Source organism: Setaria viridis, chromosome 5, assembly GCF_005286985.2.
Source record: "Setaria viridis chromosome 5, Setaria_viridis_v4.0, whole genome shotgun sequence".
Taxonomy (NCBI): Eukaryota; Viridiplantae; Streptophyta; class Magnoliopsida; order Poales; family Poaceae; genus Setaria; species Setaria viridis.
The window spans coordinates 1,180,920-1,305,749 of NC_048267.2; the positions used below are offsets into that span (position 1 = coordinate 1,180,920).

The window sequence follows — 124,830 nt, forward strand, 5'->3', positions numbered from 1 at the left end:
TTTAGGTCTGGAATGTGATATTTGGAAGCAAGTAAACAATATAAATGAGTCACAGGTCATAGATGTTGAGTCCTCTCGGAGCACACCCAGCGACCGTCGCTAGTATACTGGGCCGTGGAGCAGCGGCGATGAACGACGGCAGCGCCGGCGATAGGAGTGGGAGTTGACGGTGACTCGGAGACCTAGCGATAAAAAAGAATAGGCCGCTCGTTTGGGAGCCCAAGCCGGGAGACGCTCTCTCCACCAAGCGGCCGGCCGGCTAGCCAGTCACGCGAGGGCTCCGAGCCGGAGCATGCGCGTGAGCCTACGCGGAGCCGCGGAATGGTGTCCTCTTCGCGAGTGTACGTCCGATGCTGAAGGGCGCCACGCGTCAGCCATCGGGCAAGGTCCTGCACGGTGCGAGATTTTCAGGACTCCTGTAAAAAAAGTTTTCCGGTCGAAAAGGACGCTGCATATCGGTGACACATTTAGGCGTGCATTCTTGCTAGCTAAATTGTCTCAAAATGGTTAACGGTAGTATTGATACAATTTTGGTGAGCAGACATATTATAAAATGTAATGGTGCCAAGGCAAAGGCAAATACAAGTCCTACTCAATCGGTGCATAAAAATGATGCTAGCATGTCTATTTGGGCCAATGTATTTGCCCTACGTGTTGACTCTCTCTAACGGGCCTCCATATAAATGTGGGCCAGGAGTCCATGACCGTCTGTCTGTTTACATCGTAAGAAACACAAACACATTGCTTCGTGGTTTCTTCTTTTCTCTGCACCACACCATACCGTTGGGTTTTCAGTCATAGGCGGACACTGAGCGGACCTCGCCGGCGAGGAGCAGGCCGCAGAGGAAGTGGCAGTAGAGCGATTCCGTGAAGTTTGGGCAGAAGAGCACCTCCTTGGGGCTGCAGGGATCGGACTGGATGTAGCGCATGTTGGCCTTGAAATCCTTGTTACGGTAGAGGTTGGTGGTGACCGTGGTCGCCGTGAGGCCGCCCTTGGTCGTGGAGTGCCCGCTGGCGTAAACGAACTGCAGCGACTTGCCGTCCTCCACGGGGAAAGCCCTGTACAGAGGTCAGATAACTAAGCTATTACAAACAAGCATGGGGAATGCATGAAAATGACAAGAAGATCGAGAAAGGAGCCGGTGGTTCCAGCGTCAGTGTAGCTACCTGTTCCTGAAACCGAAGGATGTCTGGTACGTCTGCATCGCTGTCTTGAAGTGCTCGTCGTTGAAGGGCAGGTACTTGCGCTTCCCCAGCGTTGTGCCGGAGCTGTGGGAGAATGAGGTGACGGGCGTGGCGGTGAGCACAGTGGAGGTGTCGCCATCGGCGATGCGCGCGATGTAGGGCTCGAGGTCTGTGTGGCGAGCGGCACGCAGGCCCGGAAGCCATCCGGGTAGGTGCGATCGGCGAGGCCCAGGCCCTGGGCCGCCCCTCTCTAGTCGCCCGTTCCGATCCTTCACAAATAATCATTCCAACAGGAACGGTTGTACAGATGTGCACATGTGGCAACATGGTATGGACACGTTGATGCGTACAAACCAACCACTGCATTTGTCCTTTAATTTCCAACTTGACGACGTGCGTATGATTCGCTGAGATTTCCTTTTGATTTGGCTAAGGACGCAGCGTATCACACACATGCGGCATGCGCCAGACGAGATGGCATTAAGAAAACAGAACAGTTCGCTTGGCACCAAGAAATCACTCATACTAACTGGAACTGCCCAAATTCTGTCACACTCACATTAAGCACCCTGAATTTACTCCCAAATCCTGATCATGAACTGCGAGAGAGCAGCATGAGCTTTGCAACTTTCCCACGCTGCTACGCTTATCGTACGGCCGCTGGCTTCGATCCGTCATAGGCTGTGCTGAAGAAGGCCTTCAGAGTATTGCTGGAGAGGATCTGAAGAACGGCGGAGTTGGACCGGGGCACGCAGCGCGGCAACTTGAACTGGTTCACCGGCGCACCGAGGGAGAGGTAATGGCGGAGCACCTCCTCAAAGGTGCCCCGCCGCAGCACCCGCAACTCCAGTGGCCCGATGGCGCGCGTTATCCTCGAGCCCAAGTACCCGGCGTCGACGAAGCCCCTGTCCAGCTCGTCGCAGCAGCTCTGCAGTAGTAGCTTGCCATCATCACTGACCTCGCCGTCGTTGAGCTCCCAGAAGACGACGTAGTGGCCGGGGTCGGAGGCCAAGTCGGCGTAGCTGGTGTAGTCCACGACCTCCAGCCTCTCGGCGGCGAGGATCTTGGCCGCACCGTCGACGGCGTGTTGGACGTCCTGCTCGGTGTTCTTGTCGACGTTGATGGACAGCGTGAGGCTTCTCCGGCCCATGTATTTGAGCTTGGGCGTATTGTTGTAGAAGCCGGCCACCCTTACCACGTCCCCCAAACGGTACCGGTACAATCCTGCTTAATTTCGGTCTCTGCGTGAGTTTTGCACTCGACCATTCATTATTAAAGGTGTTCGGCCTCCGACGGATTAAAGCAAGTTCCAAAAAAAAACGAAAATGGAGACATACGCATAAAAATTGTTTGTGCCGTGGCAATACATAAAAATGATAGAGCTACAGTTTGGACCACCACTTACTGCTTGAATGGAAACCATTGTGAAAGAATTATTCACGTACCTGTGAAGGTGGTCATGACAACTTCGTAACTCTCACCAACGGTGACATCTGTCAGGCCAACGGGCTTCGCGTCCGCGTAGCACGCGTCGGCAGCAGCAGCGCCGGCGTCGCTAGTCTTGAGAGGGATGAACTCGAAGTAGCCAATGTTGGGGAGCACGGCGAACGTGGCTGACTCCGGCGGCATCTCCGGCTCCACGTTGGGACCGATCATCCCTTCCGTCGCGCCGTACTCCGTGGCGACCAGCGGCAGGCCGCCGGCGTAGTGCCGGAGCTTCTTGACGTAGTGCTCCATGGACCCCGTCACGATCGTGCTCACGTACTTGGCGTTGGGCCACAGCGCCGGGATCACGCCGTACCAGTCGGTGAGCCCGGCGCACCTGCGCGCGACCTCGTCAGCGAGCGCGGGGTTCGGGGCGGCGAGGAGGGCCGACATGGCCCGCCGGACGGCCGGCTCGGTGACCCGCGCCGGCGACGGCGCGCCACGGCGGATGTCGGCGTAGAGCTCCTCCCACACCGTCTCCAACGTCTCGAACGCGAGCACGAGGCTGTGCGCGAACGTGGCGGACACCGTGCGCACCTCGGCGGCGAAGAGGAGGCCGCAAAGGAGGTGGCAGTAGAGCGTCTCCCTGAAGTCAGGGCAGAAGAGAACCTCGCGGGGGCTGCAGCAATCCAACTGGATGGATCGCATGTTGCTCCTGAACTCCTCTTTATTGTACAAGTTGATGGTGGCCGTCGTCGCCGTGAGACCGCCCTTGGTCGTGAATTGCCTACTGACATAGATGAACTGCAGCGACTTGCCATCCTCGACGGGGAAAGCCCTGTTAGAGGGCAAAGAAGCCAAACAATTAGGGCATCTTCGATCAGTAACATTCTCCCAAGCTAAACTTTCCTACGTGTAATCAATTTTATAGGAAAAATACATGTTGGGATCTTTTAATACTAAACAAATGTATGTACTATCAAGACATATTTTACTATGGGTCTATAAGAAACTAATTTGATGTTCCAAGTTGGCGTCTGTTTCTATAAAGTTGGTAAAAATTAGAAAAGTTTAGTTTATTACAAAACTAAGCACCTTATAATGTTGAACATAGCAAGTAATTGATGGCTAAGATGCATTGTCGAATGCTCCTTCTATTCCATAAAGAATACAATTCTAATTTTGTCCTAGGTATGTTGCCTGATCTTGTAGTTTCACTTTGAAGAAACGATTTGAAGAAACGAATTGTTAAGGTGAGCTTTCTTAGCCCTCCCTCCGTTGACTCTTAAAAAAAATTTGTCCTAAATCAAAATATTTTAAGTTTGACTAAGTTTATAGATAAGAGTACCAACAATTATAGCACCAAATAGTTTCATAAAAAAAAGACTACCAACAATTATATCACTAAATAGGTATATTATGAAAAAATATATTACTGTAAATTTTAATACGTATCTAGTATCATAAATAATATTTGAAGTTTTTAAATACACATGATTCAAACTTAAGATATCGCAAAAAAAAACTTAAAATGGTTTGAGCTAGGCAACAAACTCCACGAGTACAAACAAACAAAAATGGTGCATGAAATGGCAAGACGACAGCTACAGACCTTAGCTCGTAGCATCAATCTAGCTACCACACATATACGGATATACCTGTTCCTGAAAGCGAAGGACGTCTGGTACGTCTGCATCGCTGACTTGAAGATCTCGTCGTTGAAGAGCAGGTACTTGCGCTTCCCCTGCGTGGTGCCGGAGCTGAGGGAGATGGAGGTGACGGGCGTGGCGGTGAGGACGGCGGAGGTGTCGCCGTCGGCGATGCGCGCAATGTAGGGCTCGACGTCGGCGTGCGTGGAGAGCGGCACGCAGGACCGGAAGCTGTCCGGGTCGGTGCGGCCGGCGAGGCCCCGGACCTGGAGGTACTCCGCGGCGGCGTTGTCGGCGAGGATCCGCCGCAGCGTCTCCCGCTGGACGGCGGCGGCGTCCCCCGACAGGCGCTCGAACTCGGCGATCACCTTCTCCGCGCTGAACTCATCCTTCTTCTCCTCCATCTTGATCTCATCCTTCTTCTCCGCCATCTTAATCCCTTCTCGGATCCTTGCTTCTAATGGTTAGCTTTATAGAAGGCTGGATTTGACATTGTGGCATATTTAACCAGTTTGCGTGCTGCATATGGAGGAAAAACAATGGCTAGACGAGTCTCAAATAATATCAGCATACTTTGATCGAGTCTCAAATAATAATATAATATGCCGCGCGCGCATTGCATTGCATTGCATTGCATGTGATCTCATATATAAACTCTGCAAGTCCACGCTAGCTTTTATATGAATTGTTAATCCACTTTAACTTACCTCAAATAACAATGTGGCGCTCCTAGCGATTCACACAAAGTTTTCATCTAAAATTTTCATGACGACGACGGAGCAAATTAAAGGTTAATAATTTAGTGTGTTCATTTTGTAGTGCCCGTATTTATATTTATATGCTGGGATGTATAGGATTTCAATACCTACAACAGGGACAGTAGCTGTGCAGATGCTTAAGCTACGTGCACCCTCAGCTTAACAGCATACACCAAGTACTTACACTGGAGCCGGTGATGCGTGCAAACCAACCGCTGCATTTGTCCGTACGTTTCCAACACATTGCTAGCACGACTATAGCTAGCCATTGTGATACACGAGCTTAGTCTTGCGTGCTGCACATGCATGGGGGTTAAAACAAAAGACCGGAGGTAGTTGAAGTCGGAATTCATATGATCTTCCAACTTTGAGGGAGAGAGCCGGAGACTGTTTCTTGATCTGCCGCGTTGCTGCTACTCAAGTCATCTCTCCGTTTTTACTATGTTCCCTGTTTTTCACGAGAAAGGAAAAAAAGGGATGCAGCAGAGATTTGCTGAGATTTTCTTGAACTAGAGAAAGAAGAACGGACGCTGTGCGTACGCTAAACGAGGTGGAATTAAGAAGTAGATTGAGCAGCTAGCATGTCAACACGCTCTCGGAAAATTATTAACATGCAAGTCCATGCCAACCAACAACTACGCCTACGCGCTAGTCTAGTCACACGTACACACTTCTTTTCACTTCTTCTTGGTGGTCATCGTCTTGACGATGGCCTCGAGCACCTTGATGCGCCCGTCCTTGTACCTGAGCTCGTCCTCCAGCTCCCGCAGCTTCTCGCCCTGCATCTCGCTCGTCCTCGCCGTCGCCTGGAGCCCCGCCGCCGCCTCGCGCTCGCGCCCCTCGGCGTGCCGCGCGCCCGCCTCCGCCGCCTCGGCCCCGTCCTTCGCCGCGTCCACCTCCCGCCGCAGCGCGTCCGCGCGCTCCCGCAGCCGCTCGATCTTCTCGCGGCGTGACGACGTCGCCGCGGACGACGGGCGCTCCAGCAGGCCCTCCCTAAGCGACGCAGCCGTCTCCCCGCCGGGGCTCGCCGGCGCGGTCGTCGGCAGGGCCGACATTATCGATGGACGTAGGAATTCTGGATGACGCCTGCTTGCAGTCTTTGATTTCGACGAGCAGCCGGCGCGTACGTCGGTACACCGTCTACGTTTATATCACACGACGATGCAGGAAGCTTTGTTCCTGAGCGTGCCGGCTCGCCGGTTTGGTTTCCTAGTCGGACGCCAAACGAAGATGCCCTGGCTGTCCCCGGATCCGATTCGGAAACACCAAAAACGTTTGGGAAGCACGGAACAGGCCGGCAAAAGGCCTCAAACCTACCAGCCTAGGCCGTGGCCCGTGGGCTGCAGTGACTTCCGGTCCATCTGCGCTGGGTTCGTTGGGCTGCCCAGAAGAGTAAGTTTCGGCCGTGCGAAAACGTTTTCGGGCCCAGAAAGGAGTAATTTTTTTCGTTCTGAGCATGACTTCACTGCTACCTCCACCCCACACACACACAAAAAAAAGAAGAAGAAGAAGCTTTACTACTACGTGGTTTCGTTGCAGTGATCATCAAGATTATGCAGAAAAAAAAACCAGCAATAGATGACCAGGGAAAAAAATCATTTGCAAGACGATGGTCAACGGAGCTGATGCGATGTCCATTACCAAAACAACGGCATTACAAAACTAGGGCAATTATAATCTGCCCACGGTTAGTATGTACTGGTGATACTTTGATAGCGAGGATCATGCTGGTGGTGCATTTTTCAATTTTTAAGAGGTCATGGTGCGCTCATTGGCTTTAGTGAGCAGAGCCTGACACCAACTTACACTTGGCGCCTTCAGTGACTAAACAATGTGCATAATGCAGTCATGCAGATCAAGGCGCAATGTGCATTCCAGTGCTGAATGACTTTATCCCCATGACTAAACGTTCTCATCCTGAATCCACATAGGCCAATCTGTGGTGCCACCACCTGTGAATTTTTTTTGGGAATTATTTGATGACCCATCGCTAAGGAAGTGGCCTGATGTGGATTCAGAGTAGGCATATCCTCATATAATGTGCCGGCTGAGTTCATCAACTTTTTCTCAAAGGCAATGCTCATCGACGCAGCTGGTTATCAAGGTTGCTGAGTCGCTGACTGACGCAAACGCAACATTCGCCTTCTTTCCAGCAAAGTTTATAAAGATTTTACTTTGCGCATAGTGCGGAGAAACAAAAGCTACGAACATAGGTTGTCGTCAATCTCAGCTGCAGGCCGGAATAGCTTTCTCGACGAATGATCTGAGCTGTTGATCGAGGGCATTGCTAATTTTCTCAGGCTACCCAATTGAATTTCATGCAGCCATGCCTTTTGCTTCTTGTGCTGTACCCACTCAAGTCATTGTGCAATTCAGCTATGCCTCAGCTCAGGGAGTATAAATAGCTAACGTCCACTTCAGGCAAGCAAAGCCATTCTAGCAGTTTTTGTCAGATATACCCTCTGTCCACCTGAAGACTGAAACCATCTCTGCACGGCAAGAATGGTTCCTAACACAGTCCGTGTAGCAGTTGGAATTCTTGGTACTCCTCATCTGCATGTCCTTTTGAAGTCATTTGTTTTCATGAATGGCTGTAAAACAAGTCTCTCCTTGTTGCAGGAAATGCTGCTTCTATGCTCCTCTATGCAGCACCAATGTACGTGTCATATTCAGAAGTACTATGCATGATCAGAAATTGATACAACCTATGCAATCTTTGCTTATGCTCTGCGACTGATGTTTCACAGATTGACATTCAGAAGGGTGGTAAAGAAGGGCAATGTAGAGGAGTTCTCATGCGTGCCTTACATACTAGCGCTGTTCAACTGCCTCCTGTACACCTGGTATGGGCTTCCTGTAGTGAGCTCTGGATGGGAAAATTTCCCAGTTTCTACCATCAATGGAGTGGGCATCCTGCTTGAGATCACATTCATCAGCATATACATATGGTTTGCGCCAAGTAAAAAGAAGGCAAGTGATCTACGGCGCATTATTCTATTTTATTTCATATGTATCGATATGTGTAAACTGCTGAACACAGTTAACACCATCTTAGTTTTTTTTTTGTTGCAGAGGTTTGCCTTGCAATTGGTGATTCCTGTTGTGACATTATTTGGCTTGACAGCATTCTTCTCAAGCTTTATGGTCCATACGCACCGTATGCGCAAGGTTTTTGTTGGTAGTGTTGGTTTAGTTGCTTCCATATCCATGTACAGCTCTCCAATGGTAGCTGCAGTGAGTATCAAGTATATATTACCTACACAATTAGATAGCAATTGGTGATTTTTTTATATAATTGGCAGTTGGTGATTAAACCTTGTCCTGAATAAACAAAGGCTCAGTCTGAACCTGTTATGTAAAAGCTCCAATTCACCAACTGTCATCGAAGTAGTGGTACAGAAACCAAATCAGATTAATTAAGAAATCATGTACTACTAAAAGGCATTAATTTTCACTCCAGAGACATTCATGTGTATTGCAGTTTCATAATCAAAGGTTTTCCGAACTGAACTTGTCACTGCAGAAGCAAGTCATAACGACGAAAAGCGTGGAGTTCATGCCATTGTACCTGTCACTGTTCTCCTTCCTGTCCAGCGCTCTGTGGATGATATATGGGCTCCTTGGGAAGGATCTGTTCATCGCGGTTAGTGCAAGATCCTGATCATGTTCACTGATATAAGATGGAACTCGTTTAAACCGATCATCACTCTCTGATGTTTCACTTTCACATACTTCAGTCTCCAAACTTCGTCGGCGTTCCAATGGGCATTCTTCAGCTGGTGCTGTACTGCATCTACAGGAGAAGCGACGGGGCAGCTGGAAAGCTCCATGCCACCGCCATCGATCAGGAGAAGGGTCTGAAAGCAGTGGTAGCCATGCATCCGCAGGAGTTAGGTGGAACGAAGCCGGAGGCGGAGGGTCAGAAATGAGCTTGATGTGCTTTTCTCTGAAACTGGTAGCAGCATAGGTGCAGAACGAAGCTGCCTGCCTTCTTCCTTCAGAAACGTTGCCAGAATCTAGCCTGCAGCCCACAGCCCATTGCATTGGTCCAACCCCCCGCCCGTTGGGCCACTTTGTGTAGAGGTCCGTTAAAGACCCAGGACCGAGCTCCCCGGGGAAATCTTGGCCTGCAGCAAAACAGTGTGATCGACAAGGGTGATGGTTGAATAATCACGGGTTATGCCATGTCTGATCGGTTCGTCAGTCACTCAATGGATCTCATTAATAGCTCAGATTACACACAATATATTTCTTTTATTTTTGCCCTTTTATTTTACTGTGTCGGTTGCATGCCCCCAGTGGGCATCTTTCAGCTGCTGCGGGTGGTGGTGCACTGCAATCTACAGGGGAAGCGACGAGGAGCAGCTCTGCGCCATGACACCGATCAGGGAGCTGGTCTGAAAGTAGTTGATAACTGGGAGGAAATCAGAGAGCATGTCGTTCAGAGGTTCAGAGCCCCCAAGATTGATATGTTTTCTCTGAAATGGTAGCAGAAGCAAGTTGCCTTGAGAAAAATTAGTGTTGGCATGGCAGTGGCAGCCGCGCCTGCCCTGCCCTGCATGAAGACGACGACCTTTGATGTGGCTCACGGTCACGGGTCCATCGTCACATTAGCCGATCGATTGGCTAGCTAAAGCTGGAGAGACCTTATCAACAAGAGGGAAATTACCTTTACCTCCTCTGACGAAGATCTTGTACGTGGTATCTCATCATCAACTGCGGTCGGTCGCCGCCGGGGTCTAGCTAGCTTTTACGCCATGTGAACCGGCCAGTTACCTAACCCGATCCAGACTCACTCCATGATTGGCCCTGCCTGCGGATATCAATTATCATTGGGTCTTGCCGCCGGCCGGCCGGCGAGCCACACGGATAGATTAATTCCTGAGCTAGCTCCTCCGCGCGCGTCGTCGCCCGGCCGCCGCCTCGTGCTCGTGGTCTCATCGCCGCTCGATCCACCTGCTCCCGCACTGGGTATGATGCACTATGCCATTGCTGACTCTTGCGCACGTGCTCACTGCTCGCAGTCCAGCTCCATCGCACCCAGCGTGCAAGGTTATCTCTACCTATCTACTAGCTAGAGACCTAGAGTTAGCAGTAGAGCACGTACTACGTCCATGGCCCAATGCAATAGTCGGCGGCACTGCTCGATCATGTTGGAAGAGCCGATCGATGCGTATGCCCACGACGACTCTTGAGTCTTCGTTATTCAGCAGCTCCTCAAGATATAGAGATGGTAAAAGCCCTGTTTGGCAGGATTCTGCTTCACCTGTTTTCCGGAAAACGAGGTGATGAAGCGTGAAGTCAGAATTAAAATGAATTAGGCTCAATTTGTTTGAGCTTCCTGATAGCTTCTCAGCATAAAAACCAGAAGCTCAAACAAACAGCGAACTTCCCGTGCAACTTCTAAAAAGCTGGAAGCCTAAAAAGCTGAGTTTATATGGAAAACTAAAAAACTCAATTTTATGAGTTTTTCGTAGCTTTTTGAGCTCAAAAAGCTAAACACATCTTTTAAAAGCTAGTGTTGGCTTTTCAAAGAAAAAAAGCCAGCAACAACTTTTCAGAAAAAGTTCAAAAGCTACAGACCCTTAGAAGCCGAGTGAACATACTATTTTTGGCTTCACCGATTTTGGGAGAAACCCTCGGCAAAGTATACAAAGGCCTGGTCGTGTACGACGATAAAGACAATAGACAAGCAGGTTGTACAGGGTACCCAGCATGCAGGCACTACCTACAGTTGTACCATGCTTGTATCTGCAAGAAGTATGCTTCGTACAAGTGTAGTTGCTACCCTGTTTGGATATGCATGAAGGGGGGGGGGGGGGGGGGGGGGGGGGGGGGGACGACTTGCGAGCAGTGTTTCCCCTGCATGTCGGCAAACAACGGGCACCCTGCATGGGCCGGGTTTATTTTCTGTATGCAACTGACGATCGATTCCTCTGGATAGGGCACTGTTGTGCACACTGGCCGTCCCGCTCTCTGTTGGTGTATGTAGGCCCCGTCCCGTCGCAGAGGCCACGTGGACGCGTCGGCCACTTATGCGTGCGTGATTATTGACTTAATCTGTCCCGTCGCTACCAGGCCAGGCGCGTGCTCGCGCTACAAGCACCGCCACCAACTTGCACCGTCACATAACATGCGAATCGAATGCACCAAACTCTCATCAAACTCCATGGAAAGCTAGCTCGTTATAGGGACAGACTCAACTACAACCACATAGCTTATAGCTCAGGTACAAAGCGTATTTGAAAACAAAAATACCCCCTCAGTCCTAGCTACTACGTTTAGCTTTTTACAAACTTATTTTTTTAAAAAACTTTGACAAACAATATCTCTCATTTATTTCAAATAGAAAAGTTAGTTGGTTCCACGATAAATCTACTAGTATCATTTTTATGTTATTACTCTCCATAATTAGCTCGCTATTCGTAGTCAAAATTGAAAATGTCCTAAATGTAGCTATATTTATTATATTCTAAAATTTCATGTTTCTGCTATTGTAGTAACTAAAAGTGCAGTCTACTACCTAGAATTCAGTCCAAAGAGAAGAGGGTCAAAAAGTAGAGGTAAGCACTAGCATTTCTACTTAGCACGTGGGGGAAAAAATCTTCCTTACAATAAATTGCAGCATGTACGATCCAAATTGGTTGGACAAAATTTGGATTCATGAAGTCTCAACAGGTGGAAGAGCCGAGCTCAAGCTCATGTTTCAGCTAAGCATACGTTGAACACATACACAGAGGAGCGAGTACGTACGAGAGATGATGGTCTAGTAAACAGTTAGTGATTGTCATTGAAATGCACCATTAATAAATAAAAAAACGAATATAGTGAACATAACTGTAGAATCAATCAATCAGTAGTCTTGCCATGTCCTCATCCATGGCGCCAATACACGCATGCATGTGCTAGCCCAAACTCGGAGAAAAATTTCATGCATGGCGCGGTGGTGGTGGTGGAGCTGTGCTGTGGTACGGTAGTGATTGATCCGAAAGACGACGATGGACGAAAGGTGACAAAAGAGCCTGCAGTGGACGAAGCTGAGTGGTTCGATCAAAAAAGCTTTAGCTAGGTCGTGTTTGGCAATTATATGCCGCACCGGCCTTCATTGTGCCGGCCCTATGCATGGTGCCATCCGACTGATCCATGCAATAGCTTTTTTTACAGCCCTGTCCATGGACCTTTTGAGCTAGCTGGGCTAGGGTAGGAGATCTGATGGTCAGTCACTTCCTAGCTGTTTCCCTCTACAGGTACTCTCTTTCAACCGTTGGAAATTGGAATTAGTACGTTTTTTACGTTTTACTTTATTTATTATTATATGTGCAAAGCTAGTCGTAATATCTACGAAAAGAATGACGAGAAACTATGTTTCATGTCCAAAATGGCGCTTATTTGTGAACGGAAGGGTTTTTTTTCATCATTTAAATAAGTTGGTTTTGGAGTTCTGACAGCACATAAAAAACTTCGAGGAGTTACTCTCCAGACTGAACTTCGAGTTCTGCACTGGCCATCATATGTAGTAAGCGTAAAAAAATAGTAATATAAATGTTACCTTTTTGAGAGACTAAGATTTATTTAAAGTATATGCATGGTCTAGAAGATATATACCATACACACATATTTGTATTTCCCTGCCTGCTGCATGGGCACAGATTTTGTTGGGACTCATCCACAGTCCGTGGAGCAAGCTGCCGACGAAAGAAGAGCCATGCAAGTATGCAACCCTATCTTGTCGAGTTGGGTCCTGGAGATGACCCTAAAGTTGGAAATCGGGGAGGCCAGCCAAATGGAAGGTGTAGCAGCAAAAGCATGTGATTCCCCGAGAGGAAACCAGTCCCCCACATCTCCGACGACGCTCTCGCATTGGATGGTTGTGCATGTGACCCTGATCTCAATCTCCGGGGCCCCTCAAAACAGCCAAAAAAGAATCCTACACTCTATCTGCACAAACCGATAACTCTGCTTTATTTGCACAAGAAATCTTAATCTGCTTGCTTATTGTTTATCGTACCTGCAAAAACCAATTTGTTTATTGTAGGTCCCATGCATATGCAGTGGAGTTGTACCTTGCACATTCACAGTTCACTATGTATAGTGATGTGTGTTATATATGGAAGATCAGTATGGTTTACTAGCTCCAAAGACAGTAAAACTCAAGTAGGTACGAGCTCATCATTCATGAATGAATTGAACGTACAATATAATGGTGTGTTTGTATCTATCCTCAGAATGATTCCAAGATCAGTGTCAATAGCAGTTACAAGTGTCATGTCACAAATACTAAATTGATTTCATGCATGGCTCCGCTTGGTGCGCTATACAACAAACGAAGAAATATAAAATAGTAACGCTCATATCTTGTGCTGCCATATCGGAGAGCAGAAGAAAAGGACAAAGAGACAAGCGACATGCTATAGGACGTATATGTTTCCAGAGTTATCGCTAGCTAGGCATCCAAGCAGATGCAGTGATCGGACATCGGAGTATGTCTACCGGTCTACGGGCACATCCAAAACCTCTCCACAATGCGAGCAGAAGAAGAGACACGCATGCACGTCGTGACATAATACGCAGTGCATGCTTTGGTTCTCAGGAACCGTGCATTCAGTTTACTGTGCACTTTGTACCGTGTGTCACTGTAAACACTAGCTAGCTAGCTGGTAGCGTGCGCACATGGAATCATGTATCGTTCGTCTTACTCAAAAAAATTATTTCAAATATATGAAAAAGATGTTATGTTTAAAATACTTATGATGGTAAAGTAAGTTTTTTTAACGGACGGTAAAAGTTTTACTGAATTTTTATTAGAAGAGGTAAAATCAAACAAGACAGCAAAACAAAACAAAAAATAACTCTATGTACATGGCTCTCACTGCACCAACTAAACAGCACTCCCAAGGGGGAAAGGAAAAAACAACAACAACTACGAGGTCCACTCCAAACAGAGAAAAATTCCCACTTCTGAAGATGAAAATTGCTGCTAAGTTGGCTCAACCGCGGGGGCTTCATGCGTTTTATTGGCCAACTGGAACTGTTGGATGTCTTCTTTGATAGAGAACACAACGTCTTCCACCGGTTTGGTTTCATGATTAAAAACTCGTCTGTTGCGCTCTTTCCAAATGTTCCACCAGAAATATATGATGAGACCGTTAAAGAAAGTTTTGTTCCGTTTGTCGATTATGCTTCTGCATTTCTTCCACCACTTGTGGATCGAAAGCGATGTGCTGCCTGGGGGTAAGTGGTTAAGACAAAACCATCCCTGCAGCCGATCCCAGACTGCCGTTGTGTAAGGGTGGTCTTTGTACAGGTGTGTGGGTGTCTCCAGGTCCGAATTGCATAGTTTGCCCTGAGGGTCATGGCCACCCCCGCTTTTCCAAGTTGTCAGCCGTTAAGATTTTCCTATGCAGGAGAAGCCAGGCAAAGATTCGGCATTTTGGTTCAGTTCTACCTTTCCATATTGGGGTGATACTCAACTTCTTCAGTTAGCCTTGGAATTGTATGCGGTATGCACTCTTTGTGGTATACTCCCCGTCCTTCGTCCACCTCCATGATATTTCATCCTCAGCATTAGGGTCACACTGTAGCATATTTATTTCCTCAAACAGCTGCACATACTCTCTGATTTCCTCCCCCGTCACGAGTGGGTAAACCTGCACTATCCAATAGTTATCTTGTAGGGCCCGTTGTACAGAGAAGTTTTTCCTTTTAGATCGTTGGAACAAAAGTGGTGCCAAGTTTCTTGGGAACTTTCCATTCACCCATGCCGAATGCCAGAAGTTTGCTTTCTTTCCATTGCCCACCATTACTACCGTTGATGCATAGAACAAACGGGATATCAAGTCCTATCCAAGGTCTCTCACTATACTTCCACTGGAACCAGCACCATCGCATTCTTAGAGCCCTCGCAAGTCTCTCGAGGTCGAGAATCCTGAGCCCTCCCATGTCCTTAGGCGTGCACATTGTTGGCCATTTAATCAAGCAGTGTCCTCCGTTGATCTTTTCTGGTTCCTCTCCTTTCCAAAGGAAACTGCGACGCAGGCGATCAATCTGTTTGATCAGCCATTTTTGAGCAGGGAAAACTGTGAGGTGATATATTGATTGTGATGTTAATACACTCTTTGCCAGTGTTTCTCTACCGGCCGACGATAACATTTTACCTTTCCATCTAGAAAGCCTTCCACCGATCTTGTCAATTAATGGTTGGACATCCACCCTTCTGAGTTTGCACGTGTGAAGAGGCACACCCAAATATTTTCTAGGGAAGGATGAATTTTTTCCTGGGAAGTCCTCTAGAGCTTCTGAGATGGTTTCGTTGGTACACCGGATAGGGATATTTATCTTGAGTCCTGAACATTCTCCAAAGATATGTAACAATTGTTCAATACGTTATAGTTCTTCTCTGTCCGGGTTTGCGAAAATGGTTGCGTCGTCTGCATAAAGGGAGCACCATAGCTTTGCCGCTCTGGGTAGGATTGGTCTTATGATGTTGTTGCCAGCTGCCAGTTCCACTAGTTTATGGAGTGGGTCAATGGCGAGGATGAACAACATGGGTGATAGTGGATCTCCTTGACGGAGGCCTCTAACATGCTTGAATTTTTTCCCAGGTCTCCCGTTAAGTAGCACCTTGGATGATGAGGTGGCTAATAGCGTTGTGATCCAATCTCTCCATTTTGGCCGAAACCTAGGGCCTGTAATGTTTCGATGAGAAATACCCAACTAAGCGAGTCAAATGCTTTTGAGATATTGAGTTTTACGAAGAGTGACGGTCTTTTTGATTTATGCAAGGCCTTGATCACACTCTGTACGTAGACGAAGTTGTCGTGAATGCATCTTTTTTTGATGAAGGTGTTCTGACATCCAGAAACTAGCTCATTTAGTCTCAGAGCCAACCTATCTGCTAGCACCTTTGTTATGATCTTGGCTAGACTGTTAATGAGACTTATGGGCCGGAAATCTGCAACCATGGTAGCTCCTTCTTTCTCTGGTAGCAAAATGATATTGGCCTCGTTAATAAATTCCATACATAAGTTCCATACGCCTGGTCCTAAGGGAGTGGAAGGCATGAAGAGCTTGGATCAGATCCTCTCCGATCACCAAGTCTCAAATAGAATAAATGACACTTACATACTCTTTTAAATAAGATGAATGGTCAAACGATCCGTAACCAAAATTTAATATAGCGACACGAAAGAAGACGAAGCAAGCATATATGAGTGACATGCATGTCCATGGAGGAATGAAGAAGCAAGTAGCATTAGCTCGCAACAGTATACCAAAGAGGCCGGCCGGCCGGGGACGATCCTCTGAAGGCCGCCGCATGCGCGCACGACACGGCATATCGGTCGCAGGGGGAGCCAGAGACCCCCCTGTCCTTGCGCCGGGGATCGCCATGCATGCGTCGTCCGGGCCCTGCTCCTGCGAGCCCCATCCCGTCGGCCGGTGAGATGGTCGAGATCCAATTCCGATCAACTCACACATGCCATACATGCACGCAGGCAGGCTCCAGCACCAGCAGCCTATAACGTCACCTCCTCTCTCACCCTCTCTCAGCAGCAACCTCTATCTCTGCTCTCTGGTCGATCCATCCATCAGCTAGCTTATTGCCAGGTGCAGAGATCTATCTCGAGTCCTTGACCTCTTCTCGCCCTGTGCAAGATTCCATCCCCATCCACTCACTCATCCTTTGCAAATGTCTGATGCCATTGCCATCGATGATGCGTATCGAAGACATTCTTTTGGATATCGACCACGAATGAATGAACAAAAAGATGCACGCACAAACCTATCTTCTGCAGCTTGCTGCAGCAAGACGCATAAAATATGCACGCTGTGCATACTACAGATCATCCATCTCTCTCGACAAGTGATCTGACTAGCAGGGACACACATGTGCCAGCCGCTTATTCTATGCGAGATGCTCTCATCGCGCGCGGCGCGGCCTTGACCAAATCAGCCCATAGCTTGAACGGTTTCTTTGTTGGTTGCTTGCTTGCTTGTGTGCTTAGTTAACTCGCTCTAGATCTAGGCTAATCTGGGTACAGTTAACAAACTAACCTTTGTTACTCCACTGGCAGGCAGCCGGCTATAAATAGCGGCCCATTGCAATGATATGGAAGAGCCAAACCAAGCAGGCACAAGTTGTTGCTCTCCTCTCTCTCCCCCTCCCTATAGGCTGCTCACTCTAGTGCTCCACTATAAAACTGCAGAGGTAGAAAGGAGACTTTTCGAGCTCGAGCAATGGCGAAGCAGCAGCAGGAGGTGTACTTCGTGTTCATGAACTTTGACCCCGTCTACGAGCGCCTCAGAGCTGATCGGTAAGCCTAGGCCCAACTAAAAGTATTCCAGTGTTCAGTTGATGATGATCTTGATCGTCGTCAGTAGAATAGTTAGCGTATCGATCGAATGATCGTCATTAATAATGCAGTATGTCATTATTGTTATGCTCTGGTTCAGGTCCAAGGAAGGGTCGGCCACGCTGGACGCGTACCTGAGCCACAAGCACGACAAGCTTCTCGCCAAGCTCCTCCAACCCGACTCCTACCGGAAGAGGTCGTCGCTCGCCATTGTCGACGGCTTCGCCGTCGAGATAACTGAAGATCAGGTGACCTAGATAGAACCCCTACAAGCATGGCATCCTCATGTTTTCTTCTCTGATCAGCTGTGTTAATGCACATCACGACATTGGCAACAATGGTGCAGGCAAACGTTCTGAGATCGGCCAAGGAGGTGAGGGTGGTGGAGAAGAACCAGGAGCTCGCTTGACATCAGCTATGGCTATGGCTATGGCAGTCAAACGCCCGGGCCGGATTAGTTTTATGTATAGATGCTTTGGCATCAGATACGGCTATGCAGCTATATAAGCCTAGTTTACTAAGGCAAATGAGAGTCGTTGAGTTCTCCCTAGCTAGTCAGTCGCCTTTGCGCGTGTGCTGCTGTGTGTGTGAACTCCCATGGCTTTGTTGACTCCCAAGTCAAACTTAGCTGCTGCTGCTGCTACGTACTTATTGTAGTATAATATAGTATACTGGAGTAGTAGTTCTTAGGGTCTAATGATCATCAGAGGATCAGCGACTTTAAGACTGAACCCTGTAATGGCTATTAGCTATCATTATTAGTTAAGATAAGAAGCTATATTTTTCTGTCAAAACATTAGCAGTGCAGTGATGTATTGTTTCAGTGTGTTTATGCATGTGTGTGGCTTCAGTGGCTACTGAAAATTCCGAGAGGAAGCTCTGTATGGATATGTGCTACTCCCTACGTTTCAAATTATAGACCGTTTTAACTTTTCTAGATTCGTAGATATTATTATGCATTTAGAACAGCCTACAATTTGGAACGGAGGGAGTACACTACAGTATATGGATGCTTTGGGTGCCGATACATGGCAATAGCAAAATGTGATGGAGCGGTTTGAGGTCTTGATCAATGCACGGGTTGACTTGTTGAAACAAGACAAGAATTGAAGAGCGAACCTCTTGAGAAGATGATCAGATATGTTTCCTAATTTGCAGTTGCAAGCTTTCGAGGTCTAGATGGCAAAGCTCGATGCCTTTGGAAAAGCACATCTCTTCGTGATGCAAAAAAACTTGTGTGTGTATCTAGGGAGAATGGAGACGATGACGGAAGCAGTACGTACGTGCGTGTGTGTAGATAGATCGGTACACGTGGAAGCAGTTTCATTCGAGAGACTGCATGTAGCTTGTGTAATATCTATCTATTTTAAATATTTTATTAAATATGCATGTTCATACACATTCACACTCACCTCTACGAGCGTATGCACGCACGGGGCACCGCGTTCAAAAAATTACAAGCTCTTATACGTAGAGATCAATGGACTATAGTTTCTGATATTCCACTCGAAAAAGAAGACGGATCGTCCGAACATCATGTAAAGCTCTTGTCCGCCTAGCTAGATAATTACTATATACATGCCTACAATGACGGATTATGAAAAACATACTCTTTCCATTCTAAATTGTAAGTCGTTTAGGTTTTTCTAGATTCATAGATTTTATTATGTATCTAGATATAGTATATGTTTAGATGCATAATAATATTTATGAATCTAGAAGAGCTTAAATTACTTACAATTTGGAACGGAGAGACTAGCATCTCTAGGATGTGTAGAGGTATGGACATATGTCTGCTGCCGGAGCTGTAGCCCACACAGGGCTCCTGGATGGATAGAGAAGCACAGTCCATCGCACTATTGATCGAGATGCTTGGCCAGTGACACGATCAATATCATATATGCTAACTTTCAATTTTTCTTAAATCTTCAGCTGGACAAAATCTTCATTTTGCCAAAAAATTTACTAATATTTTGTTGTAAAATATTGACAATTAAAATAGCAAAAAAAAGGCATACTTGCATGAGACTTACATTTAGAAAAAAAATCATGTCATTTTCAAATATCCAAACCCAAGATATAGAAATTCATTTGTGATCAAAGTTTAAAAATAATCAACTTAAGGCAACCCAAAATTTATAGCTAGACGGATATTTTTATATAAATATATCCCTTTGGTACGAATTTGGCATAGTGTCAGTTTTCGCACGCATCCTAGCCTGTCCTTCAAGATGCTATAACTGGCAGCTTTTGACTGATGACTTTCTTTTGAGTTGTTCAGGGCGAAGCCTTGAATGATCCAACGTATAGATGACACGTTAGCACGGTGACAAGTGCTCAGTGAAAGGCTCGATGGCACGGAATGAAGACAAGTTAATCCCAAACCAATAAGAATTTTTTTTTTTGAAAGCCAAACCAATAAGAATTAGATACGTGCAGCTGTAGTGGGGTTATTAAAACAACTTCATTGACAATGTAGCCAGAAACCTGCACCGTGCATGTCCAAGCTTTGAAAGTCTGAAGAATGCTGTCACCAAGCTGCTACTAGTACTTGTCTATTAGTATCTTCATTTTTTTTTGACTTTGTCCTCCCTTTGCGTATGTACCAATCCCATCCTACGCGTCTGTAGGGGGGGGGGGGGGGACATAATCCACGTCTGCAAGGAGAAAAAAAAAATGAAAATCGATCCGTATAAAAAAAATAGGAGGACAAAATCAATCCATTATCATTGACGATTCACAACTTTGATCTTGACAAGGATCACACCGTAGCTAGTAGACCGCATCACATTCACATGGACCAAGTAGTCGATAAAAGATGGTGCAAGGTTAACCAAGTCCATTGTAAAGTCGGGCATCCATCCATTGGTCAGCACAGTGAAGATCCGTTTGGATCCAGGTGCTAATAGGCGAAAAGTTTAGTACTTTCTTACATTAGTCTATATAAACATAAGTAGTAAATTTTAGCCCACCCTCTAAAAATATAAATTAATTAATAGAGATATGCTAATGACATGTGAAAAAGATAAAAAGAAAGAGAGAAAAGGAAGATGAGGAGATAAGGTGTGCTAAAAGGAACATTTCATAGATTTTGCTCTATCCATATCCATTAGATATATCTCCAAAGGGGAGTGCTAATAGGTGGAAGTAGTAAAACTTTAGCTAAGTTAAATTTTAGCACTTGCTAAATAGAGTCTAAGCCAGGTCAGCTCGCCGGCCAACGTGTCACTTTGGTCAGGCCAAAACCGTGGGGCGACTGTATAGCAAGTGGTTTATAAAAATTTAGATCGGAGGGGTTATTATTAAAATTTAGTTTTAAAGGGTTAAAATTTAAAAAATCCTTGCTTGGTTACTCTTCCTGCTCTCATGGTCGTCTCCCCCTCTCGTAACACGACAGCGACGAGGGAAGCTTCTTCCTTAGCGACTAACCAATAGCCAAATCCTCCTTTAAAATCTGATGCTCGGCCGGGTCCATTTCGCTGGCTAGCTTTCCTTCAGCTCCCGTCCCGACCCCCCTGGCTACAGCCCGTCCCGTCGAGCCACAGCGACGAACAAATGGCCCGCGCCGGCGCAGCCGTCGTCCTCGCCCTCGCCGTCTGCTGCCTCCTGGTGGCCCCCGCCCCGGCGCGCCGCCCCGCCGACCGCGAGGCGGCCGCCGAGCCGCTGCGGCCCAAGCCGGCGGTGGCCGCGGACTGCGCCGATGCGGCCGAAGCTGAACAGGGGTCCGCGCTCGCCGTGCCCGAGCAGGAGGACCCCGCCCGCGACGAGGAGCCCCGGCGGCGGTCCTCCTCCCTGCTCTGCCTCGTCTTTCGGTGCGGCGGCGAGCCGGCGGGCCTGAACGGCGCGTTGGTGGCCCGGGGCAGCTCCGAGGAGCCGCAGGTGCTGGACGATGGGACCTGGCGGGCGGTGGAGGGGAAGGCGGAGGCGGAGGACGAGGACGAGCGGCCGTACGAGACGGACTGGGACTCTGACTGCGACTCCGACGACGAGGGCGAAGAAGACGGCGTCTTGGGGTGGCTCTGGAGGCTGGCTGATCGCTTCTGGTTTCTCATCGATCCCAGCCAGCCATGAGCCATGGCCGCCGATAGACGTGCTCCGGCAGCTTGATCCTTGTCTGGCGCGTGTACTGTATAACCTATTACGAGCAGATCATAGCAGCAAACACCACTCTTTGTACAAAAGGTTATATTGATGGAATAAATACTACACCTGTGTTTTTGTAATTGTATGGATGGATCAAACAAAGTTTCAAACCGTTGCTGTCACATGATTAAATTCAACAGAAAGAGGTTTAACCGTGTAAGAACGAACCTGGTAGAAATTGTTAGCACGAAAAGATTTGTAGCTTATTCAAGCCTACTAACGTACAGGGTCATACAACATGCTTCCCAGCACAAACACGCCTGAAACATCAAATTACAGGCATAATCCGGAATGCGAAGAAAAAAAATGTGTGACAATCAAGTTCATAGATTCTGCTGCTCATCCTACAATAGCCAGTGATATTAGGAAGACAACATATATGGTTTGTAAGAAAAGATATCTGCCAATACAGACTGAAACCGCAGAAATCTGGACAGGCAATTCTACTTCTCCTCCTCGAAGTCATACTTGTAGCCATCGGAATCATCATCGGAGGAGGTGAGGAACTCAGATTCAGATTCATCAGAGCCGATTTCGATATCGTAGTCGTCTTTTGTATGAGCAAGGCTGAAACCACTCATCTCGTTCCTCCCGTCATCCTCGTTGATGAACTCCAGACCGTATACTGCATCTCTATGCTTCACAACCAGCCAGCGAAGCAGCCTGTCCTCCTTGTTCAGATAGTGGAGTTCTTGCGTGAAGGTAGGTGGAACCATCATGGTCATTTGCATAAGCTGGCCCTGTAAATGGGACAACAATCATTAAGACATCTACACAAGAGCAGGTTCACGTAAACAAATATGTGCTCAACGAAACAAATAAATATACTCCTACGTGATATCACTTTTCGCCATCCAGGCAATAGGTTTGAACAAAACTTGGCAATGGTTTAAGCTCCATCGTTAGCAGGCGATAACTGAAAGCATTCATTGCGCCCCTATCAGCTGCTTTAGCCATTCTACATTATCTGCTCTGCTGTTCAGCAAATCCTTAGCAGCTAAAGTCACAACAGTGTCTAAAGTTTACCCCTAAAGCAGCGATATATTTTTATTTTTGCTAGTAAATCAGCTCATCACAAAGTATCACCATTAATCATGCATGAAGCACAAACACTAAAATTTTTATTTAACATGTCAACTCCATTTATTAGCAGCCAATGATTGTTAGAAGAATTTTCGTTGCCTTTTTTTAGCCACAGTATGTCATAGGCAACCCATTTGCAAATTATGCATCATTTGCAGAATTCAAAAACACACAGGCCTGACATTCTCTAAAGCTATAACAGCGTAATTTTCTTTCTAATCGAAAGTAGCAAATCTGTCCCAGACTTACTATTACTCTATTATCATATATGTGTGTTTAAAGAGAATGAATCAAGCATGACAGACAAGTCTACCAGAGGACAACTGAGGATCGCATTATACAAAGCTCACAGTGACCATGAAAAATGTCAGAAAGTCATACTGATACTGCCACCCTAGACCCAACAGGACCTTGTCAAACTAAAATCCATCACAACTGCATACAAGCTGGAAGCTACAGACAGAACATATGGTGTCTAAAGGTCGATGCAGCACAGCAATGTTTACTCTTGACTTCTACAAGACACTAAAGGTAAAACTCAAATGTTTATATCACAATAAATGCATGAACTCCATGTTTTAAAACACGAAACTCAGAATAGTACTAAATCTTCCCAATGTAAGAGGATTGGATGTGTTTACACAACAAATCGTTAAAACAAAAAACTACAGTACTTACTAACAATCATCTGATCTTGAAAATGAAGATTTTAAGGAGCAAACTGAACCAAAGAGTTGAAGTCATTGTCTTCACAAGTTACACGGGTGAAGACTTGGTTGGAGGACTTCCAAAAGCTGGCAAGGGATGATTCGCAGGAAGACTTCATGTAGCCGCAGTTCTATGTCTTTTGCTGTAGTAGTGGTCTTGGCAGGTCTTTTGGCTGAATAACCTCTATTGTAAGCTGGAGAATCGGTTCTAACAAAACCTTATATGCTTTCTATAAAAGCAGGGAAACCTATCTAAAAAAAACAGTCGGCTGATCTTGGAATGTTTGGTAGAAAGCTATATATAGCATACTAAACTGATTGATCAGTATCTTGTGACAAACTGTGAAGCCATACTTAAACTTTTGGCCACAACTTGATCTGAATTTTTTAAAAAAATGCTATAGCAAAACAAAGGCCTCACAGCACAGAGATGTAATACCCCAAACCTTTGCTAAATGATATGGATAATCAAATTGACGTGCCTAACTCAAAAGGCAATATAAAGTTTTGGTATACAGCACTGGAGAGTGGTACAGAAGGTCCAACATTAAATTTCGAAGTTGTTTAGTTGAGCATAGTTGAAATGATATCCTGTCATGTGAGACAATGCTTTTTGGATACAGTTCTGAACTTTCCAAGACCTAATTGTTGTATGCAACATAGTTTGCTAGCTTCCAATTGAAGCAGGTCCAAGATTAGGCCTTTGGTCTGGGAACAAAAAGGCTAGCAGGCTGAGAAGCATAGCTCTTAATGCAAAGTAAAAACCTAAACATACTCGGAACTGATGAATTGTTTATCATCTTCGTTATATGCATGTTGCTGTACTGACAACACTTACGTCCCGCTAAGTGAAAGATCTGAGCCTTTTGTGATAAAAGGCGTGGTCAAATAATTGTATAAACAGACTTCCAAAATATGGACCACACAGAAAACCATTATGAATCCCCCGTCATTCCACACGTAATATGGCTCGAGGAACATGTTTTGTTCAGGTCATTAATAGTTCCATACAGTATGTACGGGAAAAACCTGTTGAGTTGCATATTGCTATCTGAGGTGCTCCATCTCTCCATCAGGGGATCATGATTTTGGACTCCAGAACACTAGGTGAATGAACAGTTACAACGACACTAAAATCTTCACTAAAGAACGATTCCAAATTTGAAGAATCCTACAGTAAAAAAAATCTATTTGAGCATTTCATCGAACACGTCAAAGGCACCATCGACCACCAAATCTAATTTCCAAAACCCCCGAACCCACCGTCCGCTTAGGCATTTCGTCGAACACCATTCCATCAACACATCTATCTAGCCGGGCACACCGGAGCTCGGCTGCTCCGCGACGGTCACAAATGAGAGAAGAGGATCGGGATTAAAGAACAACGAATCGTACGGGTGCGGCGGACCTGGTAGTGGCGGCCGTCGAGCTTCTTGATGCCGTAGCCGAGCTGCACCTTTCCGAAGGACTTGACGTCGGTGACGACCCCGTTGCGCTGGTACGCGCGGCGCGCCACCCGCGCCACCAGCTCCGACATGGCCTCCCTGGTGACCAGCGGCTTCACCAGCAGCATGCAGTCGTACAGCGGCATCTCTCTTACCGGACGAGGGCAGGAGCCGAAGTATTCTCCCTCCTCCTGCCCGATGTGATCCCGCGCCTGGCGTTTGCTCTTCGCTGCCGCCGCCGCCGCCGCCGCCGCTTGAGCTTTGCGTCCGACGATCCGAACTGGGGTTGCCTTGGAGTTTTGCTAGTTGGGCCTTAGTATGTCAATGGGCTGATTGGTTGGGTTTGGCACAACGAGCCTGGTGGCAAGGCCCAGTTGCTTCCGTGACCGGAAAATCAGAGTTGTACTGGGCCGCTAACAGATTATGACGATGAGGAGTGACATGGGCCTAAGTTTCTTGGTGTGGCGCAACGGCCCTGCAAAAGTGCCAAGATTTAACATATTTGATTTGAAAAACATGGGTCTTAATTCATGAGACTGCCAAGATTTGACACTTATAGTAACTGAGAGATGGATCAAGGTGTCAAATCTTGAAGGCTTACTAATTGCTACTCCTCTAGCAAAGGTGAAATGATCGCTGTTACGGCTTACGAGCATGGTTTGTGACACTTTCTTAGCACACAACACTGTTCCAGAATTGGCCGTGTGTAGTCACCAGCTGAACGCCTGAGCCTACGTGTGGACCGGATCAGTAGGGACAGGAATGCGAAATGCACTAGCAAGGGAGGGATTGGTGAGCGAGTGACGCTAACCCAAAGCTACGCTACTTTGCCAGACAACAAAAGCCTAAAGCCGTCGCTTTCCGATCCCTGGGGGAGGCATGGTGGCGAGCATATCCCCGGGGCCCACCCGCCGGATCCGTCCACCCCTCCGACGAGTGACGCCTGCGGTGGCCACGCTCCCTCGCCGTCGCCGTGCCTGTGCCGCGCGCTGTGTGGAACTGTGCTCTCTTCTCCCTTGTCAAACTGCCGCCGTCTTCTAGCTTACTTTAATTAGACTCTGAATGATGGTTGAATGATGCATGAACGAACCATCAGATCCGCGTCATCCTTGTGGTTATATTACGTCCTAATCCGCCGTGTCAGTCTGACAGACGAGACGACTGCTATGCTATGAGGTCTGACGAATGATGCTGCGGCTCAAACGACGCGGCCGGCCGGGGAGATGGACGAACGGCAAACGGCTCGCCGGAGCAGGCCGATCGAGCAGACTCAGGGCCCTGGACAGTGGCAGTAGTGGCAAGAAGGTCCCGGTCGATGCGAATGCGATACTGTGCTGGCTTCTCACTCACGTCACGCTCGGGTGGATCCCGTGCTCCCGGCCGTCGTATTCGTCTCCTCTGCCCCGCGCGGCCACATGATGCCCGGCAAGCAAGCACACGACTCGTATATGGCTGGGGCCCGCCATCGTTTTCCCTCCCCACGAACGCACGCCCGCCCGCCTCGGCGGCCACGTGAATATCTCGCGCCGAGACATGGCCACGCCGGGAGAGCGAGAGCGAGGTGGTGGCGCAGCGCAGAGAGCGACGCCGCGGAGAAAAGGAACAAGCCCTGTCCGCCTCGCCGTCGCTTTTTGCGATGGCCGGCCCCTCTTGACGGGTCGCAAGGGCCAAGCATGCATGGTAGATTGGTAGGGGCGGCGTAGGGCCCGTCGCCGCCTCCGCCTTCCGTCCCACTGCCACTGGGGCACGGGTAGATCGGCCGCCGGTTCACCACGTCCCGCCCGGCGACCGGCGGGCCAGACGACAGGCGTCGAGCTCTGTCACGGCACTGCGCGTGAAACCCACACGCACTAGCAGCGGGTGCTAATGTGCTATGAGCTAGCTTAGCTTGCTGTTCGATGATGACGACGGTTCTTGTCCGAGCCTCTAGTTTGTACGAGCTGAAAGAAATGGCCGTGCCATTTGGCCATTTTCCATCGGGCTCGTCAGTAATAATTGAGCTAAGGAAAAGGTCAAGCACAGGAACATGATATGATCCTGCGGTACAGTGTGATATGTCCCCTTTCCTTTTCATTTTTTTGATCTGGATGATGGAGTACAGTAGTACGTCTCAAGTCTTCCACTTTCTCTCTCTTCACTAAAAATTTAACAAAAATGAAAATGTCTCGACATGTATCATTTTTTCTCAACTTGTGCAATGGAGTGGCTCGTACTTTTCCAATAATTGGAGCTGGAGAGGGGTTGGTCATGTGAGTGTGGTAGCAGGACCACTAGCTCACTCGCTCAGCTCGAGTAGCTCGCCGGACGGATGACGCTGCCAGGCATCTCTCTGTCGGTACTAGGTTTGTTGCGAAATTATTGATGGTTTGTTGGGATTTTTCGGGGGGCACGACGTATAATTATGATTGATTGATCTCTTTGTTTCAAGTTTAAGCCAACAACTCTACGATCCCTGAATAATGGATAATCCATTTTCAGCAGTCCCCCACTCAGCCACGCATACTTAAAAGTAGCATCTTTTTCCCTACCAAATACACACAATAATATACCTTCTCGGTTTCAAATTATAGCTCGTTTTGACTTATACATAATTTTTATAATTTTTTCTAGACATAATGTAAATCTAAATGTATAGAAAAACTACGTATATAGAAAATCTAAAATAATCTATAATTTGGAACGGACGGAGCATTTATCGGTGTTGTTTCTGAGCTCCTGGTACGATTGAAGCACAGTCTGCTGGAATCCTGACGATGGAATCTGCACAGGTAGGTATTGGCCATGTTACTGTCTACTGGAAGATAAAAGTCAGCGTAAATCTGCAGGAACAACCCTGACGTCTAGCTGATGAAATCGATCCTGCATATATATCCTTATCTTCCCAGCATGAACTTCATATCTCATCTCTTTTCACAAAGAAAATATCCTTCATCTAGACAGTTGTGTAGTCTCTACTCTCTACTGCCTGACGGCTGAGAGCAACCCAAGAATTTTGACCTTGACCTGCTGCATGCCGGCCAGTACAATACAGCTTCTCCCAATAGTTATCCAGCCAGCGCTAGCTACTCGTTTCGTCTCCCCGAAAACGACCGGACGTGGACGGCACAGGAAACGCTGTCGTGGCCGCGGTGGCAGTCACTCGCGCGGGCATCAGGTTCCGGCCGGCGAGATTCCCAGTGGGCGCCGCCGCCGCCTGCGGAGACGGCTGGTGAGCTGCCGCAGCTTTCGTGGCGAGGCCGGCGACGGCGAGAGGTCGTCAGCTGTCGCCGCCACGTTCGCCGAGGCACTGGTTGTTGGTGGGCACGGGCCTCTGCTGGTCACTGATCGGCCTGCCACACCAAACCCATCGGCAGCCCTGCATGAAGGCATCTCTGCTTTCCGCTGGCTTTTCTTCGCCAATGGCAGGAGGCAAAAAGATCTGAATCCAGTGTACCAGTGTATGTGCGGCGGCAGATCTGAATCTGATGAGAGGGGTTTGTCACGCTCACAGGACTTCTGTTGGCACTTGGCACCGAGAGCTAGCTCTTGCGAAATGAATTTCAGTTGCAGGCTTAAACCTTCTTTCTCGTTCAAGAACTGTGTGCACAGTCACGCACGTCTTGATTGGCGATCGGAAAAAGTCACCAAAAGAAGAAGAAAAAAATGTGAGATACATGTGATGCAGGCACTTTCTAGCCTCCTAGGTTTTATGATTGAGGATAGGTTTTATGATTGAGGAAAGCAGCGAGGTTACGTTGTCATCCAGTGTGAAACTGTCACAAACTCAAGACTTGCATTTTCGAGTACGGTAGGTGTTGAGCAAGTTTGTGCATATACTAAAATAAAATTTTGTGCTATACGCTGAGATGAAGTTATATGATTTACAATAATTACATTCATTTACTAATAAGTATCTAATTAATCTATGGTTTTTTTTCTCACGGCATCCATTGGTTTGAGAACCATTTTTTTTTCGCTAGATCTTTCCTTCCTCGTCATCCTTCGTTTTCTCTTTCTTAGCCCTCCTATTTGGTTCGCGCTGTATCCCTATTTGGACAATAGACCGCAATTGCATCATTCTTTATCAAAACTAGTTAGCAACTCCTCCATTACTGCAAGATAGGGGTGAACACATGATTCGTCATTACGTCGTTTATCAAAGCTAGTAGCCTCGTCCAGTCGCGCCTTCACCTTATAATAGTACTAGGGTGCCACGGCACAAGTTCCTCACCTCTCAGCCGCTGCTTGCACGATCTTACACCATATTCCTATTTTTCATGTGGTCTATGACATATATACGTTCGCCACCCTACCATTGGGCGCGATATTCTCTACATCCATACAACGATGATAACGGAATTTATACAAACGCATATATACAAATACAAATATGGATAGTTATTTTTTCTCGGGTTCAAATTCGGATGCGAATAGTGTTAGATAATGCTAGATATTGAGATCTATCCTATTTGCATATTATATGTTCAGCTTTAAGTATTCGGATACGGATAGGATACGGATATTAAATATCGGGATGCTGTGTGGACTAATATCCATACCATTTTCACACTGCCATGACGTCTCCTGTAGCAACCTACAATGTTTTTAAATTTTCTCTTATTAAATCCTCTTCAACTTTTGATTTTAAAATGTACTAATAATATCATTTCCCCCTCTAAACAATCATTTATCGAGGTTTTTAGCTGTGTTTTTAGATAAGTACAAAAGCCCATTTGTCCTCTCCCTTCTAATATAACACCTCTGCCCCAGAAGCAAACGGTGCGGCAGCGTTCACGCCAGTCGCGAGTCACCACACCAACCTGTATCTCGTGTCTCTGAGCCGCCCATCAGTTCGTCGGCCCTCATGGGCGGCGAGGTTTAGAGGCGGGGGCGCAGAGGAGCATCCAGGGCTCCCGTCAGTTTCCCAGTGGTTACCGTGTTCGCGTCCGGCCGCCTGTCTTGTCTCATCCGCCGCCGGGCACTCCCCGGTGCCCTCCGACGCGTTCTCTTCTCCTGTTCATCCCTGCCCTGCCTTACTGCCTTCACCGCTGTCTTTCCTTTCTTGTCCCGTTCACCCCGCTCTCTCTCTCTCTCTCTCTCTCTCTCTCTCTCTCTCTGGCGGCGAGCCGGCGACGACTGGGCGAGCGCCGCCGCCGCCCTACGCCAGGTGCCCAGGTCTTCGTCGGGCTCTTCACCGGCGACGAGCACACACCAGGTATGCCCACCCCTTCTCTTCCCTTCTTGCTGTGCGAAACCGAGCACCCAGACCGTAATGTAAGCTATTTGTATTCGGATCTTGACTCGCTACAACCCAGTGTTGGGGAAGCTCCTCACACCCGAATCCTGGAAACACACGCGCAGCACAGCAGCCGCAGCGGACGAGCTCGTCTTCCCCAACCCCCGCAACGGCTCCGACGAGGTTAGTGTTCGGGATTTGGTTTCGGGGTTGGGGTTGGGGGTTCACCGGAATTCGGCGGCCTTAGAAGAAAGCTTTGGACGGCAGGACGGCTCGGCGGTGGTGGCGGGCGCGGGGGCGGCGAGGGCAAAGGCCGCGGTAACGCCGCCGGCCGGGGCGGCGGTGGATGTCCGGTGGGCGGAAATTATCTGGAGTACGGGGCTGTTTGGTTGCCGGCCACGGTTTGCCACGCCTAAGGTTAGGTGTTTGCCAAACTGTGGCTTGCCACAATCTGTGGTAAAATTAGACTGCTTGGTTCACAGCCAAAGTTTGGCAAATTTATGTGGCTGCTGTTTGGATAGCTCCCACAAATATTTGATAAAAACTACCGTACTACTTAATTAGTTAAAATTACGGTAACATTACCTGCTCTTGTTCTCTCATGAAACAAACAACATTTCAACAGTAGATTCTAATTAAGCGGCAAGATGCATATGTTTTGACAACTGCAGATCCTGCTAAGCAAGTAAGCCCCATCTTCATCTTAAGAAAAAAGAATGGAAGCTTATCATGGTCCATGGATAAGCTTCAGAAATCCACACTTCTCACAACCGCATCCCTCAAAACAAAAATCAGTTACTAAATCTGACCGAACCTCTTGATGCTGATTTCCTGGTTCGAGATCCAAATCTAAGCATCGATTAGAAAAGGGGATGTAGGAGGTGGCGGGACTGCAGGTATAAGCAGGCAAGGCAGAGGGTCGTCGTAGGTGGTGGCTGCTCACCTGACCGCTCGGTCACTGCTGCGGATGACCACCAAAGATGCGTGGCTGTCAACTTGACTGCTCGAGCGCTGCCGCTGGTGACCATCGTGGATGTGTGAGGCCGTCCAGTTCACCGCTCCGGTGCTGCCTTAGACGCGCGCTGGGTCAATGCTGTCCGGGGAGGGCGCAGCTCGCACAGGTGAGTACTTCCGCTTGGCGCCTCTTGTAGCCGGCGGCAGCCATGGCACGGTGGTGACTGCGGTCGACAAATGAGAGAAAATAGAATGGAAGGTGACAGGTGACTACACAGTAGATGGGGAATCTTTTAAGACATCTGCGCGCCACAGGTGGTGTGGCGGACGAAAATCACGCCACACATTTGACGCGGAAAACGGTGGCGACCTCTGTTCGGAGGTGTGGCGAGCCTTACTTGAAGCATGAACCAAGCACTGACCTAAACACCCGTGGCAAGCCTAACTTTAGGTGTGGCAAACCGTGGCCGGGAACCAAACACCCCCTACATGTGCTCAGCCATCTCCTCTACTGGGTCCGCCCCTGCATCCTTTTATTTCCTTTTCTCCTTTCCCGTTTCCGTGTAAAGTCAGAATCTTTATCAAGGCTTAGATTCTGCGACAATTTTTTAGCGCAATTCTTGTTCCTCCTGCAAACAGCATCTCTTTGAAATCCTTATGGGAATCTTGCCTTCGAAATTTGTACTTCGTCTAAGGGCAATTCTTACTTTAAGGGGGAATCCTTCTGAACCTACTGCGCTTGGTAAGATGGTATTTTTTTCTTCCCGATTGTACTAAACTAATTGTATCTTTCTTGATGGGCTGAGTAACCCGGGGCCCTTTGTGTTTTTTAACAATCTTTTTGTTTGTTTCCTTACCTTTCCAAAGTTCTTGGCAATTCCTTTGAGAGGCATTATTATAATCTTACTTTTTTTAAATGGATGTTGAGCACAACTAGTGCTAGTTTTTTTCTCCCTCAAAGCTAGAGCTAGTCTCCGACTGACAGAATAACTATTAAACTTAGTGTTGCATTGTTGTCCAGTAGTCTAAGGTTTACTGTTTTTTAAAACATCTATCTGGTTCCAATAATATCTTGATGCTGTGGTATGAATATGCATTATATTCCCTCTATCAAGCTGCTTGCTACTACGGTGCCATATCTTACTATACATTTTTCCCCTAAAGAATGGGATAAACTGAGCATACCAATTGCAAAACAAGTGTTCTTTTTTTCCCCTGAGGTGCGGTGGTTTTATGGTTATTTTCTCCCTAGTGAAGTATTAAACCATTTTATATGAAACCAAGCATAATCATTGTTATACTTTTTTTATCAGGCTCCTAGGACGAGGTCTTTTTATGTTATAAGCTGCAATGAAGGATTCTCAGGTGAGTTTGCCCGCTATTGCCTTCAGTCATTCATTCTTTAGAATAAACATGATTGCTGGTTGATTTTATAGATCGTAAGTGCATGTTTTTTCCCTTTATGCTAAACAGTTATTTTTCTTAAAGTTTTTCGGTAATCGGATATTTCTGTGGGTAGCCAGACCTAAACAGGAGCATGTACACAAAATTTGCACTTAAATCTAAAGAGAATAGTATTGCACTGATGCTTTGGATCTATGCATTTAGAAATTGTGGCATTGATCATGAGATTGTTGCCATTTCGTTTGAATGATACATTCTTTAATGCCAAGGCCTCTGTTTTTTTACTTGAACAATTTGTGCTTTAATGCTGAGGCCTCTGTTTTTTTTACTTGAACAATTTGTGCTTTAATGCTGAGGCCTCTGTTTTTATTTGCAATGGACTGATGTTGCTTTCAACACTGCCATTTACCCACTTAAGGACTTTTTCTACAGGATATTCAGAGCACGACAGAGTTGCAGTCATCAAAACAAGGTACTAATGAAGTGCAGAGTCAGCAACCAAATCCAATGGCCACTGATGCTCCTGCAGGAGATTCTGGTTCCCTGTCAGTAGCTAGTAATGACAATAAGAAGGTCTCTCGTGAAGACATTGAACTTGTAAGTTTTCTAGCTACCAAATGGCATCCCTCTACAACGACAATTTTACACTTTGGCCAATGAACTGAACTTTACATCCTGTTGCAGGTACAGAATTTGATAGAGCGCTGTCTACAGCTATACATGAACAAAGGAGAAGTTGTTAGAACTCTTTCTACTCGCGCAAGAATAGAACCTGGCTTCACTACCTTAGGTGATGTTCGCACATTCTGTTGGTGATGGTATTCATGTTCATGTATCTTTATAATTACTAGTTTTGTCTCCACAATGGGCTTCTGGTAGGACATTTATGTCGATCTCTGTTTTGTTTTCACATGAATTAAGCATAGGATAGGGAAAATATTGTATCACTGCTTGAAGTATCAACCTTTTATCTTAATCTTAAAATAGCCATGCTCCATCACGTTAATGACCAAAATTTTCTCATCATAACTTCGCAGTTTCTCCTTGATTTGTACAAATGAACACTTGTATATGCTTTCTGAACTCAATTTCTGGTAAACGGTGTATTATGATTACTAAGCATCTAGTTGTACCCATTTGAGTTCTCGAGTTCTAGTGCTCATTCTGTTTAATGTTTTCTTTGTGTTCAGTATGGCAGAAACTCGAAGAAGAGAACTCTGAGTTCTTTAGGGCTTACTATATACGGTTGAAATTGAAAAGGCAGATCATCTTGTTCAATCATTTATTGCAACACCAGTACAATTTAATGAAATATCCCGCACCTTCAAGTGTTCCATTGGCTCCAATACAAAATGGGATTCATCATATGCCAGGTAACATCCATGTTTGTAAGTCTATCCTGGAAAAGTGGCTAAATTAATAGGCTTCAGTTAAGATTTATATTTTTCATGGTCCCCTTAGATTTAGTGTACTGCCTTTGCCTTCGACTTGAGGTGCGCACATTTCTGTTAGAAGATTTCCTTCTCATTCTCAGTCTCACCCATTGGTGCAATGTAGGCAATTGTCATTCTACTGTTAATCTGTTATTCAAGAACGTGTTTGGTTTACACTGTTGATAAGTAAGCATTTACAGTCAGTGACTGGTTGCTGTATGTTAGTTAAATTCATATTCATTTCAGATTAATACTTCTATCCCTGCTTAGCGGAAAATACATTTATCCCTGTTTCATTTTATAAGCTGTGTTATTAAGATTTAAGTTTCCGCACAAAAATGCCTTGTTTCTAGCAACTCTTCACCATGGTTTTGCAATAACTTAACTGCAGCTTTCATTGACTGCTTTACACATTATAAAAGTACTGTTTCCGTTCTTTTTTGACGAACACCTGGTCCCTGTGCAGTTAGCAATCTACCAATGGGGTATCCAGTACTTCAACAGCCTATGATGCCTGCTCCAGGCCAGCCTCACATAGATCCAATGGCCTGTGGTCTGTCCAGTGGTCATGTAGTGAATGGAATCCCTGCGCCAGGTGGTTATCATCCAATTCGCATGAACTCTGGAAATGAGTAAGTATTACCATTATCTCAGTTTTCGATTCCGACTTCTGGACTTCTTTTCGCATTATGAGTTGTGCCTATTTAAGCATGTTCCTGAGTATAATTTACACATGCTGGAATAGTTGAAGCATGCATGCATTTACCACTTTACGCATGCTGGAGTGCAGTTTCTAAGCCTACTTTAAGAAGTTATATGTCAGTAGTTTGTTAGTAATGCACAATCAAATTTCTACAGAACACATGTTTACTACACACAGTTTGCACCTTGAAGTAATGACACAAGTTGCTGTCCACTGGTTTGCTGAGTTGACTGCACCATCTCCTTGTCAGGCTGATTATCCTGTTTACTTATATGCTATCCCTTGTTTGATGTCTTCTAAATAAATTAGGCATTAATTATTTTTCTGCGAATACATTTGTCATCCTTAGATTGGTTTTGTTGCTCAATGAACTTGTGGAAATTTATGTCTACAGTTGGTCCCCTCCCCCCCTCCTTTTCTGCTGTGGGCGTACTCTGTTCACATACTTGACTCTAATGTTGCTGCAGCATGGCTGTGGACAATGGTGTGGCGGAAGCACCACATGCTGGTGTTACTGGCAGTGCTATGTCATCTGAGATGGCTGTGAGTCCCTCATCAGTGGCTTCAAGCAACCATGCTCCTTTTACACCATCGGAGATACCAGGGATGAACATGGATGTATCAGCCCTAGATTCGACATTTGGATCTGATGTAGGAAATGCCGGACCTCTGCAATTAGGACCAGATGGGTCGTCAAGAGACTCCATCAAATCCTTAGGGCAGCTCTGGAATTTCAGCCTTTCCGATCTAACAGCAGATTTGACAAGCTTGGGAGGTAATGTTCTGGAGAAGAAATTGACCTTATATTTTGTTTTTGTTAATCTTCACTTCATTGAATTACGAAGTTAGAGTTACTGATATTATATTCAGAACTAAAAGATATACTCTAGTTTTACCAGATAACTCTGTGCTACTGATTGTAGTAAAGAAATAGTCATTTGTGTGTGAAGAAAGTGGAAAGGAAAGCAAAAATAGGAAAAAAAACAGAGAGAGTAAAAAAACGGGGGTGTTGTAAAGGTGCGGCATCACTGTTTCCACGCGCTACATATGTTATTGGTAGAATCTTAAACCTAAACATCTAGTTTGTTAAATAAGTTAGCAATGATCTGTACCAGAACATTATAACTCGGTCAGTAGAAGATTCTGTGTGTATGGTACCCATGTATTATTCCTGGCTGATGAGTGAGATATCTGGTGCTATTCACATAAGATTTGGAAGCGCTGGAGAACTACGCCGGTACCCCTTTCCTGCCTTTGGATTCTGACATCTTACTTGATTCCCCTGATCAGGATGACATAGGTAATTGTTCTCCTTTGATGTATCTTGTTCATCTGCTGAATGTAGCATCCTACTGAACCATAATGTTTTCATGTTTCACCCTTTTTCCAGTTGAGTATTTTGCTGACGCCATCAACGGATCTCAATCAGATGAAGAGAAACCATAACGAAGCTAGTTTCATATCAATAGCCCCGTTCAGGTTCAGGAAGGACTGCTTGCCATCTCTCATGTAGTGTAAGTTTGCTGCGATGCCGCGGCAAATCTAACTGTGTATCCTCCCCCCACAGGTGGGGTATCTGCCACTAGATAATTTTGTAGTGGTTATTAAAATCCTAATTCTTTCGAATAAACAGTTGGTTGGTGTAGCCTTAGTCAGATAAAAGTCGCTGGCTGCGAATGGTGGGATGGAAAGTTTACAGTTTGTGACTGTCAAACCTTACCTCAGGAACTCTTCTTATTTGCTACAGAAGTAAACAGTACCCTTCCATTGCCTCTTGGGTTGTGTTTCACTTGCTACAGAAGAAATCTGGCTTCGTGGTTTGGAAGATTTTTCAGCACTTTATACGGGGTTCCAGCCGAAACCTTACATGTTTTATGTAAAATTCTATGGGGCAAGATGCTGAACGTTTATTGAACATGTATGCTATGGTGATCTGGCTGTAGATGGCATTGCTAGCTGACTGTTCCGAGACTGTTGGATAAAGGAACTGCAAGGAACGACTTATGCGTCCTACTCTGAACTCCTGCAGCACCAGAATTGTGAGAAGCGACATGGGCGAACGAATTCCTGCGTCCGTTTACGGCGCCCGGGCAGAAATCATGGGCTGGTCGCCGGCACGGGGCTCGTGGTCGATCGCAGCAACGAAATCAGGGGGTTTGTCGTCAACGGCTGCCTCGGCCCCTCACAATCACAAGAGTGCATGCACCCGTGAAGCTCCATGCTCCAGGGCGAGCGACCTGGGTGTGCTCTAGATCGATGTGACGCAGGAGCTCCTCCAATTCTGGACAAGTTGTCCACTCACTCAATCTCCCAGCACTGATTTCGTAGCAAATGAATGTCGTGAATTCTTTTGTGGAACTCAGAGAGGAGAAAGTAGGACTCCCTTCAGCATTGTCTACTTGTCTGCTTCAATTCAAGTACCGGAAAACAGGGCGCTTCACCCGTCCGGAACTGAAGGGCTCCTGTCCTGCCTGAGATGGTCACGTGCGTGCAACTCTGAACCGGAACTTGGTGGTGCATCTCGTGTCGTCTAGGCTCTGATCGTTCCAGAAGATCGTCATGCCACATTGCCACTTGTGCTCTAGTTACCTCAGCCACCACCACCTGCTCTCAGTCCCCAAGTCACATGCCGCGCAGGCGAGCACGCAAGAGAAGTGCTGACGGGTCTCGCGAGACTTTTTCACCTGGCGTACTGTCCCCTCGCGCGAGCTACCGGGGCCTTGTCGTCGTCGTCAACGGGATCGAAATCCCTGCATGTTTCATCGGCCTCTGCCGCCTCGACGCATCGCCACCAGGAATACCTGCAGGTTCGCAGCACGATTCAGGCAGCGCAACACAAGCAATTGGCCATTTGCCTCGCCACACGTACGCCTCCAGTAACAGCATACGTCTTCAGAGACCGACCGCTGTAACGTGGTCAACCCAACTGACGCCATTTCTCTGTTGGAGCACGCCACGGTTGATTCAGATTGTTCTGTGTTGTTCATGTTCATCGCTGCGTTTGCGGCCGAATCCCGCGCCCTTAATTTCTTCTTGGGGCATTGGACCCAATGCTGCTGCCCACTGCCGCCGGTCAAACCTTTTTCTAGCTTACTTCCAAGCGCTACGCATACAAGTTTCGGTTTCAGCAGCAAGGAAAGGAAATGAGCTTCCTTGCAGAAGAAACCAACAAGTGATAGAGGTGCCCATGTTACTCCTTCTGCTAGCTTACTTCAGCATGCAGACGCTTCTGTTGTTTTGTTTTTCTCTTCGAATAGGTTGGCTCCTGGACTTGAGAGAAATCAAGGCACAGGAAATATGCAGTCGGTAAATGTGTCCATCAGTTTCAGGGTTCAGCTGCCTGCAAACGGCCTCTGATTCCCTCTGCCAACTCCAAGCAACAAGGCTTCATCAGTTTCTCAGAAATGGACTTGCCCAGATGGGAATGGGCAGGGACCTGCACATGGGCACGGTTATGGCTCTACTCCTCTGCAGCAAGCTATTTTCATTTTAGACTTGGGGGCTCACAGGCTTATCTGCCACTGCCAGATGAACTGGAATTCCACAAATGCAGAGACGAACACAGCAAGTGCTATTTCCGGAGACAAAGATGCAAACCCGAAATCTGGACCATTGATTGTTCCCTAACGTTGCTGTGGGTTGCCGACCGTTTCCATTTTCGAATGGCCTATCCTAACGGAGACGGCTTGGATTGAGCGCAGAGAACGATTTCTACGCCAGAAAATGACCATCCAGACGTGCGTTTTTATTTGATTTGAGCTGCCATTTCTCAAATCTCAATGAACAGTTATCACCTGACAAGATTTTCAAAGGATCACAACAGAGCATGAAGATGACAAGTAGACTCGTCCAGGACTAGTGCCAAGTTTCCTGAAAGAAAGTACAGATGCAGTCAGCCTAGCCTTTCCGTGATCCTCGTCTCCATCGCGTCCCTTAATTCTTGGCCTCTTCCCCTTCCCCGAGCGCTATAAATACCGGCTCCTAAGCTTCCTCGGCTTCCATCCAAGGCAACACAGATCGAGCAGATCGCTCGCCCCGCTACCTTTCCTGTCGCGCACCGTGCCATTCCTCGGCTAGCTTCTGGGCAAGCCATGGCCAGTCGACGACGACGAGGAGGAGCGCGCGGCGTGGTCGGCAGAATGGCCGTCCTCGTCCTCGCCCTGGCGCTCGCCGCGGCGTCGGAGGTGGCGCGCGTGGCCGCCGCCGGGCACGACTACCGCCAGGCGCTGAGCAAGAGCATCCTCTACTTCGAGGCGCAGCGCTCCGGGCCGCTCCCCAGCGGCCAGAGGATCGCCTGGCGCGCCAACTCCGGCCTGCTCGACGGCAAGGCCAACGGGGTAGGTCTACCGGAGCGCTAACGGAGCAAGAAATCAAATTTGATCGATCCCAAACCCCAACCTGCTCTTCTTGGATCCTAGTTCCATCTTTGCATGAATGTTCCGAATTTGTTGGAAATCAAATCGACTATGGATTTCAGAACCAGCATTTACGCCTGCCTTATTTGATTTTCTCTCCGATCCCTGCCAGGTGGACCTCGTGGGGGGCTACTACGACGCCGGCGACAACGTCAAGTTCGGCCTGCCGATGGCGTTCACGGTGACCATGATGTCGTGGAGCGTCCTCGAGTACGGCGAGCAGATGGAGGCGGCCGGCGAGCTCGGCCACGCCACGGACGCCGTCAAGTGGGGCACGGACTACTTCGTCAAGGCGCACCCGGAGCCTAACGTGCTGTACGGAGAGGTCGGTTGGTCCCCCTACACCACGGCGCGTCGCCTGCTGGGCGGCGCTCCGCCGGCTGCCTCCCCCAGCGTGCTTGCTTTTGTCAACCCCTCTTAATCGAAGAGGCGGCGCACCTGCATGGCTGCATGCACCTGCAGTAGTAGTCGTTGGCTTTTTACTTTTACCTGGTCAGACGCAGATTTACCGTCCGTGTCGCAGTAAAAGAGTGCCAATTAGAATTTGAAAACTGATTAAACGGTAAACTTGACTGAGCTAACCGATTCAAACTCCACTAACAAATCAGCACGAAGAAGTAACTACCGCTGATGGTTTTTGCGGGTCACTGATCGATGATGTTCTCTCCCATGCATATGCAGGTCGGCGACGGTGACTCAGACCACGACTGCTGGCAGCGGCCGGAGGACATGACGACGAGCCGGCAGGCGTACCGGCTCGACCCCCAGCACCCCGGCTCCGAGCTCGCGGCGGAAACCGCCGCGGCAATGGCCGGGGCGTCGCTCGTGTTCCGCAGCTCCAACCCCGGCTACGCGAACCAACTCCTGCAACACTCCAAGCAGGTACTCCGATTACAAATGCTCATCGCTATCTTGAACGCATTCGATCGAAATGTGTTCATCCCTTGTTTGGTGCGTGCAGTTGTTTGATTTCGCCGACAAGTACCGGGGGCGCTACGACAGCAGCATCACCGTCGCGCGCAAGTACTATGCCTCGTCCAGCGGATACGGGGTAAGTTTTTGTCATGAACAATGCATATCGTGCAATCCTTGATGCACAAAAGTTATGGCCTCACATTTGGAGGTGCAGGACGAGCTGCTGTGGGCGGCGGCGTGGCTGTACGAGGCGACCGGCGACCGGCGTTACCTGGACTACCTGGCCAACAACGCCGACGCGCTGGGCGGCACGGGCTGGTCCATCAACCAGTTCGGCTGGGACGTCAAGTACCCCGGCGTGCAGATCCTGGCCGCGAAGTTCCTCCTCCAGGGCAAGGCCGGCGGCGCGCACGCCGACGTGCTGCGGCGATACAAGCAGAAGGCGGACCTCTTCGCGTGCTCCTGCCTCGGCAAGGGCGGCTCGAACAACGTCCGGCGGACGCCCGGCGGCATGATCTACCACCAGAGCTGGAACAACGTGCAGTTCGTCACCAGCGCGTCGTTCCTGCTGGCGGCGTACGCCGACCACCTCGCCGCCGCGCGCCAGGAGGCGCAGTGCCCGTCCGGCGGGGTGCGGCCGTCGGAGCTCCTCGCGTTCGCCAAGTCGCAGGTGGACTACATCCTCGGGAGCAACCCGAGGGCGACGAGCTACATGGTCGGATACGGCGCGACGTACCCGCGGCAGGCGCACCACCGCGGCGCGTCCATCGTGTCCATCAAGGCCGACCCCGCGTTCGTGAGCTGCCAGGCAGGATACAACAGCTGGTACCACCGCCGGGGAAGCAACCCGAACCTGCTCGTCGGCGCCACCGTCGGCGGCCCGGACGAGTACGACAACTTCGCCGACGAGAGGGACAACTACCAGCAGACCGAGGCCACCACCTACAACAACGCGCCGCTGATGGGCGTGCTCGCTCGACTCGCCGCCGGTCATGGCGGCGGCCGGTTTGGTCACTCGCTCGCTGATGGTTAGCTCATTCTGACCTTAGTTTGTCTGCGCGTGCTTTCTCACATACGAATCGATCGAGCCATGAATGAAGTCTCATTTGGTTTATGTTTCTTTGCTTGCAGAAGTTGATGCAACATCCATGAAGAGCGACAACAAGACCTCACTGCCATCTCCTTCTCCGGGTAATCATTCAACGTTCTTATTGTTGATCAATGCAGTAACTGAACATGAAAGAATCTTGTACCTAGTTGTTCTCAAGACAAGACAACCGTACGCGACTAATCCGAGTTTCATTCTGTGCATCCTGCAGCTGTTGAACACTACTCGCCCATCGAGATCGAGCAGAACGCGACGGCGTCGTGGACGGAGAGGAGCAAGACGTACCACCGGTACTCGGTGACGGTGACCAATAGGTCCCTCAAGACCGTCCACGAGCTCCACATCGGCATCTCCAAGCTCTACGGCCGGGTGTGGGGTGTTGACAAGGCGCGCTACGGCTACGTGTTCCCCAGCTGGTTGCAGTCGCTGCCCGCCGGCAAGAGCGCCGCGTTCGTGTACATCCAGGCCGCCCCGCCGGCGGATGTCTGGGTCACCGGCTACAAGCTCCTCTAGAACGGCAACCCCAGAGGCCTGGCGTGATGCATGAGACTTATCAACCATCAAGTGATGGATTAGTAGTGTTGTGTGTGTGGAAGGAGTGAAGGAAAGGTTCGTTAGACTGCAAGAGGGACAAAGAGTGATGGAGCTAGTAACATTCTCGGTCATCCTCATTGTCCCTTCAAACCAAGCAATCTACTAGAGCTAATCTGTGCTTGTGTGATGATTGAAAGTTAAACAGTAAGATGAATGATATGGTTGAGCCATATATAGGCTACAAAATGCGACATGTCGGAAGAAAATATACAATTGAGATTCCAAATAGATTGTGTATGGATATGTGCAGGGGTTTGATTCCTTCTTTGTCCTAATAGTTTAGTTAAGTTTTCTGCAGTCCGGAAGTTTTGAAAAAAAATTAAGCTGATAGTGGTGTGCTAAACCAGTAATAGGCAAAATTGAAGTGTTGGACCGATTTTTTCTTCTATTGTTTTGTGTAAAAAAAAATTGAGCCAAGTGCATGTCCCTTTGGAGGTAAACGGTTCTTAGCGCCGTAAAAAGTAGACACTACTTAATTTGTAAATAGCTTTCGACACACTGCCTGGAATATAGGGTGTGTTTGGATGCACACTACACTTTGTCATGTCCTATGATGGCAGAGGCACAAAACATGACCGTGCTTTGTTCTTCTTTTAGCACGCCACACGAAACTCAGTTTATTATTAAGCTTAATCGTGTCATAGTTTATCGACGCCACAGCTTTCATGGCGGAACATCCAGCAGACCCTATGCGCGCCACAGGGTACGTGGTGTGGCAACTCATGGCCTTCACCTTCTTTTTTCTTTCATTTTAAGAGTGACTAGACAACACTCGAATATTTTTTGGGTTTGATTTTTTTTCAACCTATGAAATCATGCCACGTAGCTACGTTAGGAGAAAGAAAATCGAATGATCAACACACCAGAGTTCAATCGATCTTATGGACAGAGAGAAAAAAATCGGCTGAAAACCAGACTACCATCAACCTAAAAATGGCCGTCAATACCCCCCCAAAATATTAACCTGCTGCTCCACAAGAAGTCTAGCAGCGGCGGCGGCGGCGGCGGCGGCCGCTCCACTCCGGCCTTTCTTTCCTAGCGGCGACGACAGGGCGAGCGGCCACCGCGAGGTCTTCGTCGGGGACTTTGCCGGCGATGAGCATCCGGCAGGTATGCCCGCCTATTCCCTTCCCTTCCCTTCCCTTCCCTCCCTGCTGTGCGAAATCGAACACGCCAAACCCTTATGTATGCTATTTGTATTCAGATCTGAGGTTCCGCCCTTGCCGAGAGGGATCTGTCATCTGTTATGTTCTTGGCCAAACGACCGCCTTGGTCGTCTCAGATTAGCAGGCTCTGCGTCCTCCACGCCGTTTCCTGGAACCTTTGGTGGAGGGCGGTGCGTTACAGTGGCGGCGGCGACAATGCCACTCCAGGGGCCTCTGTCCGGCTGTCGGAGCTTTTTTGGCCGGCGCGGGTGCACGCCAGTAGCGTTATTGGGCAAGCTCTGGAACGGGGGAGGTGGTCGGATTCTGTGGAGCTGGAGCTGGAGAGGCTTCATGTCGACCTCGACCCCTTTGTTGTCAACCTGGTGCTCCGAGGTGTTTCAGACTCAGAGACGGCAGTTCGCTTTTACTGGTGGGCAGAGTCTAGGCCCGGATTTGACCATACGCAGTCCGCGATAGCATACATTTTGAGCCTGCTGTTTATAGATGGGGACTTTTCTCTGCTGTCGGAGTTCCTCGAGAGAGTGAGGAGTCAGGGGGTGGCACTGCATCGCTCTCTTTATCGGATCCTCTTGTCCAACTACGTCAGGGCAGGCAAGTTCGATTCAGTCATCCAGACATTTGATGACATGGTTACGTCCGGTTGCCGTGAGTTCGGTGTGGACTACAACAGGTTCATAGGCGTCCTGGTTAAGAATTGCTGTTTTGATTTGGTGGAGAAGTATTACGACATGGCACTTGACAAAGGTTTTTGCCTGACTCCATTCACTTATTCAAGATGGATATCTGCACTGTGCCAATCAAACCGTATTGAGCTTGTAGAGGAGCTTCTGGCGGATATGGATAAATTTGGGTGCTTTCCAGACATTTGGGCATGTAATATATATGTTGACTATTTGTGTAGACAAAATAGGTTGCCTGATGCCTTGAAGATGCTGGAGAAGATGGGGATAAAAGGAACCGGTCCAGATGTTGTCACATACACAGCAGTTGTTGGTTGTTTATGTGATAACAAGCAGTTTGCAGAAGCAGTCGAGCTTTGGGAGGAAATGGTGAGGAGGGGACTTAAACCTGATACCATTGCTTGTGGTGTATTGATATTTGGGTTGTGCAAGAATGACAAGGTCGATGAGGCTTTTGAGCTAGCATTGAGGATGCTGAGTCTGGATTTAGAACTCAATGTCTGTATTTACAATGCCCTGATAAGTGGCTTCTGGAGATCTGGAAGCATTAGTAAAGCCTTCAAAATCATATCCTTCATGAGGAAAAACGGGTGTGAGCCAGATGTTGTCACATACAATATTGTTTTAAACCATTACTGCGACGCAGGTATGGTGAAGGACGCTGAAGACTTGATGAAGAAGATGGAAATGAGTGGGGTAAATCCTGACCGGTACAGCTATAATCAAATGTTAAAAGGATTATGCAAAGCTCATCAACTGGACAAGGCATTTGCTTTTGTTGCTGATCATATGGAAGTTGGTGGGTTCTGTGATATTGTATCCTGTAACATACTGATTGATGCATTTTGCAAGGCAAGAAAGGTAAACTCTGCGTTGAAGCTATTCAAAGAAATGGGATATAAGGGAATACAACCAGATGCTGTGACATATGGAACTCTGATTAATGGTCTCTACGGTGTGGGATACCACAATTTAGCTGAAGAAACTTTTGAGCAAATGTTGAAGGCCCAGATTGTTCCTAATGTTAATCTGTACAATATTATGCTCCATAACCTGTGTAAAGCTGGTCATTTTAAACAAGCTCAGAAAATTTTCTCGCAGATGATTCAGATGGAAGTCTCACCGGATATTATTACTTTCAATACACTCATATATTGGCTTGGGAAAAGCTCAAGGGCAATTGAAGCCCTTGATCTGTTCAGGGATATGAGAGCTAGAGGGATAGAACCTGATAGCTTGACGTTTAGGTATTTGATCAGTGGTCTCCTGGAGGAGGGGAAAGCTACACTAGCTTATGAGGTATGGGAATATATGATGGATAATGGCATTATTCTCGACAGGGATGTTTCGGATAGGCTGATAAATGTGCTTAGATTGAAGAACAAGTAGGAGCTAAGCTTATGCAGAACTTCAGCCTCTTGTGGAGATCTTTCGCCTGGTGTAGGCTCTATGAAGCTACCTATCATCAGAGGTTAAAGGCCTAAGCTTCTTTGGTTGCTTCTAAGCCCATAGCTGTGCTGTTGAACACAGCTTTGCTGAGCAACTTGTTTCAGTGTTGGACCACCAGACCCCCAAAGCAGACCACAAGAGAAACAGTGGCTAGGTATGTTTCATTTTGGCCTACTGAATGTTCCGAGTGAACTTTTATCATATAAGCAGGCTTATTGGAGCCAGGTCACTGTAGTTGAACAAGTTTATCAAAAGGTGTAGGTACTAATCTAGTCTGATTATTGCAAATAAACTATACAAGATTATCTAGAGCAACTATACCAAGATAATACTTTCTATGGTACATGTGAACCGTGCCTTTTGCTAACTGAAGACCTGACATTTATTGATGATCGAACATTGTTGCACCCGGTGTACGGAACGTTTTGTTTTTCTGGGATCGTATTTAATTTTAGTTTTTTATGCTTGATTTGAAAGTATTTGAACTTGGGTATTTATCCAACACAAAGCTCTCTCAAAATTGCAGGTGTGGTTTTCAGCATCAGCAAGTGCAATATTGTTATCAGGTTCTCAACTATTTCATGACAAAGTTTGCGTGGTGGCTTACTTTGGCATAGAGAAGGTATTGTGAGGCACATCTTCACCTTCTCTAGTAATATCTATCACATTTTTCTTCAAATTAAATTGTCTTTACACTGTAATCAAATACTGTCTCACATGAACCCTGCTGAAGTATTACACCACTTTACATGAACCCAAGCATAACCATTGTTCTAATTTTTCTTGTCAGGCTCCTAGGACTAGGTCTTTTTATGTTATAAGCTGCAATGAAGGATCCTCAGGTGAGTTTGCTTTCTATTCCCATCAGTCCTTCATTCTTTAGAATAAACATGATTGCTGGTTGATTTTATACAGCCTAAGTGCAAGTTTTTTTTGTTCCCTTCAGCAGACTGCAAGTGGTGGGCTGTATGGATTTTTTGCATGCCAAACAGTTAATTTTCTTTCTTAAAGTTTTTGGGTAATCTGATATTTCTGTGGGTAGCTAGACCTAAACATGAGCAAGTACACAAAAATTGCACTTAAAGAAATAGTATCACAGATGCTATGGGTCTATGTATTTAGCAATTGTGGTACCAGTTGTGAGATTGTTCTCAATTTGTTTGAATTATTCATTCTTTAATGTCAAGGCCTCTGTTTTTTTCCCTTCTTGGACAATTTGTTCTTTAATGCTGAGGTCTCCGTTTTTTTTTCTTGCTGATATACTCACAATGGACTAATGATGCTTTCAACACTGCCATTTACCCACTTCTTTTTGGTCTTCTTCAGGCAGTTGAATTATGTTACTTAAAGACTTTTTTTTTGTGCAGGATATTCAGAGCACATCAGATTTGCAGGTACTAATGGAGCGCAGAGTCTGCAACCAAATCCAAGGGCCACTGGTGCTCCTACAGGAGATTCTGGTTCCTGTCAGTAGCTAGTACAACTTAAAGGCAGATCATCTTGTTCAATCATTTATTGCAGCACCAGTACAACTTAATGAAATATCCAGCACATCAAAGTGTTCCATTGGCTCCAATACAAAATGCGATTCATCATATGCCAGGTAATGTCCATGTTTATAAGTCTATCCTAGCGGGTAAATTAATAGGCTTCAGTTTAAGATTTATATTTTTCATGTTCTCCTTAGCTTTGATATACTGCCTCTGCCTTCGACTCAAGGTATGCACATTTTCTGTCAGACGATTTCCTTCTCTTTCTCGGTCTCACCCATTGGTGCTACATTGGCTCAGTGTAGGCGATTGTCGTGCTACTGTTAATCTGTTATTCGAGAATGTGTTTGGCTTGCTCTGTTGATAAACAAGCATTTACTGTCCAGTGACTGGTTGCTCTACGTTAAATTCATATCCATTTCAGATTAATACTTTTATCCCTGTTTCATTTTGTAAGCTGTGTTATTAAGGTATAAGTTTCTGCACCAAAATGACTTGACTACACCATGTCCTTGTCAGGCTGATTACCCTGTATACTTATTTTGCTATCCCTAGTTTGATGTCTTCTAAATAAGTTAGTCATTAATTTATTTTCTGGGATATACACCTGGCATCCCTAGTTTGTCTTTGTTGCCCAATGAACTTGTGGAAAATTATGTCGTACTCTGTTCACATTATTGACTCTTATGGTGCTGCTCTTATGTTGCTGCAGCATGGTTGTGGATATTGGTGTGACTAAAGCACCACATGCTGGTGCTACTGGCAGTGCTATGTCATCTGAGATGCCCTCCTCAGTGGCATCGAGCAACCATGTTCCTTTTACGCCATCAGAGATACCAGGGAAGCACTTGGGAACTACACTGGTACCCCTTTCCTGCCTTGAGATTCTGACATCTTGCTTGATTCCCCAGATCAGGGTGACATAGGTAATTGCTCGCCTTTGATGTATCTTGTTCATCAGCTAATATGTAGCATCCTTACTGAACCATAATGTTTTCATGTTTAACCCTTTTTCCAGTGGAGTATTTCGCTGATGCCATGAACGTATCTCAATCAGATGAGGAGAAACCATAGTGAAGCCGTTCAGGTTCAGGAAGGACTCGCATCTCTCTTGTAGTAGTGTCAGTTTGCTGTGATGCCCGTACCGCAGCAAATCTAACTTTGTATCCTTCCCCACAAGTGGGGTAACAAACTCTGTAATTGGCCTTTGCTACTAGATAATTTTGTAGTGGTTTAAATCCCATTTCTTTTGAATAAACAGATGATTGGTGTAGCCTTTGCCAGATGAAAAAAAGTTCAGTTGGTGACTGTCAAACCTTACATCAGGAACTCTTGGTATTTGCTACAGAAGTAAACAGTGGGTACGGGTTAAACTCCTTCCCTTTAGCCAGCTGTGTTGTCTTGCACTTGCACGGGCAATGGCCCAGTGTAGAAATTTGGCTTTTGGTTTGGAAGATGTTCCAGTGCTTTACATGGGGGTTCCAGCCGAAATTTGACTTGTTTTATGTAAATTCTGAACGTTTAACTCATGTTTATTGAATATGCTTAGGCGATCTGACTGTAATGCAAAGCGCACGAGTCTGGGAGCTGCCCAAATGTTGGTGCCTCGGCTCGGCTCGGAGGTACCCGACTCTCTCAGCAGCTGCAGGTGGAGCGATGCTTTTTTTGGGGTTTAGTTTGGAAATTTGAAATCTGAGACTTTATTTCAAACCTCATTGAATTCTTTGGTATTTCGTTCATATAAATCCAAAATAAGCCGAACAACTAATGAGAGGAAGAGAATTGATTAATGCTTCCTCCGTCTTAGAATACAGCTATGTTCAGACTTTTTTAAAGTCAAATATTTTTAACTTTAACTGCGAATAGAGAATAATCATAGACTAATGGTATAAAAATTCTGTTAACTACTATAATATGTCACATTTTTATTTAAAATAAATTATTTTTAAAGGTATTGTTGGTCAAAGTTAAAAAAAATTTAATTTTTTTAAAAAGCTAAACGTATCTATATTTTAGGGAAGGATGGAGTAAATCATTTTAGCTGGGATCATCTCATTCAGATGCAATGACCAAGCTCTTGTTCTGGCTCATTTTCCAACTACAGCAGCATTACATCAGCAATATCATATCCCGAGGAGCAACCTTCTGAAATCGAACGGCCACCGTTTCTTCGAGTTCGAAACGAGACTGCCGTTGATGCTCCATGTACCCTTTTTCAAAGCAATCCTCATCCAACTGAGAAATTGCACATAATCTCAAAACAGACCCCCCAAAAGTCCAAAACTATTCGATGGATGGTATTTCGCTTGGCTTAGAGGACCACAATGAAAATGTTGTTGCTCACAAGTCACCACTACGTGGCGTGCTCTTTACGCGATTTCCATGCCGTCGCCTCAAAAGGCTTAGGACATGCACGGCCGAACGCTGTATCCAAGCTAGGTTTCGATCGTTTAGGCTCACAGATCACACGCTGGCAGCGAGTGTTGATAAGCTAGAAAGATCCATGTCGAGGGAGAGCGATGTCCCGGAGGCGGCGCGGGCGCCGGAGTCGATGGCATGGGGCACGCCGCCGGCGCTGTACCTGTCTTACGGCATGGTCTCGCTCAGGGGCCGGCGCCCGGCGCTGACTGATGCCGTGGCGGCCGCGCAGTCGTTCACGGCGCTGTCGCCGCCCCTGGGCCTGGACTACTTCGCGGTGCTCGATGGCGGCCTCCTCGGCACTGCCGCCGCCATCGCCGAGCGGATCGACGGCGAGCTGCGCAGCGAGGCGCCGCGGTTTCGCGGTGGGGCGTCGCACGACGTGGCGGGGTGGTGGAGGATGGTCATCGGGGAGGCGTTCCAGACCGTCAATGGCGAGGTGGTGGCCAGCGGCGGCGCCGGCGCGACGGCTCTCGTCGCGCTGGTCCTGGAGAAGTACATCGTGGTCGTGAAGTGCGGCGGCGGCGCCTCCAAGGCCGTGCTATCCCGCGGCGGCGAGCACGTGGGGCTCACTCCTGACCGCTGGGTAAAGCTCTTCCTGCTCTCTTCATTCGTGTGTCTGTCCCACTGAGCATATCCAATTCATTCATTTTTTAATCAATAATTCAACGGTGAGATGAATAGAAGTATATAGGTAAATAGTGGATCAACAACGGTTGACATAAGCCATGTGGTTGAGATAAGCAGAGTTTTTGAGTAAGGCTCGCCCAATGACCCAACAGCTCAGAGCTAGTTCTTTTTTGATAAAACATCGCAGTTTTCATATCTCTTTCGTATCATTTTGGGCTACAGATCTGAATTTGTACAAATACAGATCAAAAATTTATATGTGCATTCCCAGCCAAACATGGCAGATGAGAAGCAGAGTGTGGCCGACTCCATCTCCAACGTTCTGCAGACTAGCCGTCGTTCGTTCGGTACGTGACATTCAAAGCAAGATTGCTCTCTGTCAGTAACTCTGTACGTGACATTCGAACGTGGCGTGGCTCGTCGCAGGGAGCTCATCGTACGAGCCGCCGCCGGTGACGGCGGAGCCTGACGTGGTGGCGGTGGAGCGGAAGCAGGCTCAGGACGACTTCCTGATCCTGGCAAGCGACGGGCTCTGGGGCGCCGTGACGGCGGCGTCGGCGTGCGGCCTCGTCCGCCGGAGGCTGGTGACGACCCCGAGGGTCGCCAGGCCAAGGGAGCCGCCGCAGGGGCTCGCCGACCGTGCTCGCCAAGGAGCTCGCCGAGCAGGCGGTGCGCGCCGGCAGCCAGGACAACGTCAGCGTCGTCCTCGTCCTCTTCAGGGACTTCTGGCCTTCTGGGCGCGCGCACGGTCCTGTGGAATCAAATCAAACTTTGTTGCATGCTGGTAATGTTGTTATTATGGATTTGGGAAAACTGAGTTAACTGAACTTGACGCACATTTGAACTTTTCGAAATTGATGTTGAGATTGCAAGTTCTGCGAGCTGAAACTTCTGATGACGTTTTACCAGCAAGCCGATTTTTATGTGAAACAAAATGGTTAGGCTCAACAATGGTAAAATAGGCTACCCATTAAAGAGTGCTGTGATGACTTGAGAATGTACCAGGTGCTCCCGCGACTAAGGAACACACTAAAAATGGCATGGAAAATTCAACAAAAAAAAATCTAAATGGATATAATGATCTATGTTCATGCAAAATTTGAGGTTAAACAAAATTTTGTGCAAGGAGAGAAAAAAGAAGAGCAACAAGTAGTTGGGTGGATCCGCAATCCGCTGCAGTTCGATCACATGCAATTTTTTCCTTTTTTTTTCCTTGCATAAAATTTTATTCAACCTCAAACTTTGCATGCGTATAAATCATTGTATTCTCAATTCATTCATACTTTTTTTTAAAACGTTTTCATTCATTTTTTGATGTGTTTTTAATTTCGGGAGCACCTAATTGGGTGGGATACTGGGATCCCTTGACGTTTAAGTGAACTGTGCCCATTTACATTCCCCAAATCTAGGTCTGATTCTAGTAACCAAACATGCTTTTATGGATTTTGGATGACACTATGATATGAACTTACAGACCATTCCAATGAAACTTTCGTCTATCATATATTTGTATACTAGATGTATAGTAGCCTTGCATCTGTCTATGTGTTGAATTTAGTGGTTTTTCCTTTTAGAATGAGGTACACATGCAATTTATTTGGAATACAATGAGTATAAGTTTAATTGGTGCCAATTATGTGTGCCCAAATGAAATTTCTTCAGTAATAGGTCCCACCTACAAGACCTATGGTACCTTTCACCTAACACGGTATCTTCTTACCGTCAGAGTGAATCCAGTGTCTAGGAATGATTCCGTTGTCCTTTATATTCCCCTACACACTTCTCGCTATTAACCCTAAATCTCAAACGCTTCACCACCGCCACAAAACATACTCTCATCTTACCCTCTTCACTGATCGGTGACCCTTTCAAGTTGCTGCACAACCAAACTGGTTTATGATACTCCAACAGGTCTCGAAGTTCTTCACAAATAGGTTGGCTCTTCCTTTGTTTCCTGTGTTTTCATCATTGTTTTTACTTGTATAGTTTTGTGGATTAAGAACTTTGAATTCTTTGAAGGATTGTGAGTGCTAAACCTATCTTACAGTTATTTTCATGTATGTGCAAGGAATCACGTAGATTCATTTACTCAATCGTGAATTGTTGTATAAGTTTTTCATATTTTTTAGGTGTCGTGATATTTTTACTTGTATGTGCAAGGAATCGCGTAGATTCATTTCCTGTGTTTTCATCATTGTTTTTACTTGTATAGTTTTACCCGCAAAAAAAGGTGATACACAGGAAAAGATTAACATGGTTTTTTATGTGGAACATGCTTTTCTTGTAGTAGTCACGTCCAAAGAATTTCTTTCATGTTTCTTGCTAACTTGTTTGAAATTTTTCACACTGCCCATTCAATGTTGTGTTCTGTGCAGGTCAGATTTTAGATCAACTTAGCCAATCGATCTTATCTGAATTTGTACCACATTCTTAAACAGGCAATGCGAGGAATTTCAAAAGTCAAGCATATAAACATTGCAAAATTCATTGGAGGAGTACCACATCACATACTCATAAAAAGATCCCAGCTTAATTGATTTCCTTATCAATTCTCTTGCTTTTGGTAGTTGTTAGAGCCTATTTTTGATATGAAGGAAAACCCCAAGTTTCAATTCAGATTTGAACTAAATCTTCGTTTAAAAAAAGATTTGAACTAAATCTGAAGATTTCGAAGTAAAAAATCTCCGAGATTTGTTTGAAACCTGAATTGAACCTTGGGGTTTTATATGTATCCAAAATAAGCCCAACAATTAATGAGAGTAAGAGAATTGGTCAGCAAGTCATTTCTTTTGGGATCTTTTTATGAGTATGTGATGACGATGCTCCAGTTGTGACCTTTTTGAACTTAAACCTCCAGTTGTGACTCACTTTCCATTTGCAAGCATGATCACATCATATCCGGAGGAGCAACCATCCAAATCGAGCGGCCGCCATTTCCAATTCTGTAACGAGGTTGCCGTGGAGGCCTTGACGATCCTCCAAGTGTCATTTATCGAATTAGCCCTCATTCTACAGAGAAATTGTAAAAAAAATCTCAAAATACTACTGCTAGTTCTCACTTGATAGGCAAAAGCAAAACTGCAAAAGGTGACGCGAGAACAGAGAAGCGGCTTCTCTGATATTTCTCTTGTTGTGGAGGACCAAAATGAAAATATTGTTTCTCACGCGAGTCATCGCCACGGCTTGCTGCTAGCCTGCTACGCGATTTCATCGCTGTTGCCTCCTCATCGAACGCAGCAATGCATGCATCACCGTCCAGGCGACCAGGCTAGGTTTCGATCTCGTCGGCGCATAAATGCCATGCTGGTAGCCAGTGTTCCTACGATAGGTAGATTCATGTCGAGCAAGAGCGACGTCCCGGCGGCGGCGGCGGCGACCGAGACGCTGGCGTGGGGCGAGTCGCCGGCGCTGTACGTGTCGTACGGCATGGTCGCTGACAAGGGCATGCGCCCGGCGCTGACCAGCGCCGTGGTGGCGGCGCCGTCGTTCACGGTGCTGTCGCCACCCATGGGCCTGGACTACTTCGCGGTGTTCGACGGCGGCCACCTCGGCGCGGCCGCCGCCGTCGAGCGCCTGCGCGTGCGGCTGGCCGCAGCTATCTCCGAGCAGATCGACGGCGAACTTAGCAGCGAGGCCCCGCGGTTCGGTGCTGCGGCGCCGGCGCACGACGTGGTTGTTGGGTGGTGGAAGACAGTCATCCAGGAGGCGTTCCGGGCCGTCTACGAGGAGGTGGCCAACGACGGCGAGGACGCGGCCGTCTTTGGCGCGACGGCGTTCGTCATCACGCTGGTCCTGGAGAAGTACACCGTGATAGCGAGTTCCGGCGACTCCAAGGCCGTGCTATGCCGCGACGGCGAGCACGTCGAGCTCACTCCCGCTCCCGATGAGCGAAGGGTAAGTAAAAGCTTCTTGCTCCAATCATCCTCATGCCTGTCCAAAGTCCGATAAATGTCTGTTGTCCGTCAGGTTTCAGGACGCCTCTTTCATTGATTTTTAGATGAATACATGAACTAGTTGTACGAGCGACCTCTTGTACGACTATTTTTCCCTTTGAATTTTGAATTAGTTTTGTAATTCGTGGAGGCGCCAAACTGAGGAATCAAATACCGTTCCCTTTGAATTTTGAATTAGTTTTGTAATGCACATGAGAAAGGCCAAACACCCGGTTCATATTGATCGTCCATTTCGCCTTTCTCATATGCATTCTTAAATTCTTGATTTTCTCATTTTAACCAAGATTCTTTTCACCTACCCTCCATGACACAAATCTTGAAGCACATATAGGCACACATAGTTTAGATCGCCCATTCCATTCCTCGCTACTCATATGCATTCAGTCTTTGATTCTTTTTTAACTTACCTTTATGATTCTTTTCACCTATCCCTTGTCCTTTAGGAAGCAGCTCCTCTGCAGTTGGGTCCCTGAACCAAAGCTGCAGCACTCTACCGCAGAGGAGCCCTGTCCGTCCCTTGAGGCCTTGAGCCAAACGAGTGGCCCTAAGAGCCATTTGTGCAGAGGGACACCTACTGTGCATGAATGAATCATATAAAAGCGTAGGAGTTTGAGTTAAATTATTTCTTTGTACACATGATGAACAGGTAAATAGTGCACAAGATGAGAAGCAGAGCCTGGAGAACGCAGCCAGTCAAGTTTTCGCTCCCACCTCCAAGCTTGGCAACTTCGTTCAGATCACTCTCCCATCTGGTACGTAAGCTCTGCTCATGAGCTCATCTGCTGCTTCCATTCAGAGCTGTAGCTGCATATGCTTAACTGCTCGTGTCATCGTGTGGATAACAATGGATAACAACGTGTTTCAGGGAGCTCCGCGTACAACGAGCCGCCGGGGGTGGTGATCCCGGAGCTGGACGTGGTGGCGGTGGAGCGGAAGGCGCAGGACGACGAGTTCCTGATCCTGGCCAACCACGGGCTCTGGGGCGCCGTGCCGCCGGCGTCGGCGTGCGCCTTCGTGCGGCGGAGGCTGGGGAAGACCTCGCGGATCACCATGCCGTGGGAGGCGCCGGTGGACGCCGCCAGGGGCTCACCGGCGGCCGTGCTCGCCAAGGAGCTCGCCGACAAGGCGCTGTACGCGGGCAGCGAGGACAACGTCAGCGTCGCCATCGTCCTGTTCAAGGACTTCTGGGCGCAGAGCGCCAACAAGTAACAAGTCATTGGCCGTTCGTTTCGTTCGCTACATCAATTTATCTGCATCAATTGAGGTTACTGAACTAACGTTTGGATTAATTCGGTTGCCAAGGATTAATAAGGCCGATCAATGTCGCTTGGCTTTTTTTATTATAAATTGCCCGGCTGGAGTGCTAGCTTATCATTTACTTAGCTTGCATTGGCTTGTGTTAGGGACAAACGTAGTACGTTTGTGTGTGTGAGAGAGAGTAATTGTCTTTTAGAAAGAATTTACCAATGTGTGACAATGCCAACTTACATAATAACAATAGTGTTTGATTATTTACCATATCAATATTTAACTCTGCTATCAGTATGACGTATACAGGGTCTATGTCTCCAAATCTTTTAGCATCTAAATATATCCAATATTTCCTCCGTTCCAAATTACTATTCGTTTTGGCTTTCTAGATATATCACTTTTGCTATGTATCTAGAGATAGTATATATCTAGGTGCATATTTAAATATATGTATCTAGAAAAGCCAAAATGAATACTCCATCCGTTCCAAATTGTACTTTTCAGGTTTATAGATATTATTATGCATCTGTCTAGATGCATATTAATATTTATGAAAAACGACCTACAATTTGGAACGGAGGGAGCAGTAATTTGGGACGGAAGGAGTATTAAACTTGTGGACGTGGATCCATGTGGGGATTGAGGTTACTGATGAACTAGACGTTTGAATTTGTTGTTCAAGTTGGTACTATATATTGAGATTATTGCAGTTTCTTCGAATCGACCGATATTACTGTGTGATCGTCGCAGGCAATTATTGATTGTGTTTGGATGAATTTGGTTTTGCACTTGTACACAAGCACTGAGGCTGAGGCACACACTGTAGCGACTGTCCGAGTATGCTGGATTGAAAATCACACAAAAGTAGTGTAGTTCAAATTTCAAAACACACGGAATCGAAAACTCACAGAAAACAGATGAATCAAATTGAAGTGAAAAGAAAACAGGACGAGATGCACAATAATTATAAGCATATATAGATCGCTGATCTTGATCGTTGTATCTCTGCTTATTTTATTTCGTGGGTAGATGATCGAGAATGAGATGCTTCCTGGACAATTTCTCCGGCTGCTGTATGCGTGCTTGGTTGGGTCCGGTTCATCTTACGGTTCCTCTGTAACCCTGCACGCAACGACGCCAAACCATGTCATTCGAAGGAAGAAGAAGATGAGCACGCAACGCATTGCATGTAAGGGGAAATGAAGGAAAAAGGTGGCGGCTGAGCGTGCTTACTGGGTGCAGTCCATGTTTGGGGAGATGGTGAAGCTGATGGAGAGGCCGCAGGTGGCGGGGAGGCCGGCGGCGCGGGCGAAGTCGACGGACGGGAAGCCCCCGGCGGCGGCCTTGACGCAGCTGCAGGCAGCGACGCGGTCGGCGGGCGTGGCGGCGAGCTGGTTGAGCACGCCGAGGCTGTTGCAGCAGATGCCGTAGGGCGTCATCCCGGGCGCCCCCGTGAGGTAGGGCATGCACGGCGCCATGAGCTGCGCCACCTGCGCGCACTGCAGGGCCGCCGCAGCAGCAGGAGCGGAGGCCCCGCCGGCGGCCGCCACCAGGACGAGCAGCGCCGCCGCCGCAGCGAGGGTGGCTGACGACCTGCTGGTGCGGCGGCCCATCGCTGTGGATCGAGCTGGAGGAAGACACTACACGTAGTACGGTGGCGCGTCGTCGTACGTGGAGCTTCCGATGGATCGACCGGGCTGCTGCTAGATGATGAGCTTAGCTTGTCGATGGCGATCGAGCTAGGGCGGCCGCCGGGGGGTATATGTACGTGGTGAGTGGCGTGCGTGGTGTACGTGCATGGGAAGAGTTGTTTCGCCATGTCGTTGGTGCGTCGGACGGATCACGGCAGTTGGGGACGGCACAAGGCGTGAACGAGAATGACGACGTGTGCCAAGAAAGATGACGCCTCGATCGAGTTCATCCGGAGGCCTCTCCAGGCCGAAAAAATAGTCTGGCCCATCGGAAAACCAGGCCCGTCATGCGCAGCACAATGATTCAGCTAGCGGGCCGAACAGCGCCCTACTGGACTTCCGGAAGCCCGTTTGATATTGGACTTCCCGTGTTGGAGATCCGTGCACGCAGGTAGAACCATCGGATGCGTCTCCGCCGCCGCCGCCGTGCTCGTGCGAGCCGCCGCTGCGCCGGCCCCGCGCGTCGCTGCAGGCTGCCGCCTCCCCGTGCTGCAGAGAGGTGTTCGCCTTCGGAGTCGCCGCTCTCGGTGGAAACGGAAAGAAAGACTCTATAGTTACGTAATACGTTGTATAGATAGATAGATAGTAAACTCAATTACTCATCGGTCATCGCCCCTCTCCCCTACCGAATCTGCCCACTGGACCTCTCATGACACAAGCGCAACGTGTCGATCCTTCCTCGACGGCGGCGGCTACGGCAAGACGGGGGATCCAAACAAAGACAACAGCTAGCGGTGTCTAAGGCAAGACAGCAACAAAACAGGTCGACCGACGGTGGAAAGGAGACGACGTTGCCAATGGAGAATACGGTACAATAAAAACATGATACATGCAAACAATAAAAACATGATATATGCAATAAAAAACATGATATATGCAATAAAAAAAAATAGAGTTAGTCTAAAACCCAGGGTTCAAGTTGCCGATCCCCGGCAACGGCACCAGAAAAGCTCGTTGACGGCAGTTAGCGCGCCAATTTGTGAACTGCAAACGTACGGATCATTGTAGCTTTTCCCTTAGAGTATGCTATCTAAGGTTTATCAATCCGTGGATCGACAACAAACTGACTAGGATTTTCCATCTAATCTAACGGATCTGATCCTAACATGAAGCATAGATTGCACATGAAGGATAGCCTTAATAGATATGAATGATAGAGCAAAGATTGATCACATCCACATATATAAATAAGATAACACTACCAGGGGAAATAAGGGCCTGTCGTTTTTTAGTTGCAGCTCTAGCCAAAGCGGCAACCAACGTATCTCGTATCTTGATAAAGAGTCATCTCTCAGAAAGTAGGCCGCTTGGCGGCTCGCAACCGGCCTACTTTCTTATGGTCATCATTGTGAGGTGCGTGTTAACGCCTCTGGTTTCCCAAAGCTTTACCCCAACAACTCCCATAATACTCGCCTCGATTCTACTCAACATTACGCAATTGTTCAGCCTTTTCCCTCCCACATGTTGTTACCATGCAAGGGTAATAGCACCGACTTCCTACGCACTACTAAGATGTATCCGCAAGACATAGACTAATCACCATGATTACATCTATTCCTACTAAGAATATATGCTAGCTAAATATATGAGAATAAGCATGCTAGATCAAAGTAAGCACAAGATTAGATTGATATCACCATCGTGTATACATAAGCCTTGATGATCACAAGGCTCAGCTCCAGAACTCCACCATGGCTTCGCCGCGCAGGGACAACCATGACGGTTAGGGTCTAGCCTAAGCCATCTCCTAGGCAACTTTGAGGACTTGCAGTGGCCATCAACTCCCTTTCGTGTACGCCTTTGGTTTCATCGAGTTCCGGTGGATTGATCTTCGTGCTCAATGAAATATCGGAGTATTTATAGTCTGGAGAGCGCATGGCAGAAATTGGAAGGCGAGAGGAGAAAGGAAAGCCCCAGGCTGATTAGCCTGACCCTTCCTTTTATCCCCTCACGCCCAACTTCGTTGCCAAGTCTCCTCTGATGTTCTGGAAGATTATTTTTGTATGCATGTGGGTCTGACACGTCGATAGCTTCGGGATGAGGTTGATCTTTGATAACTTTTCAAATCTCCGCTTGATCTTCTTTGGTTACTCTTTGATCCTGAAGTGTTACTTGTCATATCTTCACAATCTTAGCTCTTAAGTAATCTTGGAGGAGTGCTTGCAAAAAATAAGTGTTGGAGGGGGCCAGAAGACCTTGGCCAATCGGCTTGGGCTTCACCAGGATGACTTTCTGATCCTGTTGGCCTTCGTCTTTAACAGGTTTGTTGCTTGTTCAAGGCTTTATCCAAAAATATGCTTTAGATACAATTTCCTACAAAAACAGAATGACCTCTAAAATACGATGCATATGCGAAAATGGGATTATTTCTAATATAAGAAAATATATGAAAACACCACTTAAATAGCACCAAAAGTATATCAATAACGAGCGTTAACTAGGGTCTAAAATCCTGGGGAGTTGTTTGTGTCCTGGCCAGGGAAAATTCTACTGCCATATATTTAATCATGCTGCGAGCATCTTACCTGCTAAATTGATTCCCAAACTGACTTTTGGTGCAAGCGTGTAGGTTTGTGGATTATATTTACAGATTAAAGAGTCAGCTTTCATGATACCCTTGAGATTGAATCGCATGTTTTTGATGCCTTAAATGTTTACATAAAACTACTGCTCTGTTCTGTTGGCTTGGTGAAGTATAGACTTTGGTCATTACAAGTTAGAAATTAGGTTTCAACCCACATACACAATGCTTTTTCTCGTTCTGAAAAAAAAGAGAGGAGCAATCCCATGTAAAATGTAATGAGACAGAAGTGTTCTCATTTGCCTCGTGATTTCTGATTAGTGGGATGAGACTGAAGTTGTCAAAGTAATTTGTGAGGTCTTGGATCTTCAGGTGGGATTTTGAACCTAATTTTTGTGAGCTCATCTTCGTGTGGTATCTACCCAAATTTCTCATGACGCTGACATAACCATCGATATGGTCTGAATTACATTTGACTTATCGAGCTTACTTCCTTTTTTGTGTTATTGTTCTTACATTCCCCCCCCCCCCCCCCCCCCCCCCTTAAACCATGTGCAGAATCATATGCTAGCTTTAACAGGTCCATATCGAGCAATCGGTGGTTTAGATTTTATGTATTTTGAGTATAATCTGAAGATTAAGGGTGATGGGGCAGTTGATGAAGATTTCAGCAAAGGTTTGCGGGAGCGCTGTGTCTATAGTACTGATGATCCTAATACGCCCACCACTCTTTCACTAGAAAGTTACCTAAGCACGGTGGATATGGTGTGTATGCATGTTCCTTTCGCCTTGGAAGCTTCTTTTGAATGGGAAATCTACTTTTGCTGGCAAAATATCCGCTTCGACTTCTGGCAATACAACTAAAATGGTTCTGTATGACAGTCAAGTGGCTGGCACCAAGACTGAGTTTGGAAGTGGTGGATCTGTTTCGTTAAGTCGTCATATAGTAGCTGTCCCATTAGGTGAGGACCTGTTGCTATATTTTTGTGTCCGTGATAGTTACAATAAATCTAGGCGCCTTAAGTTTGTTATAGGGAATGGTGTGGATGAACGTACTTGCAACCTAGGCACTTACAAGCTGCAGCTAAACATCATCTGGAAGGGTGTCTTCAGACAGAATCGTGCCATGCTGGAGTATTGTGGTGAAGATATATTATTAGGGTGACAGGATATTGGAAACCAAAATTTTCGGACTGAATTCAAATCTTTGAATTGCGCCATTGTTTTCTCTCTCTCTCTCTCTGTTTTTTTTTACACGGAGCCATTCTTTCTCTCTCTCTCTCTTTCTATAGTGTAAGCTTCATTTCTGACGAAGCCATTCTCCAGAACCGGTGGAGATAGCCTATATATCAAAAAGAGCCAATCAAGTGTGTGCGTGAAGAGACGAACCATCCCATAAGCGTGCACTCACACAGGCACACAGCAGCAGGAGCATCAAGAGCTGTTTAAGTAACTACGCGTCTGATCTCAATGAAAACAAGAAACGACGCGAGTGCATTGCAGGTCCTGGCCGACACTCGATCGAACCCACCGGCTGGAGAGATCGGGAGGTTGAACAGCGCCAATGCCGTGCATGCATGCTGGAGGATCCTGCCGGGAGCATCCGTGGATGCGGAGGTTAAACCGCTCCAAACCCAGAGCTGCGACCCCCACGTCGCGACGAAACGCACAGAGCCGCGCGACCTCACCGCAAGACGTACACGTGTTGGCGCGCCCGCGTACCCCTGAGACCCCTCCACGCGACCACGCACGAAGCTACCCAGCATGTGATCGATGTGCCCTAGCGAACGATCGAATCCTTATCCCAGTGCCGACCCATCGATTCCGATCCGGCAGCACGTACGAGCGAGATCAGAGGACCAGACACGTATACGCCAAGAAGGAATCGGTCGATCGGCCCGGCCGGGCATCCATCATCGGCAGCTAGCTAGCTGCTCCATTCCATGGATGACCATGGCCGACGTGTTGGTTGTTATTAGGAGAGTGCATGCGCAACCACTGCTGCTGCCGCGGGCCGCGACGCAACAGCCGGAATCACCGATGCATCCAGGAGGACGAGCCCCCGAGATCACGCGAGATCAGGGGAAAATTTAACAAAACTAGGCCGGGCACAGGCAGCCGGACACGAACCCGGCCGGCACATGGCTCGCCGAATCGTTTTTGGCCGTAGCGACCCCCGCCGGGCAAATGACCCAACCACCGTCGGCTTTCCCGGGTGTCCTCGATCGCCTCCGTTGCGTTGCGCCCTTGTCGTTTCCACAGTAGCGGTCTGCCAAGGCCCGGGTCAACCCCGTTGATGGAGCTCAATGCAAGGTTTAGTTGAGAAGATGAAGCAAAATATTTCGACACTTGGCGACTAGCTAGCCGTCGTCTTCATCTTTCTATATGTAACAGGGAATGGAATTCATTATGGGTTCTTGATACTATAGTTTCTTCTCCTTTTTCTAAGGTGGAATAGGCCGGGATTCCCGTTGATTTAGGTCGTGCATGCTCAAGCAGTCAGGCTGATGGCCAATATAATAGACTCACGTTGTCTATTTTTTTTTTTGTCGTGGTCGCGTTTTTCAGAAATGGCTGTCCCAAAAATTATATAGTTGCTTGAGTTTCAAAGAGCATTTATTTGACACGTGTCCAATATGAACTCATCATCGTCTCTCTCTCTCTCTCTACGAAGTGCAAGGGTTCTTTTTCCTTGAAAAGAAGAAGAGGAGGAGCAAGCAGGTTGGTCTACGGATTATTGCAATTGATGTTTTACGTTCCGTTAGGCGCAGCAAGAGAATGCATTGCATTGCATGCATTATGTGGTATTATGCAAATGGAAAACATGCATTGTGAATTTGTCGTGCTCAAATTATTCAACTACAACATAGCCCCAGAATGTACACTCCAGGTACAGTTGAGTTTCAAATAGTACATGACACTTGGCGAGTGCCAACTCGACCCTTTTTTTTAGCAAGTATGGCAGGTGCTCGGCCTTTTCATTATAGTAGAAAGCAGGTAAAGTATTTACAGTGAGAGCTCAGTGGAGTCTCAGCAAATGGAACAAGAGGAAAAAAAAACTATATACACAGTAATTGAACTACATCCTATTGGTGAAAAACTCGTCCTCAATCGCTTCTTTATGAAGTGCAAGGGTTCATCTTTTTTTTGAAAAAAATAAAAAAATAAGAAGATTGGAGTAGGGATTCCCGATGATTTAGGTTGTGCATATGTTTCGGTTACGTTGATGCCCAATAGAATAGTACTACACTGCACATTTTTTGCAAAAGGAAAGCATGTAATGTATTTTCGTCATGCTCGTTTTTTTTTTCAGCTACCTACAACAGTACGCCCCCCCCTCCCCCCCCAAAATAATAATAATAATAATAATAATAATAATAATAATAATAATAATAATAATAATAATCTCCACGTATAGCTGGAATTCAATGCCGTGCTATGATTTGCTGGGAAAAAAACGTGAAAAACATCTTGCAATAAAAGCCCTCTGCGGTGAGACCACCGTCAGCCACAACCACAACACTACTAGCTAGTGCATGCAAAGGCCCTTTGTTTACTGCAATTTGCCAGGATTTGTATACGCCTCCCCAAGTCCTAATCCACTAGCCCCTCATTGTTTATCTAGCAAAAAAAAATGCAAAGCAAGAGAACCACTGCACATGGGCGCCCGCCTATCATGTCCCAATCAGATCAGTTGCCCGAGCTAAAGCTATGATCAATTCCGGACAAAAACACATTGCATCACTATACAAATCGGGCTCTCGATCGGCCGCCAACAAACTCTCTGAAACCGCTCCTCCATCATTTGTTTATGGATTTCCTTGCCCACTTTTTTTTTTTGAGCAAGATTTCCTTCCCCACTTCTGAAACTGCAAAGAGTACTACATGCATGACGCTCTGATGATCCATTTGCAGTTGCAGGTACAGGTCACGAACTGTGCAAATGCGAGTCCGTACGTGTAGCAGGCAACAATTCAGTACGTTTGATGCAACTTGATTTGGTAGAGAGGAAGGTACACATCGACCTCAAGCATCTCAAAACATACACCACAACAAACGTTTCATGAGAAAGAGCTGAAGTTCCATTCCATTTCTTTCACTTGCTGGTGACTGCAACACTGCAGCTGATGGAGACGAATAACAGGGAGAACAACAGAAGAGAATTAAGCTTCAAGAAAAGCGAAGCTCTAGCTAGCTGCTGTACACCGGCACGGCGAGGATTCGACCGACGCCGGCCGGGCGCGTGCGTGCATGGGAGGGGGAGCGTACGCCGTCGTCGCCTCGCCTCTCAACCCAAGTAGTCTACTTCTCTCCTCCGCCCCGACCGTTCACATCCATGCATGGAGCACACGACTGCCTAGGCACCATTATATCGGGCTTCTTCCCTACGACGACTCCTCCGGGATGCTGGCCAGCGCCGGGCGCCACGCGGAGGCGGCGGCATTGGCGGCGCGGCGGGCCTCCATCCTCTTGATCTCGGCGACGATCTGCGCGGCGGTCTTCTGGCCGCCGACGGTCAGCGACAGCAGCCGCGCGGCCTCCTCCTTGGTCAGCACCACCTTCACCCGCACGGCGCCCTTCTTGAGGCCGCCGCCGCCGCCCCGGCCATGGAGCCTCGACCTCAGCACGGCGCCCTTGGGGTTGTTGGAGACGGCCTTGCTTCTCTCCTCCACTCCTCCTCCACCTATTGATCCATCTGCTCCTGCGACGGCTGCGGCCGCTGTTGTCGACGACGACGGCGATTTGCTATCTATCTTGGCCTTGCCGCTGCTGCCGCCGAGCGGCCTCTTCTTCATCTTGTGGATGGCCTTCATGAGGAGCTTGAGGGAGACGAGCCTCTGCTTGGGGTTCACAGCCGGCAGAGCTGCGGCTCTTTGTTGGACCAAGCATGCCGCCATGTTGCCCATTCTCTCTCTAGCCTGTGCTTCTAAGCCGGCTGCTGAGCAACTAGGGGAAAGAAAGGGAGAGGGCTGGATGGCTAATGCCCCCGGCGGTGACAGCCACAGCGCTTATATAACCCCAGTTGCGAGAGACCCGGGCTTAAACTAAGCGAGGATTAGGTTGCGCTGCCCCCAATGGAGTGATTATTGCATCGCGAGAGAGATCAAGGTCAAATGGGCTTTGACAGTTAGCCGGTGTCCAGGCCCCCCGACATGAAGTCGGCCACACCCATTGGGATATTTGGTGCAGTCCTTGTGTGCATCTGCACGGACTTCACCACTTCACGAACCTCGCAAGTGGCAGCTAGTGTGGCTGCGTGGGGTCCCATGGAGCTTTCGGAGCACCAACACGTACGCACGGGCTGGTCACGGATGACAACATTCCTACGGGAAAGGCGGAGGAAAAGGTTGCAGCGTGAGCTGCAAAGGCAGCTGGGGCTTATCATGCTACTACGGACGGGATAGTTTTTTGGGTACTTGATCGATTTTGTATTTTCAGAAAGGGGAAAAAATATCAGCAGCCCAGTACGTGCTCAACCTGTAAGAAAAAACATATCAGCAGCAGTAGTGCGTTTTGCACGATTACTTCTTCCATGTAGTCCAAATGAAGCAAAGCGAGCAGGGTTCGGGTTGGATTAGGCTTGCTAGTCGCAAACACAAGTTGTTCACAACTGCTCTGCTTGATCCTTTCTGCTCCACGTGTGTGGCAGGTGCTGTTGCTACTTGGCCTAACCCAGCAGCGCCCTGCTCTGTTCCGCATTTAGCGGCACAGTAACCCACGTGATTAACGACCGGCCATGCAGACAAACCTAAAGCTTCCTATCTGATGTGGCAGTTGGGGTACAGATGAGAGGTGTAGCTGCTATGGAGATGGAGGGAAAAGCCTCAGGTTGGTGCGAGAGGTTTTATACCATTCGTGTTCAAGATTCAGAATAGGGGGCTGCACCCCCTAACTTCAGAGTTTCGGACAGAAACAGGAACGGGACCAGAACTGACAGTCAGGTTTCATCTAGTCCAGGAGGGAATCAGATCCTCAGTTTCAGCACAGTGATCTCCGATTCTAGGGCGTGGGGACTACACATCTGCAATCTCACTCCTGTATCAACTAGGGACTAACAAGGAGAGAGAGATCTGAAAACTGCAGCATGGCAGCTATATGTGGGCCTGTTTAGTTACTCCAAAATCCCAACTTTGACACTATGTAAGAAGAAGATTACCCATCACATCAAACTTGCGGTACATGTATGGAGTACTAAATGTAGACGAAATCAAAAAATAATTGCACAGTTTAGTTGTACTTTGCGAGACGAATCTTTTGAGCCTAATTAGTCAATATTTGGACAATAATTCACAAATACAAACGAAACGCTACAGTGTGCTCCAGTGCTAGCACAGTGATTTTGGACAACCAAAATCAAGCAACTAAACAAGGCCACAATCAAGTTCTGTGCATTCTGCAAGACTGCAACCTATGCTATATTGCTATGCTAGTCAAATATACAGAGGACTGTTCGTCAGTTCCAGAGAATACGATAAACTGACAGACCAGGTCCGTACAGAACAAACTGCCTTCAGATATCGGAACATTCACAACGTGACATATTCAGGCTTCACATTTCTTCTAATTTCAGTATCTACCAGCTCGTCCTAAATCTGGATCAGCAAACCATGCATACGAGTGTCTTGACACACACACACAAAAAAAAAAGAATTAGAGATTTGCTAGACCTTGATTTTTAAGTTTCTCTCAATCACTCTCCCCAGCTCCGGCAATGGCGCCGGCGAGCCTTAGGGTTCGGGTTCCGGGTTTGGGGGTAGGGTTACCTGTGGTCTGCGGGCTTAGAGGAGACTTCGGGGCGGCTCGCCGATCGGCGGTGGTGGCGGTCGAGACGGCGGGAGAGGATAGGAAGGAAGAGGGCAACAGGAGAGGATCCCGGCCGTTGGATCGAGATCCAACGGCACAGAAAGTGATTGAGAGATAAATCATATATCAATCGATTGAGATATAGACAGACCCAAAGAATTAACGTGCACCACAAAAGAATTTCAGGCCGGTAATATGCTCAGCATTTTCTCTGCAGTCTCAGTGTAGCGTTGCAATAACAGAGAGGCCTGACCACTCTACAATCCCTCCATCATTCAGAATTGAGCTGGGTAATTTGTTTATAGTATAACAATGGGTAACCAATAAGTAAACAAGTATATCCCAGTATGTACAATGCTAAACTTAAACTCTGCACGACACTAACATCAGAAAATTGCCGAGCTTCGAAGTGAAGCACGACATTACATTAAGCCGAAATCTGATCAACTTCATCTCTATAATCTAGAAAACGGTATAGCAATAACATAGAGGCCTGATCTATTCTAGCATAACTCACAGCAGCTAGGCGTTAACACATTCTACGGTGCAGAAGGAATCCACTGCGAGAACCGATGGACCGAGGGAAGAATCATAAGAGCACCTGCGAGATCCTCACGGACACGATCTGCCCGTCCCGGGCTGTGTCCCGCATCGCCTCGAACTGGGACACCAACCCTGTCACCCAAGAACACAACAGATCGCGTCAGAAACTCACAACTGCTGCGATTGCTCAAAGCCTGGAACCAGAAATGCTTGCTTCAGCTCAGAGCATACCTGCATTGGACTGGAGGTTGGTGTGGATGGCAGCACCGGTTGCAGAGGCACACTGCTTGGTCAGCAGGTCGTCGCGCTTCCCGGCCCAGGACTTGCTGAGAACAACTGAAGAACCGGCGACACCACCCGTGTCAATCAGTCAACGCAAGCATTGTCATCCACCATGTCATTGCCATGCACATACAGATAGATGACTGGACAGAGAAAGCATTGGGGGTGATCAGATCGTTTTGAAACATACCTGCAGTGGATGGGGAAGCGAGGTGCTTTGCGTTGATGATGGCACAGAAGGCGTCGGCGACCTCCTCGTCCTGGAAGTGCTCGCCGAGTTCCTCGTACTCCCAGGTCTGATCCCAGTACGCCTCCTCCAGGAACAGCTCAGAGTGGCGTGCGTCCAGAATCTGCATGTTCCCTGAACCACCAATTCCATCCCAGTAACATTCAGTAACAAGTATAATAGAGTGGCAGGACGACGTACTTCGCAGCATCCACAGGCTCACCTCGGCAGCTGTTGAGGTTGCACTTGGGGCATCGCATCACATGCATGTCTGCACCACTCGACAGGAGCAAAGAACACGGTGAATGATCACTTGATCAGAGCAACGAGGGACGGCAAAGCCACAAAGGTTGCCATGGGATGTGGGCACGTACCGGTGATCCAGATTCCGGGGCGGGCGTTGTGGAGCTTGCAGGCGCCCATCATCGCGACGCCGAGCTGCAAGTCCTCAGGATCCGGCGGCAGCCACCTCGGCACCGGCAGCTTCCCCATCAGCAGCATCTGAGGCGAGTCCAGCAGGAATGACCCGATCCGCCACGAACCTGCATCTCACCGATAATGTGTCACAGCGAAAGGCAATGGCGAAAGAAAGAAATTGACAAATAAATCCTGGGAGTTGCTGCTCTTACTGCGGTGCTCGCCGCTCTGGCAGAGCGAGTACGCGTGGGTGCCATCTGCGAGAGGGGGAGTACACGTGTTAGTAAGTGGGACCTGCTGTCAGTGAGAATAAGCGGGCTGCGAGTGGGGCCATTTGGTGCTTACCGAAGGCGGCAAAGTAGAGGCGGCGCCAGGAGCGGTAGAACGGGCGATGAATGCGTGGGTTGGCGTCGGAGAGATCGAGGTCGCGAAAGAAGGCGTAGCGCCAGATGGAGTCGTCGGCGAGGAGGCGGCGGAACCAGCGGCAGGTGAAGGAGAGGCGCAGCAGGTCGAAGCCGCACAAGTGCTTGGCCACCTCCGTCCACATGTCTGGCTCATACCTGCATCGAGAAATACAATGTTCAGGATTCAAAATCCGGATTCCAATTTCACAATTTCGGACCAATTTGGTAATGCTGGTGTAAGCGGCTAATGCTGTCAGATCAAATTAGCAGCAGGACCAGGCAAATTACAGCCAGAGCCTCAAAAGTAGATGAGAAGATTTAAATCACAAATTCCATACAATGTAAATAACGAATTCTTATATTCAAACGCAGAGCCAGTTATTCGAACTAAATGTTCTAATTCGAAATGCGTGTCATCGCTACAGCTAGAGATTTCAGGTTTCAAGTCTCTGAACTCTGAAGCATTGAAACAACGAGCAGTTCAAGCTAAACTGCAGCTGTTCAGAGGCATTAGTGGATAAGCACTCTGCTCTAACGCATTCGAATTCAAACAAATTGCAAGTGCTACCCAGATTCATCCAATCGACACAACCAAACTTCTATTTCATGATTCAAACAGAGATGCAGGCCTCGATCGAATTCGAGCTCTTTAATTACTGCTTCAACCAACCCCGCCCCAAAGAAGCGCGTATCCAAATCACTTCTAGCACACGAACCTACGCACATAGTTTCAAATTTCTAAGCACTAAGCAGAAAAATACAAGCCAGATACTCAATGAAATGCAACGAACGAAATTGGAATCACCTCCGAGCTTTAACCTACCCACATTACACAGCTACACGGGAACTTCTAATCTCTGAATTGCGATCGCTTCAAAACCAAACTGCATCCACAGCAGACGATTTTAAATCCCTTCGAAACGCAAGTACAAGCACACATTCGGAAGCTCCAAAATCAAATTCGAGTAAATCCAAGTCAGTATGAACCAATTCCCTTCGCAGGCGCACACATCATAACCAGGGGATCGAACAGAGAGCTCAGTAATCGAATCGGTTCCAACTCCAAATCAAGCAGGAAAGCAAAACCCAATTCAACATCGCACAATTCGCAATGCCATCCACGAACACACAGGCAGAACGCACGCGCAGAGCTTACCAGTTGAAGGGGCGGCGAGGGCGGAAGAGGACGCGCGTCGACGTGCGCAGCGGCGGCTGGCGGCTGCACGTCACACGATGGAGCCCCGCGACGGGGCACCCGATGCCCACCGCGGGGCGCCTCGGCCTCTTCGTCGGCGGCTGTCGCTTCGCCGGACCCGCAGCCTCCTTCGGCTTCGTCGGCGCTGCCTGCTTCCACGCCCGCTTCCTCGGCGGTGGTGGTGGCGGGGACGAGACGAAGTCCGGGTCGACGCGCGGCGTCCTCGGGCGCTTCCTCAGCTCCATCATCCCCGCCTCGTCCTCTCGTGGTAGTTGCGGTGGTCGGAGGAGGGAGATGGCTTTGCCCATGCAGCGGTGGGAGGCGCTGCGTGTGCTGCGTGCTGGCGAGGAGGGCGTGTGCATATATAAGCGCCGGGGGACGACAGGGATTTCAAATTTTGAAATGGGTGGAAGGCTTGAAGCAGGGGAAAAGGGGGAGTAGCTTGATTACACTGCCTTGTGGGCCCACCAAGACACTAGGCTGGCTGGAGGCTTTGGAGCCCACCATGACTAGCAACATTAACGCCCACAGGTTCCTTCAGATATCAGAACTCTGAACAAGTGAAGAGCTATGATTCTGCGAAAGAAGAATACACGATGGATATTATTCATTTTTGCTTTGTTCTGATTAAAATGCAGGACCAAATCTTAGTAAAAGGAATTTACATGCTGTTTTCTTTGTGATCAAACTTACATGTTAATTAGAAATGCCTAGGATTTTTCAGGGTGCAAAATTGCAAATAGAAGCAGCAATCAAGGAGGTACACAGTCACAACTCACGCAGATTGTTTTGCAGCAGCACAAGGCCAGAAATCTGATTTACAGATGCAGCCAAAGTTTTACAAATATTGCATCATGGCATGCATTTATACAAAATACATAGCTTGGTTTTTATCAGACAAAACTAGACCCAGATGAAATGGGTAAAGGGGCAAGTGCCCAGGGGCTTCCCTGATTCCAGGCCCTGATGAATGTTGCCTAGCACACCATAACTCAAAGTTCAGTGTCACAGAACTTCACCATCAGGTCAGAAACCATCCTTCGCGCGAAAGGTATGTAGCTCAAACTGTACCTGAGGTGCAGAAAAAGGAGAATGCAGGAGCGTAGTTAGTTGATTTCTTCAGAAACCTTTGCTCTTACTGTTCAACAGACCAGTCAATTGAAAAGAAAAACAGGAGAGAAAGATGCAAATAAGTAGCACAAATGTTTTCTAAGATCAAGATTTGGAGTGTCACAGTGCCCGCCTTTCCCACCAGTCTGGATACGGTATATTTGATGGACTTTAGTTAAATTCAAACTGTATGAAGTACAATAAAGAAGTAACATTCTGGCCTATGTCATTGAACGGTTCCACATTGCATGGTCTAGGAAAAAGGAGCAGATGGAAGTGGAACACTTTCTGAGCTACTGTGTCGCTATTACATAGTGAGAAAAGTTCGTTCGAGCTAAAGATTCCCTGATGAAGATTTCTAGGACTCATGATCGCTGGAGCGCAAGATGGCCAATTCGATATGGAAACAAAATTCCATGCCAGAATACATGTGGCTTCGGTGCTATCTAATCATAGAAGCACATAACTGTTTCAATAAGAGAGATGGTATGACCAATCACAAGCTAAAATCCATAAATACAACCTTTACAATTAAGTAACTGGAAGCCATGCTGTTTATTAACAGACAGTGAGCAGCCTATTATACACTCAAGAATGTGGAAGATGGCTCGAATAAATTTCAATTCTAAAATCATGTTTAGTCGTTTAAATTCTGAGACTAAAACTAGAATTATGCTGTTTCTGCAAATTGCAGATTGTCACATAAACGCACAACATAAAATACTCCACAGATGTAGATGTACCTAAATAAATTAGCATTGCTTTTCCTCTAAACATGGCAACACTACCAAGTAACAGAGTGCAAAAGAGTGCTGAAACCACCCAGACCACGAATAATGGATAAGTTTGAGGTGGTTCTCTGTTAAATACTTAGAATTTCATTGACATGGATTGAACATGCTAAGTATATAGAATGTTAAAAAATAAATTGTGGAAGCCATCACACAGAAAAAATACTCCAAGTACCAACTGAAAAGTTGCTTCATGGAAGATAGCAGAGACATAACAATTTGTTCTAGTATCCTGACAATAGAGCATTCATTATGGTAACATTCAAGACATGATCCCATATGTTCTTTTAGCACAGTTAGTTTAAGGAAAGCCTACTTGCAAGCAACATAGATCCTACAGATACGCTTCTATGACTTACAAGTCACTAGCATTACTGTAAAAACAGAAGCATTACCAAAACAGGGCGCAGATCTCACATATGATCGCAATCAGCGTTAGCAGCTTGTCATGAATCTGCAAAGTTAAACCAAATGCAGAGAACATGGTTATATGGTCATAAATCTGCAAAGCTAAACCAAATGCAGAGAACATGGTTATACAGGATTTGGATGGATGTCTAATAAATTTAGTACCAGAAAAATAAGGCCATGAGAAACAACAAGAACAGTTCAAATATTACTAACCCAAAGAGCGAAGATTAGAGCCAAAACAACACATCCAACATAAATAGCTGTTGCATACAAACGAACTGGATCAAACATCATCCTTAGCTGTTTTTGTGGCCCCATAACAAAGGCTGTGCTGCCAAACAAAGGTTGAAATCAGTATATGGCAAACATTCTACAATCAAGACAGATAACAAACACATATGTTGAGGACAAGTGTATTCATCTCTTATTTGATGATATGCACACTTTAATTGTAGAAATACTGAAGTAGCAAAATCATAGAAAGTTACAAGTGAAGAAACTGCGTTATACCTCCCAACTGCCAATATGTTTCCAAATGTAAACATGACTGCGAATTTGATAGGTCTAGCGAAGACGATAAAAGACTGCAGAAAAGAGTGAAATATAAGCAGTGCATTACACATGATAGCAGGAATTTGAAGTCATTACCAGAACCTAACAAATATGACACGAAGACATTCTTGCAATGGCTAAAATTTCAGAAATACTCTATATACAGTAAGTCACGATTTTAAGGCTTGGCACAAAGTTCTCCACCAGCACGAGCAGGTAACAGCTATTCCAACTCTCTGAGAACCGTACGGGCACGGGCGATGAAAAATGGATTGCGGGAGCGTACCAGGATCATCAGGGCGAGTCCGGCCACCAAGCACGCCGCGAAGGCGTAGATCCTCTGAGCCAGGCAAACGACGAAAACCGAATCAGATCGGTGCAAACCAGAGCCATGAAATCCCTGCGGCATTCCGGGGTTTCAGAGGGGATCCGCCTGACCTGGAGAGGGGAGAGGGAGCAGAGGTCCTCGGTGTCCCCCAGGATGGAGTCCTCCGCCAGCTCCTCCTCGTCGCCGCCGGCGAGGGAGCGGTGGAGGCGGGTGAGGGCGTCCATGGCTGGCGGGGTCGGGTCGAAGAAGCAGGGGAGGACTCTACTTGGGCACGGGGAGTTCGTGACATGATGAAACGACGCTGGAGTTTTTTTAGAGGAACCGGGTTGGATTTTATTAATAATATAAAACGTGGAAATTACAAACAACCCGTTACAAAGAGATCCCTTGAAGATAACAAAATTACAACAGGAACTGAGTCGTTGCAAGATCCTAAACTTCTGTTTCATCTCCAATGTAACATTCCAAGCATGGCGCCTCGCCGGAGCTGGACGTGGTAAAGCATCGAAGATGGACCCGGAAATCGTTCGCCTTCCTGGGCTGGAAGCCTGGAACCCATCAAATTTAGCCCGGCCCATGACCGGGTTTGTTTCAGGCGTTAGTAAATTTGGCCCGCCAGTCGGCCCGAGTTTTATGCTCTCCAAGAAACCATGGCGTGATCTAAGAATAAGTTTAATAAAGTGATGTCAGTAGGCTATATCATGTACAGGTGAGTTGATTAGATTGGCAACAGATGATATGGCTATTAGATTGGCTCTGTTATTAGCCATGGTCTTAAAGTAAAGGTCGTAAATGCATCTTCAGCATCACCGCCCGGGAAAACTTTCAGAGTGTGCCCATGCATCTTCAGCTTACAAGCTCTTGACAGCAGATTCACTGACTAAGGGAGCAACACGGACAATTCAACAGTTTCTTTCCTTGCCGACAACGACTCGAAAGAATCATCTGCAACGGCATCCCTGGCATTGCAATTGGATTGAACATAGCATTGCTACCAACATTTCTCAGCAACAACTGAAAACTTCATGTCGCTGTGCTGCTCCAGGACTCCAGGTGCTCCTGGAACGTCAACGACAGCAGCATTCAGGTATTTGCTGCTGTTCGAATCATCAGAAAGCTAGGCATCACGGTTATCTGACTGATCACAAAAATCAGCACTACTGTGCCGTCGCAATTCATCAGACACGTCGCGCTCCAGCCCTTCCTCGGCAGGGAAAGGGAGACACGGGAAGAGAGGAGACGTCTCTGGCAGCTGCATTCAAGCGCCCGGCTTCGAGCACCGATGGGCGCGGCAGTCTGCGCGCGCGTATTGCTGCCGGAGCAACGCTGGGGCAAGTCCTGATCGAACAGCATATGCATTCAAGCCCGGCTGGAACAGAGCGTGAGGAGGTCCGGCGGCGGCGGACGCCGGTGGACCGGCTGGCGTCGAGCCGTTCATCAGGGGTCCTTACAGAAATGTTCGATTCGGAATTTTGCAAAGATACCCCTAAATTGGATCGCGATCAATAATCGCGATCCAAATAAGGGGCCTTTATGCAAATATTAGGTCCGGTATTTTACAAAATAACCCCCAATTTTGATCGCGGCTATTAATCGCGGTCCAAACCAGGGGCGTTTTGAAAATACTCAGGGCCGGCGGCGGAGCAGCCGCCGTATGTACAAGGTCCGCCACCATCTCAGGACACCCAGCACCCGCCGCGCCGCCGCGGCAGCATCTCCGGAGAGGTGCGGACCGTGAGCGGCATGCGCGGGGATACCGATGAACGTATTGGCCAGTGAATCTACAGGGAGGCTCGCGTGGGACGCATGGCGGCGGGGCTAGCGGAGGTCGACGGCGGCGAGGCGGCTAGCCCAGACTTGCTCTTGCTCCAGCAGTGTAGCGTGGGCTGCGTGGACTGGGAAATCTGAGGCGGAGCTGCCGCCGGCGCCGGGTGGTCATGCTCCGCTCGGCGCCGGGCCATCGATCCCCCACTTCCTGCCATCCCATCCCATGCACCGCGCCGGCGGTGTACCAAAGGAGGCGGGCTGCAAGCGTCTCAATCTTTTTCCTTCCCGCTAAGGACTCAAAAGGTCATCTGAAACGGCATCGGCGTCCAGATTTGCTGGCGTTGCAATTCGATTGAACATAACATTTGCTGCCAACATTGTTCAGACAACTAATGACTTCATGTCGTCCTGTTCGTCCAGGTGCTCCTGGAACGTCAACGACATCAGCATTCAGGCATTGTTCAGACAAGTGAATTCTCTTGAACAAATTACACTCAATCACACACAAATAAGCAAAACAGCCAATCCACCCAACATAAAGCTGACGGTTCAAGTGCAAGGCAGGAATTTTCCTTCCCGTTAAAGATTCGTTCAAGAGAATTCTCTAAAATGACATTGAAGCTCAGTTTTGCAGGCATTGCGATTCACTTAAACAGATGCCACCAGCAAGCGTCCTCGTTTCAGATTTTCAGCCTTGGATTAACAAGAGCTTACACATGTTGTCATGTTGATCCAGATGAACAACCTGGAACCCATCAAATATAGCCCAGCCCATGACCGGGTTTGTTTCAGGCTTTCAAATGCTATTGGGTCTAAGAACGCTATCCAATGTGTTTAAATCTCAATGTAGCATCTTATTTCAAATATGCTTAATTGTCACTACTCTGTCTTATTTTATTGTGTTTTATTTTTTACTCGATTCCACTTGTACAAATTGCAGGAAACACTATCCAATGTGTTATATTGCTGTGTTGAGTATATAGACAGAAACACCCAACCAATTCGCGCGTTATTAGCAGTCTGTGTTTACAATGATTCCACAAGCTGCTACTACTGTCTGTAAGCTGATTTTTTTTAACTGAAGAAACAACTGCATTGAACACAACATCCTGGCAAATCGCCGGACACGAGTTCACTTTATAAACTCAGGGGCTTGGCTCGTCAACAGCACAGAGCCAGGGTTCACCTACAAAATTAGGTTGCACGTTGTGAATCTCAGGCAAATCAAATCAAGTGAATAGGCAGAGACCCATTCGAAGTGAGGAAGGGAAGCCCAGCGAGCCTTCACTGAACATTCATCAGAAAAAGGAGTGGCTGTCTGGCTGGCAGTGATCAGTGATCACAGATCAGCGGCAACCATTTTTCATGGTCATGAAGCATAAGCAAGGCAGCAATGACACAAGCGAGATCAGAATTTGTTAAAGATTCATTCATATATCAAATCACTCCAAACTCGTCTGATACATCTCAGATTTCTCCCCAAATTGTCTTAAACCCAACTCGTCAGACGGCTCAACGACACAGCAAACGAAATCAGAAGCACTAACAGAGAACATCTCAATCCTAAGTGTACAACGCATCCAGCTCGGCCCGGCCGGAGACCCTGGCTGTCATCTTCACGGTGTCGACGCCGAGCTCCGCCGCCACGCGCCGCATGACCCCGAACTCCGCGGGCCTCGCGCCCGCCGGCCACGTCACCACCATGCTGGCCGCCTTGCCCCGGATCTCGCACTCCGCGAGCACCGCCGCGCCGAGCCCGTCCACCACGCTCCCGGGCGGGGCCAGCGCCGCCACGGCCCTGGCCGCGCCCACCCCGCCCTGCAACCGCGCGGCGCGGGTCTCCAGCTTCCCCTCCACGGGCTCGTCGGCCGCGAGCCGGCCCCTGTACGACGCGCTCCGGACCGCGTCCAGGACCAGCACCTCCTCCGGCTGGAGCTTGGAGACGAGGGCCTTGGCGGCGGCGCGCGCGCGGTGGGCGGGGACGGCGCCGTGCGCGGCGGCGAGGAGCGCGCCGGAGGGGTGGAGGTAGACGCGGACGGGCGCGTGGGGCTGCAGGGGCAGGTCGGGGAGGAGGAGGGACGCGTGGAGCGGCGGCGGGGAGGCGAGGAGCGCGAGGGAGGTGCGGGAGATGAGGACGATGAGGAGGCGCGGGGCGGGTGGGCTAGGGCTCGGGGAGACGACGAGGATGGGGGTGGGCTGCGGCGGCGGGGCGGCGAAGTTGTCGAGGTCGTCGGGGGAGAAGCGGGACGGCGGCGGCACGTCGGTGACGACGTCCTCCATGGTGCGGCTCGATCGGCGGTGCTTGCGGCGGCGGTGGGGGTTTGGGGGAAGATCTGCGGCAGCTTGCACAGTTGCACGGCTTGCCGGCTTGGTGGGGTTTAATGGGCTTTTTTCTTTCTTGGGCTTCAGGTAAGGATTGGCGACACTGGAAAGAGTCTGAAAGAGTAGTAGGTTCTACTGGCATTTTGGAAAACATTATTTATATAACTTTCGAGGAAAAATGTTATTAATGTTGATTTTCGGATTCGGAAAAAACTTAGTCAATAATTTTTTCTATAAATTATCAAAAAATATACATTGAACTTTGTTAAATATTTTTAGTTATATATTTTTTAAAAAATAATTAAGAAATATTTACAAAGAAAAAATTTAGTACTTTTGCGAAGAAATAAAAGGAAAAAGAGAGAGAGAAAAGGACTGAGGCGGAAGACAAGAAAATGATTGGGAAACGAAAACCAAAGCGTCTAGGGATGTGTAACATTGGTAGATGTGAGGTTTTTGCACGTGAAAAGAGCACGCATGAAGTATTTAGAAATAGAGTATTTCTATCGTGAGCATGCCATGTTGTTAATAGATCATCATGAATAGATTTAAAACCAAGACAAGCTATGACAACACACATGCACCACGGGTGAAATAGAATCCCCGCAAATCGTTTATAATAACCCAACGATCCTTTGCTGAACTCAAAACGTAAATACACCATGTTACTTTGAGTTGCTATACTATATGTAGGATGGTGTCGTGGTGTAGTAAAGGGAGAAGGGGGAAAAGTGGCATTGTCGCTACACTCCATCAACGTTGTGTCCATGGTTGCACAAGGCTTCGGCCCCTCTACTGAATTTTCTAAGATAGAAATGGTAAGGCTTCGGCCCCTCTACTGAATCTTCTAAGATAGAAATGGTAAGATCAAGATAAAGTGAACTGATGTGGAGAAAGAAAGACAATGAACAAAACGTTGAAAGGACACGCGGTATTAATACTTCGTAGGTTTTGTGCACATGGGAGTGTGCACGTGTCATAATATAAACATTCTTTACGTGTCGACTATGAAATTGAAGTTCCGATATTAAGGGAACATGTGGGAAAGCGCATGCACAGATAGAGCGTTTCCTAACGGGCGATCGCGGAATCAGAATTTCGAGATCAAGATTGCCACCACGAGCAATGCCATACTGTCGAGAAATCATCACGGATGGATTTAAATGCCATAAATAGACTGTTCTTTTATGATCGACTGTGGAACTAGAGTTTCGATATTAAGGAAACACGTGGGGTCTGTACACGTGGCGGCCGGCTTAAGACGATCGAGAGGAACCGGACGGACCTGCCTAATCGGTGAAGAGTACTCCCTTTCTTACTTGCGGGAGTGGAAGAACGCCAGCCAAGTCGGGGGCGTTTTGTTACAGAGGGTCCTAAGCAGGGGCGATTTGTATAATATTCTGAGGAGGTCACTGTGTTTGAGTCCTCCACGGAATCAAAGGTTTTGTTTGTACTTCTACTCTGGAAATATGTTCCAAGGTGCAGAAAATTTGAGCCTGAGGGTAATTGGTACCACACAAGGAGCAGGCACATACAAGAGGAACTTTGAAGCCATTTGATTTTTCGACGCATTTTGCCGCAAGATGAACTTTGAATCTTTTGTTTGTTTTTTATGAGGATAGTGTTTATTTTGTAATTTCTGGCACTTGTGATATTTTATTTCGCAACCATTAAATACATGGTAATTGGTACCACACACACAAGAACCATAGTGGTATGTTATTCACATATTTCTTGCATGTTTCATTCTTAGCCTTGCAGTCCTGCACGTTGCATTCACAATATTTTCTATCGGACACTAATACTAACAATGACTTTCTTCTTTTTTAAAAGATATAACATTTAAGATAAGCTAATTAGTTTAAAATGAATAATTATTTTATCATAAGCATCCTACTCCCTCCGTTCCAAATTACAATTTATTTTGAATTTTCTACATATACAGTTATATATAGATACATAGCAAACAGTTATATCTAGATACATAGCAAAAATGATATATTTAGAATAGTCAAATGAATAGTAATTTGAAATGGAGGGAGGAACAGAGGGAGTAAAATGATATATCTAGAAAAGTCAAAATGGAGATACATAGAAAAATGATATATTTAGAAAAGTCAAAATAAATAGTAATTTGAAACGGAGGGAGGAATAGAGGGAGTAAAATGATATATCTAGAAAATGAATAGTAATTTGGAATAAGGAAGTATATAGTAATTTGGAACGGAGGAAGGAATATCTAGAAAAATCAAAATGTCAAAATGAATAGTAATTTGGAACGGAACGGAGGAAGTACATAGTAATTTGGAACGGAGGGAGTACATCTTCAAGCTAGAAAAGTCAAAATGAATAGTAATTTGGAACGGAGGAACGGAACGGAGGGAGTACATCTTCAAGCTAGAAAAGTCAAAATGAATAGTAATTTGGAATGGAGGAACGGAGGAAGTACATAGTAATTTCAAACGAAAGTCAAAATGAATAGTAATTTGGAATGAAGGAACGGAGGAAGTACATAGTAATTTGAAACGGAGGGAGTACATCTTCAAGCTCATGCTTCTGCACCATGAAATATTGTCATTAGCTTGTCATAATTCCGGATAAGTTTTGCGTCTACAACCGGTCAAATTTCCCAACCTAACCCTTGCGTCGACATGCTCATCGGCAGATATGGATCAAGGTAGTCAGGGTTTGGCGGTGGGGTTTGAGAAGCTTAAGCTTCAATCGCTCAGAACTCAACAGAAAACACCGTTGTCAACCTACTTTGGCTTAAAAGACAAGGAACAAAACTAGCAGAATTCAGCCAAATCTGGTCCAAGTTGCACGATGATGCTACATGTTCCAAAGAAGCTCAAAACTGAATCATTCTAATGAGTAATAGCATATAGGTAGCACCGATAAACCAAATAACTGAGTACATCGACCGCACAACTGTGTTTGCAAGTGACCAATTGAACTGATGATGAAACCTGAGTGCCAAGGGCCCAGGACATAGAAGTTCAGTTTACACCAGTACGCTATGCCTAGTAAGACTCTCTTTACTCTTTAGCAATATAATAATGTAATTATTAAATACTAAATAAGAGCAAACCTCCCAAATGAGGGGGAGCAGTGGCAACAACAGAATCATTCAGATCATTGTGATGGTAGTGCATGTTCTCAACTTCCTTTCCTTTCTCTGGTAATAATTGCTCACCGCTTCAAGGGTTCCCTAGTTGAATCAGATCTCACCTGCTAGCAAGCAAAGATTAGATTAGCATGAACGTTCCTAGCGACACAATAAGCGATTGCTCAGGAAGTTTGCCATTACAGGAGAACGGGAACGGGATGCGCTTCTGCTCCTGGGGCTTCTGCTTGCAGATCTTCCACGAGAAGGCTGCAAAAGAGTTAAATGAACTGCATTTGAACAAGCCATTTCATGGTGTAGCTGAGTAATGAGAAGCTTGGAACACTTACAGAAGAGACAGGGGATCGGGATCTAGATAGCGATCTGCAGAAGGTTCCAGAAACAAAATTTGTTACTTGATGATGCGTTAATAGAACCGATATAAAATTGTATCATAACTAACATACCATTTGAGATACTCATAAAAAGATAATATTTCACAGCATGTAAATGGATTGGTTCATAAGGGGAGCTACAATGCTTAGTACACATTTTGGTGTTTATGCTTTATACTTCCAATAAAATAATATTGTTTTTAAGCCTATCAGGTATTCAGGTCGTAACTGGAACTGCAAATAAGCAAACTAAGCAAAGTGCATCTTAAATATTATTATTAGTGTCAACTTATTTGAGATAAGAGCAAGCTCAGAATGCACATTTACAATAAAATGCTTAAAAAAACATAATTTTTTAGTGTGCAAGAAGCACTAATATGAAAATTTTACCAGGATGGTAATATCAATTCAACAAAAAACTTGTGACTTAAGGTCCATTTAGTGCCATTGAAATTCAAGCGCATATAGTCAACAGTTGTTTCAGTAACACCACAAGATCCATTTTAAATATCCTTACTGTCAGTCCTATCTTGCTCCTAAGACTGGTTGTAGCCCACTTGTCATACATGCATCACAATCCAGCTCTACTATCCAAAGTCCCAAACCATCCACTCCGATTCTCAATACATCCAATATTCTACCAATGCAGTCCTCAGATTGCGGGCATGGCCAGATCTAGGAAAAACAAAAGCAAACCTTGAGCAGTGCAGGTTAGCCAGCAAGCTCGGTATGTTTAATCAGTAATCACTGAACCAGAGTAAATTCAAGTCATGCTAGTTTAAAGAGAAATTGGTACATCACAAAAACATATCATGAGTGTTATAAACCACGAAGCATTCCAAAGTATATCAATCAAAATTCAGGCACCTAGCCTTGTTTTTTCCTTCCGGCTTTAGTAAAAAAAAAAAGAATGAATTTCTTTTGCAGCAGGCTATGATTAAAATCTATGGTGAACATAGGTGAATTTCATATATAGAGTCCTTGTTTTTACTTTTAAAATATGAAGTAGGAAACATAATTTGAGTCCATATATGTAGTACATTTATTTGTTAAATACGGCAAAGAACTCAGGGTTAGGGATGTATGAAGTCAAAAAATAAGGAGAGCACTGAAGCTTCTCCATGAGAAAAAAGAGAGAGAGAGAGAGAGACGAAACAAAGAGGTGCTGCCATGCTATAGAGATGACTGATTGATACAGCAGCAGAAGTGACAAAACCATGGTTTTGAAAGAAACTTAAATTCTGGTGATGCCCTTTTCTTTACTCTCTTACTGCATACTATAAGCCATTTCCCCTCTCTGACTTGGCAACACTCCCTACTTCAGCATTAAACGATTTATCTAGAAGTTTGTAGTAGAGACAAAACTTAAAACTTTCGAGGAGCATGATCTAGAAGGTTAGGGTAGAGCATATGCTTAAAAATGTGGAGCTGCATATGCATAAGTTTGTACAAGGCAGGCTCTAAGATCTGAAAAGGCATTTTGCTTTTTGGACGTATATCACATGGTAGGAAGTAAATTAGTTAACATAGCACTCTCTTACCAATTTTACTACAGTATGCACCCATCTTCGGGCTAGTCTACAAAATGATGGCATGTCTGCATAAAGTGAGGATTCAATAATTTTGAGCGCCATAGATGTACTCTGTACCATATGTTAAAGGTGACACAGGGAAAGATCTGATTGCTTTCACCATTTATTTGAGGATTAAGTACTAAGTATCCTGCTCCTTCTAACAATAAATTTGCAGGCATAGCATGCAGATTCCACATTAGCACTTTCGGTTTCACAAATGTACATTTTCCATCAATATAGATTCACATACCTTTCATCCACAGGTGATGGTGACCAGGAAACAGATCTAAGTAAGAAGCAACAAATAAGAACTGGTGCCATAAGATTTGGATGTAAAATTTGTGAACACATATACATATACATACTTTGGACTCCTGCTCCTGCTGTAACTGGGGCTTCTCGAGTACGAGCGGCTACGGCTTCTGCTTCGTGATCTAGCATCATACTCCCTCACCTATGCAACAGATTAACAAATCAGCATGGTTTCATAATCAAATAGACATGATGCCAGGCATTTTAGCAATTTATAAAACTAAATTCGGAAAAACAAGAGAACATACTCTGATATATGCCCTTGAAAATGCATTCCTGAACAGGGAGTCATCAAGCTTCCTAATCTGCAATATGGCAAGAGAAAAATGTATAAGAGTAAAGCATGCTACATGAAACAGGAAAGGACACACATTTAATTAGAGCATTCTCTTCAACAGTCAGATAGACCCTCTGAAACAATAATAGATGATACAAAATAGTTAAAGATCATATTGAAAGCAATGAGTAGAATACATGCAAAACCCACCGCATATTTCATGTCATCATAGTTTGTATAATCCACAATTCCAATAGTTTCTGCAGCACAAGAAAGAAGAAGGAACAAATATCATCAATATGTGGAAATTCAGAATAAAGCCTGAAGATTTCATATTTCAAAGGAAAATGAAGCAATAATTTAGGCAACATGATATAAACAATTAGTGATCATGTTTTTTTTCTTGAACAACGCAGGAGAGATGCGTGCCATTTCATTAAGGTAGAAAAGAGAACAAGGGGTCTAGCCAAAGCCGGACCCAGTACGAAGACGCAAACCACACACACACACCCAAGCCTCTAGCTTACAGGCGCGCCACAGAAACTATCACAGATTCACAGATCGACCTAGCAAGCACAGCCTAGTCGGCCATGGACAGCGACCAGGAAAGGCAATTAGTGATCATGTTTACGACCGTATGCTGCAACGAAACAACAGGAAATGAGTTTATGAGTGCTCAAACTACTAACCTCCGGCTTCACGGTATACATCAGAGAAACAAACATCACCAGCACGTCGCATGTGGTCCTGAAATGTAGTAAAATGAAGTTCTTTCCAGCAAACACTACAAGCAGAAGTAAGTTACAAAGGCAGTACCTTCAGATCTTGCCACGACGCCGATGAAGGTAAACCAGTAACCATAACTGCATGTTCAGAAAATGGAACTATGAGAATCTCTGCATTGAGCTGTAGGTAAACTTACTCATAAGACAAAAGTACCAACCACGGTAATCAGAACGCCTAGAAACACCTCCACGGCGTGCGCTGCTATAGCTGCTTGAACGATCATAAGAGTAAGACTGACCTCTTCCACCATGAGCTAATTCAACCTGAGTAGAAACACATTTTCAGCATATAGGCACAAGAAAAAAAAAGTCCTCTCTTAAGGCAGAATCACTGAATAAAGTAAACATGCATCTTGGTATACATACCCGCAGCCTGTAGCCGTCAAAGTTATACCCATCACGCCCATAAATTGCATCATCAGCATCACGTGGATCCTCAAACTACAAAAGCATCAAATTTTTGTTAACAACAGATTGTTTGCGTCAAAACCAAATTTTATCAGCTAGTTTGCTTTGGATTTGTAATGGTCAAAACACGATATCAAATTGATTATAAAACTGAAAAGAGCGATAGAGCTGTTGGAATAAAATTTAAAAGTAAGACCACAGCAAATTATCCTCACCTCAACGAAAGCGTATCCAGGAGGTCTTGGAGGTATCTTCAGGTCAATATCCAAAATCTGACCATACTGCCCAATCATACATTGAAGAAAAAAAAATCAAGGCATGCATATTGTCATACAAGATTTAATAGATATACTAATGTCTAATACTACAGTGTGAACCCATTCTCTTATGCAAGACATTTCTTGTTATACTACATGCATCATCAAGGTTTCAAATGCTGCTAATCGTGCCTTATGTGGTCTTAGACTAATAGATGATTAAAAGCACAGGTCATGTAGAGACACAGTAAAATGGATTTTGCGACATTACAAAACAGAGAACATTGTTTACTTCAGAGAAACACAACATATGCAAAGTTTCTTTTGTTGACATAACTCAAGGAAAAGAACACAGATTGAAATCAAACAATAATTCATGTGCAACCCATAAACCAAATTGCAGATAATATACTAGTTAATATCATAACAGAAAAATATGCAAAACTTAAACTCCAAACTAATATTCTCACATTAATATGATACTGATATTACTGAGATAGAAAATGTTATTACCTGGTCAGAAATTGACATATGCTCTGACCAATCTAGTCCTTGCTTGAAAAAAAATGAAAAGTCCGACAAAGGTACATGTAAAATAAGTACAACTCACCTTGTAGAAGAGATCCTCAACCTCCCTCTCACGGATGTCCCCAGGGAGGTTGCCTACATAGATGGTCCGGCTGTTACGTCTGCTCATTGTTTTCTGCAGTCAACCATGAAGGTAAGCACGTCATAGTCTCATATATGGGAAGTTGTAGGGGGCAAAGCACAATGCGATTTTAGAAGTTTCACAAAGTCTCTAGCCACAATATGCAGAGGATAGTAGGGTAACCCAAAAAAAAATATATAGTTCTACGTGAATATTTCCTTTTCCTAAAATTGTACACCAATTTTCTCAGGATTATACTAGTAGCATGGTAATAGGAAGAGACAGGTTCTAAAATATCCTAAAAGTTGAAACAACAATAAGAACATGGTGAGAGGCAACTAAATGCTTACTGCTGAGTATTGTAAGATGGACTGTGAAAAATACTATCTTTTTTAAAAAAAAATCTGAAGTAGCATCCTTAACCAATGAAGAAACGATGTTCGTGGGGAAAATGTAACAAGAGCACTATATACGACTATATGAGCCTATGACATATTCTCCTTCTCCCATTACCTGCTGATCTGCAAGTAATCAAACTACACATACGTATTTCACACACAGTTTTCAATCATCTGCATCAGGGCTTGAGATGATCTAGGTATGGTAGCAACTATGCCTTAAAAAATACACTGACGGGGTGGGCTTCAACGTAGCGCGAAGGGTTCGGTTAAATCCCCCGAAATTCAGTTTGAATGACAGCTGAACAAGATGGCCAAGAACCTAATCGGACGGTGCTAAGAATGGATTGGGTTACCAACGCACCACGCATCAAACACAGGAGAAAGAGAGGTTTGGACTCGATCGCCTCACAGATCAAAGCACAGAAAGGGAAGAGGCGACGAGAGAGGGACGGCAAAGAGAGGTTGGGGATCATACCATGATTGAAACAAAATTAGAGCGAACGAAAGAGAAAGAAACTGGGCAGTGTGTGGGGATTTATGAGGGCGCACCTTCCGGGGGAGAGGAGGGGGGGCTCGAGAAGGTTCGGGACTCCGGGAGGCGACGCCGCGTGGTGGAACGGAAGCAGACGGAGCCTGCGACGCTGACAAGCAACCCCGTGGTGATAGACTGATAGTGATATAGCTGGCGGCTGCGGGTTGTGTCTGCGGGGATGCTTCTAGATTCGTGCGTGTGCGCCGCCGCGCCGGGTTGCGTCGCGCTGAGTGCTGACGGTGTGGCATGTGGGCTGCTCTGGGCTTCAACTGTGATGATATGTGATGGATCGAATCCTGATGCCTTCGCCAGTCGCAGGTCATGATTATTGGCTGTTTTGTACGTGAGGATATAATGGTTTCGCTTGTTTTTAAACATTTTCCCAAAAGTTACAGTCCTAAACAACTACACTAGAAATTCAAATTTTGGTAGAGAACCTACCAGCTAGCGACCAATAACAAGTCTAACATATACTCTTATAGTTATATCAAAACCTAGCAAAAGAAATACAACATAGCCGATTATCTAGCTAAAATCATTCATAGCCAACAGCCTCTCTCCTATTTTTGACTGCTTTAGCACAGCTTCAAGCTCAAGGAGTCTCCTCCATATGATCTTCTATCCTTAGGATCACAAAACAATTAGATGGAACAATAAACCGAGCTTGAATCATAATTTGCACACGCCTAGTATTTTTACCGGAACGTTTGGAGCAAGGGATTTATGTTGTTTTTTTTTATCGAAAGGGGATTTATGTTTGTTTTTTAGATTGGGATTTATGTTGTTGAAACCCAATATCTCAATGCTGAACGTTAATACAAAATAGGGTGTAGGGACACGATAGTGTACCTCATCATAATATAATCCTATTTTTTCCTTCTATAAAAGCATCCATTCTCAAATCTCAACTTTCCAATTCTTAGAATTGGAAATCAACAAATATATGAAATAACTTAAATATCCTTTGATAAGATCTTCACGCTCCAAAATCAATAATTTAAGCCCGAACTTTGTAATTAGAAATCAATACCTTCGGTTCAAATCCAATCCAACAGCATTAACCTGTAAACAAGTTATCAAAGTTAAGTCAAGAAGATTTTTTCACCTCAGAACTTCTCAAAATTGATGAACAAATTTTTGGACTACAATAGTAACTTTGGTGTATTAGATGGCCCTAGCTGACCCACTAGCCCGTTCGCTCTTGGGTCAGCAAAAGTCGACGAGCAGGTGGGAGTGGAGTCAACGCAGAAGTTACTGGTAGTACAACTTTTCCAATTTTACCCTTTTTGCCGCTTTTTGCAGATTTTGATATTCCTAAAGATATTTCTAGTCTAGTATAAATTTTTTTCAGATATCCGAGCCTTTCCTTCCCCACCGAGACAAAATGAGATCACCGCCACCACCGTGCCCGCTCCCCAACCCGAACCCCAACTCCGATGCGTCCCCTCCTCCGGCGTCGATGACCCCGCGCGCCCCGCATCTGCGGCACCACCCGCCGCACCTCCTCCTCGCCGAGGCCGTCGCCTCCTGGCACCCCTTCCACAAGAAGCCCTGCCTCTCCGACCGCTCCACCGCACCCGCATCCTCGGCCCACCCCCCTGACGCGGAGACCCCGACGCCTGCCCCCTCGGGGGCCGGCAGCGGCGGATCCTTCCGGTGGCTCGGGCTCCGCAAGCGCCGGCGCCGCGGCGCCGGCTCGCGGTCCGTGTCCGGCCGCAGCAGCGACCGCCGGAGATCCGGCACGTGCTCCGACTTCCATTTCACGTGCGGCGCCGGGGGCGGCGGCGCCACCGACTCCAGCGGTGAGATGTGGGCGTCGGATGTCGGCGAGGTGCGGATGAGGGACGTGCTGATGGCCACGGAGTTCGGCCCGGCGCCCGTTGGTGGCGCTGCTGCGGGGACTGGTGGGTCCGGCGCGGCTGCGGAGGCGGCCGCAGCCGATTCTGGGTACGGGAGCGAACCTGGGTACCGTGGCGATGTGGAGCTCGGATACGGAGATGAGATCGACGAAGAGGAGGAGGATGGGAGGCAGCAGCTGTTCTGGGGCGGGGTAATTGGAGGTGATTAGCGTCCTTGTGTTCAATTCTTTGGATAGTAACTGATTTTAACTTCTAGTATCCTCGAATCCACGTAGATCTGAGCTATTGGCATTGTTGTTGGCATCATGGTGTGCAGTTCTTTGAATTAGAATTTTCTATTAGAAATTTAGAACAACTTAGTTTGATAACTATGTGGATTGAGATTCTGTCCTTGACTCCTTGGATAATTCTGTCGGGAATCAAATGATTATGGTTATCAAGCTCCTCTGTGCTTGGTTCCATAGTCTCGTTCCTTGCTGTTAATGTCGTTTTTTCCGAGTTGCAGTTCTCGGTACACAAATATTTGCAGCGGATTAGTTGAGTCAAAATTGTTTTCAGGGGAAATGCACTTGTTTGTACCCATACAATGTACTTTTAGTGGTCCAGTTGACAAAATGATTGTGCCCGATTAATTTTCTTCTTCTTTACTCCCCTCCGATCACAAATATGTGTTGTTTATGACATAGACATGGTCTAAAAGATGGGACTTCGACTAGCAATCTATTAAAATATATTGTATTACTGTTTCATATAGAGAGAATTATTTCTTATGAAAGTTTTTCAAGATGAACCTAGTGATATTGATGCTATATAGTCACTCTGTATGTTTTATTAGCTGTTGATGGCCAAAGCTAAAAAGATTTGACTTGGGACATACCTCAAATGACTTATATTTACAATGAAATAATGATCTTGTAGTTCTGAGATGATTTGGTCTGGTGAGAAGCTTGCTTTCCATATGCATATCAGCATATGTATAGGATCTCTCTAGGCTTCTTTTATATTCCATCTATTTTTGTGAGATGAGATCTGTGAAATTTTCAGATTGGACTTTTCTTAAAAAATCGCAAGGAATTCGCAAGCATAAATTCTTGTTTAGTTTGGCTTGTGTATATCAATGGTTTTGTTTTTGGTGAAGTTCACTATGTCCTTTAACATGTAAATTTGTGTCGCTTTCCTAAAAATATCTGAGATTGATCTTGTGGTACTGCAATTTTAATTATCCAAGTTGAACCAGTTTCTAACTGGTAGCACAAATACTCCTTATGGTTATGGGTTTATGTAATTTAACCACATATTTTGTTGTTGTAATCCAACGATATGGTTAATTTAGATAAGGCTTTCTCATATTAGGTGTGCTAGCAACATCCATGTTTGTTGATACCTTTTCCGATGTTTCTATTTGTTTAAAGATTTAGCTTCTATATGCATAAAATCTCATTCTCATTTTGATTTTCGACATATCTCATCTGCTATTTTTTTTTTTGGAAAGTAACATTTAGCAAGTTGGCTAAGGTTAAGCATTGCTCAGCTGACAGAATGGTGTGTTAGGTTTCAGTTTAACTCCTTATGATTTATGAATCCTTCCCTTTTATTTGTCCACTGATTTAGTTTCAGAAACACAGCCTCTGCTGAGGCTGCTAGACCATGCAAAACTTCAGAATAAGTGGACCAAGTTATGGTATGCGGCCAGCGTTTAAAATTGCCGGCTATGGCATTTAGCGGCAGGTGTCTGGATACGCTATAGCTGGTTATAGCGGATATAGTCTCTGCTAATCCCGTTTAGCGGGTTTATAAAATACCTTGCATAATCAGATGATTATGCACAAAAACATGGAGCAAAAGGAACATTACGTGGACATGCGTGTTGCCTGCCGCTGCCGTAGCAAGCACATCGGTGCAGCTCCTGCTGCTGCCGGTGCCGCATGTCCAAACTGCCGCAGGTCACAGGAGCTGCCACCGCATGTCCCGGCGCCACCACAGGTCGCAGGTACTGCCACCGCCGCAGGTCGCACGCGCCGCCGCCGCCACCGCTGTTGTTCTTTTTGGGGAGAGGAATGGGGAATGGGCTAACTGCTAGGGATAAGGTGATCGCGGCCCAGCCATATGCGGTCGTTTTTGGGCCTCCACACGACGCACGTTGAGAAGGCTTACGGCCCATGCAAATTTCGACCATAGTAGAATGTTTAGTGGCGAAAATACTCTCCATTTAGCGGATTTAGCTGGCTAATTGCCGCTAATAGCAGAAACTACAGCTTAGGGCTAAATGTTGCCTATCCTAGCGCCGGACGTTCCAGACGCTATAGCTGGCTATGTTAAACCATGGTATGTGCCAAAGATCTGATAGGATAATTGTGTGAAATTGGTGGTTTAAGGCCAGGACCACTGCCAAGGACCAGTTAGAGCGTTGAACTCCGGGTAATTGAAAACTCTTGTCCTTATCCCGGTTCGAAGCATGGCACCTTCTTAGAACAAAAGCCGAAGGGGAGTCTCCCCCGTAGTCGAGTTTTTCTTTAAGGCCAGGCCCACTGGTTTATCCGTTTATGTGGTGCTTTGATGGTAGCACAGCAAAGTCCAAGCACATGGCTGAGGAGGAGAGGTAGCTTGGATAGTTCTTGATTGCCTTGTGAATGATAATACCATGCCTTACATAAACTGGCAGCAATAAGCCAATAACAACCAAATTTGACCTTCCTTTGAGGGAAACAAACAAGAAACAAACTCTTCCACACCTGCCCAGGGGCCAGGTCCTCTGTTCTGCTGAGTGGGCCCACATGGCAAGCTAGCAATATGTGCATTATATAATGAATGTACTAGGCTAGTAGCTATTGCTGTAGTACCTACAGACTTGGAAGGGTTGTTGTAACACTTTTTTTAAAAAAATTGAACTACTGGTGTTCCATGCATGTCTAATGTCGTATTGCACATACCTTGTTAATTCAATGCATTTTATTCTAAAATTTTATGAGCTGATTTTTTTCTCTGGCTATTAGTGATTTCTTCAATAGCCATGCTATCTAGTATTGCAGAAAATGTATTTAATGATTCGTCCTAGCAGAGCCAGAGTAAAAAAAAAAGAATCAAAATTGTTACGTCTTACCCAAGAAAAAGATGTAACGAAATATGCGCTGGTCATAATGTTGAAACCAGGTTGTGGCCAAATGCTGGCCACAGTAGCTACCCAGCTAATGTGAGTTGGTAGGTATAACACCATAGTTTTGACAAGAGTTATGTTTAGCCTGTGATATGGCTTGGGAATTGTTAATAAAATTTAGTCTTTTCTGTCATGCTTCCTGGATGTATGATTGCACTTTGTTGTTAGTAATTTTGCGTTCTTATACAATTTTAGGAAGTTAAATAGTTGTCAAGCTTCCAAACCCTACTGATCAGTTGCCAAATATACTGGTGGTTTGGTCCTATGTTGCATTGGCTGTTTTTGTAGGTATTAGGTTAATTCAAATGACTCCTGGATTCATACAGTCTTGGAATGGCTTTGAAATCATTGAGGCTGAAAAATATACAAACAATAAAGAACCAACGGAACCTGTCACCCAAGGTTTGAGTTTAATTGAATTGGCAAATCTGACATGTGGACTGTGGTCATAAATCTTTTTGCATATGGAGTCTGTTAGGTGTTGTAAATATACTTCATTCCACAGTGCTTGTCTATGGCCTTGGGAGAAAACGTCCCACAATGTTTTTCAATTGAGGATATTGTTATTGCAATTTTCCACTCCCTACCCCTAATTAAATTTTCTGATATAAGAGAATTGTTATATTATGAAATCTAATAGGGGCCTCGAAGGTCATTTCACAATTGTTTTTTTCTTGAAACCAGTACTTGGTATGTGCGCATGGTGTGCTGTGGACAAATATAGCAGAACGGAGGAGTGCTTTTTTTTTTATCAAATGATGTTCCACATACTGTTTGCAATATCATGTTTTAATAGTCACATTCTGCATGGACACGTGCTATACTGGTATGCAGACAGCATCAGTCTGCATGAATAGTTCTTTACTAAGGATTTTAAAAAAATCTATTTGACCATACTTTCAGAGTTAGTAATGTTTCAGTTGTTCTTTTACACATTAAATGTTTTGCCATCATGAGATGCTGTTATGTGTAAACTTGCACCTTATATTTTGCTGCAGTGAACTGATTGAAGATAGTGTTCATTACTAAAATTTGTGGTTTTCTGGTGCACTTTTTATGTTGATCGTGCTATCACGAATTCATGGCCTGGTATTGGTTTCCTGCAGCTACAACTCTACTGGAAGTTTGCTTGGATGACATTCTTGTGTTGCAAGTTCATTTCAAAAACATTCATGTGTTGCAAGTTCATTTTAAAAACATTCTTGTGTTGCGATGTATGCTTTTTTATCTGTGTGCTCCTAGAATCTTTTCTTACTGCTGTTCTTACTTTCTCATTGTAGATATGAATAAAATGAGAATTGGTGGAGACAATAACTTCGGGGAGCAGAAGAGCCATCACCGCTGCAGGCGCAAGAAGCATGATGTGAGGATGTTGGATTCCCTCAGGTGAATCATCTATGCATATGTTGTAGCTTTGCTTCACTAGCAGCGGTAGTTATCAGAACATATCTCATGCGTCTTTGTTGTGGCAAGTGTCCATAGAGCAGGCAACTAGTCACTGGTATTTTGTCCTTTCGGATGTGTACAGTTGTTTGCTGACAGTCAGTAGTTCCCAAGTTTGTGGGCGAGAATTTTGCCCTGATGTTATTTCGGAAGAGTTATGTATGCGCGAGACACATTTTGAGTTGTCGTGTTATGCTGGTGCTGCTGATTTGACGTTCTTCGTTTTGAGTGCTAACATATGACTCTGAATCGGTGATACTCATCTTCAGTTAGCTCACGTAGCTGTAGTGGTTAGTACCGCTATTGGTTTCAGCACAAGCTATTGTTTGTGCTATCCTGTATTGAACATCTGTAGGACCCCTTTTGGTATTGCTTCTCAATAGCGTCTGCTAAAAAAAGAGAAGCCGATTCTCCCCGCAAACGGCACCATTGTTTTTGTTTGTGTAATCCTGCGAATACCAGACCTTTTCTATTTGTTGCTGGGGGACGTTTTGAGTTTCTGCGCAACTGCGGTGGATAAGCGGTGAACTGACTCGGGCCTCTGCTTTGGTAAGCATGTTTGCTACTTTGCCTGTTCTAAACATGATGGAGAGTACAGATATACATGCAGTACAGAACGTGCAAAGGAAACAACAACTAGCAACATGGAGAGACACATGAATTAAAATATACAAGGCACTACAATACTACTAACACTAATATAGCAATTAAGAAGAGACACATGAAGAAGTACTCGTGCACCAACTAACCACGTAATTCCTGGTATCTTTCTGGGAAAACAAAGTCAGGTTTGGTTGGTCTTCTCCATCGTAGGCAATGACCTAAGCAAGCAATAGAGTACTCACGCGACCGGTGTCAAATGCACGAACGACCACGCAATCATGTGTTTCATTTGATTCTGGCGTCTTGGTAGGACTTGGCCCCGTCGATCTAGTGCAGTTCTTATTTGGCCATGTCCTTACCTTACACAGCTTTTTAAAATATGTTCCGGAAGTTCACACACAAGTCATCCTATCTTGTGTCCTTAAAAACAAGAAAGAACCTTGAACTGGCTACTCTATTCATATCAATTTGACATTTTGACTACGATATTTTAAGTTAAATCATTTCCATACCTCATGCATGATTCTAGTAAATTTTCTTCGCAAAAAAATGTTTCTAGTATAATTTTTTTGAGCCATTGATAGTTGTCATTTTTTCCCCTTTCTTACTGAAACAGCATGCAGCAGGTGTGTTGCACCTTACAGGCTTACACTCCACGGGGAGGCTGTTTGCATATAAGAAGCTAGCCATGCCATGCCACCCGCGATATTATGCAAAGGTTTTCTTTCTTTCTTTTTCTGAATCGCTTCAAATTATTTAGAAATAGCGGCAGCTCACATTTACGATTTAAAAGTCCAATCTCTCAGTCGACAAAGTACTTCCATCCAAGATCGGAAGTTGACATTTTGGCATATGCGCTCACTGGGTTCCAATGGTTCATCGATAAAGATGTACTGTAATTTGTATGGAGAAAATAACTCCAGTACAAATCAGAAACGCAATCCCTTCTATGACAAGTTACAATTTGGCAACGTTGCACTTGCACACCAACTCCCAAGTCCCAAGCTCACCTATATATAAGTCCACTCTGTGCAACTATAGTTAGCGGTAGCACACTCATCTGCCCACTTCGCATCCAAAGGTCACCACACCAACCCAGCGTTCGCGCCATGGCCGCGCCCGCAGAAGCTCCCGAGACCGCCGCGGGCCGCCGTTTCGACTACGACGTGATCGTGGTGGGAGCCGGCATCATGGGCAGCTGCGCGGCGCACGCGGCGGCGTCCCGCGGCGCGCGCGCCCTGCTCCTGGAGCGCTTCGACCTCCTTCACCACCTCGGCTCCTCGCACGGCGAGTCCCGCACCATCCGCGACGCGTACCCGAAGGCGCAGTACCCGCCCATGGTGCGCCTCGCCCGCCGCCTCTGGGCGGACGCCGAGGCCGAGTCCGGCTACCGCGTCCTCACCCCGGCGCCGCAGCTCTCCATGGGCCCGCGCGACAGTGCCGCGCTCGCCGCCGCCGTCGGGAACGCCGGCGCCGAGGAGGTGGACCTGGCCCGGAGGTGGGGAGGCGCCTTCCGCGTCCCGGACGGGTGGCTAGCCGCGGCGAGCGAGCACGGCGGCGGCGTGCTCAACGCCACCAAGGCGGTGGCCATGTTCCAGGCGCTCGCCGTCAAGAAGGGCGCCGTGGTCAGGGACAACGCCGAGGTCGTCGGCATCGAGAAGGGGCCCGAGGGCGGCGTCGTGGTGAGGACGAGCGCTGGCGAGGAGTTCCGCGGCGCCAAGTGCGTCGTCACGGTGGGCGCCTGGGCGAGCAAGCTGCTCAGGTCCGTCGCCGGCGTGGAGCTCCCCATCCAGCCGCTGCACACGATGGTCCTGTACTGGCGCATCAAGCCCGGGCGCGAGCTCGAGCTCGCGGCGGGGTCCGGCTTCCCGACGTTCTCCAGCTACGGCGACCCGCACGTGTACAGCACGCCGTCGCTGGAGCTGCCGGGACTGATCAAGATCAACTACGACGGCGGCCCGCCGTGCGACCCCGACAGCCGCGATTGGGCCTGCGGAGGCGGCGACGTGGCGGAGCGGGTGGCCCGGTGGATCGAGGAGTTCATGCCCGACCACGTCGAGGCCGCCGGCGGGCCGGTGATCCGGCATTCGTGCATGTACTCCATGACGCCGGACAAAGACTTCGTGATCGACTTCCTTGGCGGTGAGTTCGGGGAGGATGTGGTGGTCGGGGCCGGATTCTCCGGACACGGGTTCAAGATGGGGCCGGCGGTGGGGAGGATCCTGGCCGAGATGGCCATCGACGGCAAGGCCAGTACGGCCGCAGAGGCCGGCGTGGAGCTCGGTCACTTCAGGATCAAGCGGTTCGAGGATAACCCCATGGGAAACGCCAAGGATTAACGAACTGGAATGCTGGCTGGATCAGTGATACGTTCCTTTGTGATTCTTCTGGTTGGTCGTATTTGGGAGGTTAATTTAGGGCCTGTTTGGCTCTATGGGGTTAAAGTTTAACACCCGTCACATCGGATGTTTGATGCTAATTAGGAGTATTAAATATAGATTAGTTACAAAACTAATTGCACAGATGGAGTGTAATTCGCGAGACGAATCTATTAAGCCTAATTAGTCCATGATTTGACAATGTGGTGCTACAGTAACCATTTGCTAATGATGGATTAATTAGGCTTAATAGATTCGTCTCGCGAATTAGCACAGGGTTCTGCAATTAGTTTTATAATTAGCTCATGTTTAGTTCTCCTAATTAGCATCCGAACATCCGATGTGACACTGTTAAAGTTTAGCACCTCGTATCCAAACACCCCTTAATCAGCGAGTGTCTTTTTTTTCTTACGACGGAGCTGCCGATTGTTTTAATAAAGATTGTATTAATAAAGAAGATGAAGTTAAGATTGGATGGAAATATATAAAAAATAAAAACATGCAAACACGACATGTTGGATTGGATCCTTAACGCACGTTGCACCACGCCCTTACACATAACTTAACTCTACAACACATCGACCGGTTAGATTGGGACATCAACCGTCGCCGAACTCCACTCCTCTCAACACCTCGGCGACAGAACCGAAGCCTAACCGCAGCTCGTACCACCAAATAGTCAAGAAGTCGCCGAAAGCTCCCAGCGTAACCTAGCGTCGACGTTGAACCGAGAAGTAGATTGCACCGCACTGGTAAGGCCATCACCATGTAGGACCTTTCGCTGTAATGACGCTGCAACATCACTCTCCACCTGATAGGGTGATAGCACCGAATCTAGACCTCTCGCAGGCTGCCTCGCAGTCGCCGCCAAGATAACACAATGCGTGGGGATCTCGCCACATCCGCTGTTGGACTGTGCCTCTCTCTCGTCGCCTCAAAGATACACTACGCGTGGGGACCTCGCCACGCCCGCCAGAGTACTCCACGTCATAGATCCGTTTCTTTTGTTGCTGTCAGAGTGTTGAGTGATATTACCCCACTCCCTAAGATCTCCATTGATCAGCCAAGTCACCACAATAGGTTGACCTCGCCTTGTTGCTTCATCCACGTACATAGCCTTCTCCACTGTGTCAGCAAGCCAGAGAAGTTGCTTGCGCCGTCTTCCGACGATGTACCACACCGGATAGCCCAGCAAAGTTGAGCAACCCGCTGTGGTCTGTTGCAAGCCTAGTCATCCCACGCTGCCAATACCGCAAGCGCCGTCCTCTGACGCAATCCTAACCACATTGACTGCTGCCAAGCAACGTCAGCCGCCGCGGTCCGTTGCAAGCAATCAAAACCGACAACCATGCAACAACCCTTGGCCACCACCATAACTTCGATCGCCTGCACATGGGCTCGGCAACACCCATTCAGCTCACCGCGCGGCGGAGTTGCCGCCCTTGGCTATCGCCTCCCATGACAATGGTTTAACAATGCCACGAACCAAGTTGGGTCTCTAGAGACGATGCCTCCAAGGAGGGCACGACGCCAATGGTGCCGCCATCACTCGTCCAGGATCTGGATAGGGTTTTTACCCAGAGAACCCCGTGCAGTAGGGTCGTAATTTCAACATGACGCCCCCAACGGGGAAGACGACGTCCTAGGACGCCGCCGTCATGCCCACCAGCACGAAGGCAGGTGAGAGCTTTCGCCCGGAGCAATACAACCCCTCACTGCACGTACATGGTTCGGCACTCCCGGACTACTGCCACGACAACTCATCCGAGGCAACGTAGCCGCCGCGCCTCCACTCGCCATGCCGCCTTACATCCACCTCCATTTTTGTGGCCGCCCTCTATCGCTGCCCACGCGCAGCGTCCTCCACTGCCTGCACCTTCTTGCCAACGCCGCGCGCTCCTCCTGGCCACCGCACTCCTCCTAGCGACCGCGCGCTCACCCAGCGGCGCTCCTCCTGGCCGCGCGCTCCGCCCGATCGCACTCCTCCCAGCGGTGGTGCGCCTACCGGCGTCTCACGACTTGCCGCTGGGCATCGCTTGCGGCAACTTCTCGGTCCCCGTTGCCTCTGCAACGTCTGCGCCAGAAGGATGGTCTGGCACATCATGCATCACCGCCATGATGCCACGAGTGTACCCTGCACCCTCCGGTCCTACCACCACGATGGTGCCGCAACACTGTAGACCTGCGTCGCCAACGAGGAGAAGAGAAAGGTAGTGCCGAGGTGGTGTTAGGCCGGACTAACACCCCGGCCACCTTGCCTCCGCTCCCACCACCAGCTGTCCCGGTGCCGACCCGCACGCAGCCACGCCTCCCGTGGACGAGCAAGCTGGTCAAGTCCGTCGCTGGCGTGGACCTCCCCATCCAGCCGCTGCACACGCTGGTCTTGTACTGGCGCATCAAGCCCAGCCACGAGGGCGAGCTCACGGCGGAGGCCGGCTTCCCGTCGTTCTCGAGCTACTGGCGACCGCACTACGTGTACAGCACGCCGTCCCTGGAGCGCCCCGGCATGATCAAGATCAACTACCACGGCCGGCCGCCGTGCGATCCGGACGGCCACGGCCTCGTCTCCGGCGGCGTCGATGCTGTGGAGCGGGTGGCCCGGTGGATCGATGAGTTCATGCCGGGGCGCGTGGAGACCGCCAGCGGGCCGGTGGAGCGCGTGCCGTGCATGTAGTCCATGACGCCGGACGAGGATTTCGTGATCGACTTCCTCAGCGATTTTGGCCAGGACATGGTGATCGGGGCTGGGTTCAAGATGGGGCCCGCGGTGGGGAGTATCTTGGCAGAAATGGCCATGGACGGTGAGGCGAGGACTGTGGCAGAGGCTGGCGTGGAGCTCGGTCACTTGAGGATCAACCGGTTCGACGGCAACCCCATGGGAAACGCCAAGGATTTGTGAGCTCGGTCACGATGTGGTCATTTGTCGTGTCCTACTGTCACTGTGATGTGTGATTCTTTGTCGATGGTGGGTGCATTGGAATAACTTGAATAATTAATTGGACCATCGAGTGTCTGTTCATGTAATGTTTCCATGGTGCCTGGTGTTCAAAAATTCATTTGGTTGTTAAGTTCTTCCTTTGTAGAGCTAAAGGTAACAAAAATCTATGAACTGTAGTTTTGCCTTGAGAATTGTCCTTAGCACAATTGTTCTTCCTTTGCACAATTATTCTTCCATTGTGGTAGGATTATTATCATGAGTTCACAATGCACTTTCAAAGTATCACATCTGTTATGTTCTGTTTCTATGCTCCTAATTTTTTCGCTCTTGGTTTAGTTTTATCACGAGTATGTATCTATAACTCATCACTGCCAAGAGATGGTCCATTACAAATACGACTGTTTCTCAAAAAGTAGTGCTGCATGCTGTTTATTTGATATGCTACACAGAAATTTCTTCGAAATCCTTCCAAATTAAAGCAGCCACATTACTTGTGTGAATATACGTACAGTTTGAAAAATAGTTGGAACTTGAATTGTAATGGGTTGTTAGCTAGGGATATGGTTTGACTGGTTGTATTCCTTGTGCCCAAAATGTGGAATAACCCATATATGCTTGTGTAGCTACTGTTATCGGGGAGGAGCAACTGTAGTCACTACTCCGAGAGTGCAAGCTACAAGGCTGATCCTCGGAAAAATATCTGTACCTCGGTATTGTTCTCATGCATATATAGTTTCTTTGAAACTACTATGTCGTACCTCGGTACTACAGACCTCAATATACCAGTATTTCTCATGGTTTTCGGCATAAATATGCAAACGAATGGCCCCCCGTCCTTTGTTCTCCCACTGTTCCACACATCACCGATCAGCTGCCCACGGCCACGTACCTACACGTGCTGTGGTAGGTGTCGATTGCCGTTGGTTTGGTTGGAGAGAAGCATTTTTGGGAGACGCTGCAGGTGGTTATATTTTTCATCCCAACTAAGGGTCTGTTTGGATCCAAGGGCTAATTTTTAGCTCTGCACTTTTAGCCTAAAAATTAGCAACTAAGGGTCTGTTTGGATCCAAGGGCTAATTTTTAGCTCTGCACTTTTAGCCCAAAAATTAGCTCTTGGGATCCAAACAGGTGGGCTAAAAGTGTAGAATAGCTAAAATTTTGGAGCTAAAATTTAGCTCCCAAAGAGACCCTAAAAGGAGCTAAAAGTGAACCTGGACACTCCATACCCCTCCCCTCGCACACGACCCTAGGCACGCCCCTGCCCGTCGCCCTATCCTCCCCCGCACCTGCCCCTCACCCTCATCCGCACCTCTATCCTCCCCCGCACTCTCTCCCTCCCTCCCCGCGTGCTCCTCCCGGCCCCGCCTCCTTCGCCCGCCGTCGCCGGCGCCGCGTCGTCGGCCCCGCCACCTCTGCTTTGCCCCACGACGCCGCCGCCACTTCCTCCGCCTCCGCACCTGCCCGTCGCCCTCATCCGCATCTCCCTCCTCCGCGCAGGCCGCCGCCAGCTCTCGCACACCCCTCGCGCCGCCCCGCTCGCCAGATCTCCACTTCCTCCGCCCGTCTCGCCCGATTCCCCCCGCCTCCCCTTCTTCTCACATCGCCGTCGCCACCACCCTCTCCCGCATCGCCGCCGCTGCCCCTTTGTGCGCCACTTTCGCCAGATCTACACCACATCCTCCCCTATCGCCCGACTCCCTCCGCCTCCCCTACCTCTGACACGCTCCCGCATCGCCGGCGCCACCCCTCTGTGCTGAGTTCACCACCGCCGCACCTCTCGCCAAATCTACATCCCGCCCCCTTCCCTTCGCTACACCAGTCGCCGGAGCACCTCAACCGCCTACATCCGCGCGCCATCGATGGACGGATTCGGCGACGACAGCACCAGGGACTTCTTCACCGGCAACTTCGACCTCTTCCCCGGCGACGGCAGCCAGTATCTGGGGTCGGGATCCATTAGTGGTCCCCGGATTGGCATTGAGGCACTGGACCTCAACTCACAGGCGAACGACTGGTCGTCGATGGCGGCGTATCAGGGGATCCTGCAATCCGGCGCACTGGCGGCGTCGGAGAGCACGGCGCACGGTGGCAGAAGAGGTACCTCTCGCACACTCGGTTTACGCAGTGCTTGGAGCTGTGGCGGAGCCGTAGGAGGCCGCGGCGAATGGTCGCCGTCCAGTCGCGGCCGCCGCGGTCGGTTGCCACCGGTTGCCGCCGCCGGTCGTGGTATGCGTGGACCTTCCTCGGCAGTGGCTGGTGCATCAGTAGGCCGTGGCCGTGGTCGACGTGTTGGACGGCAGGGCAACGACGACGACGACATTGAAGACAACGAAGTGGAAGAAGTGTTTCCAAGCCGTCAGGTATGAGTCCTAAACCCTTGATATCATACAAGTGAATGGGTGGCCTACTGTTGTTAGAGTAATATGAAATGCTTGTTCTTGCGATGCATGTTAGCCACAACTTGAAGGTGATTTCGTAGGAGGTTGCCAGCGCCTGTGCATAAGCTGTGTGTGTGTGTGTGTGTGTGACAGAGACAGAGAGAGAGGGGGGGGGTTACAGAGGAAGAATAAGGGGGTGGTCACCATGCCTCAGCTTGCCTTAGCAGCTTCAGAACACTTGCTATTTGCAAATTAGATGCTAACAAGTGATGGATATGGATTTGTAGCTACAATTTTTTGCTAGACTAACAGCGACCTTAGTACATTACTTATGAGATAGATTATGCATGTGTACTCGAGTTCTGATGTTATTTCTCTTGTGATGCATATGGTAGAATAAATTGGACAGAGGAAGTTGGTCATCAGAGCAGAATAACAACCTGTTGTGTCAATTACTTGTTGATCAAATTGAAATGGGTAACTACATTAAAGGGACTATGACAGCAAGAGCGTATAAGCTTGTCATAGAAAAATATTACTGCGGTTCAGGGCTGAGGCATGATAGGAAGCAGATATCTAATAGGATTAGGCAGCTCAAGGGAATGTATCAGTTCATAAAAGACATCCATTCCGACAGTGGTTTAGGCCGTGATGAAAATGGGTGGCCTACTGCAACCTTGGAGTGGTGGGAGACTGCAACAAAGGCACTTGTTGATGTATCATATGTGCAGCTAGCAAGGACCCATCTGATTGCAAACTAACTTCAACTACTACATGTGCAGAAATATCCAGAATGGATGAAACTAATGTATGGGCCTCCTGAGTACCTACCACTGCTTGAGCGTATATTTGATGGTGTAGTTGTGGATGGTTCAAGCTCTTTTGTGCCAGGATACACCAATGCAGATGATGAAGAACCTGAAGAGCCAGAGGAGCTTGAGGAGCCTGAAGAGCATGAAGAACCTGAGCAACAGATGCCTGAGCAAGATCTACCTCCAGAGTATGCACACAGTCCTATGAGTACAAGTAGCCGCAAGAGAACCAATAGTACCAACACAACAGCTTCAAGTCCAAACAAGAAGACCAAAAGCCCAATGATCAAAATGATGAAGGATTACATTAGTTTCTCTTCTAAGCAGCAAGCTGAAAGGAATCAGTTCATCAAGGAAGCTGTCTGTAATAGGCAAGATAAGAAGATGGCTCTGTTGGACAACACCATTAAGTAGGCTCAGAAGTTGGCTTTGGAGTGTGGGGTGGATGAAACTAGTTCTGAGTACTATGCTGTGTCTCAGATCTGCTTAAATGACTCCTTGAGGCAGTTCTTCATTAACATATCCACCACTGAAGGAAGGCTGACCTTCTTGAGAAGATATTGCAAGCAGCACAACCTAGATTAGGATTATGTCTTTGTGGTGATGCTTTTGTGTTGAAGGAAACTGTATGTACTAATTCAAGTAACATTTCAAATAAATTTGTGAAGTTGTTTGTGATGCAATGCATTTATTTGACCTGTTTGTGCTGATTGAATTATGTCACTGCTTGCAAATTGTATTATGTCACTTTGTGCTGGTTGAATTCTGTCACTGTATTGATTTTTTGTATGGTTCACTGATTGATTTTTTTATTATGTCCAGGATATGGATGTAGACAATGACTCAAGTGAGGATGAGATCTTGAGGCTTATTGCTGAGGAGGACAGTGAATATGAAAGGCAATTCACAGAGGATCTGCTGCTGTTTGGTATGTATCATGACACCTACTTTAGTAAAAGTAAGAAGAGAAAGACGGTTGAAAGTGGTCATGATTGGGTGATGAGAAATCTAGCAGATAGTGTGCAGTGCTATAACATGTTTAGAATGAGTAGAGAATTGTTTGATCGTCTGCATGATCTATTGGTGCAATCTTATGGCCTAAAGTCCACATCAAAGAGCTCTTCAGTAGAGGCCTTAGGAATGTTTCTTTGGATGGTTGGTGCACCTCAGTCAGTCAGACAAGCTGAGAACAGATTAGAGAGATCATTAGAAACAGTTCATCGTAATTTTGACAAAGTTTTGAAGTGTATCATAAAGCTAGCAGCTGACATAATCAAGCCCCTCGACCCTGAATTTAGAACAATGCACCGTAGGTTACAGAATCCCAGATTCTTTCCACACTTCAACAATTGTATAGGTGCAATAGATGGCACTCATATACCAGTTGCTGTGCCAAGTAACAAGGTGGTGCAACATCTTTGTCGAAAGGGCTTCACTACACAGAATGTGCTTGCGGTCTGTGACTTTGACTTGAGGTTCACGTTTATTCTTGCGGGCTGGCCTGGTTCAATACATGACATGAGGGTTTTCAATGATGCAATAGACAAGTACAAAGACAAGTTCCTACATCCCCCTCCTGGTATGTTATGCCTATGTTTGCACATTCAGTAAGTAAACCACTTCGGTTGTAGCTTTTATTTGTAACAAGAATGTTCGTATTTGCAGGGAAGTTTTACCTAGTGGACTCTGGATACCCCAATCGGCCTGGTTACCTTGCACCTTACAAGGGAACGAAGTACCATCTTCCAGAGTTCAGACAGGGGCCGATGCCCAAAGGTATGAAAGAGACCTTTAACTTCAGACAAGGGCCGATGCCCAAAGGTATGAAAGAGACCTTTAACTTCGCTCATTCATCTCTTAGGAATTGTGTGGAGAGGTCATTTGGAGTTCTTAAGATGAAGTGGCGGATTTTATTGAAAGTGCCTAGTTATCCAATGCCAAAGCAAAGTCAGATAATTATTGCATGTATGTCACTTCATAACTTTATTAGAGAGAGTCATATGGAGGATGAGGACTTTGATCGTTGTGACCGTGATGAGAACTATGTTCCTCATGAAGCATCAACCTCTCAACCCCCACAGCAAAATACTCAATCAAGGGACGAAGATACAAATATGAATGCATTCCGTGATCAAATAGCCTCAAGTTTGTATAATAGATCGTAGAGTATTTTATTTCTTGTAGTTGATCGTAGAGTATTTGAATTGTATGTTTGAACGATGATGTAATTGTACAAATAAAAACTATTCAATGTCCAGGAGGAACAGCAGCGTGTTCCTACTGGCCGACGCCTGTTCCTGGCCAGCGCCTGTGCATGGCCGGCGCCTGTGCATGGCCGGAGGAAGGCCTGGGCATGCATGTGCATGTGCCTGTGCATGGCCAGAGGAAGTGGAGTCCTGGGCGTGCATGTGCATGTGTATGTGCATGTGGATGGAGTCAATAAAAGTGGATTTGAGACATGCATGTTGTTTGACTCAATAAATGAGGGCAAATCAGTCATTAGCTCAAGGAAGACTACCTTTTAGCTCTTGCATCCAAACACCCCACAAGGACTAAATTTTAGGGGCTAAAACTAAATTTTAGCCCATCAACTTTGGATCCAAACACCACCTAACTGCCGATCGTGTCAGCTCAATAAGAGCAAGTTTAATAACGCTGCTAACAAGCGGGCTGCAAGGTTTCTCTCAGCCTTTTCCTAACCCACTCGTACAATGGTTAGCTCTTCATCATTAATACATGGCCCACAAGTCATTCTCACAAAGTTTCTTAGTTCCTGTGCTAAAGTCGGCTGTAAGCTTATAGCCCGCTTCTCCTCTCTCACATTTTCTCTCCCTTTCACATCAGCATTCAGCCAGCTTACAGCTCCTTATTATACTTTGAGACGACCTGTCAACTTTGGCGTTCCCAAACAGTGGGGCCCTTCAATTCGCTCAGATTTGGACTCGATCTGTGCATTTTATCGCTAGGTTATGATTGGCTGCGCGCCTCTGCGTCTGACTGGTGTTCACGTGCCATCGCCACGCTGAAATGCTTCCAAACTAGCCCTATTTTCCTGCAAAGCTTTTGAACAAAAACAAAGCAACCCTATTTTGTCAGGAGCGAATGGAACAAGGAATCAGGATCCGTCGCAATCAATCAGTACGTCTTTCTCAAGCTTTTCCTTTTGCTTGGAAAGGTAAAGCGTTCTTTCAGAAGCAATGTTAAACTATGCAAAGGTAGAAAAAGATCAGCACATACTTACACTGATAAAACTCAAACGCATTTGTGTTTTCTGATAATGTTGCAACCATCACATGCAACTTGTTGATCCAACTATTTAATTTAAGTTATTTCAATGCGTGACAAGAATCACACAGGTACATGGTAGTAGGATGACACACATCCATGATCGAGCTCACTAGTAATCCTTATTGGCATCATTTCCCATGGGGTTGCCATCGAACCGGTTGATCCTGTAGCAGCCGAGCTCCACGCCGGCCTCCGCCGCCGTTTTGGACTTGCCGTCGATGGCCATCTCGGCCAGGAACCTCCCCACCGCCGGGCCCATCTTGAACCCGTGCCCGGAGAACCCGGCCCCGACCACCACGTCCTCCCCGAAGTCCCCGCCGAGGAAGTCGATCACGAAGTCCGCGTCCGGCGTCATGGAGCAGATGCACGACTGCCGGATCACCGGCCCGCCGGCGGCGTCCACGTGTCCCGGCATGGCCTCCTCGATCCACCTGGCCACCCGCTTGGTGACTTCCTTGTCGCCAGCGTCCCAGTTACGGTTGTCCGGGTCGCACGGCGGCCCGCCGTCGCAGCTGATCTTGATAAGCCCCGGGAGCTCCAGCGACGGCGTGCCGTACACGGGCGGGTCGCCGGAGCTGGAGAACGTCGGGAACCCGGCCTTCGCCGTGAGCTCGCGCTCGCGGCCGGGCTTGACGCGCCAGTACAGGATCAGCGTGTGCAGCGGCTGGATGGGGAGCTCCACGCCGGCGACGGACCTGAGCAGCTTGCTCGCCCAGGCGCCCACCGTGACGACGCACTTGGCGCCGCGGAACACCTCGCCGCCGCTCGTCCTCACCACGACGCCGCCCTCGGCCCCCTTCTCGATGCCGACGACCTCGGCGTTGTCTCTGACCGCGGCGCCCTTCTTGACGGCGAGCGCCTGGAACATGGCCACCGCCTTGGTCGCGTTGAGCACGCCGCCGCCGTGCTCGCTCACCGCGGTGACCCACCCGTCAGGGACGCGGAAGGCTCCTCCCCACCTCGTCGCCAGGTCCACCTCCTCGGCTCCGGCGTTCCGGACGGCGGCGAGCAGCGAGGCGCTGTCGCGCGGGCCGAAGGTGAGCTGCGGCGCCGGGGTGAGCACGCGGTAGCCGGACTCGGCCTCGGCGTCCGCCCAGAGGCGGCGGGCGAGGCGCACCATGGGCACGTACCGCGCCTTTGCGTAGGCGTCGCGGATGATGCGGGAGTCGCCATGCGAGGAGCCGAGGCCGTGGAGGAGGTCGAAGCGTTCCAGGAGCAGGGCGCGCGCGCCGCGGGACGCCGCCGCGTGCGCCGCGCAGCTGCCCATGATGCCGGCGCCCACCACGATGACGTCGAAGTCGGAGCGGTGGCCGGCGGGGGCGGTGGGTGCAGCGGCCATGCGCAAATCCTGGGTGCCTCTGGCCTTGTTGGTCTCGGGCTCTCGAATTTATGGTCTCGTTGATGACTGTGGAAGAAAACAAACGCTCTTGTCGTCTGCCATACTCAGCAGACTCACACGCTGCGACAGTTACTACACGTGTGCTGACAGAGCGACAGTAGAAGGATGCTTGGGCCTTCGCCAAAATTCCAACTTTGGCATTAAAAAAAAAAGAAGATTCTCCATCACATTAAATTTGCGGTACATGAATGGAGTACTAAATGTAGATAAAATTAAAAATTAATTGCACAGTTTTATTGTACTTTGCGAGATGAATCTTTTGAGCCTAATTAGTCAATGTTTGGACAATAATTTACAAATACAAACAAAATATTACAGTTTCGCATTTATAGCAAAATGCAAATTTTAGCACTCCCAGATTGAGAACTAAACAAGGCCCTGGGCTAGCACAGGTTGAGCAAGGGTGGTTGGCAGCAACGGCGACGAGTCATTACTGCAGTGGGCTACCATCCTTTGCTACTGTCATAATGATAATATGGGAATGATGATCATTAACCATTCTGCTCTTAGGCTCCGTTTGGTTCTCTAGGAGCTCCTAAAATTCCTGTCACATCGAATATTTAGATACTAATTAGGAGTATTAAACATAGACTAATTACAAAACTAATTGCACAGATGGAGGCTAATTTGCGAGACAAATTTATTAAGCCTAATTAGTTCATGATTTGACAATGTGGTGCTATAGTAAACATGTGCTAATGATGGATTAATTAGGTTTAATAGATTCATTTCGGGAATTAGCCTCCATCTGTGTAATTAGTTTTATAATTAGCTCATGTTTAATCTTTCTAATTAGCCTCCAAATATTTGATGTGACATGAATTTTAGTCCGAACTAAGATCCAAACACCCCTTAGTAGGGAAACCAAGTGAAAATGCCATCGTCACATTGATGGGCCATATTAGGAAGACGAAGTCAGTTTCGTTTGCAAGAGATAGCCATCAACGAATAAAAACCTAACGAGGTATATTTGTTGTTATTGCCTACCAAATTTCTTGTAGCAGTTATGCAGAATTGCTTCTCATTATTTTTATTTATGCAATTTGTCCAATCAGATCAGTGATAGTATACCTATCAGCGGGGGAAGAGGGTTGTCCAAGAAAATTCAGGCACCTGATGCCTCTAACAGTATGCCTCCTAGAGTGACTAGGATCAAGGCAAAGGAATTGACTTTAGCTCAGCCAGGAGTTTCAGATGGGACGACTCCTGATTCACAAGAATTGCCAACCGAAGGCCAAGCAACAGCCACCCACACTGAGAACATCATCAACATGACGACTGGTGAAGGCAAGTCATTTGATCTCTTTTTCCCAAAGCCAAAAAATTGGAATGACGCAATTAGCAACCAAATCATTATTAACACACACCACTTGTATGACCGTAACAAAAAAGTTAGGTGATGTATGCCCTTCCAGAAGAGCACAAGTGCCATGGGATTCAAGAAGAAAAATTTCATCCATTTTTCTGACTACTCTTGTGTTGTGCTTAATATAGAGATAATTTAATATTGATACCACCAGTCAACCTGCCATAGAGGCATCCACTAACATGCTCGAGTCACAACAGAGACAGGGGAGGTACCGGCTCAAGAAAAAGTTTTTCAATGATCTTCTAGCAAATGAAGTTCCAACCAAATCTCCTGTGACCACACTGAATGATGACCAGTGAAACAATCTGGTTACGATGTAGTCTAGCCAACCTCACAGGGTATAATAGAACTTAAACTTGCCAATAGCACATTTGCATGTACTGATCTATTCCTCTTATTTATGTATCTTACACGAGTTTTCATTATTGTAAAGGAGAGATGTACTATTAACACCGATAATCATGGATTGGGCAGGTTTCCTCAGTGCACAAGATCTAGAAGCTACGTTGCATGGGCTCATGTTGTGGTAAGCAACTAAACAAGTCATATTTTTTGCTCTGTACTTTATTTGATGAACCTGCTCTGTACTTTATTTGATGAACCTGATCATGCTTCTTATTCCAAGCTAATATTTTATGCATGTTTTCATATCATATTAGAGGGAGAATCATGTTGAAGGAGACCCAACTCCAATTGATCTTTTCAAGAACTTCCATTGCAGCCAAAATGGCTACACCGCTCCAATACAAGGCAGCCATTGTAAGTACTTGTTTACTTTGCATTTTTCTTTGCAACAATAACACTAGAAATATTTGTGAGTACTTTTGTGAGACCTTTCATTTTCTTTCTTTTATTAGGCTCGGATGGAACAAATTGTCGCCCAACCTGAAGATGACCAACCAAAGACTGCTGTTGAAGCAGTGGCTGAAGTTGTCCAATCTAGGACATTTCGGGAGATTGCTGGCATTCACCCACACTCGAAGAAAAGGACTAGGGTTGGTACTGCGCTGCAGGTAGAAGACGCTGATCTTGAGAGTTAGAAATAAGAGGGGGCACAACTTCGATAAAAGATTGTTGAACGGGAGTCTGAGATGGGTGCACTGAGATTGAGGTGTGAAACACAAAAAACAACATTGAAGTCTCAGACAAAAGAGCTCAAAGCTTTGAAGAACACCACAAAGCAGTTGCATTCTCAGATTTCTAGCTTGATAAACTTCAGCACCAGTTAGAGCCAGGTGAATCCTTCCCTCAACTGAAGTGTGTTGCTAGTGTACTTGTTTGTTGCTGATGAACTTTTGTTGTATGTTGCATTGTTGATGCTTAACTTGTTGTATGTTGCATTATTGTTGTTGGTGAACTATTCATTGATTGTGATGTGAACAATATGGAAGTTGGAAATGAGCTGTTTTTATGTCTGTGATTGTGATGGTGATTAGCAGCCAAAATTGGATATATGGCATTGCAAAATGCAATAATGGGTTAGGGCCTAGGAAAAAATGGTCCAATATGGTACTGTGAAATGCAATAATGTCTCTTCGTTAGATAGGCTAGGGCTCAGAAAAAAGGTACAATATGGCATGCAACAAACATTTTTCAGCCTAAAAAATAGCGTAAAAATCTAAAATGGGCTAAAAATGGCGTAACAAAATTAGGCTCATAAAGGCTCTTACATGGACTAGGCTTCAATTTGTGATGAACCAAAATCATCATAACACCCCTGCCACGTTGGATACTTGTCAAATGTGGTGCAACCTCCGAAACAGTTTTATAACGACATGTAGGATGAATTTCCATTCGTCATTAGCTTAGTGACGTACTGAAATAAGGAACGTCACTAGTTGCGGTTTATGACGCTCGACTAATGATGAAGGATTTTCGTCACTCCAGTGTCATAAATCACGATTATGACATAAAAAGCACGTTTGTGACACTTTTTGGTTCACCATAGGTCGGCAGATTTCTTGTAGTGTCTGTCAGTGCAAGCAGGTTAAGGACACGATTATACGAACATGTTGTACTCATCGGTAGATCAAGCATGCAAATCTGGTCACCACGACCACAAGAACACCCTAAGAAACTATCATCAATTCATAGATTGAAAAGGAAGTAAAACCAAAAGAGTATAAAACCATAGAAGGAGATACTTACATCGCTAAGAACATAAACACATCTATTACTTCACCATAAATGATTGTACATCACAAGATCACCATTGGGATCCTACCTTGATCTTGATGACTCCAAGCTCTAGAATTCCAGCGTGATCTTCCTCGCAGGGTGATCACGCTAGTAGGAGCTCAACTACGCTAACCCTCGACAAATGCACGGCCCTCAGCTCTCCGGAGAGGTGTCCCTCAAGCTTCTTTTGCTTCTCTGATGCTTCACGAGTACGTCATCTTCGATATGAGGCTTGGTGGATTTCTGAGGTATTTATAGTCTGGAGAATGCGTGGCAAAAATTGGAGTGCGAGGGGGTGAAGGAAACCCCAGGCTGATTGGCTTGGGAGGTCCAGGCCGATTGACCTGGGCCTACCTTCTACCCTCTCGTGTCCTACTTCGTCCCCAAGTCTTCTTAGATGCTCTGGAGTCTTATTTTCACTTGCATGTAGGCCTGACACATCGATAGCTTCGGGATGAGATTGATCCTTGATAACTTTTCAAATCTCCGCTTGAGCCTCTTTGATCCCGAATTGATCATTGCCATATCTTCACAAACTTAGCCCTTAAGTCCTTTTGGAGGATTGCTTGCCAAAAACGAGATCGAGAGGGGGCCAGGAGACCCTGGCTCGATTGGCCTGGACCCCTGTAGGCCGATCGGCCTAGGCCCTTCTTGGGCCTGTTGGCTTTCATCTTCGTCTGGTTCGTTGCTGGTTTTAGGCTTTATCAAAAAATATACCTTTAGATCCAATTTCCTTCGAAAATAGAATATCCTCCAAAATATGTTGCACATGTGAAAATGACTGATTATTAGGTGTAATCAATAGTTTAGGTATTAAATTCATATCAAGATAAATAGGGGTAAAAGTGTGTTAATAACGAGTGTCAACATGAATTCACTGCAAAGATATAGGATAGCATGACGCTATCCAATATAGGATAGCATGACAATATGGATAGCGAACATCTACGTACAAAATAAGGAAGTGTTTTCTTATCAATCGATTGAAAAATTGACCTAGTGTCAATCACCACTTCCGACCATTGGATGCCCATCCAACTTTTGGATCCCCCTTCTCCTTATCTCATTGTCTCAAATGCACGCGCAAGCAATCCACGCTGCTTCGCCTTCCTCTCACCTAGCGACTAACATGATGTGCCCTAGCCGTTAGCACCTCCTGTTCAGCTTCGGCGGCCTCTGCCGTCACCCGGCACTGACCTGTCGAGTCTCAACGCCTGCACCGTATCCACTGCCCACTAGGAGTCTCCCACTACTTAGCTTCGACAACATCCATGCCGCCTTCGCTCCGCTGTTGCCTCTCCCACCTTCATTGCTGGCCAGTGAGCCTCCCCAAACTCCCTCTCTATCTGAAGGCCACATATAACCCCCACAACCCCCCTCCCCCAATCCTAACCTCAAATACTAATCCCCAATTCAATTTCTTACACAAGTTTTCAAATACTGATCCCCAATTCAATTTCTTACACAAGTTTTTGGTGATTGATGGATAACAAAAATCAAACGTTTGAAGAGGAGTAAATCTCTATAAATAACTAGATGTCCAATGACACTATCCACCAACGATGGACAGCTATAGTTTCAACTTCGAGCACAAAAAGATGACGGTAGTGGTGGTTTCTTCTCCTAATTTTGTGAGAAAATTTGGACGGAGAGAAATAAATTGGTCTTCGAATGCAAAGAAACACGGAACTCGGGTCCATGCCAAAAATCAGAGGAGGAGGTGTCCCTTTGGTCGGCTGTAGGAGCAAAAGCACTTTGAACATAGTCTTGTCTTAGTTTTTCTATGTCGTGCATAGCAGGTGTTGAATTGCCTCATTCTTTTTTTATTTACTTTTGTATGTCCAGATCTTTCCTAAATTAGTATAACAGGAAGCTCTCGGTTTAGTTTTAAAATCATGATTATCTTTTTTTTGGAAATCTGTTTTAGCGTAGGTGAGGTGAACAAGAAGCGGGGGAACGTGGCGAACGTTCACAAGGTGGCTTGCCGCACCGTCAAATCTACCATCTCTACCGTCCATCACCAATCCGACGTCCCGTATCATTTCAACGCGCAGCTCATTCACCTCTCGCATGTCGCATCGCAGCATATAAACCTTTCCTCGCTGCCGACTCCTCCCCTCCGTCCTCCTACCTCACAGACCGGTCCAAATCCCCAACAGAAATTTACACCCAGGCCCTTCGCCGGAGATGGCGTCGGAGCTCACATACCGGGGCGGCGCCGCGGCGCCCGGCTCCGCCTCCAACGGCGGCGAGTACTCCCCGAAGCCCTCCAAGCCGCTCTCCTGCCTCTCCCGCGCCGCCCGCTACGCCGCCGCCGAGCACCGCCCCATCTTCGCCCTCGCCGGCATGCTCTTCGCCGCCGCCCTCTTCACCTTCTCCTCCTCCACCACCTCCACCTCGTCCCCGTCGTACCCCGCAGCGTCGGCCGGATTCAACCACCTCGCCGTCGCCGGGCACCCATCCTTCCGCGAGTCCGTCGGTGGCAAGGTGCCCCTGGGCCTGCGGCGGCGCGCGCTGCGGGTGCTGGTGACGGGCGGCGCCGGGTTCGTGGGGAGCCACCTGGTGGACCGCCTGGTGGAGCGCGGCGACAGCGTGATCGTGGTGGACAACTTCTTCACGGGGCGCAAGGGGAACGTCGCGCACCACCTCCAGAACCCCAGGTTCGAGGTGATCCGCCACGACGTCGTCGAGCCCATACTGCTCGAGGTCGACCAGATCTACCACCTTGCATGCCCTGCGAGCCCCGTTCACTACAAGTACAACCCCATCAAGACCATCATATCCTTGCTCAGTTGCTTCCTTTGAATCTGAAGGCTAATCCAAAATTAGTTTCCTTTTATTGCTATAATAATTTCGATGATTAATGCTGTGGTTCAATTGATTGCTAAGATGCTTGGTCTGCCCTTTTCTTTCCGGTTTAATTTTGTTAATTCCGGATAGATGTTAAGGTTTTGATTTTTTTGGCAATAAGTGTTTGATTAATTTTTAGACGTAAGGCTTGGTAAAACTATAGTATTTGAATGGATTTCAATTGTAGTTTTGGAGGAAATGTTGATTTTTTATTGTTGGGAAGTGTGTGGTCGGTTGTTTTCTTGCTTTCATACTAAAAAATCGATGTTTGCTCTCTGATGTATTTGGATTGCTCTGAAGAAAGCTTCTTGGATCTGGTGATCTAGGATTGGGTTGCTTGCTAATTCTAGTTTTGATGAAAATGATTGCTTCATGTTTATCTAACTTGTAATAGGAATAAAGGTCAAACCTGTGCTTGGACTTTGGACCTAGTTGAGTATTATAGTCTTTTCCACTTTGACAAAGTTTGGATAGTAGTTGCAAAAATCGTACGTCAAGATCGCTGCCCTTTTCTTTTTAATCAATGTTGCTTATCTATCACTTAACTTCATGTCTTTTTTTTTCCAACTACTAATGCTAGTGCTTAGGGGAGATGAAGCCCGAGTGTGTAGGTACCAAACTAGAATCTGAAATAGTCAAAACGTCAAAGAAGAAAGCTGTTCGACTTGCTAGTGCTTACTCTATCTTTTTGAAACGTTATTGTGAACTTTAACTTTTGAGATGGCACAAGACCAATGTAGTTGGGACACTGAATATGCTTGGGTTGGCCAAGAGGATTGGAGCAAGGTTTCTGCTTACTAGCACCAGTGAGGTCTATGGTGATCCCCTCCAGCACCCTCAGGTGGAAACTTATTGGGGCAATGTCAATCCTATTGGTAACAACTCCTCTTCATAATACTCTGTTTTTTGAATTCCCTGATGCAACAGTTTCACAGATCTGTTGGGTCGAAATGGGAGATTGGTAGAAAGTACAACAGTATTCTCATTGTTGGCATTAATTTCTGGTCACCTGATTGTGAACACAATAGTTATGTTTTGGTTTAAAATATTTATGTCATGTGAACGTTATTAATTTCTTCAGAAACAGAATATCCAAAGAAAGTCATTAATAGATACACATTGCCTGTGAAACTACTGCTCATATGAACTGTTCGGCGAAGGGATGTTTGGCTGTAATTAGAAATGCTGATAAATGTGGTCATGGCATTGGTATCCTAATTTGGTTGGCATACATGCTTTGGGTCTTTCATGTGGAAGTGGACACTTTTGGTTCGTAGAATTGGTTACAAGGAGGACAGCCACTATGTGGATCCCTCCCTAATAAAGGAAGGATATGATAAAACCACACTAGGCCAGGTTAGTTTAACCAAACTAGTGCAACCAATAAGCATGAGAGGAAGCAGGTGCCTGAAAATAAACAAGAAAAAGATTGTTGATCTTGATAGGGACAGCTAATCGTATCCTAATAGCAGCCCTTTTCATATTACACTACATGCTGGTTGATTTTGTTTATTGTAAGGTTTCACTTGTTTTCTAAGGCATTTACTAATGCAGATACTTCTGTTTTACTGATAGGTGTCAGGAGCTGCTACGATGAGGGTAAGCGCACTGCTGAAACATTAACTATGGACTACCATCGCGGTGCCAACCTTGAGGTTTTTGTGCCTTTCAAATGCTTGAGATCAATAGCATTCAGATTAATTTTTGTGGGATGTAGTACATTATGTTAGTTTGTTTTTAATTTAGGTAAGGATTGCCCGGATCTTTAACACATACGGTCCTCGCATGTGCATCGATGATGGCCGTGTTGTCAGCAATTTTGTTGCTCAGGTAGCCACCAGCTGCAGCCACCTCTTTTGGCACCTTGATGCCTATGCACTTTATTTTTTTTAACTGAAATGCTCCTCGTTGAATTATGGTTTCCAGGCACTGAGGAAGGAGCCTTTGACTGTCTATGGTGATGGCAAGCAGACTAGGAGCTTTCAATACGTCTCAGATTTGGTGGGTCCCTCTATTACCAGAAAATAGACATTGGAACAAACCTGTCAAATCAAAATTACCTAAAAAAAAGTACACATATCATATGAGTGCCTTAACACATTTGCATAGTATCCTTGGCATACTAGAGAAACTATCCCGGTATTTGCACAGTTGGTAGCTGTAACATGTCAACAGCACCCTTAAAATGATGCAACATATCTCATGCTTATTGCTCTGAGATGGAGGTGCATATTTATGATCCACTGAAGATCTGTATGTTAGTGGTTTCTTGCTAAGGTATCCAATTGTTCAGAAACAATGCTTGGTGATGTGAATCAGTTATTTAGTTCTATCATACTGGATCCTAAACTGATGTGAGACTTTCCGCAGGTGGAAGGGCTGATGAAGCTGATGGAAGGGGAGCACATTGGTCCGTTCAACCTGGGCAATCCTGGTGAATTCACGATGCTGGAGCTGGCTAAGGTGGTCCAGGACACCATCGACAAAGAAGCACGCATTGAGTTCCGTCCAAACACTGCAGATGATCCACATAAGCGCAAGCCTGACATCAGCCGTGCCAAAGAGCTTCTTGGCTGGGAGCCCAAGGTTCCCCTACACGAGGGCCTCCCCCTCATGGTCACAGACTTCCGCAAACGTATCTTTGGGGACCAGGAAGAATTCACTGAGGCAGCTGGTGGCCTTTCTTAATCGTCACCATGTCAAAGTGACGCATTTGTTCAGTCTGTATGATAATCACTTACACGAAAAATGGGAGGCTCGGAGCATACGGTCTGGACAGTTTTGGTGGTATATGCCCTTTGGCTGCTCTATACAACACGGACAAAAGGTCATGGCTGCATATATAGTTCTTAGGAATATGTTGGATGTTACCAAAATATCTTTGCACTGCTGTAATGCTGTTCTTTTCTTTTTTGGCTCTTTTGGCTGTAATGCTTTGTATAAGTAAATACACTCTATAATGGCATCGTTAACAGATAATCTGGTTGATAATAAATTAATAATACATTGAGGTTTGCAAGCTTTAGTATATGTTTCAGCATGAGTGTCGAACTGCAATGGAACAAAAGCTTTGATTATTATTGAGCAAATGTTCACTGCAATGGAGGGAAGGGAATGGTTGGTTGGTCATACAAAACTCTGACAAAGCATCGAGACCTCTCTATATATTACAAATTGCACATCACCACTTCCTTATTCGCCATTGTTCAAGCAGGTGCACATCTTATCAGTGCTGCCAGTTCTATCATCACATCTCAGCGTGGTGATGCGTCCGGCCGGCGAGCCCGCAGAGGAAGCCTCGGCGCTGTCTCTGAGGTCGCGCGTGAGCCGGCGCTCCGCCGCCGTTCTCGCCATCGACGAGCTTGCCGGTCGCCAGCATCAGCTTCCTCAGGCGGTCTTCCATGGTCCAGCTGCGGCTGCGCTCGTTGAGCCAGGCGACTATGTCCGAGAAGATGGCCTCCACGTTCTCGTCGGGCTCGCCGGCGGTGAGGCCGTGCCACATCCCCGGGTAGAGCTTGATGGTCTTGTCGCCGCTGGCCGCGCGCTCGTACAGAGCGCGGCTAACCTCCGGGTCCGTCACCGTGTCGGCCTCGCCGTGAAGGACGAAGAACGGCAGCTTCACCTGCCCAGATCATGTTCAGAAAAAGCGCACAAGAGTTCAGAGCCAGCGTTGAGCAAGCTTCATGTGACTGACATTCTGACAGTGACAGGTTCTTTTACCATAGATTTTCTTTTTGTTCTGAACTACGTCAGGAAACTAATGCGAGTTTAAGAGTGGAAGCGTTAAGAGTGGCACCTGCGACAAGCTGTCTTCTATGTACATGCTGGTTCTGAGCATCTCCAGCGCAGTCTTGAGCCGCGGCTTGTCCTGGTAGATGAGCTTGTTCCTCCTGATCTGCTTTCCATGACACAAGCATCAGAGCGTTCCGGTCAGATATCATCATTTTACAAAAGTTTGTGAAAACTAAAAAGAAAAGAGCTGGCCGATGGCGCCATCGCTGCAGCTCAATCGAACAGGGGCGTTTGTCTAGGACTAGGAGGCAGGGGATGATGGTTTGACGGGGACGGGTTGACCTTTTCGCGCTTGGCGGGGTCCTTGAAGGCGGCGTCGATGACGTCCTTGGTGGGCACGATCTTCCACTTGGGGATCACGTCCTCCACCTGCGTCAGGAGCGTGATCACCAGCGGGTGCGGCTTCACCTTCTCCGATATCTGGATGAATATGATTTCACCAACAGGAGAAACAAGAGTTTTCAGTTCAGGAAATGCAAACTGATACTGAAGTTAACGAACTGAATGAAGATTCAGTCATCCAAGGATCACTGCTAACCTTGCACATGGGCGCGACGAGGACGGCGCCGTCCCAGAAGGCGGGGTCCTTCCTGTGTAGCAGCAGGGCCACCGCGCCGCCCATGGACTCGCCGTACAGAAACCGGCTCTTGCTGCGGTACTCCTCAAGCTCTGTGCAGATGCAGGCACGTAAGCACAATATGCCAGAGATTTCAGAAAGGTGATCAGGCAATAGGAATGGCGCATCGAGATTGTAAATCATATTGGCGATGCAGGTAGCCTCACTCACCGCATATGGACTTGAAGAAGTGGTGGCAGTCATCGACGAGGCGGCGGAAGCTGCGGATGTAGCAGCGGGAGCCCATCGACTTGCCGTGCCCCTCGTAGTCGATCCCGAACACGCCGTAACCGGCCGCCGCCAGCCGCACGCCACATTCTGCATTCAGCGATCGTTCATGCATTGTTAGAATCAGAACGACGCCAGGAAATGAATGAGGAAGCAAAAAGAAAGAAAGGGAGCAGCTCAGAGGATCATCTGATCCAAAACGTGTTTCAGATGCAGGTTAATGTGCTTGTAAGACATTTTTCTTCAATGGTTTACTGTGCTTAGTAAAAACAGTTGCAACAGGCTTTTCCAAACCCGGTAGTAATCAAGCAGCCCAAAGAGTTGGGAGGAATGGTGGCACGGCCTAAATTCTTGACAAGGCCTTCAATCCGCTATAAATGAGGCCTGCCCCACCCCACAGGTAGTACTGCACATGTTTGGCCCTTCGCCATTGCTGTGCATCCGTCATCCCTGCAACCTCCTGCAGTTAAGGCTCGGCGCCATCAAGCCGAGCTGCAGGACTTTATAAGGCAATGAGGCCGGTGGTGCGGGTCGCTCCTCTAGAATGAAGCTCTCCCATGGGCCTATGTATAATATACGTATGCCTAATTTTCTTCTTAATGCACTTATGAACTAGCAGAACTTCGTCGTTAGCAGAGAGTAATATGATCGTACTGTTGAGTTTCATTCATGCATCAACGGTTTATCCAAAAAAGGAAGGAGAAACAGATGATGCTGAGAATTTAAAAGGAACAATATACTTCGAAACGTAAACAAAGTGATTGGAATTGAAACGAGGCATCAAAACCTCTACGTGCAATTCAGATACTAACACTACGACATGTGCTTAGAGAAAACACGAGCAAACAAGGTTTAAATGATTTACATCTTCTACCGTTTTAAGATTTTCAGTTACGTCTTAGAACATGACATAGTACTTTTTTTACTGACAAGGAGGGAGCAGCACATCATTAATGAGTGGTGACCACCCCACCGCTACCATCACATACATTCATAATAACGATGTGTGGCTCCATCCAGCCTCATATGTAGCGCCGGTACAACCTGCGAAACGGGAGGCAAGTACACACACCCGCTTCTTCTTCCTTGACAACGAAGCAGGCGCGATGGCGCGCGTGGTGGTACCCCCACCCGCGGCCCGGCCGCCCCGGCGTAATTCAATGGCGCGACACCGACAAACCCGGTTATTGTCGCCGCGATTAAGGAAGGATTGGAGGTGATGGTACGGTAGCCCAGCTGTTGGTCGGAGGCAGCTCACCCGCCCAAAATGCCCTCCTCCCCGGCGACGTCGAAACACGACGAAAGGTACTCGTGTTCCAACCGCGGCAATCGAGAAAAGAAGATGGTGTTTGGTTTGGGGTCTGGATCTTGACAGGGACTGTATGTCGAAAGCTGAAGGATGAAATGAAGAGCTGCAGCTGCATAGGTTGGTGGTGGCTCATCAACAACGTCTCTACTAGCTACTAGATAGGGAAAGCATGCATCTTAAGACCAAAAACCAAGATCAGGACGCAATGTGCGTGTTGGATACCGTCAGTCTTTCCAGGCCAGTTGATGATGTGAAACATGTTACTCTCAGTTTCATTTATCTGTCCAACAACAGTTTCAGGCTCTACGCTCTTTCTAGTATGACCACGTTCTACGTCTAGACACCACCAGTCACCAGAACCACTGTTAACCATGAACCAACTAACCAAATGACAACTAGAAGAAGGCTACAGCCATTGGTCAGAGAGGAGGGACAAGCTACGCAAGCTGGGGCAGGGCATAGCTACCATGAATATGATTAGGCAGAAGGCTGTTAGGACGGGGCGGGCGCCGGGGAGGTGCCTTGAATCGAGACGACCTACCCGGGACGGCGTTTCAATGCGGAGCGGAGGAGGAGCAGGCAGCGTCAGGGATCGGAAGCCCCTAGCAAGCAAGGAGTAACTGCTCCTGCCTTCCTTTTCAGGCGGCAGGAGTCCTTGCTTGATGATGATTTATACTCCTACAGTCCTACTAACCGTGCATTGCGTGCTGAACTCTAAAGAAAAACCGTGCATTGCATGCGGCTGTGGAACTAGCAGAGACCGGAGCAGCTGTTGTTACTCGTTAGGCGACTGAGGAACAGCTACTGAACATGGCGGTAGGAAGATGACGTGCTAGTCGGCACAGATGAGATACGTTGAATAACAGGCGGTGGTTTATTTTGTGTACAGGCAGGTCCCTGCGGTCAAAGATTTAGCCATACTAAACTTTAGCACTTGTCGATGTTTGTATACTAATTAGGAGTATTAAATATAGTCTAATTACAAAGCTAATTGCACATATCGAGTCTAATTCGCGAGACGAATCTATTAAGCCTAATTAGTCCATGATTTGACAATGTGGTGTTACGGTAACCATTTGCTAATGATAGATTAATTAGCCTTAATAAATTCATCTCGCGAATTAGACTCCATCTGTGCAATTAGTTTTGTAATTAGCTCATATTTAATCCTTCTAATTAGCATCCGAACATCCGATGTGACCCTGCTAAAGTTTAGCACCTCGTATCCAAACATCTCCTTACCAAGACAGAGATGACAGATACGATGTGAACTCATCAATGGGTATTGAAGCAGAGAATACTATGCGGCGTATGTACGTTCCACATTTAATGAGAATACGGGCAGGATAGCATACGGAGGTCTTTGTTTTCACTCACTCTTTGTACTAAAAGGAAATACGGAAGAGAGGCCAAACCGAGAAAGAAAGGAAACACAGAAAGCAAGTATATGATGAAGCGTGGGAGGAGAGGAGGGAGGCGTTAATTACCTCTCATGAAGCCACTGCACTCCATGCCGTAGCCTGCAATGAGCAATGTCAGTTAGGTAACTGAAAAAAGCTAATTAAGGTGGCTTTTGTCTGTGGTATTTCAGTGCCGCAAAGAGAACTGAAAAATTCTGAAAACATACAGCTAAGGTAATTGATTAAAAAAAAACGCGTGCCGCGCTGCGCCGTGATGAGCTGAGCTGTATTTACCGTGGCAGAGGAAGACGAGCGCCTTGGGCGACGCCGCGGCGGGCAGCCAGCCGCAGGTGAAGAGCTGCACGCCTCTCGAGCTCCTCACGTACTCCTGCTTCAATCCAATCCCATCCATGAGCAAATCAATCAAACAAATAAAAGGAAATCGACGAACAGGACCGGTCGGAGGCTGCCGCCTGGCCGGGGGGCACGCGCAATGCGCGGGGCGAAGTCCTCGCACCTCGTGGTATTCGACCTCCATGTCTGCCGCCGCCACGGCCGCCGCGGCGTGGGGAGCGGCGAAGATATCGGCGGCGAAGAAGGAGGGCTTTGGCTGCGCTGCAGGCGCGCGCGTGTGAGAGAGAGGAGAAGAGGATGAACCGAAAGCGGGCTGGCGTGGACACTGGACAGGCGAGGTGAGGCCGCGAGGCGTCTGGTTTGGTTTGTGAAGGTGGGAGACGGGGGCGCTGGAAACGGAAGGATTAAACGGGCGAGCGCGCGCGGGGCCGTGCCGCCTTCGGTTCGGAGTTGGGGCGCGGCTGCGGGTGGGGTCGCTGGGGGGTGGGAGGCGACTCGGTACTCCGATCCCGAGACCGAGGAGACGCATTTTATGCTCCTGGACGGTAGTGTGGTGTAATAAAGGGTGTTTGGATGTTAGAGCTAAAATTTAGTCCGTATCACATTAAATATTAGAGGTTAATTAGGAGGACTAAATATGAGTTAATTATAAAACTAATTACACAAATGGAGGCTAAACGGCGAGATGAATTTATTAAGCCTAATTAGTCCATGATTTGACAATGTGCTGCTACAGTAACCATTTGCTAATGATGGATTAATTAGGCTTAATAGATTCGTCTCGCCGTTTAGCCTCCATTTGTGCAATGAGTTTTGTAAATAGTCTATGTTTAATACTCCTAATTAGTATCTAAACACTTGATGTAACAAGGACTAAAATTTAGCCCGGGGATCCAAACACCCCATAGATTTTCACCCGTTCCTATTTCGTTTTTCTTCTTCTTCTTCCCGTCCCTATTTCGTGCTTGTAATCGTGATCTCGGACACGACTAGGCTAGTAGGCTGTGAAAGAATTAGGAGAACGTGTTGCCTATCTTGACTTGCCACGGTTGTATATTTATATAGGGGCCAAAATAGCCAGATAGATACAATTTAATTTGATTACAACATGATTCCCAATATATCCCTATCTATCTAGATCGAATCTATCTCTAAGAGAATAAACCAAATGAATATAACTTGGTTACAGACTCTATCTTTAACACCGTTCCTCAATCTAAACTCTTCTTCTGCTCGAGATTTAGATTGCTTCTGAAATCTTCAAATTTCTGAGATGACAATGCTTCGGTGAAACCATCAACAAGTTGATCATTAGTGAATGTAAACCAAACTTGCAACTATTTGTTAGCTACTCTTTCTCTGACGAAATGAAAATCCATTTCAATATGTTTGGCAAGGGCATGAAATACTGAATTGGTAGATAAGTATGTTGCACCCAAATTATCACACGAGTTTTATCAAGCACGACTCCCAACTCGGCTAGTAAGGATTCCAACCAAATAATCTCAGCTGTAGTAGTGGTCATTGACTTATACTCCGCATCAGTACTTGACCTTGCCACTGTCATCCGTTTCCTTGCACTCCATGTCATCTGTTTCCTTGCAATCCATTATATGAGATTGCTTCCAAAATATACAGCAAACCCTCTAGTAGACGTCCTATCATCCATACTACCTGCCCAGTCAGCATCTGAAAAGGCACTAATCAAAAGAGAGTTAAGACTTTTGAATCTTAAGTCCAATGTCAGCTGTGTTCTTTGGATATAGAAGTATTCTTTTAACTACAGACCAGTGCACACTAGTAGGCGAATGTAGGAATTGACATACCTTATTAACTGAGTAAGCTATGTCACGTCTTGTGAGAGTAAGATATTGAAGAGCTCCAATAATACTTCTATAGCGTGTGCTGTCTTCTACACTTAATAAATCTCCCTCATGTTTAGATAGTCTTTCAGAAGCTGATAGAGGGGTAGGAGAAGACTTACATCTTGCCATACCAACACGAGCCAAAATTTCTTGTGTGTATTTCCCTTGAGGCAACAGAATTCCATCACCTTCTTTGCTCACTTCAATCCCTAGGAAATAATGTAAATCACCAAGATCTTTCAAGGCAAAGTCTTGTCGTAGATCTTGAAGTAATGCTGAAATAGCTTCCTTAGAACCAGTGACAATAATGTCATCAACATAGATCAACATATAAATTGTTACTTGTGTCTTTTGGTAGATAAAAAGTAATGTATCTGATTTGGATGCAATAAAATCCAATTTATATAACTTTGAACTCAATCTAGCATAACAGGCACGTAGAGCTTGCTTCAAGCCATAGAGTGCTTTATCCAACTTACACACAAGATGTGGTGCATTAGAATCTTCAAAACCAAGAGGTTGTCGCATATAGACCTCTTCTTCCAGAACACCATTAAGGAACGCATTCTGAACATCTAATTACCTCACACACCATCCTTTGGATATTGCAATAGACAACACAAGTCTTATCATAGCAATTTTGATAACTGAACTAAAGGTATCTTCATAATCTATACCATATCATTGCTTAAAACCTTTAGCTACTATTGAGCCTTGTATCTATCTATAGATCCATAGATTTTTTCTTAATTTTGTAAATCTATTTACAATCAATAACATTATTACCTTAACTAGCTGGAACCAGATGCCAAGTCTTATTTCTCAACAAAGCCATGTACTCCACTTGCATAGCTAATTTCCACTTTGGATCCTCTAATGCTTCTTCCACCATTTCTGGTTCTCCTGTTGCACAAAAATTTCCAAAGCGTATAGTACCATCAGTGAACTTTTTTGGGTTTGACAATACCGCTTTGTAATCTCGTCTTGGGTCTCTGCAGTTCTCGAGCGGCAGAAGGAGCAGAAGGAGCAGCAGGTAGAGAAACATCGGCTTGATATGTGTCCGCAGGTGATCTAGTGGCCGGAGTAGAGGATCCGAAGGGAGCTGTCGCGTGCGCTGCCCCCACCATGTGTCGATGGATGGCTGGTGTCAACCGTTGTGACACCGCCAGGAGTTCCCCTGACAGGATCTGCCTAGGATCTGGTGCCGGATCCTACCTGCAAATCATCCTGGGATTGCATGCTAGGATCCTGTGCGACCGCACGAGCTATTGCAGGGGCAAAAACACCCATATGAGGGTCGATTTCACCTCCGGTTTCTTCCATATTTCTGCCAGATTCCTCCTGTGTATCATGTTCATCATCACTATGCAAGGAATTAGTAGCCTCTGGGTCAGCACAATTTACATCCCCAAGTAAATGTTGTGGAAGAAGCAAAATTTCTTTGCGAAGGAGAGCTCCCGCATTAGAGTGGAGATTAGCAAAAGGGAAAATATTTTCATCAAAGACAACGTCCTTGGAGATGTAAACACGCGCAGAAGAAATTTCCAAACATCTGAACCCTTTGTGTAGCATGCTGTGTCATAGAAACACACATTGGGTAGATCGAAAAGAAAGTTTTCGAGTATTGTAGGGATGTAGGTTTGGCCAACAGGCGCAACCAAAAGTTCAAAGAGAGGTGTAGTTCGGCTTTTCCTTGAAGAGAGTTTCAACAGGCATCTGAAAATTTCAAAGGCATGAATGCATTAGCAAGAAGAGATAGACCTACTTCCACAATATGGTGATGTTTTCTCTCAGCTGCCTTGTTCTGTTGATGGGCATGAGGATAGGAGACTCGATGGGAGATCCTGATTTTCTGAAAAAAAAGAAGTAAGCTTCTCATACTTCTTCCCCAGTCGGATTGAACAGATATGATCTTCTTATCAAACTTCCTTTCTACTATGCTTTGAAAATCTTGGAAGACTTGAAAAACATCAGACTTGTGTTTAAGCAAGTAGATCCATGTATATTTGCTAAAATCATCAATAACACTAACATAGTATGTAAACCTCCCAACCCAGACATCAGAGAAAATCAGATTAAGAGGAGAGGATGACATGCTATTAGATTTATAATAGGGAAGCTTATGGCTCTTGGCCATCTGACATGCATCACAAACTGAATTAATATTCTCTTCCTTTGAACAAGGTAGTTTATTATTTCTAAGGACACGCTAGACAACGGGAAAAGCTAGATGTCCTAATCTACTATGCCACCTTGAAGAGGATGGTTTATTGACGCTATAAACTTGCTTATTCAAACTTTCTTCGGAGGGATTCGAATAGAGGCCACCCTTGCATCTACCTTGATGGATGACTCTCTTCGTGTGCTGATCCTTAATAAAGAAGAAATTAGGATGAAATTTGATAGAGTCATCATTATCAGATGTTAAATGATGAACTGAAACAAGACTTTTGCTAGCACTAGGAACATGAAGAATATTATTTAGATGCATATTTTCACTTGGGGTACGTAAAGTTGTGTGACCAATGCTACTGATTTTTATACCTGACCCATTTGCTGCTTGAACTTGATCACATCCATTATAGTTGTCACGAATGGTCATCTTATCAAGTTCTCCAATATGTGGTCTGACGCACCACTATCCATATACCAGTTTGTGTCTACCCCATAGCTAGTTGCTGCTGCACCGGCTATCTTGGAGTATTGTTGTTCATCTTCTTCATCATCATATCTGTACCAGCAAGAGGGAGCTTCATGGCCAATCTTCTTGCAGATCAAACATTGGGGCTTATTGTTCTTGCCTCCTTGTTTGGGTGCACTTGAGTTGTTGAAGTTGTTGCCACCGCGATGAAAGTTTCCTCCACCACGATCATTGCATCCACGGCCGCAGTTACCTCCACGACCTTGGTAGCCACCTTGATAACCATCGCGCCCTCTTGATGCAGAATTTGTTGATGACCAGTAGTGATTGCTTCCCTATCCTTCACGCAGCATCTCAAGACGTGCATCATAGGCCATCAATTGAACATACAAATCACTCAATATCATAGGATCATATCAACCCATAACGAATGAAACTACAGGGTTGTAATCATGTATCAAAATCGATATCAAAAAGATGTACACGCAAGAAATAGGCCAATTCGGCAGCTTTTTGTTCAATTTCTCGTGGAGTAAAAGATCTAAACCGGTCAGAATATGTGATCATCTCGTCATCATCAATTACTTTACCGGAAGCGGCAAGTTCATCTCTCAGGCCCTTCATCTTGGTGAAGAATGCCGTCATGGTCATGCCTCCCTTCTTTGTTGTGGAGAGTTGCATGCGCAAGTTCGTTGCCCATACTTCAGCCGTTGTCACCAAGGTTGCTATTTGAGCCAACAATCTTTGGTGAGGATGTTATTCAAGTAGCTAGGAGATGTTGATCCTTGACCACCCAATTTGTGTACTCCGGATTGGGAGTGTTCACCTTCTTGCTATCCTTCTCAACCTTAAGGGTTGTTGAAGGCGCTAGTGTCATCCCATCTAGTAGCCCATAAGCTGGGCTCATCGGATGCCAAGAAGGATCTGTGCCTTCCAAAGCACATAGTTGTCCTTGGCCAGTTTCTCTGAAACCGCTGGGCCAAGTGCTGGTTGCACCGAGCTTGAAGACGACGCCATGGATGGTGAGGTTAGATGTTTGTGGGAAGAATGGCTCTGATTACCATAAAAGAATTAGGAGAACGTGGTTGCCTATCTTGACTCGCCAAGGTTGCATGTTTATATAGGAGCCAAAGCAGTCGGATAGATACAGTTTGATTTGATTACAACTTTTTCTTTGACCCCTTCCAAATAAATGCGGATTCCCAAGATATCTATATCTATCTAGACCGAATCTATCTCTAAAAGGTGTTTGGTTACAAGGACTAAAATTTAATCCCTAACACATCGAATGTTTAGATTGAAATGAGGAGGTTTAAATATAGGTTAATTACAAAACCAATTGCATAAATAAAGGCTAATTCACGAAACGAATCTATTAAGCCTAATTAATCCATGA

At 46.8% G+C, this 124,830-nt stretch overlaps 20 protein-coding genes and 1 pseudogene across 31 annotated transcripts; 11 read left to right on the plus strand and 10 right to left on the minus strand.

Annotated features, from left to right (window-relative positions):
* Positions 1 to 1,528: 1,528 nt before the first annotated feature.
* Positions 1,529 to 4,668, minus strand: LOC117855758 (probable indole-3-acetic acid-amido synthetase GH3.12). Its single transcript, XM_034738130.1, has 3 exons — positions 4,269 to 4,668; positions 2,631 to 3,448; positions 1,529 to 2,409 (listed from the first exon to the last, which is right to left on the minus strand). The coding sequence occupies exons 1-3, from the start codon at positions 4,661 to 4,663 to the stop codon at positions 1,832 to 1,834; spliced, it is 1,791 nt and encodes a 596-aa protein (XP_034594021.1). The 5' UTR covers positions 4,664 to 4,668; the 3' UTR covers positions 1,529 to 1,831.
* A 2,647-nt stretch (positions 4,669 to 7,315) lies between these two features.
* On the plus strand, positions 7,316 to 10,282 carry LOC117855759 (bidirectional sugar transporter SWEET3b). Of its 2 annotated transcripts, XR_004640565.2 has the most exons (7): positions 7,316 to 7,559; positions 7,637 to 7,673; positions 7,765 to 7,987; positions 8,090 to 8,251; positions 8,541 to 8,660; positions 8,755 to 9,212; positions 9,317 to 10,282. XR_004640565.2 is itself a non-coding variant. In XM_034738131.2 (6 exons), exons 1-6 carry the CDS (start codon positions 7,520 to 7,522, stop codon positions 8,944 to 8,946), a joined length of 774 nt encoding a protein of 257 aa, XP_034594022.1. In that variant the 5' UTR covers positions 7,316 to 7,519; the 3' UTR covers positions 8,947 to 9,288. The 2 variants fall into 2 exon arrangements, 1 of the variants encoding a protein (XP_034594022.1); XM_034738131.2 differs by lacking the exon at positions 9,317 to 10,282 and having other exon boundaries at positions 8,755 to 9,288.
* Positions 10,283 to 17,116: 6,834 nt separating this feature from the next.
* LOC117858145 (subtilisin-like protease SBT2.5) lies at positions 17,117 to 18,161 on the plus strand. Its single transcript, XM_034741157.2, has 3 exons — positions 17,117 to 17,328; positions 17,468 to 17,615; positions 17,714 to 18,161. The coding sequence occupies exons 1-3, from the start codon at positions 17,252 to 17,254 to the stop codon at positions 17,774 to 17,776; spliced, it is 288 nt and encodes a 95-aa protein (XP_034597048.1). The 5' UTR covers positions 17,117 to 17,251; the 3' UTR covers positions 17,777 to 18,161.
* A 2,608-nt stretch (positions 18,162 to 20,769) lies between these two features.
* Positions 20,770 to 21,590, plus strand: LOC140222952 (uncharacterized). Its single transcript, XM_072294169.1, has one exon. It carries the CDS (start codon positions 20,923 to 20,925, stop codon positions 21,436 to 21,438), a length of 516 nt encoding a protein of 171 aa, XP_072150270.1. The 5' UTR covers positions 20,770 to 20,922; the 3' UTR covers positions 21,439 to 21,590.
* Positions 21,591 to 21,817: 227 nt separating this feature from the next.
* On the minus strand, positions 21,818 to 25,048 carry LOC117858695 (uncharacterized). Its single transcript, XM_034741816.2, has 2 exons — positions 24,709 to 25,048; positions 21,818 to 22,250 (listed from the first exon to the last, which is right to left on the minus strand). The coding sequence occupies exons 1-2, from the start codon at positions 24,889 to 24,891 to the stop codon at positions 21,954 to 21,956; spliced, it is 480 nt and encodes a 159-aa protein (XP_034597707.1). The 5' UTR covers positions 24,892 to 25,048; the 3' UTR covers positions 21,818 to 21,953.
* Positions 25,049 to 29,490: 4,442 nt separating this feature from the next.
* On the plus strand, positions 29,491 to 36,226 carry LOC117855250 (uncharacterized). Of its 4 annotated transcripts, XM_034737561.2 has the most exons (10): positions 29,491 to 29,939; positions 30,040 to 30,143; positions 32,228 to 32,279; positions 32,751 to 32,915; positions 33,003 to 33,108; positions 33,509 to 33,691; positions 34,218 to 34,383; positions 34,922 to 35,229; positions 35,665 to 35,754; positions 35,845 to 36,226. In XM_034737561.2, exons 3-10 carry the CDS (start codon positions 32,265 to 32,267, stop codon positions 35,898 to 35,900), a joined length of 1,089 nt encoding a protein of 362 aa, XP_034593452.1. In that variant the 5' UTR covers positions 29,491 to 29,939; positions 30,040 to 30,143; positions 32,228 to 32,264; the 3' UTR covers positions 35,901 to 36,226. The 4 variants fall into 4 exon arrangements, with proteins under 4 accessions (XP_034593452.1, XP_034593450.1, XP_034593453.1 ...); XM_034737559.2 differs by lacking the exon at positions 30,040 to 30,143; XM_034737562.2 differs by lacking the exons at positions 29,491 to 29,939; positions 30,040 to 30,143 and adding an exon at positions 30,311 to 30,377.
* Positions 36,227 to 36,380: 154 nt separating this feature from the next.
* LOC117855249 (endoglucanase 2) lies at positions 36,381 to 41,729 on the plus strand. Its single transcript, XM_034737558.2, has 7 exons — positions 36,381 to 38,791; positions 38,982 to 39,194; positions 39,551 to 39,751; positions 39,831 to 39,920; positions 39,999 to 40,812; positions 40,916 to 40,975; positions 41,104 to 41,729. Exons 1-7 carry the CDS (start codon positions 38,546 to 38,548, stop codon positions 41,403 to 41,405), a joined length of 1,926 nt encoding a protein of 641 aa, XP_034593449.1. The 5' UTR covers positions 36,381 to 38,545; the 3' UTR covers positions 41,406 to 41,729.
* A 632-nt stretch (positions 41,730 to 42,361) lies between these two features.
* On the plus strand, positions 42,362 to 47,591 carry LOC117857391 (uncharacterized). Of its 2 annotated transcripts, none has more exons than XM_034740034.2 (7): positions 42,362 to 42,596; positions 42,691 to 44,935; positions 45,308 to 45,403; positions 45,572 to 45,623; positions 46,149 to 46,500; positions 46,984 to 47,197; positions 47,290 to 47,591. In XM_034740034.2, exon 2 carries the CDS (start codon positions 42,733 to 42,735, stop codon positions 44,719 to 44,721), a length of 1,989 nt encoding a protein of 662 aa, XP_034595925.1. In that variant the 5' UTR covers positions 42,362 to 42,596; positions 42,691 to 42,732; the 3' UTR covers positions 44,722 to 44,935; positions 45,308 to 45,403; positions 45,572 to 45,623; positions 46,149 to 46,500; positions 46,984 to 47,197; positions 47,290 to 47,591. The 2 variants fall into 2 exon arrangements, with proteins under 2 accessions (XP_034595925.1, XP_034595924.1); XM_034740033.2 differs by having other exon boundaries at positions 46,149 to 46,384.
* Positions 47,592 to 55,370: 7,779 nt separating this feature from the next.
* LOC117859060 (non-specific lipid-transfer protein 1) lies at positions 55,371 to 56,548 on the minus strand. Its single transcript, XM_034742236.2, has 2 exons — positions 55,757 to 56,548; positions 55,371 to 55,645 (listed from the first exon to the last, which is right to left on the minus strand). Exons 1-2 carry the CDS (start codon positions 56,134 to 56,136, stop codon positions 55,627 to 55,629), a joined length of 399 nt encoding a protein of 132 aa, XP_034598127.1. The 5' UTR covers positions 56,137 to 56,548; the 3' UTR covers positions 55,371 to 55,626.
* Positions 56,549 to 62,794: 6,246 nt separating this feature from the next.
* On the minus strand, positions 62,795 to 63,737 carry LOC117858272 (uncharacterized). The gene has a single exon (XM_034741312.2). The coding sequence runs from the start codon at positions 63,640 to 63,642 to the stop codon at positions 63,121 to 63,123; it is 522 nt and encodes a 173-aa protein (XP_034597203.1). The 5' UTR covers positions 63,643 to 63,737; the 3' UTR covers positions 62,795 to 63,120.
* A 2,083-nt stretch (positions 63,738 to 65,820) lies between these two features.
* On the minus strand, positions 65,821 to 69,213 carry LOC117859081 (probable F-box protein At5g36000). Its single transcript, XM_034742263.2, has 9 exons — positions 69,057 to 69,213; positions 68,568 to 68,946; positions 67,353 to 67,567; positions 67,220 to 67,264; positions 66,965 to 67,132; positions 66,814 to 66,861; positions 66,555 to 66,725; positions 66,314 to 66,418; positions 65,821 to 66,214 (listed from the first exon to the last, which is right to left on the minus strand). Exons 2-9 carry the CDS (start codon positions 68,912 to 68,914, stop codon positions 66,129 to 66,131), a joined length of 1,185 nt encoding a protein of 394 aa, XP_034598154.1. The 5' UTR covers positions 68,915 to 68,946; positions 69,057 to 69,213; the 3' UTR covers positions 65,821 to 66,128.
* A 154-nt stretch (positions 69,214 to 69,367) lies between these two features.
* Positions 69,368 to 72,105, minus strand: LOC117859082 (uncharacterized). Its single transcript, XM_034742265.1, has 6 exons — positions 71,909 to 72,105; positions 71,757 to 71,810; positions 71,429 to 71,502; positions 71,132 to 71,249; positions 70,903 to 70,961; positions 69,368 to 69,677 (listed from the first exon to the last, which is right to left on the minus strand). The coding sequence occupies exons 1-6, from the start codon at positions 72,020 to 72,022 to the stop codon at positions 69,599 to 69,601; spliced, it is 498 nt and encodes a 165-aa protein (XP_034598156.1). The 5' UTR covers positions 72,023 to 72,105; the 3' UTR covers positions 69,368 to 69,598.
* Positions 72,106 to 74,973: 2,868 nt separating this feature from the next.
* Positions 74,974 to 75,952, minus strand: LOC117855612 (uncharacterized). The gene has a single exon (XM_034737996.2). The coding sequence runs from the start codon at positions 75,843 to 75,845 to the stop codon at positions 75,129 to 75,131; it is 717 nt and encodes a 238-aa protein (XP_034593887.1). The 5' UTR covers positions 75,846 to 75,952; the 3' UTR covers positions 74,974 to 75,128.
* A 2,769-nt stretch (positions 75,953 to 78,721) lies between these two features.
* On the minus strand, positions 78,722 to 84,739 carry LOC117858404 (serine/arginine-rich splicing factor SR30). Of its 7 annotated transcripts, none has more exons than XM_072294109.1 (14): positions 84,598 to 84,739; positions 83,609 to 83,701; positions 82,957 to 83,022; positions 82,700 to 82,774; positions 82,492 to 82,597; positions 82,365 to 82,411; positions 82,238 to 82,295; positions 81,759 to 81,808; positions 81,520 to 81,576; positions 81,325 to 81,413; positions 81,210 to 81,245; positions 79,341 to 79,374; positions 79,195 to 79,260; positions 78,722 to 79,115 (listed from the first exon to the last, which is right to left on the minus strand). In XM_072294109.1, the coding sequence occupies exons 2-14, from the start codon at positions 83,693 to 83,695 to the stop codon at positions 79,077 to 79,079; spliced, it is 810 nt and encodes a 269-aa protein (XP_072150210.1). In that variant the 5' UTR covers positions 83,696 to 83,701; positions 84,598 to 84,739; the 3' UTR covers positions 78,722 to 79,076. The 7 variants fall into 7 exon arrangements, with proteins under 7 accessions (XP_072150210.1, XP_034597359.1, XP_034597354.1 ...); XM_034741468.2 differs by having other exon boundaries at positions 78,722 to 79,118; XM_034741463.2 differs by having other exon boundaries at positions 78,722 to 79,118; positions 84,524 to 84,631.
* Positions 84,740 to 85,936: 1,197 nt separating this feature from the next.
* LOC117858266 (uncharacterized) lies at positions 85,937 to 91,254 on the plus strand. Its single transcript, XM_034741303.2, has 2 exons — positions 85,937 to 86,640; positions 90,874 to 91,254. The coding sequence occupies exons 1-2, from the start codon at positions 85,965 to 85,967 to the stop codon at positions 90,981 to 90,983; spliced, it is 786 nt and encodes a 261-aa protein (XP_034597194.1). The 5' UTR covers positions 85,937 to 85,964; the 3' UTR covers positions 90,984 to 91,254.
* Positions 91,255 to 91,395: 141 nt separating this feature from the next.
* LOC117858265 (probable sarcosine oxidase) lies at positions 91,396 to 94,492 on the plus strand. The gene has a single exon (XM_034741302.2). It carries the CDS (start codon positions 92,749 to 92,751, stop codon positions 93,976 to 93,978), a length of 1,230 nt encoding a protein of 409 aa, XP_034597193.1. The 5' UTR covers positions 91,396 to 92,748; the 3' UTR covers positions 93,979 to 94,492.
* Positions 94,493 to 95,675: 1,183 nt separating this feature from the next.
* On the plus strand, positions 95,676 to 97,275 carry LOC117859156 (probable sarcosine oxidase; annotated as a pseudogene).
* Positions 97,276 to 100,975: 3,700 nt separating this feature from the next.
* On the plus strand, positions 100,976 to 102,393 carry LOC117859163 (uncharacterized). The gene is made up of 3 exons (XM_072294254.1): positions 100,976 to 101,724; positions 101,811 to 101,921; positions 101,967 to 102,393. Exons 1-3 carry the CDS (start codon positions 101,076 to 101,078, stop codon positions 102,308 to 102,310), a joined length of 1,104 nt encoding a protein of 367 aa, XP_072150355.1. The 5' UTR covers positions 100,976 to 101,075; the 3' UTR covers positions 102,311 to 102,393.
* Positions 102,394 to 103,388: 995 nt separating this feature from the next.
* On the minus strand, positions 103,389 to 104,830 carry LOC117855299 (probable sarcosine oxidase). The gene has a single exon (XM_034737611.2). It carries the CDS (start codon positions 104,770 to 104,772, stop codon positions 103,543 to 103,545), a length of 1,230 nt encoding a protein of 409 aa, XP_034593502.1. The 5' UTR covers positions 104,773 to 104,830; the 3' UTR covers positions 103,389 to 103,542.
* A 5,666-nt stretch (positions 104,831 to 110,496) lies between these two features.
* LOC117857110 (UDP-glucuronic acid decarboxylase 2) lies at positions 110,497 to 114,254 on the plus strand. The gene is made up of 6 exons (XM_072293652.1): positions 110,497 to 111,162; positions 111,962 to 112,104; positions 112,805 to 112,884; positions 112,976 to 113,059; positions 113,156 to 113,230; positions 113,600 to 114,254. Exons 1-6 carry the CDS (start codon positions 110,567 to 110,569, stop codon positions 113,915 to 113,917), a joined length of 1,296 nt encoding a protein of 431 aa, XP_072149753.1. The 5' UTR covers positions 110,497 to 110,566; the 3' UTR covers positions 113,918 to 114,254.
* Positions 114,255 to 114,286: 32 nt separating this feature from the next.
* LOC117857112 (caffeoylshikimate esterase) lies at positions 114,287 to 119,397 on the minus strand. The gene is made up of 8 exons (XM_034739607.2): positions 119,092 to 119,397; positions 118,869 to 118,962; positions 118,662 to 118,694; positions 115,809 to 115,955; positions 115,560 to 115,690; positions 115,304 to 115,441; positions 115,026 to 115,124; positions 114,287 to 114,851 (listed from the first exon to the last, which is right to left on the minus strand). Exons 1-8 carry the CDS (start codon positions 119,110 to 119,112, stop codon positions 114,477 to 114,479), a joined length of 1,038 nt encoding a protein of 345 aa, XP_034595498.1. The 5' UTR covers positions 119,113 to 119,397; the 3' UTR covers positions 114,287 to 114,476.
* Positions 119,398 to 124,830: the final 5,433 nt, after the last annotated feature.

Coding starts and splice junctions, on each gene's coding strand:
- LOC117858266 (XM_034741303.2), top strand. CDS start 85,965: ATGAGATCACCGCCACCACCGTGCCCGCTCCCCAACCCGAACCCCAAC. Junction 86,641..90,873: donor CTGGGGCGGGGTAATTGGAG/GTGATTAGCGTC, acceptor TTCTCATTGTAG/ATATGAATAAAATGAGAATT.
- LOC117857110 (XM_072293652.1), top strand. CDS start 110,567: ATGGCGTCGGAGCTCACATACCGGGGCGGCGCCGCGGCGCCCGGCTCC. Junction 112,885..112,975: donor ATCGCGGTGCCAACCTTGAG/GTTTTTGTGCCT, acceptor TTTTTAATTTAG/GTAAGGATTGCCCGGATCTT. Junction 113,060..113,155: donor TCAGCAATTTTGTTGCTCAG/GTAGCCACCAGC, acceptor TATGGTTTCCAG/GCACTGAGGAAGGAGCCTTT.
- LOC117858265 (XM_034741302.2), top strand. CDS start 92,749: ATGGCCGCGCCCGCAGAAGCTCCCGAGACCGCCGCGGGCCGCCGTTTC.
- LOC117855250 (XM_034737561.2), top strand. Junction 33,692..34,217: donor TGGGATTCATCATATGCCAG/GTAACATCCATG, acceptor GTCCCTGTGCAG/TTAGCAATCTACCAATGGGG. Junction 34,384..34,921: donor CGCATGAACTCTGGAAATGA/GTAAGTATTACC, acceptor ATGTTGCTGCAG/CATGGCTGTGGACAATGGTG.
- LOC117859163 (XM_072294254.1), top strand. CDS start 101,076: ATGTATCATGACACCTACTTTAGTAAAAGTAAGAAGAGAAAGACGGTT. Junction 101,725..101,810: donor GTTCCTACATCCCCCTCCTG/GTATGTTATGCC, acceptor TCGTATTTGCAG/GGAAGTTTTACCTAGTGGAC. Junction 101,922..101,966: donor ACAGGGGCCGATGCCCAAAG/GTATGAAAGAGA, acceptor CGATGCCCAAAG/GTATGAAAGAGACCTTTAAC.
- LOC117858272 (XM_034741312.2), bottom strand. CDS start 63,642: ATGGGCAACATGGCGGCATGCTTGGTCCAACAAAGAGCCGCAGCTCTG.
- LOC117857112 (XM_034739607.2), bottom strand. CDS start 119,112: ATGGAGGTCGAATACCACGAG. Junction 118,963..119,091: donor TGGAGGTCGAATACCACGAG/GTGCGAGGACTT, acceptor GGATTGAAGCAG/GAGTACGTGAGGAGCTCGAG. Junction 115,442..115,559: donor TCGTCGCGCCCATGTGCAAG/GTTAGCAGTGAT, acceptor ATATTCATCCAG/ATATCGGAGAAGGTGAAGCC.
- LOC117858145 (XM_034741157.2), top strand. CDS start 17,252: ATGGCGAAGCAGCAGCAGGAGGTGTACTTCGTGTTCATGAACTTTGAC. Junction 17,329..17,467: donor GAGCGCCTCAGAGCTGATCG/GTAAGCCTAGGC, acceptor GCTCTGGTTCAG/GTCCAAGGAAGGGTCGGCCA. Junction 17,616..17,713: donor TCGAGATAACTGAAGATCAG/GTGACCTAGATA, acceptor ACAATGGTGCAG/GCAAACGTTCTGAGATCGGC.
- LOC117855612 (XM_034737996.2), bottom strand. CDS start 75,845: ATGGAGGACGTCGTCACCGACGTGCCGCCGCCGTCCCGCTTCTCCCCC.
- LOC117855758 (XM_034738130.1), bottom strand. CDS start 4,663: ATGGAGGAGAAGAAGGATGAGTTCAGCGCGGAGAAGGTGATCGCCGAG. Junction 3,449..4,268: donor TCCTTCGCTTTCAGGAACAG/GTATATCCGTAT, acceptor GCCCTCTAACAG/GGCTTTCCCCGTCGAGGATG. Junction 2,410..2,630: donor TGTCATGACCACCTTCACAG/GTACGTGAATAA, acceptor GAAATTAAGCAG/GATTGTACCGGTACCGTTTG.
- LOC117857391 (XM_034740034.2), top strand. CDS start 42,733: ATGTTCTTGGCCAAACGACCGCCTTGGTCGTCTCAGATTAGCAGGCTC.
- LOC117858404 (XM_034741463.2), bottom strand. Junction 82,412..82,491: donor TAGGCGTTCTGATTACCGTG/GTTGGTACTTTT, acceptor CTGAACATGCAG/TTATGGTTACTGGTTTACCT. Junction 79,119..79,194: donor CATCCCGTTCCCGTTCTCCT/GTAATGGCAAAC, acceptor TTTGCTTGCTAG/CAGGTGAGATCTGATTCAAC.
- LOC117859081 (XM_034742263.2), bottom strand. CDS start 68,914: ATGGGCAAAGCCATCTCCCTCCTCCGACCACCGCAACTACCACGAGAG. Junction 67,133..67,219: donor CCAGAGCGGCGAGCACCGCA/GTAAGAGCAGCA, acceptor GGTGAGATGCAG/GTTCGTGGCGGATCGGGTCA. Junction 66,215..66,313: donor CAACCTCCAGTCCAATGCAG/GTATGCTCTGAG, acceptor CTTGGGTGACAG/GGTTGGTGTCCCAGTTCGAG.
- LOC117859060 (XM_034742236.2), bottom strand. CDS start 56,136: ATGGGCCGCCGCACCAGCAGGTCGTCAGCCACCCTCGCTGCGGCGGCG.
- LOC117855249 (XM_034737558.2), top strand. CDS start 38,546: ATGGCCAGTCGACGACGACGAGGAGGAGCGCGCGGCGTGGTCGGCAGA. Junction 40,813..40,915: donor TGGTCACTCGCTCGCTGATG/GTTAGCTCATTC, acceptor CTTTGCTTGCAG/AAGTTGATGCAACATCCATG. Junction 40,976..41,103: donor ACTGCCATCTCCTTCTCCGG/GTAATCATTCAA, acceptor TGCATCCTGCAG/CTGTTGAACACTACTCGCCC.
- LOC117858695 (XM_034741816.2), bottom strand. CDS start 24,891: ATGCCGCTGTACGACTGCATGCTGCTGGTGAAGCCGCTGGTCACCAGG. Junction 22,251..24,708: donor TCGACGGCCGCCACTACCAG/GTCCGCCGCACC, acceptor TCCCATTTACAG/GGCCAGCTTATGCAAATGAC.
- LOC117855759 (XM_034738131.2), top strand. CDS start 7,520: ATGGTTCCTAACACAGTCCGTGTAGCAGTTGGAATTCTTG. Junction 7,674..7,764: donor CTCCTCTATGCAGCACCAAT/GTACGTGTCATA, acceptor GATGTTTCACAG/ATTGACATTCAGAAGGGTGG. Junction 8,252..8,540: donor GCTCTCCAATGGTAGCTGCA/GTGAGTATCAAG, acceptor TTGTCACTGCAG/AAGCAAGTCATAACGACGAA.
- LOC140222952 (XM_072294169.1), top strand. CDS start 20,923: ATGGCCCGCGCCGGCGCAGCCGTCGTCCTCGCCCTCGCCGTCTGCTGC.
- LOC117859082 (XM_034742265.1), bottom strand. CDS start 72,022: ATGGACGCCCTCACCCGCCTCCACCGCTCCCTCGCCGGCGGCGACGAG. Junction 71,503..71,756: donor GACTCGCCCTGATGATCCTG/GTACGCTCCCGC, acceptor TCTTTTCTGCAG/TCTTTTATCGTCTTCGCTAG. Junction 69,678..70,902: donor GAGATCTGCGCCCTGTTTTG/GTAATGCTTCTG, acceptor TCTGCACCTCAG/GTACAGTTTGAGCTACATAC.
- LOC117855299 (XM_034737611.2), bottom strand. CDS start 104,772: ATGGCCGCTGCACCCACCGCCCCCGCCGGCCACCGCTCCGACTTCGAC.